We start from the raw sequence: 144,179 nt of genomic DNA on the forward strand, positions 1-144,179 counted from the left end.
GACCTCACACTGAAGCCTCGACCACATTCTCTGCAAACATAGGGTTTCTCCCCTGTGTGTGTCCTTTGATGTCTGATGAGATTTGAGCTCAGACTGAAGCATCGACCACATTCTCTACAAACACAGGGCTTCTCCCCTGTGTGTGTCCTCTGGTGTGTGATGAGATTTGAGCTCAGACTGAAGCCTCGACCACATTCTCTGCAAACATAGGGCTTCTCCTCTGTGTGTGTCCTCTGGTGTATGATGAGATGTGACCTCTGACTAAAGCCTCGTCCACACTCTCTGCAAACATGAGGCTTCTCTCCTGTGTGTGTCCTCTGGTGTCTGACGAGATTTGAGCTCTCACTGAAGCCTTGCCCACACTCTCTGCAAACATGAGGTTTCTCCCGTGTGTGTGTCCTCTGGTGTCTGATGAGACTTGACCTCACATTAAAGCCACGCCCACACTCCCTGCAAACATGGGGTCTCTCCCCTGTGTGAGTCACTTGATGTGTGATGAGATTTGATCCAGCACTGAAGCCTTGCCCAAGCCTTACATACTTCTCTCTTACAATCATTGGCAAGTCTATCCCTTGAACTACTCTACCCATGTCCTTTGGATTTTTTTCCAGGTCTGTGTTAATGTCTTCCTCCATTGTCATCTGTTTACTAGAGCTATCTACTTGACCGCTAAATAGTTTTGAAAAGGCTGTTGAAACTCTTTTTTGCTTCATCCTATTAGCCATATGAATGGAGCTCTTCTTGTGCTTTTGACTTTCAAGTACGTCATTCTTTGGTTTGTCTTTATATGGATCAAAATGTTGCCGCCATTGGTTTAGATCACGTGAATAGGAATTCTCTGACTGAGGGTGCTTTCTTCCAGATGTTCCCAGGAGGACCCAAGAGGGATGAGTTCGTTTCATGTGACGACTGAGGAAATTCTGACTGGAGAAGGTGAGAGAGCAGAAGGGACAAGGATGGATTTCTGACTTGAGTTCTGCTGAAAGAGAAATACTTTGGTCAGAGTACATGTTGACAAGGCTGTCTGAACCATAGCTCTATCTCCTGCTGAAGTCTGTTCTCATAGCTTTCCTTACCTTGTTGATAAAGCAAGATAAAATCTTCATGCTCCTAAATAGTCTGGTGTGTTTTTCTGTTTGGTTGGATTTTGTGGCCACACCTGGAGAAGCCCAGACCTTACTCCTGTCTCTGCTCTGGGAACCCTCCTGGCAGGATTGGAGAACTGTATGGAATGCTGTACTATACCTCTAGCCCCCTTAAATTGTGTTGTCATTTCATTTGCATTCACTAAATCTTGAAAATTCAGAAAGTACGTATCCAGAAACATACCTTTGTTTCTGTTTTTGTGCCAAACCTCAGAGTACTCAGGTATTACTTTGGGTTTTCATTCAGCAAGTACTCTGGCTGGCTGGGGAAGACTATATAGGGTGTCAAGGATTGAACCTAGATTGGTGATAGAAAGGCAAACACTCTACCCACTGTGCAATCGCTTTGACCTCTAACCTGGAACTTTTGAACCGAATATGTTCAGTGACCTTTTGGAACACAGCACGTTGAAGTCCTATTACTCTGTGATGTGGTTTCTAAAGGTATTTTTTACTCTCCTGAGATGTAGTGACACTTGATTTCATGAGCTCAAATCATCCTTAGTGACTTCCTATGAGGGGAAAACTATTCAAGTCATTAGGAAGCACCTAGCTTGGAGTTGTACCAATGGAGATATAGTAGGAACAGTTAGGATTAAAGACTATGAGTGAATAAAATTAATTTTAAACTCTGCCATCTAAAGTCATATTTAAGGGATAGAAACATAGTACAAGATCTACAGTGCATGCCTGGCCTGTGGACAATCCCACTTTACTTCCTGACACTGTATCTGGTCCCCCAAAGCATTGCCATAGTTATTCCTGAGCACAGATACAAAATTAGGGGCCGCGAGGTGGCGCTAGAGGTAAAGTGTCTGCCTTACAAGCGCTAGCCAAGGAAAGATAGCAACCAAGGTTTGATCCCCCGGCGTCCCATATGGTCCCCCCAAGCTAGGGGCAGAGTAACCCCTGAGCATCAAAAGGGTGTGGCTGAAAAACCAAAAAAAAAAAAAAAAAAAAAAAAAGACACACCTATGCACATCATTTTGGGGCCGAGAGATAGAGAGATAGCATGGAGGTAAGGCGTTTGCCTTTTATGCAGGAGGTCATATCCCGGCATCCCATATGGTTCCCCATGCCTGCCAGGAGCAATTTCTGAGCCTGGAGCCAGGAATAACCCCTGAGCACTGCTGGGTGTGACCCAAAAACCACAAAATTAATCCCTGAATATTAATGGGTTTAGCCCATCCTCTCTACAAAAATTCAAAAAGTCATATTTAGGGGCAGAATCATAATTCAAATGGCAAGCCCTAGTTTTAATCCCTGAGCACTGTGTGCCCCAATGAGCAGAGCTGAATGTGACCTAGTAACCCCAACGACTACAAAAAATGAGTGCAAATGGCAAGTCTGCATGCTGTGTAGATCCCTAGTGCTGGATGATACCCCAGCATCACTGGGAGCCAGTCACAGCACTGCATTTTAAATAGCCTCTGAGAAACAGTGAAAACAACCAGTGTGGCATGGATGCAGGGAGAAGGGAACTCTCGCTGCTGGTGAGAATGCTGTCTAGTCAAGCCTTTCTGAAAAATATTATGGATATGGCTCAAGAAAGTGGAAATTGAGCCCCCATATCATCCAGTAGTACCACTCCTAGGGATAGACCCTAAGAACACGAAAACACAATACAAAAATGTCCTCCCCACTACCATGTTCACCCCAGAACTATTTACATTAGCCAGAATCGGGAAATAACCAGGTGCCCAACAACAGATTCGTGGCTAAAGAAACTGTGGTACACCTACACAATGGAATTCTATGCAGCTATTAGGAAAAATGAAGTCATAAAATTGGCTTATACAGGGATGGAAATGGAGATTATTATCATCATATTATGAATCAGAGGAGAAGCCATAAAATAGTCAAACTCATCTGTGGGATATAAGAAAAAAGACTATGGTATGGTAATAATATCAGAGACAGTAGACAGAGAGTTGTGAGGACAAGCCTGTGATATGAATCTTGCCACAAAGAGTGGTCAGCATAGAGCAGGAACTGCACTGACTACTATCATGACAATGATTGTGAGAGAGAGAAACCAAATGCCAGTCTTAGAGAGTAGCAGGGTGGGCCAGAGAGTTAGCGTTTGCCTTGCATACAGAAGAGCAGTGGTTTGAATCCCAGCATCCCACATGGTCCCCCCGAGCCTGCCAGGATCGGTTTCTGAGTGTAGAGCCAGGAGTAACCCCTGAGCGCTGCCGGGTATGACCCAAAAACCAAAAAAGAAAAAAAAAAGTGAGTAGCAGGGTAATGTGGGGGAGGGATGTGGGGACACTGGTACCAGGAAAGTTGCACTGGTGAAGGACAGTGTACAATTTATAACTAAAACTCAACTATGAACAGTTCTGTAAACATGGTCCTTAAATAAAAATTTATTAAAAAAGGAATTAGTTGACTGAAACCTGGTTGAAGCAGTTGCATAGATGGAGCAAATACATGTTGTTTTCAGGTACTAATTAAGCTGACATGAAAGGCAAGACAGGTGGGGAGCACCATAGTGAGGAGCTCGGTGAAATCTATATTAGCTTTGTGCTGGGCTTGCTCATAAATGGTTCAAAATACAGACAAAAATATATTTCTGAGTGGGCCAGAAGAAAGCACAGCAGGGGGGGGTGTTTGCCTTGAGGCTGACCTGAGTTCAATTCCCATCACCCCATAATGTCCCCAAAGCCCAACAGGGGTAATTCCTGAAGCATGGGGCCAAGATCAACCCCAACTATTATCACTGAGTGAATCTCAAAATAAAAAGAAAGAAAATCACTTCCTTGGCGATATAAAAAACCCCATAATGATCTAAGGGCAAAGGTCAGAGCAAAAGAAAAACACAGAGGGACATGAGTAGGGCACCCCAACATGGAGCTGTACAACTACACAGAGAGCACAAACATGGAGTGAAGGAATTTCAGGGTCTGTTCTAAACACTCACACACATGGAACCAGAAAGAGGAAAGAGCAAAGGCAAGACAGCAGAGCTGCAGTTTATTCTGGGACTCAGCATCAAGGGAATTGAAAGGGAGCAAGAGAAGTCATGCACCAATGATCTGGGAGTCCCAAGGCCTAAGCCCAGGGTCCCCATCTCACACAGGCCATCACAATCCACACCCAAACCACACCCTGAGCCCAGGAGGCTCTTTCCACACTCACCGGCAAACAGGCTTCGTGGTAGCCTCCCCAGGGCTCCTCCTTCCAACCAGGAGATTAGCGCAGGCTTTACCCCAAAATACCCTGCCACAGAAGGACAATCCTGCATTAGACAATGAAGGGGAAAGCAGTCCATGCATGAGTCTGGATCCCTAATGACAATGGCCAAATTGTAGAACAAATGAAGAAAGAATCGCTGCTGTTCATGTACTTGTTGGTTATCACAGAGATGAGAATAGGCTACAATAAGAGTCTAACTGAGGGAGATGGATAATACAGCAGAGAAATAGGGAGCAATAGATCAGTACTGACCTGCACATGGCCAATCTTCATTTGACCTCGGCACCCCAGTACTGGCCTGAGTCCTTCAGGGAATGAGCAAAGAGTAAAAAGCCAGGAGCAAAACCAAAAACCAAGCAAGCCCAAAGATGTCTTAAAAAGAGGCTGGGAGCTGGAGTGGTTGAGCAGGGCGTTAGGCATCTGTCTTTCACGCACTAGCCTAGGACAGACCTTGGTTTGATCCCCCAGTGTCCCATATTGTCCCCCAAGCCAGGGGCAATTTCTGAGCATATAGCCAGGAGTAACCCCTGAGTGTCACCAAGTATGCCCCCCCCCCCAAAAAAAAAAAAGGGAAGCTGAGGCTGCTGGTCCTGATCCTCCTACCATCCTGTGCCATTACAGGATTACTAACATTCTGGGACAAAATAGAACCCACAATATTCATGCTAAAAATAGATTCTAAATGAATTACTCAAAGAAAAATTACATAAACCAAATACCCAATTGTAACAGCAACAACCCAACACAATATAATGGCACAAGAGCCCTTTTTTTTTGTCAATAGTTTGCTTAAATGTCAATGGACTAAACTCTTCCAGCAAAAGTACAGAGTAGCAGCTCAGATCAGGAAACAAAACCCAGCCACCTGTTGCCTGTAGGAAACACACTTCAAAGTTCATGATAGACATAGATTTAGAATAAAAGGATGGAAAATAATTATACAAGCTACTGAAAAACAAACAAAAGCTGGTATAGTCACGCTTATATCAGACCAAATTGCATTTTTTTTCTTATTTTTTTTCATTTTTTTTTTTTAGAACGGGGCGCCCAGGAGCGCGTTGGCGCCCCCGAAGCTCATCGTGGCGCGGGGAGGAAGGAAAGAAGGAAAGGAAAAAGGAAGGAAAGAAAGAAAAAAGAAGGAACAAAAAGAAAAAAGGACAGAAAGAAAGAAAAAAGGAAAGAAAGAAGAAAGAGCGAAGGAAGGAAAGAAATAAGAGAAGGAAAGAAAGAAAGAAAGAAAGAAAGAAAGAAAGAAAGAAAGAAAGAAAGAAAGAAAGAAAGAAAGAAAGAAAGAAAGAAAGAAAGAAAGAAAGAAAGAAAGAAAGAAAGAAAAAGTAAAAAAGGAAAAGAAACAAAAGAAAGAAAAGAAAAGAAGAAAGGAAGGAAGAAGAAAGATGGAAGGAAGGAAAGAAGGAGCGAGCGAGCTGCGGACCTGAGCAGAGCGGGCGGCACTGCACCAAATTGCATTTTACCTCAATCAAGTACTTAGAGACAAAGATGGACACTACTTATTGACCAGGGGAACAATAGACCAAGAAGTACTAACCCTGATCAACAGTATACACCAAACATAGAGTCAGCATATGTAAGGCTTTTACTCACAAACCTATGAATCATATGGATGGAAACACGATAGTAGTGGGAGATTTCAATATGCCATTATCTCCACTAGACAGATCCACTAGTCGGAACACTGGCAAAGACTTAAGAGCCCTAAATGAGAAACTAGAAGAAGTAGGACTGATGGATCTATACAGGACCTTTCCTCCTCAAAAAGCTGAATACACATTCCTCTCAAGTGCACATGGAAACTTTTCTAGGATAGACATTTCAGGACAATAAGTCTAACACACATAAACTCATAAATACAAAAATTATACCGAGAACCACATCAGACCACGATGCCACAGAGATCAAGACTTTTTGTAAAAAGAAAATGTAGAGAATACCTAACATCTGGAGACTAAACAATATGCTGCTCAACAACGGCTGGAATCAAAGAGGAAATCAAGGAAAAAAGAGATTTCTTGAGATGAATGATAATGAAGAAAAGAACTGACTAAATCTATGGGACACAGTTAAAGCAGTAATTAAGGGAAGCTCAAAGCAATACAGGCCTGCCTATTTGAGGAAAGAAAAAGTAAAAATCAACAACCTAAAGGGACAACTTAAATATCTGGACAACCAACAGCAAAAGACCCAAACACAAGCAGAAGAAAAGAAACAATAAAAACCAGAGCAGAAATAAACTATATGGGATCAACAAAAATAATACAAAGAATTGGGGCCGGAGACATAGCTTGGAGATAAGGTGTTTGCCTTGCATGCAGAAGGATGGTGGATCAAATCCCTGCATCCCATATGGTCCCCTGAGCCTGCCAGGAGCGATTTCTGAGCAAGTAAGCCCAGAGCACAGCTGAGTGTGATCCAAAAAACAAAAACAAAAACAAAAACAAAAAAAAAAAAGAAAAAAGAAAAGAAAACTGTAAGATGATATCCAACAATTAACACAAAACAAAAGTGTTCCCCCATCTTCCTCTTTCCCATAAATCTATTTTGATATGTAGATCCCATCTGAATTACTCTCCACCTTCCCCCTCCTGGTGTACTGGGAACTGGCATAATAAAAGAAGAGTTCTGGCTTTTGGCTCTAGCAGAGACCACGAAGGAGACCATGAACAGCCACTGACTGACTCCATTACTCTGTCCTGACTAGCTTGGGTTTTTATTTCTTCACCGCTACCCTGCTTCTTCAGACCAGTTTGCATGGGGGTAGGTAGAATTAGGGTGTGTGGGTGATTTCACAACACTGAGTTACTACCATTGACTATCCAAAACATTGAAAAATTGAGAATCTTATCAAATTTCTTCTATGAAGCTAATATCACACTCATTCTCAAAGCTGACAAAGATGCTACCAAGAAAGAAAACTACAGACCAATCTCACTAATGAACATAGATGCACAAATAAATCGACATCATATACCAGATCAGTAAAAGAAAGGATAAAAATCACATGATTATATCTATTGCTGCAGAGAGAGCATTTAATAAATTGTGTATTTATTTCTACTGACCTTCAGAGACCAAGAATCCAAGAAGAAAACAATGACGGTGTCCTGACCTTCTGGTCACTATGACGGCAACCTTGAATTGGACAGAGTGCACAGTGCCCATTACTGGAACAAGGGTGGACATTGCCCCTGTTCTGAATGTGTTAGAGACCCTTTCAGGCAGAAGCAGACAGTGACAGGGAGAAGCTGAAGACTCTGAGCAGCATCCCAGAGAATGAGACACTACCACCTTTCTTCTACCACAGGTGTTTTATGTGAGGACCTTGGCCCACCCAACGTATGGAGGTGACGTCATATGGATGATGTAGAAGGCAAAGAGAAGCTCCATTTGAGGGAGACATTAATAATAGCAGGGAGGGAGCCAGAGAGTAAGCATAGAGGCAGGGGGTTTGTCTTGCATGCAGAAGGACAGTGGTTTGAATTCCAACATCCCATATGGTCCCTAGAGTCTGCCAGGAATGATTTCTGAGCGTAGAGCCAGGATTAACCCCTGAGCACTGTCAGGTGTGACCCAAAAACTAAAAAAAAAATAGCAGGAAGATGAGTGGGTCCACCACCCAGATTCCAGCTCAGGCACCGAAGGCCTTTTCATTCTAGATGACCTCAGCAGCCTACTACAGAAGAAGGAGGATTCAAGCCCAACATAAGACCATGCTGAGGAGAAACTACTTTCAGAATCTCTGCAACTTTCTTTTTTTTTTTTTCTTATTTATTTATTTTTTCGTCTGCAACTTTCTTGTAAGTTAATCTATTGATCCTATTTGCATCGGCCATTATATTGCTGATTAAACATTCTACCTGTAGAGATTCTAATAGCTTCTGTTTTGTTCTATGGCCCCTGCAAACAGAAAAATTTGCATTCAACTTTAGTGGTTTAATATCAGTTTGCATAGTTCCAAAGAAATGAAAATGTTAGATTTTTTTTTTTTTGGGTCACACCCAGTGGCGCTCAGGGGTTACTCCTGGCTCTATCCTCAGAAATCGCCCCTGGCAGGCACAGGGGACCATATGGGATGCCGGATTTGAACCACTTCTGCAAGAAAAGCAAACACCTTACCTCCAGGCTATCTCTCCAGCCCCCAAATGTTAGATTTTTCAAAGTTCTCAGCTATCCTAGTGAATATCTCCTAATTGCTATGATGTTTGTATATATTATTTAGCAACTTATTCACAAATTATGTCTGCAAAAATGTTCTAATGTCTTTGTCCACAGAAGTCTATGGAAAGGAACTTCGATACTATATTCTTCTTACTACAGTGCTCATTATAAGAATGTTTTAGCAAACTTACTTTTACACTATATATCTGCAGAAATGTTCTTGTGATTTTGTTTAGAGATGTATATATGAGAAGAAACCCAAATGTTCTAGACTCATATTACAGTGCTTAGTGTAATAATGTTTAAGAATTTTCAAATTAAGTGTATCTGCAGAAAGGTTCTAAAGTTTATGTTCAGAGAAGTCTATAAAATAAAATTTTGTGATATGCATAAATAAGACAAAGATATGGAACAAGTGGATTGTTTGAAAATATGTATACACAATCTGACCTTTGATGCTTTTATAGCCAACTTTTACTGTGCCTATTGCAAAATACCTATTTTTATAACTTCTGATCTAGGATTCCTGCCTCTGGTGGAGCAAAGTAGAACAAAACTTAAAGCTTTTTCTAGTTTTGTCTTGTTATAAACAGAAAGGGTGTAATTGTAACATGTTATTGTAATGCAGCTATTAGCTCAAAATAAACGCATTCTCCCAATCTTTGTCTTTACTGTAAATCTCTCTTTTGATATATATATATATATATATATATATATATATATATATAGTCCACCTGGATTACTCTCAAACTTTCCCTCATGGTGTACTGGGGACTGGTTTGATAAAAGAAAATGGAGTTCTGGCTTTTGGCTCTGGCAGAGACCAATAGGGAGAAGCCATTAATCTCACCTCATAGCTTGGGTTATTTCTTTACTGGTTGACTGGGAGTTAGAAATACATGCAAGGAGTGATCTCAACAACTCGTGGATTTTATTTTATAATCACTTATCATTAGAGAAATCCAAATCAAAACAATGAGATATCATCTTACACCAGTAAAGATAGCACATATCAAAAATACTGTGAACAATCTCTGCTGGCAGGGATGTGGTCAGAAGGAAGTCTTCTTCACTCCTGGTAGGAATGCAGCCTAATACAACACCTATGGAAAACTGTATGGAGGGTTCTCACTACACTCAAAATTGAGATGCCATATGACCAGGCAAACCCTCTTTTGGGTATGTATCCCCCAGGCAGAAAGACATTCATCCACCCTAAAAGTACGTCTTAAAAAGGAGAGGTTGGAGAAGTTAGGGTATGTGACATGATCCAAGTTGACAATGATCCCAGGAGCCATACAGCTGCCACCAAGCCCCACCAGAAGGGATTTCTGGGTGCATATCTGAGCATAAGCCACTAGACTGCCTCTGTAGTCCAAATACAAAAACAAAAATGCCAATTGTCCGTGGCCTGAGAAAGGACACAATGTACTGGGCAACATGCTCTGCATGTAGGAACATCAGATTTGATACCAGCCCAAAATAATGTCCCAGTAAGTACTGGAGAGACCCCAGGAAATGCTACCAAGTGGAACTTTTAAAAGCATGAAAAGAAGTCAACTCACTTACAAATTTTGCAGTCTCATTAGGACAGAAATAGCAGAGAGGAGAGCACAGGATCATAAACAGGACAACCCAGGGATGATCACTGGCAAACAAGATGATGCCAAAAAGAAAAAGTCCTGAGCAAACCCAGGTGAGACTAAGATCACACAGTTCATGAAATCATATCACTTGTGGCCAAATCCAAAGGAATCAGGATGGACTTCTGGGTCTGTGCTCAGGGAGGACACCAGTCAGGCTTAGGGGAGCACATGCAGAGCCAGGCATCAAATCCATTTTGGCCCAGATACGGCAAACCCCAGAAACAATGTATATCACTAGTTGCTGAAAAGACATTTATAAATATAAAGTTGGATTCATCTAAGAAATAAAGTCAGAGGGTAGGGGTCACAACAGTAGGGAAGCAGGGCCAGAGATAACACAGCCATAGGGCACTGGCCTGGCACATGGCTGACCCTGGACAAAACCAGCTGGCATCCCATATGGTCCCCCAGCCTACCAGGAATGAGTTCTGAGTGCAGAGCCAGGACAAATCCCAGAGTGCTGCTGGTGTGGCCAAAAATAAAATTAATTAATAAAAACTAAAAGAAAAAAACAACAACAGTAGGGAAAAGCTTAATGTTGGGCTCAGCAGAATCATAGCCCTGGTTGAGCCTATATCCCTGCAGATCCAGGCACCTCCCAGGTTGTAGCCCACAGCAGCAGCCCAGGGCCAGGGCAGCTCTCACCTACTGCCTGCAGGTGCTCGTAGGTCTCCAGCATCACATCTCGGTAGAGCTTCTTCTGAGAGATGTCCAGGCATGGCCACTCTTCGGTGGAGAAGTTCACGGCCACATCAGGGAAGGTCACCAAGCTCTAAGCACACAAAGGAGGGGGTCAAGGCCAAGGCTCACCCTGGGCCCTGGGGGTGAGATAGGATCCCTTAGGGTCCTAGAGGGACTCAGGTCCTCTCCACTCTGCCTCTCTCCACAGGCACCCAGAGGGGGAAGGTTCCCAGACATCATGCTAGAAAGCCTTATCAGACAACATGACACGCTGACAGTATTCAAAAGGGTCTAGTAGGTGCTTCTTTGCACATAGACCACCCACAGCCGATCCATGCATTAGATTCCCTGAGTACTGGTGAGTGAAACCAAGACTACAGAGCCAAAGGAGCTGAAATAGCAACTCTGGATATGGCCCAAAATGCTAAACACACACTAGCCCCTCCTACCGCCTGAGCCCATCTGTGCCCAGGACACAAGCAGTGAGAAGGTAAATTAGAGGTCCAGTGAATGAATCAAAACTGTGTTTGGAGATATCTGCACTCAAACAAATCCCTCTTGGGCGTGTCAAAATGACCCGACTCCCAGCAACTATGGCTTTCAAGAAGATCCTTTGCTCCTGTTTCTCCATTAGAACCACAAGCCATGGGACCGCAGACAAGGAGGCTTTGGAAGTGCACCTGGTTTACTGAGGAGAAATGTGGCTGTAGGGAGGAGCCTGACTCTGCAGAGTGAAGGACAAAAGAATTGAGCGGCATTCCTGGGTCTTGAGCAACAGTGCCAGGAAAAACATGGACCAACATGGGATCAATCCTGGCACAAGCTGGTGTCCTCTATGTCACCTGGAGCAAAACCTCTGAGTAGAGTCAAGGAGAAGCCTGAGCACCACCAATGTGGCACAAAAATCAGGACAAAACAGAAAAGCAGGCACAGCACAGCACAAAGTACCTAAAACTAAAACCAAACGAAACCCACAGGAAAAGGCACATGCAGGAAAGAGCCTTGCTGTGTTCCTTCAGGCAAGGCAGGAAATTCTTCACCAGGAGCCCAGACCCAGGCAACAGCCTGGCATCTAAGAGCAGCAGAAAAATACTAAAGAACCCTGTGCTGGACCATCAAGACAATCTGGTGGGGGCCTCAGATGGGGCTGTATCCCTGATATCCCATAGGGTCCCCCCGCCCAGAAGGTATGATTCCAGAGTGCAGGGACAGAAGAATTTTTTTTAGCCATGGTGCCAAAAATTAGGAATAAACAAACAAATAAATCAAAGATTTATAATAAATCAAATAAAGAGCCTTTCTTCAGGTGAGGGAGGAATATTACTTTATGGCAGACATCCTGGGATCCAGATCTCTTTTGACCAATATCCAGGTTTGAATTACCAGGAGCTCAACACCATGGAACCTGGCATACTCCTCAGACTGGCAGGGGTGACCCAAGAACACTGGGTCAGGAGGAAGGCCTGAGCACAGCTGCGTAGTCCCCAACATAAATACAAGTCAGCAAACAAGAAGAAAAGAAAAAAGAGAACAAACTGTAGAGTAGCAGCAGCCCCACCCATCCCCAGATTCCTTCCTAAAACATCTCTGAGGTCCCCGGGTCCTGGGGGCTTGCACTTCTGTCCCCCTATCCTATCCAGAATTGTCAGAGCCCACACTGCCCTCTTACCTGAGGACAGGACGTCAGACGGTGTGGCCCCATCTTCTCCAGCCTGGATTATTCCTGAAGAGCAGCAGCGAGGTCCATTGCCCAAAGTCCTGGAGAAAAGTCAAGGCCATGAGCAACAAAGATGAGCACAGCCCCTGCCAGCTGCTTCCTGCTGGGTCTAGCTGGATTCTAACCCTGATCAGCACGTCTCAGCCGGGCATCCCCCACCTGCTCCTTTCGGAGGGAACAAGTGGAAAGCGCCCACGGAGCGAGCGCGGTGTCCGGCAAAATCACCCTACTACGCACAGCGCTTACAAAGGACCATGATGGGGCCTGCGTGGGCGGTTGGAGCTTCCGGACGAAAATCTGCTTGAAGACCGGGAACTCTTCGGGGGAGGGGACAGTGGCCCAGAGGGGCTGAGCCAAGCTGGAGAACGGGGTGGACTCCGTGCCCGACCTTGCGGGGGTGGCCACACTCGCATGCAACAACAGCTTTTTCTGTTTTGCGCAAAGTCCCCCACGTTCAGAACCCCCTTTGCCGACGCACCTAGGCCTGTGCTCCCCGGGGCGCGCTGCAAGGCCAGGATCAAGATCCACTCTCCGGAGAGTCCATGGCGGCGCAGGGCGGCAGGAAAAGTCCTCCCGGTGGCGTGGGGGCTCCCCGAGACCGAGGACGACCCTCAGGCAGACGGCCGGCCCGCCGAGCGAGCGCGGAGGGGAGAGGGACGGGCCTGGCAGCCTCGCGGGCGCCCCGAGCGGCCCCTCGGCGGGCGGGCGGGCGGGCGGACGGACGGACTACGGAAGGACGGACGGACGGACGGGCGACGGGAGAAAACCGCCCCCAGGCCCCTGACCGTGGCCAGGGAAGATGGCGCCGGGCGTGACGTCAAAGGCCTGCAGGCCGAGGTTTAAAGGGCCGGCTCCGGCTACGTACCCGCCACTTCCTGCCTAGTCAGCGGAGAGTCGATCTATTCCTAGGAAAAAGCCAGCCGAAGGGTCATTTTCAGAGACACATAAATGCGTCCATCGTTTGGACCTGGTCAGAGCTCAGTGTGCAGCCAGTCGTCACCGGTGTGAGGCCAGGAGAACGGAAGGAAACGCACGTTTTCGTCATTTAAGATCCCTCAAGAGTGCCAGAGCAACAGGACGAGGGGAGGGCTCATGCATGGCCCACGCACGACCTGCCTGCTTTCGATCCCAGGCACCCTTAGGGCGCAGGAGGCAGCCAGCAGTCATTCCTGCATGCAGAGCAGGAGGAACCCCTGCATGTTGCCATGTGTGGCCCTTAACACAAAATAATTTGTAAAAAGATCCCACTATATGACTATAGCATATTCTTCTGAAACAGCAATGACTTTGTTTTTCTTTTTAATTATTTCTGTAGACTACTGGGGTACCCACCAGGCCCTGCATATGCTTACTCTGGCTGACCAGGCTGGGGGCCTTGTTGGCAGATGGATTACAGTATGAAACTTAAAAGAATTAAAAACTAAAAAATGAACCGCTGTGTTTAATATCTAGCCACCTAAATGAATACCTTAAAAATATTGTTTGCTCTGTCTTTGGGCACTTGAACTAAACAGCTGGCACAGTTGCCTATGAATTACTAGGTATTCAAAGCACCAATTGAGGGTTTCCTCCCTTCATATCTTGCTTAATTTAAAGTAAAATTCTATGTAGATTTTATATCCTTACTCAATGCTTTTTCCAGGTAAAGAGCTCTCCAATGGAAGCAAGCAAGAGGTGGAAATCAGAGGCCGCACAGTTTGGTATGTTGACTTGATCCATGATTGTTTTCTCAAACTCAGTGATAAAAATAAATAAAATAAAATAAAAATAAAAAACTCAGGCAAAAAATTTAGCAGAGAAATCAATTCTGTTCTTTTGGATTATTACTTATGAGACTATGCCCACCCACACAGGGAAGACATGAAAGCAATTCCATTTCATCGCACACGTTGTATTTATTATTGACCCAAAATGTCAACCATTCCAGCAAAGACCCTCCGCATGTCACATACTCATTTCTGTAGTATTATTTCATCGTTCATCTATTTTTTTCTAAATTTAAAAATGTTGTCTCAGAGAAATTATGAGTTATTAATGATTGGGTTTCAGGCATATATTTGAAACAGGCAGGCAAGTAGGGTAAGGACCTTCACAACAACAAATTCTTAGGATGTAATAATAGTTCTTGAGATAAGATAAAACCAAGAGATGGGATTTGAAAGGGTCACTCCTTTGAAGATAAGACCTTTACCTGGAGTGCTGCACTGCAGACCCAGACAAAACTGAACTCCCGACAGAAAGATGCACCAGCAGGAACAAAGATCAGGAAAGGAACCTCAAAGAAGACTATCAACCACCCCCTGACAACCACCCTACAACAGGACTTTCACCTGGGTAGAAAGCTCCAGAAAGGGTTTAGGTTGGGGAAAAAAAAACCTATAAAGATTGCGTGTGGGTTTCCAGCTCATGCACATGGTGTCTGTATGCACATGTTGCTTGCATATCTCTCCTGTTGAGAGAGATGTGTGCTTTTCTGCTTTAATTCTGATACATGTATTGAGATGCTCTCTCTCTGTCTCTGCCTCTCTTTCTCTCTTCCTCCCTTCCTTGGATCTGGGACTCACTTTGTGTTCCTGAAAGAGCAAGGTTCCCAACCTCGAGCTCTCCAGCCTCATCTCCAGGTTGCAGAGGTGAATTGAGGAGTTACTCTTCTGGAGATGCCTCCTCTCTCTTCCACAACCTTACCTAAGTTACTAGGAGAACCCCCATCCTCAACTCTACCCCTCCCACACCAACTCCAGGTAAAAGAAACAAAAGCATGTCCTCGTACTCTGAGATTTTGTGATGGATGATGTCAATGTAAAACAGGTTCATAGTGTCTTTTGGCTTCTGCATTGGGACCACACCCAGAGGTGCTCAGGGATGACTCCTCACTTTGCACTTGGTAGCTCTCCTGACAGAGATCAAGTGTCTTCCAGCTTGATTCACTCTCCTGCCACACAGACTCAGAGTAGAAGGAACCAGTCCAGGGCAGGGCCATAGTCTCCTCCAAACTTCAGAGGAGGAGTCTGAGGGAAAGGCAACCTGGCCAAGTATGGGGAGGAAGAGGAGAAAATCTTCTCTAGGAAGAGCAAATAGGTTTCCTGAGGGATGAGAAATGCAGATGTTCTCAGAAAACCAAGGAGAGGGGAAAGTGTGTGTGTGACCATGTCTCTTCCTGAAGATGTGAGGATTCTTCCAGGCTCCTTCAGGTTCTCTCCTGGTACACATTCATCTCTTCACCAAACTCAAATCATAAAGTTGTGGGAAGAAGCCATGCCCGAAGCACTTCCATGGCAGATCTACTCCAGAGGGGGAAGGCTACAATACCATTGAATCATTGTCTTTAAAATGGAAACGTTTTAATTTTGAATCTATAACCAATCCCTAAGTAACCCCTCAATCGTGGTCTCAGTTGCTCATTTAGTAGGAAAACTAAAATATTTTTGCATGTTTCTCTCCATGTTTAAATGGTTAAATATGTTGTACTGTAGAGTCAAATAAATACGTTGACTAGGAGAATAGCTTAGAGCAGTTCAATGTCCATTTGGTTCTATACACAGAGAAGTGTACATCATGGTTTTCCCTGCATGTGGACACTGTGGACATTGTGGACCGCAGTTATGATGATCCCAAGTAATCTTTCCATTCCTGATACAGGGCAAACATGTCACCTTCTTGGTAGACGACACACCAACTTTAGTTTTTTATTTGAATGTCCTGACATGTCACTGACTTGTCAGTGTTAGATGTGGATCTGAGGATCGTCCCACAAAGAGCCTAGACAAACAGCACTGCAATAAGGCAAAGGAATTTATTGCCAGCATGCTGGGGTCACCCCTATTTAGGCAACGACCCCATACTGAGCTCTCAGGTTCCTCTGATTTGGTTACAAAGGCTTCAAACCATTACAGTTAACCTTTAAGTGGATTGGCTGTTGTCTAGGGTGTCTACTTTTAGGGCTATATATCTAGAGTGGAATATTATGGTTTATAGAGCTTTGGGGTCTGTGTCAGTTATAGTAGTAGAGGAGGTTCTCAGGTGCCTGCTGAGTGTCCATGACCTTGGCATGCAGTTAAGGTTTATCTCTGCAGGTCCCCGGATGTTGCTAGTTTACCTAACTGTTTTGGTACGTGCTCTTATAGTTTCTGGAACTGGCTCTTCTGGCCTTGTACCTTCTGCCACACATCTGAAGCCTGTCATGGCTGTCTTTATGTGAAAAGCAAAGCCAGGGGTATAGAATCAAAATAGCAGTTAGTTCCAAACTTGCATTCCCTTCTAGCTTTTATTATTCCCTCTCCTTGTACCTGTGTGGTCAATCTTGAACACTTATACGGTTCTTCCACTTAGAGATTGATACTGCTTCCTTAAGACCAGCAGTGGACCGTATTAATTCTATCCTTAACAGAATGCATTCCTCTATTCAATATGCAAGGGCTAAGAAATAAAAATCAGGGTATGAGTAGGGGCCCCATGAGCTTGAGAGGAGGGAAGTCAACCAAGGGGAAGCGTTGAACCAGGACTCAAACCTGGACTCCTGTTGCCAGCCCCTCTCTCCTAGGCTCTCTTGGATTCCATGCTTAGTGGTGGGGCTTACACCGGCACATTCAGGCAGTATTGAACTGCTGGCTCCCTTCTTCTCGTTTGTCTTAATTGATGTTTCCCTACTAGGGAGTAAGTCTTGGCACATTTCAAAGCCCCATGATCATACTTTGGACAAGAGGATTTTCTTAACATCACTCCCCAAACTTCCTGAGATTGCTCCAGCCTTAGATAGCCCTGAGGGTTTGGCTTCCTCTGTAATTTGATCTTGGGGCTTGCATGCTGCCAGCTTGCTTTCCTGATACATTCCCATACCCTACAAAGAAAGTTCACTTCTCATATTTTCAGGGGCTCCCCCTGAACAAGAATAAAATGAGTATGCTTTTAGGCCACATCCCTCCCCTGGGACCCGCACCCATTTCTTTTCATAAAAATTACATCTCTGTAGCAGGAGGTCTTGTGGAGCCTAATCAGAAACTCCAAATCACATAAGTCAAGGTTTAGAGGAGGGATCTCTGGGGGGACAGAGACCCATCCTCAGTCTGGACAAGAGTCCAGACAGAGTCCACAAGTCAACTGGGTGTTCATTCTTGCCAGTCTCTTGAATCTAATATCTCCGTTTATGACCCCGAACACTGGAGAGATGGGTCTTAACCAGAAGGCAGTCACACACACACACTTAGAGGAAGAAAAGCCTTTAAAAATGCCCCATGCTACCCTAACTCCAGTCTGCAAACCACTCTCAAGCAGCTGCTAAATGAAGCTCCAGAAACCAAAAGAAGAAAGAAGAAAAAAACCTCTTTTTCCATTCTCGCCATTTTTCTATGAAAAAACCTCATACCTAGAAGGTGAGAGCATCCGGTTTTACTACTAATGGAAGGTGGTGCATTCATAGAATAACATCCAATGAGAAACCATGTAGGTGTTGATTGACATAGAATAAGACAAATCCCGTAATACAACACATGTCCCGCAGTCACTGCTGTCAGCTGGAGCATCAGGACTCTGCATTCTGCCCTGGTTCTGGGAGCTGAGTCAGCTGAATCTGCGGGGGATCTTGTTCATTCCACTGACTCTTCACCGTGAGCTTATGGCTCGAGCTTAAGTTCCAGCCAAAAGAAGGATCCCCCTGTCTTTTTTCTTTCTGCAATTTAAATAATGGATAGAATTGAGAGGACAATGACATTTTGTCCTCCCTGCACTGGGTCCAACAGAAATGTCTCCTATACCTGGGCCTGTTGCAGAACAACCCTTGATGGGGTTCACTGATGGAGGTATGGAGGATAAGGTCCTTTTTTTCCAGCTCGGACCACGCGCCTGCTACCCTGTTCAGCAGGCGGTACTGAGGTGAATGCGGTGAGTATAAAGCTAATAGGCAGTCAGGCTTCTGAAGGTAACAGCTTTATTCCTTGCATAAGGCTGAAGCCAAAAGCCTCAGAATCAGCCCCTGGGAAAAAGCCCCAGCCTTCCACAGATCCTTGCTTTTATACATCATAATCAGGTACCACCATAGGGTGGGAGCAGAATCAGGTACCACCCTATGGTGGGAGCAGAATGCCAGGTCACACCCTAGGGTAGGGCACAATCACAGATCAGGGTAGGATCAGTAGCATAATAATCCCATGGAAATGTTTGTAACCCCCTAGGACCCTGCCCGCAGGGTGGACTGAGGATCACGTAGTAATTCGTGGGTCACGAGCGGGATCCGACCTGAAAGGGAGGAAAGAGGCTGAGAAAGAAATGAGCTCAAGTCAAGCTGGCTGATCAAGAGCTGAATTTATTAAGGCAAGACAAGCTTATATAGTTCTACAGCATAAGGAAGTAGCTTTCAGTACTTTTCCATGGTATAGAAAAGTAGAGGTCGTACAGGATGGACTTTCCAGTTTTACAACATACTCTTATATCGCATAGACTTATATCGCACAGACATTCTTTCACAATGGTAGCTTAACAGAATGTGATCTTATCTTAGCAACTCAGGCGATTTACTGGGACACCTGACTTGTTTGGTTAACATTTCTTTTAGGTCCAGGGGGTAAATGCCACAGTGGCCGCCTGTCAGGTACAACAGGCCTTTGGTTTCTCAGGCATCAGAGACTCCATTTTGCTCTCTAGCTCTAACAGCCTCCAACAGTTCCCCCGTTTCTCTAAAATAAAGAGAGGAGAGAGGAGCAGGTGGAGTGCCTGTCTTAGGTTACTTGGTGTGCTTCCAGGTTTGAACATGACAATTTGTTGTTTCCAATTGAGTATACAGTGCTGGCGAGAAAAGTTTAGAGAGTCATGTTTGCCCCAAACACTGGCACCAAGCTATCCCCATCTTAAGCACTTCCACAGCTGAGAGAGGAGCAACTTTTTGCGTTTAGCAATGTGCTCAAACTCCTTAAAGTCTAGGTGGTGGGATGCACCATCTCCTAGAGGATCATATTCTAGAGAGCGGGGTTCATGCTGGGTGAGCTGTTGATAGTGGACTTTGACCGAGCGTTTGGTAGCCTCGTCCACCTGATTTTTAACAAAACTGGTAAAATGACAAAACGCCCTTGGACCAAAAGAAGTGAGCAAGAGAAATCCTACAAATGGTCCCAGCAAACTAGGCAACAATGTTGACAACTAGGTAGAGGTTGAAAACCAGTTTTTGTACCAAGATTCATCTTTATCTATCTTTCTTTTTGTTTCTTCCAAGCTTTGTTCTACTCTTCTAATACTATCTCTGACTAAACCTAATTTATCTTTAAAAAAGCAACATTCTTCCTATAAAGCACATACCCCCCCTCCCGCGGAAAGGCAAAATTTAAGCCGCAGTGATTTCGCTGTACTACCTTTTCTAAAGAGCCAACAGTTTGTTCCAAATAATCTAAACCTCTTTTAAGTTCCTCAACATCTCTAACTGGTCTAACAGTCAATTTAGGCATTAAGACAACCAAAACACAGTAGTCCTTGGACTCAAGAAACAAATGTGGAACAATGTGGGGAGATAAACCAGTAGAACAGGCAAAAAACGTCAAATTGGGGGGCAATTATAAACTGAAAGGAGGAATTAACAACAAGCATTTGATTACAATTTTCAATAAGGAGAATAGGGGGAAGCATATTGGGTACCAAAAGGCAAAGTCCAAGTCCCACCACCTGTCCCAAGGTGATGCCGAAGTGAGGCTCGGGGCTGCAGCGCAGAGCGAAGGGGTCAAAGACAGGCAGGGGGTCGCCAAAGCAGAAGAGCAGTTGAGATGAATAGCAGATAGGCAGGGTCAGTGATGGTGGAGGCGTTGACCATCTGCAGGATGAGGTTTGAGGTGGAAACTGGACCAACAGGTTTGATGGTTAATCTAGGCATTAACAAAGCTAATAGTCATGATAAGCAAGAAACATTTCAGTAACAATATGGGGAGAAAGTCCAGTGGAGTTGGGGGCTTTAATGAAGATGGAAGAGTTGTTAACCACAATGGTTCGATTGCAAATGTTTGATAGTTGGACAGGGAGGCGCATATATGGTCCGAGTAAGCAAAGTCCAACGCCCATGACCTGTCTCAAAGGTAAGCCGTGGTGTGACTCAGCTCCCCATCATAGGTCAGCAGGGTCGTTGGTGGCAATTCCTTCATAGAAGGGCTGCCAGGCAGAGTATCAAATCCAGCATTCCCCTTAGGCAGAGTCAGAAACAGGTCCAGCAGGAATGGTGGGCTGAAGGACTGGAACGATGGGTGGGTGGCAGGAGGGGTGACAGGCTCTTTTGAGGTGGATGAAGACAGGACTACGAGAGGCTAAGGAAACTGCTTGGCAGGAGGCAAAATGGTTACTTGGGTTGTTTGTTTGTTTTTTACAATAAAACTTTTCATGAATTTAATTTTCATATTAAAAAATAGGAATTTACTTAGTCTTCTGGCCTTGGTTTACAGGCAGAAGACACTAGTAATTTACATTACACAAATTATTTTCGAATACTACGGGAATGCCTCCTGACTTCTGTCAGACTTCAGCATTCAAAAAATTTTATAATTAACAATCGCAATTTTTCAAAAACTTTTAAACTGAACCTAAATGATTTTTCTTAAACTTCTTAGTTATTATCTTAAAGCTAGATGCTTCTTTCTCTAGCCACATATCCATATTCTTTTGGCCTTAACTTACACATAGCAGGAAAGCTGGGTGATTGCAAAGTCCAGAAATTCTCCAGGGAAAATTATCCCCGATGGCCATTGAGAAATCTGGGGTTTACCATCCCCTACACCTTCTGCCATGTTCTCAGAAGGACAAAGCTAGCTTAACACATAATTTTTAACACATGATTTTTAGTTGCAGGATGCCAGTCTGTCAACTGACCAGACTGAACCAGGTTGAAAAAAAATTAATTGAAATTTCAAAAATGGATAAGGCTTTGAAAATTGTATTTAGAATGAAATGTAGAGATAACAAATAAACAGACAAAACAAAACAACACTAAACACAACATTGTATACTAGTGGCCACTTTCATTCATCACAACACACACATGAACAGACAAAAGGTTGGTCCAAAACTTACATTAGAAAAATTAACTCAGGTAAATTTGGACAAGTGCTTTTAAATATTTAGCCAGCATGTTTGTAATAAAAAAATTTTTTTGTAGAAAAAACTTTTAGTTTTTAGAAGTACTTAATGTAGATGGAGTAGAACTTTGCTGAAAATAAAAGTTTTAAGGTTTAGAAAAACATTTTTAAAACAATTCTAATTTGAAGTTTAAAACATTAAGTAAAATGCAGTTAAAAATTTTTTAAGTAAAATGGTTAATGAGCACTATAGAAGGAGTCTCCACTCTGAAGTATAATATCATTTCCTGTAAATGAATGGGTTTTCTTTAAATTAGTTGAACAGGAAAACAGTAAGACAGCTGCAATAAACACAAGAGCATGAACTGATTATTATAGGTATGAAAAACTGACTTAAAAAAAGACAAACAACTGTTCCTAATTTGAAGACTTCAAGCGAATAATTTGTAAAAAATATAATATACCAAATCAACAAAATGTTTAGATCATTATAAAATATAGTTAAAGACATCTGATGCATTTCCACACCTAGAGCTTAAGACCAAAATTATATTTGATACTTGTCAACCTGCTTATAAAATTTAGTTACTTTTATAATATTAATTAACAATATTATTTTAAAAAGGCTAACCACAACATTTTCCATATACTCAAGATCGAAAACAATTTTATAATAGAAATATAAAAGATTCAAATTTTTAACATTTTTGTGTCCTTTCGAATTTTAAAACACCAAAAGTTGTTTTTTTTTTTTTTTACAAGTGATAGAGTTGTTATCTTGCTTAAAAATTCCTGAGGCATAAACAAGGAAAGTTTAGTGCACTTTGTTCCTGTTGCTTTTTCTGTCTAGAGAAATTTTTTAACCCTTACAGACCTGAATTTAAATGGTTTTCTAATTTCCAATGTTTTTTTTTGTTTTTTGTTTTTTTTTTTGTTCTTTTTTTGTTTTTTGTTTGTTTTTGGGCCACACCCGGTGGTGCTCAGGGGTTACTCCTGGCTGTCTGCTCAGAAATAGCTTCTGGCAGGCACGGGGGACCATATGGGACATCGGGATTCGAACCAACCACCTTTGGTCCTGGATAGGCTGCTTGCAAGGCAAATGCCACTGTGCTATCTCTCCGGGCCCTAATTTCCAATGTTTTAATAATTACTTTACAACATCCAATGCACAAAACTTAATTACACAAATGCTTTTAGAAAGGCACACTTATGCCGCATAATTTAATTCACAAATTTCACAATTATTTGAGGCCTCTAATGAGACACAACAAAATTCTGACAATAATTCTCACTATAAATTCCACATGAACAGTTCCTGAATCTTTTTACTTCTACCCCTGCCACTCTCTGCCATATTTAGCAGAGCAATCAAACTTGTAACCACAAAGACACACACAGGCTAGCATTATTTCTGCTGAACTTAAGCCAAATTTACCAACTTTAAGAGAGAAGTGATATTTTTTCTCCAAAATTTTTGTCTGCATTTTGATTACACAGAAATTTACTGTCTCAAATACAGGTATAGAATATGACACATATACACTACTTCTGCATAGATTAAAGGGCTTATTATGACATTTTTGAACACTTTTAAAACCTCATAATTTTACCAACTGTGGTCTTTATCTTAGAAAAACATTTTAACTCAGGCATCCTAACTCAGGAGAAAGGAACATTTGTCACAACAGAGAGACAACCATAAAAACCTAAGGGAAGTTAGAGCTGCATTCCTACCCTAAGGGATCTTAAAGAAAAATAGACCTTGAGTGAGTTGGGGGTATATGGCCCTTCCCTTGAGGGGGCCAGGACTTTATCTTTCTCTGTTTGTGCTGACCTGAGGTTTTGATATTCAAAACAAGAACTTTTAAGACCTGGAGGTAGGGGGTACCTTCTCCACTGGAGATAGCTCTTTTTTTGTTGTCACTGGCTTGCGACTCTTTTTCTTCACATGCATCTTTTTAAAAAACTGTATAAACTTATTTGCTGGATAATGAATATCAATTTTTTCCTTAAAAGAGGCACATGCCAAAGGCCAATTATTTGTATTTTGCATCAGCCAATTAATATGCTGTTTTATTTTAAGGTTGAATAGGATAATTAGGTTTATTTTCAAAATATTTTTTACAAAATTTATTACCTGTGCTACACATCTAAGGTCATGCAACAATTTCCATTTTTCTGACTTCTTTTTAATAACAAAAATAGGTGTGTTTCAGGGAGAATTGGAGGGCTTTAAGTGTCCAGCTGCCAACTGCTCCTGCACTAACTGTCAGGCAGCAGTGAGTTTTTCCAAGGAAAGCGGCCACTGGCCAACCCATACGGGAGTGTTAGAGATCCAGGTTATTTTGTCCGCTTGGGTAGCAGGAGTGCCAGTGGTCGCCACTAAAAAGGTGAATTTTTTGAAGGTGATTTTTCTGGAGAAAATCCTAATCCATGCCTGTATGTTGTGTATGTAAATATTTTGGGGGATTACTATGTTACTCACCCTAAACTGATTGGTGATTGTGCCCTACCCTAGGGTGTGACCTGGCATTCTTCCCCCACCCTAGGGTAGTACCTGATTCTGCTTCCACCATTGGTTGGTATCTGATCCCACCATTGGGTGGTACCTGATTCTGAGGAATAAAAACAAGGGTCTGTGGAAGGCCAGGGCTTTTTGGCTGGAACTGAAGCTGAGTCTTTGGACTTCAGTTTTGTCCACCGAATAAAGCGAATATTTTCACGAGCATGACTGTCTGCGAGCTGTTTACCTGCCGTTTCACCTCAGAACCGTCGGCTAGACAGGGTGGCAGACGCGTGCTCCGAGCTGGAAGAGAAAGGCCTCATCCTCCATCCCACCATCAGTCAACCTCTTCAGGGGCTGACTTGCTACACCTGTCTAATTTGGGTTTGGTTTTTATAGGCTCAATTCTGCCTTGTAACGATTTTCCTAATCCTTTGTGTAAATCATAGCTTTGAGCTAGCATTTGTTGTAGTACTTGAGGGTTTTTGCATTTTATTAGATAAAGACCCATCTGTTCCATGAGATCTTTTCCCCATAAGTTAATGGGGAGGTCAGGTATTATGTATGGGGTTATGGTTTCCGTGTCTCCTTCCATATCTACCCAGGTTAATGGTTGAGAGCTTAAAAGGACCTGTTTAATAGTGCCTGCTATTCCAGAAACATTGTCTAAGGTTGGATGGGCTGGCCAGGAGTTGGGCCAAAATTGGGGACTCATACATGTAGTATCAGCCCCAGAATCCAATAATCCAGTAAAAGATTGACCATTGATAGTAATAGTTAGTGGAGGTCTAATTTTACTTATGGCTTTTATCCAAAAAACTTCAGAGGACCCAGGGGAGGAGGCACCTCTAGTAGCTGACAGTGCTGGAAGAGTGCTGTTAAGAGGGAGCGGGAGTGCTTGGGCTAGGCGTTGCCCTGGAAGTATTTGAATTGGGCCATAAGGAGCTGTGGCAAGGAGCATAATCTCTCCACTATAATCATTATCCACAAGGGAAGGTTCACAATAAGATCTTTTAGATGAAGCCCGCCCAATAATAAAGAAAAGCATATCGGGTGGTGGTGGGCCAAAGATTCCAGTTCTTATGACCACCACTCCATCTTCTGGTTTTGGGGAGGGCATAGAGGTCCTGCGCTTCCTGGGGTGGCCCTGACAAGGGAGGTTGTTGTGGGGTGCAATTTAGTAGGTTTGGTTGGCTTTGGGCAGGAGCCACAAAGGGCTGTGCCATCCTGAGTGTCCCTCGTTTGTCTGTTCATAGTCGGGCCCCAGGGCTGGGCCCTTCCCCCCCCCCCCCCGTTTCCCTGTGATGGTGGAAGGGGGTTGCCAGCAATGTCTGTCTTAGATCGGCAGGAGTCGGCCCAATGTAAAGGGTTATTAGAAAGGGAGAGGGTGGCTTTAGCAATTTCTCTCCATTCATGTGGGAGCAGTTCTCCTCCCTCCCTGACCGCATCAAGGCAGGACAAGGTGAAAGGAGCTTGGATGCCATAAGTTCGTACAGCATGAAAGAGAATTGCTCTCATTATGGGTCTGTTATCTGGGTTTGGGGGATTAGCCGCTTGGGCTTCCCCAGCCGCATTGCCTGCGGCACCAGCGGCAGCCTGTTCACCTGGGGGGACTGGTGCCTGGGAAGCAAACATTGGGAATTGGAGCTTACAACCCTCTAGGCCAGCTTGAAGCTGGGAAACTTGAAATTTTAGTTTTTTGATTTTTCTAGTTTTAGCAGGCGATCCTGCAACTCCCCCCCTTTTTTTAAATGTAGGTCTATATTGGACGGTGGACAGGAAATATTTTTGGGGAGTTTAGGGGTCAAATCCTCATTGTAGGGAGGAGGGGGCTGCCCTAGCAGGGTACTGCCTGTGATCATAGGAGGCAGCTTCATCTTCTAGGGTTTGAATATCTTGGGGATCTAAAGTTTCATCAGCGGGAGTGGCATTAGCAAGAATGGGGTAGAAACCTTTGGAAAGGCTTTTGGAGTCCTGACAATTATCCAATAAGAGATTATTAGGAGATTCTTTTTTAGGGTCTATTTCTGCTAGGCTACTTGCACTGGACTGGCTTCATGATGCAGCCTCAATATGCGCCTCTATTTTTTGAATTATATCTTTTTTTTTGTTTTGTTTTGTTTTTGGGCCACACCCAGCAGTGCTCAGGGGTTACTCCTGGCTGTCTGCTCAGAAATAGCTCCTGGCAGGCACGGGGGACCTTATGGGACACCGGGATTTGAACCAACCACCTTAGGTCCTGGATTGGCTGCTTGCAAGGCAAACACCGCTGTGCTATCTCTCTGGGCCCATATCTTTTTTTTTTTAAAGGGATCAGAATCTGCATCAGTGATTATTTGTCCTAAAATATTCCAATAGAACTGCATGACCTTCTTATCCTCTTCTTTTCCATATTTTTCAAAATATTCTGCTAATTCTTTACCAAAATTTTATGAGATCTTTCTTTTTGAATTTAACATTTCTTTCAGCCAGTGCCTTTTTAATTTTTTTTTTTACAAAGGCTTCCTCTTTACTTATTGTGGTCCCTATCTTCAAAGGGACATATATCTTTACTTATAGTGGTCCCCATTTTTCTGGGACTATGGGACGGCTGTTTTAGTAGCTACTATTAGGCTGACCTATCTGCACCCGCCCAAATTTGGGTCTTACCGGTGTCCTACGATCAGGCTCTCGAGACTCGCGCCCGGTCGGTGGTCTGTGTCTCATGCCCCTCATTTGGGCGCCACTTGTAACCCCCTAGGACCCTGCCCGCAGGGTGGACTGAGGGTCACGTAGTAATTTGTGGGTCACGAGCGGGATCCGACCTGAAAGGGAGGAAAGAGGCTGAAAAAGAAATGAGCTCAAGTCAAGCTGGCTGATCAAGAGCTGAATTTATTAAGGCAAGACAAGCTTATATAGTTCTACAGCATAAGGAAGTAGCTTTCAGTACTTTTCCATGGTATAGAAAAGTAGAGGTCGTACAGGATGGACTTTCCAGTTTTACAACATACTCTTATATCGCATAGACTTATATCGCACAGACATTCTTTCACAATGGTAGCTTAACAGAATGTGATCTTATCTTAGCAACTCAGGCGATTTACTGGGACACCTGACTTGTTTGGTTAACATTTCTTTTAGGTCCAGGGGGTAAATGCCACAGTGGCCGCCTGTCAGGTACAACAGGCCTTTGGTTTCTCAGGCATCAGAGACTCCATTTTGCTCTCTAGCTCTAACAGACTCCAACAAATGTTTACATACACAACAGGGCCTAATTCTTTTACCCTTCATTTAACCAGGGAAGCCACAATCTTCCCCAACCTCTGGAATAGATAGGCAAAGTGTAATTTCCAAGTGATGTCAATGGCTTTAGTTAATTAAGGTCCCATGGACCTCCTTGCCCTGATTTCCCTGGCAGCATTCCTGCTAATCTTCCTGTTTCACATTTTCCCTAGAGAATTCACCACCTTTGGAGAATGACATCATGAAACGGGAGTGTGGGTGAAGGTCTGTCTTTTGTGACTTCTTCAGGGTGGCAAAGGACTGCAGACCCTATAAGAAGGGGTGAAATCATGTGCTACCTTAGCTCTTAATGAGACAATTAACTGGTTGGGTTCTGCAGTTTTGAACCAATCCAGCCTTGGAGCAGTAAACAGTCCTCTCTATTCTTGGGAGGACAGAATTCCCTCTGGAATGATAACAGAGCAGTTGGACAACAGAAACTATAGCATCATAGCATTCTACCTGTTCCCTGAGCATTTAAGCATCTGAATGAGATCAGGCTTCTTTAGGAAAAGCTCTCTAGGGCTGGAGAGAGAGCATGGAGGTAGGGCATTTGCTTTGCATGCAGAAAGACTGTGGTTTAAATTACGGCATCCCAAATGGTCCCCCGAGCCTGCCAGGAGTGATTTCTGAGCGTAGATCCAGGAGTAATCCCTGAGTGCTTCCGGGTGTGACCCTCCCCACCCACCTCCCCCCAAAAAAAAGGAAAAGGAAAAACTCTCTAATGCTACAGGTGTTGCAAGGAGAGGAGGTCCAGAAATTCCACTAGGTTCTACAACAGCACAAAAAGCATGGCTGAGTTATTTCTCCTATAGTCCTGTTTAGCCTAAGATCTCCCTGATAAAGTCCTAGCCAGACTAGGAATAACATGCACGGTTTTCTACTTATTATGACCAGTCTATTATAACCAGAAAGTACACTTTAATATGGGTTACCCGAGACAAGTAACTTTAAGTGGCTTTAAGGTAGCCCACTGGACTCCCTTTAATTTAATCAGCTACAGAAAAAAATGGGTTTTCTCTCCACATTCACATTTAACCTTGCCAGATGGCTAAATTAACATGGCTTGTTCTTTGCATAAACACCTTTCAGAAAAGGAATGGGGTGCCCCAATTAGAGATTTCTCCCTATTCTCAGTGTCTCCCTCTAGAGGTCCTATTAAGCACTGCACCCCAGCCAGCAGCTCTTGGAGGTGCCCCCTCTCCCTGTTCTTAATGCTGTCTCCCTCTAGCGGTCCTATAAAACACTGCTCCCCAGCCACTGGCTCTTGGAGGAATCCCCTCTCCCTGTTCTCAGTGTCTGTCTCTAGCGGTAATATTAAGCACGGCAATCCAGCCAGTGGATCTTGGAGGTGCCCTGTCTCCCTCCTCTCAATGTAGATCACAATAAAAAATATCAGTCACTCACTAAAAATGACAAATATAAAATGCTTGTTGGCACTCCAAAGTCTAGCTTTATTAAACATATATTGTTAACGTTTGAGGGTTCTACTCTTTTTCTCTTACTTTTTTAAATTTCCATTTTGTGTTTGTTAAAAGACAGGAAGTCTTATACGGAGAATATAGCCCAAACCTTATATTTTAACAGAAAAATTAGGGGGTCATCTTATACGCCCAGTCATCCTATATGCCAGAAAATAAAGTATATAATTGTATATATGTAAACTAAATTAGCTTTTTAACAGATTACCAGGAATAAAATGGACAGTGTTTATTCTGAATATTATGCATAGTATACCTAAATATATTAAGTGCATCATGAAAATTTCAGACATACAATATTGCTAAGAAAAAATAATACTGCCCTGTACCAGGGTTTGACTTCAACAATTCTTTTTCGGGGTTTTGGTCGGGTTTGGAATACACCTACTCAGACCTAGCTCTGTACTCAAGGACCACTCCTGGTAGTATTTGGGGAACTCTATGAAAAGCTAGGAATCAGATAAGGGTCAGCTGCATGCAAGGAAAATGCCTAAATCCCAGAACTACCTTTCTGGATTCCACTTTTAACAATTCTTGACATTTTGCATTTCTTAACAGTCTTTGATTTTTGTTTCATTTCTCTCCCCATTTTCTATTTTATTGCAGATTTTTTTCCTTTGAATTTTGAGTTATACTGGGTAGCACTGTGGGCATTTGACTACTCAGTGCTTGGGGATTACTTGGGGTAATTTGTGGTAGCAGTGATTGCCACACACAAGATGGCCATTGGCCAATAATGTGCATGCATCCACTTTACTAGTGTTTGCCACACCCAAGATATTTGCCGGGGCCCGGAGAGATAGCACAGTGGCGTTTGCCTTGCAAGCAGCCGATCCAGGACCAAAGGTGGTTGGTTCGAATCCCGGTGTCCCATATAGTCCCCCGTGCCTGCCAGGAGCTATTTCTGAGCAGACAGCCAGGAGTAACCCCTGAGCACCGCTGGGTGTGGCCCAAAAACCAAAAAAAAAAAAAAAAAAGATATTTGCCGAATTCAAGTGCGCATGTGCCCACCTTCTTTTGCAGGAGATCCCTCTCCCTGTTCTCAGTGTCTCCCTCTAGCGGGCCTATTAAGCACTGCACCCAGACATTGGCTCTTGGAGGAGCCCCCTCTCCCTCTTCTCAGTGTCTCCCTCTAGCCGTCGAGCGACTTCCGGTAGAGGCTCCCACAGCCCGGCTCCATACAGTGGCCAGTCCCTTCCTGACCCCAAGGCCAGTTTTCCTCCTGCTCTGGACTTAGCTTCTGTCAGTCTCTTCCTCTGCAGAAACAGAAGGTTCATTTTCAAAGAAACACCAACAAACCCCTCGTTGGGGCTTGGTTAGAACTCTCCTGTGTGAAGGCCAGGATCAGGCCCCCACAGAACGGAAAGAAAATGCATAGTTGCCATTTACAAGACCTCAAGAGAGCCTGAGCAATAGAACATACAGAGGGCTAAAGCCTGGCAGATGACCTGCCTGGATTCAATCCCAGGCACCCCATAGGGCCCATATAGCTATTAGGAAAAATGAAGTCATGACATTTGTTTATACATGGAAGAATATGGAGATATTATGCTAAGTGAAATGAGTCCTAGGGAGCAGAACAGATATAGAAGAAGCTCACTCACTTGTGGGATGTAAAAAGTAATATAGTATAGCTGGAACATCCAGAGACCACAGAGATGAAGAACAAGAGAACCAGTCATTAGCTTGCCACAAATGGTAAAGCAGTGCAACTAGAAAACAAAAGGGACCAATCTGCCAGTGACAATGATAGCTGAAACTTAACACTCTACACAAGCACTAGTGCTAACATGAAATAAAATGATATATACAGTTCCCCCTCATTAACAGGAGGGCAAACCAATGTCTACAAAGGAAAAAATGGGAGAGAGAAAAATAAAATATCCAGAGGCAAGCAATGAGAGGTCGGAAGGGAAACTGGGCATATCGGTGGTAAAAAATGGAGACTGTTAAGGGGTTTACATTGTATGACTGAAACTGAATAATGAATACATTTTTGAGTAAGGTATTTGCTGAAGTATTTAATTAATAAAAGAGTGTATATTCAAATGTAGATATTGTTGTCACCTGAGTTCTGAACAAAAAGAGGTGCTGTTTTGTAAAAGCCACATGCATGATTCATTGGATTCTGAGCAGTGAGAGACGCCATTTCTAAGTACCACAAGTTATAGGTCTTCACAAGCCTATTTTCACAGACACTGCCTCAATCTACCTGGCCATGCCAGGTAGCTTATCAGGGAAGGATAAGAGAGCAATATGAAGATATCCCTAGATAATAGCCAATCATTTTAAGGATCATCAGAAAGCTGGAACCTCCCTCTATCCTTTCCCTATATAATCTTCCTCATTACCTTGGGTGGGGATCATCTACTTCAGGAGGTGGCCCTGGCTGGCCAGTATGAGGTACTTGTTGGCACATTGATTAAAGCATTAACTTTATTCCAGTTTTACTGTCTCATCCTTCTACTCCAGACCCAAGCAGGTATATTAAAGGTAGAAAAAAGTAAGGAATGGATGGGGCCAGAGTTACAGCACATCCAGTAGGGCATTTGCTTTGCACAAGGATGACTGGGTTGAATCACGAGCAACCCATAGTGTACCTAAAACACTCAAAGCTCACACCATGCTTTCCCCTCACAGCAGTCACAGATCAAGAAATGTCCACAAGAGCCTCTCAAAAATCTGAATCCAGTAGTGAGCAACAGTCCACAGCAAAGGGAAGTGGAATAAAAGAAGACACCAAGAGCAAATTAGTAGGGGTGGTGGCAGCTGCTTCTCAGACAAAGGCAAAGCGGGCTGGGTGGCTGTCCTTTCACTTTGGGACTTGACTGGCAGCAGGTTGGGATGGGGGGAACTTTACGGTTCCTTAAGAATTAAGAACTGAGAATAAGAAGTTATAGAGAGAGAAGTAACAGATCAAGGGTGAGAGAACAAAAGGACAGAGCGATAACACAGCAGTAGGGCATTTGCTTTGCATGTGGCCAACCCAGGATAGACATGGGTTCAATTTCCAGCATTTCATATGGTCCCCTGAGCCTGCCGGGGCGATTTCTGAGCACAGAGCCAGGAGTAACCCTTGAGCGCCATCAGGTGTAGTCTGGAAGAAAGGAAGGAAGGAAGGAAGGAAGAAAGGAAGGAAGGAAGGAAGGAAGGAAGGAAGGAAGGAAGGAAGGAAGGAAGGAAGGAAGGAAGGAAGGAAGGAGGGAAGGAAGGAAGGAAGGAAGGAGGGAGGGAGGGAGGGAAGGAAGGAAGGAAGGAAGGAAGGAAGGAAGGAAGGAAGGAAGGAAGGAAGGAAAGAAAAGGAATAGATTTGTAAAGTGGTGAGCAGTGGAGGGGGGAAAGGAACAGTTATATATAATGGGAAGTACTGTATACAACATAGGACAACCCAGGATAGACATGGTTCAATTTCCAGCATCCCATACGGTCCCCTGAGCCTGCCAGGGGTGATTTCTGAGTACAGAGCCAGGAGTAACCTATGAGCACAATCAGGTGTAGTCGAAAGAAAGAAAAGAAAAAGAAAGAAAGGAAAGAAAGAAAGATAGAAAGAAAGAGGAAAGAAAGAGAATGAAAGAAAGAAAGAGAAGAAAGAAAGAAAGAAAGAAAGAAAGAAAGAAAGAAAGAAAGAAAGAAAGAAAGAAAGAAAGAAAGAAAGAAAGAAAGAAAGAAAAGAGAGAACGAAAGAAAAGAGAGAGAAAGAGAAAGAAAGAAAAGAAAAAAATTGTAAAGTGCAGGGGAGGGAGGAAAGGAAAGGTTATATATAATGGGGGAAGGACTGTATACAACATAGGCCTTATGTATAATACAGATGGACATTAGACAGACATAGAGGTGGCCACCACAACACACACACTCACACAAACTCATAGACAATGAAGATGGATCCATAAACAATGAAGATGAAAAACTGACTCAGGGGCTGGAGTGGTGGCGCAAGCAGTAGGGTGTTTGCCTTGCACGTGAACCATGGTTCAATCCCTCGACATCCCATATGGTCACCCAAGTCAGGAGCTATTTCTGAGTGCATAGCCAGGAGTAACCCCTGAGCATCACTGGGTATGGTCCAAAGAGCAAAAGAAAAAAGTGAGAGAGAAACTGACCCAGGTAGAACAGGTTAGAACACTTAAAAAATATCAAGCAAATTATCATTGGTAAGGGTAAATATTGATGAAGAAAGGGTTCATGGGTTAGATAGTGCATAAAACGTTCTTAAAACAATCATAATCAAGTCTAAAGTAATAAGTAATATAGCAGTGAGCTTTCTAAAGGAAGTCTACACCGTGAAGTATCTAACAGGTCTTGAGCATCCAGGTTCCTTTCCTGAAAGCAAACTGAAAACTGAGCATTATTATCTAATAGTAAGCTAGTTTGAATTGAAAATAAATGGCAAAACATACTCAATTGTATGAATTGTTAATTATAAAGTCCTAGTGGTGTGGATTGTGGTGAGGCCTTTCTCGGCTTGGCCCAATGCCTGTAGCCCCTTCAGCCAGCAGGTCTTTGGTGCAGGGTGACAGCAAAGAAATGATCCACAGGCAGTCAGTTGAAGTTTCAGGAGACATCCAGCTTTATTACAAGGCCCTAATTGCCATGGCTTTTTATTTACATGGCCTCTAACCTAAACAGCCTCTTTTCTGCTGCTCTGCATCCATCCTGTGTCTTCTCTCTCTATCCCCCCCCCTCAGAAACTCCTTAAGTACCAACCACAGACCTCTCCCAGCTGTGATGGTGGACTCACCATCCAGGGAAGGTTAGCATATAGCATTGGGGAGGGGTAACATCAATGAATGAGCACTCTAGCAAAAGTGTCTAAAATGCAGTTATCTATTCCAATGGCAATGATGTCCATATAGTGGATGTAAACATTAGATCATAAGAGCAGGCATAATCAAATGGAAAGTGAATAGATTTGAATATCAAGACATCATAATGAGCAGTATATTGGGAATCTAATATAATAAAGCAATATAATGCTTTATTAGAGGATGACAACCTACATCACCAAGAACCACTGTGAATAAAAAGATTAAAAAATTATTATAGACGTTAAATTTAAGATACTAAAACATTTTATAGTGAGCACTGTAGTGAGAGTCTATGGTTTCCAATCACATTCTGCACCTGTTTCTGCATGTAAATGCATTAGAACATTATTACAGACTTCTCACTTTAGAATGATTATGGAAGTGGCATTGTGGAAGTGAATATTTTTCCATGAGGAAAGAGGTTTTGAGCAAGAGTAAATTTTTGTACCTCAGTGTCATCCTCTGCAGCGAGAAAGTGAGCAAGAGTAAGTCTTTGTACCTCAGTGACAAGTGTGGGTAGGGGTCTGCTCTCTACTCCCCCAGATTGTTCTGAGTAGAAAATTCCGGGTATTTTAGAAGACTGTATATGGACCACTACATTAATTCCTTATCATCAGTGTCCATCTCCAGTATTTATAGGAGGGGCTCATATAACAAAAACGAGTTAATAATCAAATTTATAAGAATCTGGAACATCATAGAGATCTGAGAAATAATCATCCAACCCATATTAGTGGGGAGGAATCAGAGTTAGGGACTGTGAGGTAAGAATGATTGGGTAGGGTCCAGAGAGATAGCATGGAGATAGGGTGTTTGCCTAGCATGCGGAAGGTTGGTGGTTCAAATCCCGGCATTCCATATGGTCCCTTGAGTCTGTCAGGAGCGATTTCTGAGTGTAGAGTGTAGATTTCTGAGCGCTGCTGGGTGTGACCCAAACCCCCCCCAAAAGAATGATTGGGTAGAGTTCAGATGCCATGGTCCTTGACTATCCATGCTTTCCAGTTCAGTGGTCTACTGGAGGCCTCAACTAAGCTTCCTGAGCCCTCAGGAATAAAAAAATCCAGCTCCAAGCAGAGGCTAGGAAATTCAGAAAACAATGGCGAGCCTTGAAAAACAATTTCAAATTCATATCTTGTATAAGAGGAACTTGTGCAATTAAATATGGGAAACAGGGGCCAGAGAGATAGCACAGCAGTAGGGCATTTGCCTTAGATGCAGAAGGATGGTGGCTCGAATCCCGGCATCCCATATGGTCCCCTGAGTCTGCCGGGAGCAATTTCTGAGCGTCTTAGAGCCAGGAGTAACCCCTGAGCGCTGCCTGGTGTGACCCCCCCCCCAAATATGGGAAACAATATGGAGATTCCTCAAAAATTGGAAATTGAGCTTCCATATGATCCAGCAATACCACTTCTAGGGATATACACCACGAACACAAAAACTCAATACAAAGATGCTTTCTGCACACCTATATTCATTGCAGTGCTATTTATAATAGCCAGAATCTGGAAAAAACCCAGATACCTGACAACAAGTGAGTGGCTAAAGAAACTGGTACATCTACACAATGGAATACTATGTAGCCATCAGGAAAATGAAGCCATGCAATTTTACTATACATGAACGGATATGGAAATTATTATGCTGAGTGAAATACGTCAGAGGGAGATAGACAGACACAGAGTAGTCTCACTCGCCTGTGGGATTTAAGAAAAATAAAAGGTTGTATGGTAATAACACCCAGAGACAATGGAGAAGAGGGCTGGAGGGGCTGGCCCATGGTATGAAGTTTACCACAAAGAGGAGTGTGTTCAGTTAGAGAAATAACTACATTGTCATGATAGTTATAACAATGGTAGAGAGAGAAATAGAATGCCTGTCTTGACTACAGGTAGGGGGAAGGGGAGGAAACAGATGGAAGCATTGGTGATAGGAATTTTGCACTGGTGAAGGGGGTTGTTCTTTTTTATGACTGAAACCCAACTACAAACATGTTTGTAATCCTGGTGCTTAAATAAAGATATTAAAAAAATAAATATGGAGTAGGGGAAGTTCCTCCTGCAACTTGATGGGGAGGATGAGGTGTGTGATAAACCCACCTACAATCACTGCTCAGACCTGCATTTCAGAGAATATCACATTATCATTACCTGTGCGCTATGCACAAGCCAAAATCGCGAGTAGCAGCTGGCTGAGCTCCAAGACAGATTTGTGAACCTGGTGCTTTGAGGTTCCTGGCAGTGCATCTTTCCCACCCCTTATCTCTCTGATGGGTAGACATTTTGCTCCTATGGGTCTTGCTTTCCTGATTGTGAAATGGGCCTCTAGACGTTTCTTTGTGAGGCAAAGGACCCATTTCGATGCTGTGGGGAAGAGCAGACCGGAGACTCCCCAGTGAAGGGTTTGCGTTTCACTAAATTGGCCTCCATTCTGCAACATATTGACAAGACTGTTCCATTGTGAAGGACATGTCAGGAACAATTGGAAGCAAAAGTGTGACTGTGACTGCTGCAGGAGTTAATGGCAGAGATAGAGCTCCACTGTGAGGAGCTTCCTGAGAGTGGGAAGAGGTTTTGCTCAGGGTCAGGGCCATAGTCAGGACAAAGGCAGATTTCATCAATGGAAATGTGAGTTGTGATATCAGAACTCTGTGACACTGAGGTCAAGAAGTCATGGTTAAGACTGAGGTATCAGGAAATGGTCTCATAAGGTTGGGGATCATAGAGTGACACAGCCCTGAGCTGGAATCTGAGCTCCACCCCCCCATACACTGTTTACCCAGCAATACTAAGATTAAGGAGCCACAAAATCGGGGGGTGGAGTGCTTAGGAGGTCAGAAGAGTGGGGAACAAAATAGGGGGCTTGAGGCAGTGAGGAGTCCAGAATAGGAGACATATAGCCCGAAGTGCTCCCTGACTTGGGCCTGCGAATCTGTACTTGATCAGGCATGTCCAGGATCAGTATCAGACCACCCATGCTTCTCCTCCCCCTGTCAACCCTGCAGGTAGAAGAGCATGATAAATAGGCTTAATCTCTGTGCAAGAAGCAAGACCAGTCTCTACCATCTGTACCAATAACTGGCTGCCCACCAACATCTGAAATGGGCCAACTGGAACAGTAGCAGATGCTACAGAGCCTGTTCCTGGACCTGCTAGAACAGGAGTAAATACAGCAGGATATCAGGTAGAGTCAGGTGAGAGAGGGGCCCTGGGCTGCTAGACAGGCAGGCCCAAACCAACTTCCTTCCTTGCTCCTCCCCACTTCCTTATTTTATTTTTTTGGTTTTTGGGTCACACCCGGCAGTGCTCAGGGGTTACTCCTGGCTCTACGATCAGAAATCGCCCCTGGCAGGCACAGGGGACCATATGGGATGCCGGGATTCAAACCACTGTCCTCCTGCATGAAAGGCAAACACCTTACCTCCATGCTATCTCTCCGGCCCCTCCTTAATTAAATGGATTTGTGAAAACCATCAAGGAGCAGAACCAGCAGCTTTCAGGTCTAGTTCAAAGGCATGCTGATAACCAAGAAAAATGAATGGCAGATTCCCCAGGAGGAAGGAGCCACCTTTGTTAGTGGAGGAGGTGGAATTATTAAGGGAGGTGAGCTAAGTGAGTCCCATCCAAAGCCACTAAACTATTCTTGGTTGTCTCAGACCTGCAACTCCACCACAGAAAATAAAGTGGAAGAGGACGAGGATGTGGAGGAGGTGGCACAGTTGGTGATACTGGCAATGTGTTCTATAACATAAAGAATATATCAAGAAATTTGAGTCTTCAGGTAGCTGGCAGGAGGAGCCCAATATCTACTCTCCTCCTCCACCATTTCCCAAGAATACATCCTTAACTCTGGGTTTCCTCCCTTTGACTTCTCTTAACTCCCAAATTCCTGCCAGGATTCCAAGGGCTGGCCTCACACACACCTGTCTTTTACAAAATGATGGGTCTGTAATGAATCTCCTCATTGCATAGGACATCCCCTCTAACATACCCCATCTGAATTCTTATCAACAGAGGAAATTCTCACTCTTAGTCAAGGTGAAACTGAATGAGCACGTAGAAGATAAATAGAAAATAACAGGGGTCTGGACCAGAACAGGATAGACTCTCATCTCTGGATGGAGCAGGATACAACAGAACCCAGAAGGACCAGTACAGGAACTAGATTGTCAGACTAGCCACGCTGAAGCTGGGATTCAGATTTTGCCTTTTATCTCATTTTTTTCACTGGACAGATGAGAAGCAGCAAGCTAAGTCACCATTATCTAGACCCCACCTTGTCAGTTCCCTCCTCATCCTTCCTACCTGCCTCATTCCACCCTCCTGTCTCCCTTCCAATTGAAGAAGAAATAGTTACTATAGGGAAAGTATCAGATAAGAACAAGCCTTACTCCAAAAGTATGCTACACTCTAGCAATTGCGAAACATTCAAAATCCAAGAACAGATGAGCTTCATTTCCTATAGACAAGTCATAAAAACAGGGTCTCCTCTATCTTTTAGTGGATGGGGGAATAAAATGAATATTGGCCAAAACTTCATAAAATTGAATTAAAAATTTTAAATTAAACCTGAGCAAAAAAATGACTTGTGAGTGCAACCAGAGCTCCAAAGTAATTCTCAAGGAATCTAGGTCCCTTACCACCCACCATACTAAGCAGCAGGGAAATAGATAAGCCTTTCACTAATCCAGAAGGAAAACAGAGAAGATCGGAGATGAATTTTTGTAGGCCCAGCAAAGCATAACAAATGCTCTCACTCCATAACCACATATATGATCTCAGGAACATGCCCATTCGAAGGATCATTGTGTGCCCCCTCAGACACATGATGGAGGTCAGGCGCCACACACATAGTACTCAACCCAGGCATAGGGAGAGGAAATATCCCTTATCCAATTCAAGAAAAATAGGAGGGAAAGTTGCAAAAATCAAGGATCTGTGAGAACAGAAATGTCTCCCAATAATAGACAACAGACAGTAAAAGACTTTTGTCCCCCAGTGTTGGAGTAACTTGGTCCTACACTAACCCTAAACCGTATCCTTAACCCCTACCGCTAACCTTACCTCTAACCCTAACCCTCTAACACTAACCCTAAAACCGAACCCTTTCCTAACCCTAAACCCGACCCTAACCCTAACCCAAACCTTAACCCTGATACTAACCTTAACCTTCACCTAGGGCCCGGAGAGATAGCACAGCGGCGTTTGCCTTGCAAGCAGCCGATCCAGGACCAAAGGTGGTTGGTTCGAATCCTGGTGTCCCATATGGTCCCCCCTGCCTGCCAGGAGCTATTACTGAGCAGAAGGAAGGAGTAACCCCTGAGCACCGCTGGGTGTGGCCCAAAAACCAAAAAAAAAAAAAAAAAACCTTCACCAAAACCAGAGATGGCTAACCTTTTTGAACCTGAGTGCCCAAACTGCCACACAAAACCAAAGAATTTCCTCAAAGTGCCAGTCTGGCCCTGTTGTTGCCAGGTGAGCTGCAAAGCACACACAGGCACACTCGCCTCCGGCCGTGCCGCATATCTTAATGTGGGCTTTCCTGCGTGCCAGCTGCAAGGTTTTTGCGTGCCACAGGTTTGCCATTGCCGACCTAATCTATACACTTAATCCCAAAACTCAACCTATTCCAAACCCTATCCTTAATCCTCACCTATCAGTAATTTTAACCTTACCCTGGGCTTCTGGATGAAGTCTGGCCTCCAATGGCTTTGGAACCAGTTTACTATTTAATGATTTAAGGTGACTGATCTCAATACATGTATATCTTGCACTGGTTCTTTTTTTTTTTTTTTTTTTTTAGTTTTTGGGTCACACCCGGCAGTGCTCAGGGGTTCCTCCTGGCTGTCTGCTCAGAAATAGCCCCTGGCAGGCACGGGGGACCATATGGGACACCGGGATTCGAACCAACCACCTTTGGTCCTGGATTGGCTGCTTGCAAGCAAACGCCGCTGCGCTATCTCTCCGGGCCCTGCACTGGTTCTTTTTAGAATTGAATGATAGTATATCTTCTGCCCGTTCTATTTTCTCCTCTTTGAAGGGGGAAGGAAATATTAATATCAGAACTACATAAGATGCATTTTATTTTGCAGAAACTAAATACAGGCAGAGTTAGAACACTGTCCAGCCTCATTCCTAGATACACTATGTAGATTTTGTTGGTTGTATTTGTTCTCTGGATTCTATGAAGTTACTTTTCATTAGTAACCTTTCTTCAAACATCAGCTTTCTAACATGTGTTCTGTGGTATGGGATGAGATGCAAAGTTTAGCAGAAGTCTTGCCCACACCCAATACAGACATGGGGTTTCTCCTGTGTCTTCTGGTGTATGATGAGACTTGACCTCTGACCAAAGCCACATCCACTCTTGGCAAACATACATATGGTTTCTTCCCTTTATCACCTGATATGTGATGAGATTTAACCTTGCACTGAAGCTTTGCCCACTCTCTGCAATCACAGGGCTTCTTCAGTGTGTATTCTTTGGTGTGCAATGAGACTTGATATCCAAGTAAAGCATCACCCACAATCCCTGCAAATATGGGCTTCTTCCCTGTGTATTTGGTCTGGTGTATTATGAAACTTGACTACAGAACCTGTAAACATGGGGTTTCTCCCGTGTGTGTCCTCTGGTGTGCGATGAGACTTGATCTCAGAGTAAAGCCTCACCCACAATTCCTGCAAACATGGGATTTCTTCCCTGTGGGTGTAATCTGGTGTGTGCTGAGACTTAACCTCCAAGAAAAGCCTCTTCTACACTTCAAACATAGGAATTCTCACCTGTCTCTTCTGGTGTCTGATATTTCCTCCAATGAAAGCCTTGTCCACTTTCTCGGCAAACATGGGGTTTCTTCCCTTTGTCTCCTCTGGCGTGCTATGAGACTTGATCTCAGAGTAAAGCTTCACCCACAATCCCTGCAAACATGGGGCTTCTCCCCCGTGTGTGTCCTCTGGTGTGTGATGAGACTTGACCTCCAACGAAAGCCTCGCCCACACTCTCTGCAAATATAGGGCTTCTCCCCTGTGTGAGTCCTCTGGTGTTTGTTGAGACCTGACCTCAGAGTGAAGCCACGCCCACACTCTATGCAAACATAGGGCTTCTCCCCTATGTGTGTACTCTGGTGTGTGATGAGAAATGACCTCTCACTGAAGCCTTGCCAACACACAGTGCAAACATAGGGCTTCTCACTTGTGTGTGTCCTCTGGTGTGTGATGAGAATTGACCTCTCAGTGAAAACTCGCCCACACTTTCTGCAAATATGGGGTTTCTCCCCTGTGTGTGTCCTCTGGTGTCTGATGAGGTTTGACTTCTCACTGAAGCCTTGTCCACACTCTCCACAAACATGGGGCTTCTCCCCTGTGTGTGTCCTCTGGTGTTTGATGAGACTTGGTCTCACACTGAAGCCTCGCCCACATTCTCTGCAAACATAGGGCTTATCCCCTGAGTGTGTCCTCTGGTGTCTGATGAGACTTGAACTCACACTGAAGCCTCGCCCACACTCCCTGCAAACATAGGGCTTCTCCCCTGTATGTATCCTCTGGTGTCTGTTGAGATGTGACCTATCACTGAAGCCTCGTCCACACTCCCTGCAAACATGGAGCTTCTCCCCTGTGTGTGTCCTCTGGTGTGTGATGAGATTTGATCTCACACTGAAGCCACACCCACACTCCCTGCAAACATGGGGTTTCTCCCCTGTGTGAATCATTTGATGTGTGATGAGATTTGATCCAGCACTGAAGCCTTGCCCAAGTCGTACATACTTGTCTCTTACAATTATTGGCAAGTCTAACCTTGAAACTATTCCACCTGTGTCCTTTTGATATTCTTTCAGGCCTGTGTTAATGTCTTCCTGCATTGCCATCTGTTTACTGGAACTAACTATTTGATCACTAAATCGTCTAGAAAAGGCTGTTGAAATTCTTCTATCCCTCATTCTATTAGCCAAATGTACGGAGCTTTCTTTGTGCTTTTGACTTTCAAGTATGTCATTCTTTGGTTTGTCATTATATGGATCAGAATGTTGCTGCCATTGGTTTAGATCATGTGGACAGGAATTCTCTGATTGAGGGTGCTTTCTTGCAGATGCTCCCAGGAGGATCCAAGAGGGATGATTTCGTTTCATGTGACGACTGAGGAAGTTCTGACTGGAGAAAGTGAGAGAGCAGACGGGGCAAGGATAGATTTCTGGCTTGAGTTCTGCTGAAAGAGAACAGTTTTGGTCAGAGTAGATGGTGACAAGACTGTCTGAACCATAGCTCTATCTCCTGTTAAAGTCTGTTCTCCTAGCATTTTCTTATTTTGTTGATAAAGCAAGATAAAATCTTCATGCTCCTAAATAGACTGGTGGGTTTTTCCTGTTTGGTTGAATTTTCTGGCCACACCTGGAAGTGCCCAAACCTTACTCCTGTCTCTGCTCTGGGATGACTCCTGGCAGGCTTGGAAAACTATATGGAATGATGTACTATACCTCTGGCCCCTAAATTGTGCTTTTTCATTCCATTTGCATTCACTAAATCTTGCAGAATTCAGAAAGTACGTATCTAGAACCTTTTCTTTGTTTTTTGTTTTTGTGCCAAACCTTAAGAGTACTCAGCAAGTACTCCAGCTGGCTGGGGAAGACCATATGGGATGCCAAGGATTGAACCTTGGTTGGTACATAAAAGACAAGCACCCTACTGTGCAATTGTTTTGATCTCTCACCTGGAACTTTTGTATTTTTTTTTTTTTTTGGTTTTTGGGCCACACCCAGTAACGCTCAGGGGTTACTCCTGGCTATGTGCTCAGAAGTTGCTCCTGGCTTGGGGGACCATATGGGACACCGGGGGATCGAACCGCGGTCCGTCCAAGGTTAGCGCAGGCAAGGCAGGCACCTTACCTTTAGCGCCACCGCCCGGCCCCGAACCTTTGTATTTTGTTTTATTTTTGGTTTTTGGGTCACACCCGGCAACGCTTGGGCTACTCCTGGCTCTACACTCAGAAATCGCTCCTGGTAGGCTCAGAGGACCATATGGGATACCTGGATTCGAACCACTGTCCTTCTGCATGCAAGGCAAATGCCCTACCTCCATGCTATCTCTCCAGCCCTCACCTGGAACTTTTGGACTTAATATAATCCGTGACCTTTCATTACACAGAACCCTGAAGTCCTATTACTCTATGATGTGGTTTCTAAATAGATTTTAATCTGAGATGTAGTGAAACTTGATTTCATGAGCTCAAAATCATCCTTAGTGACTTCCTTTGAGGGGAAAACTATTAGTCATTAGAAAGCACCTAGCATGGAATTTTACCAACAAAGGTATAATAAGGTTATGGTTAGAGAGTATTAGTGAATATATTTAATTTTATATTTTACCATCTAAAGTCATATTTAAGGTACAAGATCTACGGTGCATGCCTAGCCTGTAGACAATTCCACTTCAATTCTTGACACTGTATCTGGTCCCTGAAAGCACTGCCAGGAGTGATTACTGAGCACAAATCCAAGACTAATTCCTGAATATCAGTGGGTTTAGCCAGACCTCTGTTCAAAATCCCAAAGTCATATTTAGGGGCAGAATCATAATTCAAATGGCAAGGCCCTAGTTTTAATCCCTGAGGGCTGTGTGGCCATATGAACAGAGCTGGATGTGATCTAGTAACACCAACACAATAAAAAATAAGTACAAATGCCAAGTCTGCAAGCAGCTTAAATCCCCGGTGCTGAGGATCTAACTGATACCCCAGCATCACTGGAAGACAGTTACAAGCCCTGGATCTTGAATAGCCTCTGTGAAACAGTGAAAACAACCAGTGTGGCATGGATGTAGAGAGAAAGAAACTCTCACTGCTGGTGAGAATGCTGTCTATTCAGGCCTTTCTGAAAAATATTATGGCTTTGGCTCAAGAAAGTGGAAATTGAGCCTCTATGTAATTCAGTAGTACCACTCCTAGGGATAGACCCTAGGAACACAAAAACACAAAACAAAAATGTCCTCCACAATGTTCACCGCAGCACTATTTATAGTAGCCAGAATCAGGAAACAACCCAGGAATTCAACAACAGATCCGTGGCTAAAGAAACTGTGGTATACCTACACAATGGAACACTATGCAGCTATTAGAAAAAATGAAGTCATAAAATTTTCTTATACAAGGATGGACATTAAGATTTAAAAAAAAATTTTCCCCAGCAGCACTCAGGGGCTACTCCTGGCTCTATGCTCAGAAATTGTCCCTGGCAGGCTCGGGGGACCATATGAGATGCTGGGATTCGAACCACTGTCCTTCTGCATGCAAGGCACACACCCTACTGCTGTGCTATCTGGACATAGAGATTATTATCATATTATGAATCAGAGGAAGAGGGATAGACATGAAATAGTCAAGCTCATCTGTGGGATATAAGAAAAATAAAACAGGGTACAGTAATATTATCCATAGACAATAGACAGAATTGTGAGGACAAGCCCATGATATGAATCTTGCAACGAGTGGTGAGCACAGAGTAGTACTAGCATGACAATGATTGTGAGAAAAACAAATGTCTGTCTTAGACAGAAGTAGGGTATTGTGGGGGAGGTACATGGGGGACACTGGGCCAAAAAAGTTGCACTGGTGAAGGGCAGTTTATGACTAAAACTCAACAATGAATATTTCAATAAACATGGTGCTTAAATAAGTTTATAAAAAAAAAGAATTAGTTGAATGAAACCTGGTTGAAGCAGCAACACAGGTGGAGCAAATACATGTTGTTTTCAGGTACTAAATAAGCTGACATGAAAAGGTAGGACAGGTTGGGAGCACCACAGTGAGGAACTTGGCAAAATTTATATTAGCTTTGTGCTGGGCTTGCTCATAAATGGTTTAAAATACAGACAAAAATATTTTTCCGAGTGGGAACAAAAGAAAGCACAGCAGGGGGTATTTGCCTCGAGGCTGACTAGAGTTCAATTCCCATCACCCCATAATGTCCTCCAAGCCCACCAGGAGTAATTCCTGAAGCACAGGGCCAAGATTAACCCCAACTATTATCACTGAGGAAACCTCAAAATAAAAAATAATAACCTCCCTTGGGGATATCAAAAATCTCATAATGGTGAAATTCCATAAGGGTGAAGGTTAGAGTAAAGGAAAAAGACAGAGGGGCCTGAGAAGGGCACCCCAACATGAGGTTGTGCAACCAGACTGAGCACAAACAGGGCATGAAGGAATTTCAGGATCTGATCTAAACACCCACAGACATGGAACCAGAAAGAGCAAAGACAAGACAGCAGAGCTGCAGTTTATTCTGGAATTCAGCATCAAGGGAATTGAAAGGGAGCAAGAGGTCATGCACCAATGATATGGGAGTCCCAAGGCCCAAACCCATAGTCCCCATCTCACACAGGCCCATGACAATCCACACCCAAACCACACCCTGAGCCCAGGAGGCTCTTCTCACACTCACCGGCAAACAGGCTTCGTGGTAGTCTCCCCAGGGCTCCTCCTTCCAACCAGGAGATTAGCGCAGGCTTTACCCCAAAATACCCTGCCACAGAAGGACAATCCTGCATTAGACAATGAAGGGGAAAACAGTCCATGCATGAGTCTGGATCCCTAGTGACAACGGCCAAATCATAGAACAAATGAAGAACAGAATCGTTGCTGTCCATATATATGTTAGTTATCGCAGAGATGAGAATAGGCTACAATAAAAGAGTTTAACTGAGGGGGATAGATAATACAGAGAAGGGATGGGGAGCAATAGATCAGTTCTGGCTTTGTACATGGCCAATCTTCATTTGACCTTAGCTCCCCCAGTACTGCCCTGAGTCCTTCAGGAAGTGAGCAAAGAGTGAAAAGCCAGGAGCAAAACCAAGAACCATCCAAGCCCAAGAGGCTGGGGGCCGGAGTGGTGTAGGGCGTAAGGCATCTGTCTTGCATGCGCTAGCCTAGACCATGATTCGATCCCCCAGTGTCCCATATGGTCCCCCAAGCCAGGGGCAATTTCTGAGCATATAGCCAGGAGTAAACCCTGAGCATCACCAGGTGTGTCCCCTCCCCCCCCCCAAAAAAAGGAGGCTGGAGGTTGCTGGTACTAATCTCACCACCATCCTGTGCCATTTCAGGATTTCTGGTCTGTGCCTGAGTGGAGACAGGGACCCTCCAGTCCCTCTCATCCTCCCATCAACCCTTCTTTTCCCAAACTACATAGTGCATTTTCTTAAGGGCATTTCAATTTATATCATAGATTTCCAGACTGACAGGACCTAGCACTTCTTTTTCCTGAAAAATATACACCACAAAACTCAGTTGAACAAATGAATGAATTAGTTTGCAATATTTTTTTTATCATACTCAGATAACCTGGCTAGTTTAGGAAAATAACCTCTATAGCATATATACCTCTAGCCACTTTTTATGCAATCTATTCAATAGATCACTTTCTTAAACATCCTGCAACTACAGCATTCCAACCCACCAAGTACAAAGAACAATGAGCAAAATAAGAAAGACACCTACTCTTGGGATTTGGAGAGAAATACTGGCCAATTTCCAAATCCACCAAAATACCCGAGTCTTATAGATGAGGACCTAAAAATAACACTTAATATTTCAGCAACAAAAATCAAGGAGTCACTAGTTGGTGAACATAAGATATCTATAGATGAACAATTCAAAGAACTCTTTCAGAAGATTGTTGGGTCACTGATTCTACCCTAATCAATAATTGTACTCTACCCTATGGTATGATCTGGTGATAGTATATTGGATTATACCTTACTTGGTACTCTTCTCCCCCGGTAGGGTGGGACATAACGCTTGTCAATAAAAGCAGGGGTCTGCGGAAGGCAGGGGCTCATTCTTTCTTCTTCCACTGAGCTGCATTCATTTTAGGAGCAGAATGCTTGGGTGGTTTGAATTCCTTGCTTGAGCACTGGATTTCCTGAACCCATTCTTGTACCTCTTCACTGTGTATTTCCTCCGGATCTCTACAACTGGACTGTTCCCCCTGTCCTAACTGGACAGGGGAATGGGAATAGCCTTTCTTGTCTGGGAGTTAGATGGGAGTCAAACTTCAACCAATCTCTTAGAGAACGTGACTCATCAACTGGTGCTCAAACAGACTGCAACCCAAACCCTCAGCAGGAAGTGAAATGCTTTCTCCCTTGGAAATTTTAAAATGGCCTATGTGGTTAACTGCATGGATTAAGCCACCTTGTTTCAAACAGATTAGTTTGGCGTTGTGTACAGTTTTCACTTTAGGTTGGCTGTGGTCCACATGGCAAACAGAAGTTTATAATTGCATAATTGGCTCTTCTGTACTGTCCATATCCTTGATCATTTTTGGAATTTCAATATTGGCGAATATCATCTTGCTGAGCATGTTGATTTACTGGATATTAAGGGATAAAAGGATAAGAAATACCGAATCTCCAACCACTACAGAAAATAAGGGCCTTTATCCTATGCATACACAGGCCCAAGTGCAAACAAGTAGAATATCTCCCACCACAAAAAATAAAAGTTGTTATTTTGCAAACTTACGGGGTCAAAACAGATTTAGAAACACACAGCCCTACTCCTATACTGATCACTAGTAAACGCCTGTACTAACTACACAGGTAGAACCTTGATTCTGTTGATATAACTGACAGGTATACCAGTGCTAAATTAGAGGATGAATCACCACAGAGCCCAATTCGGAGTAATTTTTCTTTTAATTTAACAGTATTTATTGAGAGCCTGTCATGTGCCAGGGATAGGGACATGATGGAGCAAGACCCCTGGCCTCCTGAGGCGCACAGTCTAGCAGGTCTGCCTGCCTCTGGAGGTGGGGATCAGTATTGGGCAGGGGGGCTGGCCTGTGCCACCCAGGACTCCCCCAGCCTGACCCACAGACAGGAGACAGGGCTGAAGTTGACTTTAATAACCAAATACATGGGACACTTTGGGCCACGGTACTACACCAGCTGCTGCTTCGTGGTTGCTTTGCTTGCCAAGTCCTTGGCTTTCTCTGTAGCTACCAGAGAAGGCTGTAGCCTTCTCCGTTGCCTTCTTGGCTGTCTCCACCAGGATCTTAGAAGGTGCCTCTCCTTGTAGCTTGGCCAAAATGTACTCAAAACCCTTCATGGTCTTCGTCATGTTACTTTTGAAGCAGGCGAGACCAAATTCCTAGACAGCTCTGGAAACCCCAAAGAGGCTGGAGGACACCCAGGCCTCACGGCAAATTTCTGTCCACCCACTGTTATCGGGGTTGACACAGTAAACACATTGTTCCTCCACCACTATTGGCCGGGCTTGGTTGATGTTCCAGATGAAGGTGGGCATGGTCTGGTCCTGTGGATCCACAATGGAATCCTCCAGGATGTACACTGAGTGAGCAATGTTGTAGGGAAACAGCCGCTGACCCAGAGTGGCATCCTATTGGTCTTGGTCAGGAGTCTCCGGGAGAGGAGTTTCTGATCTGGGTCACCTCCTGGTACACGATGTCTTCCTTCAACGCATGCTTGCTGTAGGGGTTCGGATAGTGCAGCCAGAAGGTGGTGAACAAATGGTCCCAGGAGCTGTAGAACACGTTGTGGCCTAGGAAATATTTCACCATCGTCCTGGTGGGGGCAGGCGGGCTCAGGGCTCATGCAGCATGAGGGGGGCGGAGCCCGGGAGGGAGGGAGGCAGCAAATGACGATGAGTAGTAATGAGTAGTAGCTCGGTGCTCACCCTGCCAGCTTAGCTGCTCAGTCAGCCCCAAGCCACACCACGAGGGCTGGCTTGACGCATGCCACTTCCGGAGCCAGGTCCAGCACTCTATTCAGAGTAATTTTCCTAAGACGGGCTCAGCCCCTTTACCTGGAGTAAATGTCTCATTATATGAACCCCTGGAGATGGAAGACATAGATCAGTTTAAAGTCATGTAAAGATTACAACCCTACATTACCATATTGCATGGAGTTACTAAAATTTTGGTGTCAAAAATCAGTTTGGGTTCTGCATGATTTAAAAAAAATAGTAAAAATGTGTTTAACTGTTGTGTATGTAAACATTTTCATGGGATTATTATGTTACTGATTCTACCCTGATCAGTGATTGTGCTCTACCCTAGGGTGTGACCTGGCATTCTGCTCCCACCTTCGGGTGGTACCTGATTCTCATGTATAAAAGCAAGGGTCTGTGGAAGGCAAGGGCTTTTTTTCTGGAACTGATTCTGGGGCTTTTGGCTTCAGCCATTTCTACTGAATAAAGCGGATATTTTCAGAAGCCTGACTGCCTGTTAGCTTTATACCCACCACATTCACCTCAGAACCGCTGGTTGAACAGGGTGGCAGACGCTTGCTCCGAGCTGGAGGGAGAAAGACCTCATCCTCCATCTCTCCATCAGTCAGCCCCATCAAAGGCTGACTTGCAACATTTAACTTCATCTCAGTGGGTTCAATGGGACATGTTTTACACAGGAGTTAAAGCCAAGAACTTTAGCCCAGAAGGAACTAAAAAAAGGGTGGCAGGGGTGACCCTATCTTATGAACTAATGATGGCTGAAAATCAATATTCAAATGTTCAAGTTCAAGCTGCTTTACCAAAGGAAATTTTGGATATAGTTAAGGAAATTGCATTATCCTCATGGGAAAAGATTGATTCATGAGAATATATTCAGGGAATTTTCTTAAAATTACACAAGGCAATCCTGAACCATATGTAGTTTGTGGGGAAGGCTCCAGAATGCACTTAAATTGCAAGTGAGAAAATTTCTTGAAAATAATTTGGCCTACCACAATGCAAGTAGAGCTTGCAAATCAGTATCATTGCCTCTGATTGATAAAGCTGATATGAACGATTTTCTCGTAACATGTCAGAATGTGCAAGTTAATATAACTCAACCCCCATCTCACACAAACCCTGTACAAACTTTTACAGTAACTAAGGGCATTATAGTTTCTCCCAGATGGAACAAACACATTCAGGAAACCAGGTTTTTGCCCAAAATGTGGTAAAGGGCATCACTGGGCACGTCACTGGACACAAGACTGACAGTCCAAACACCACATTGATAACAACCTGGGGAGAAGTTTGAACACAAAACCCCCAGGAGGCAGAGTAACTTATTTCCATTGTGGGAAGCCTGGGCATTTCAAAAGAAATCGCCAACTCCTTTTAAATTCAGTTCCCCAGGGAAATGTGTATCAGGGCTTGCCTCGGCCCCCTCAAAATCAGGGGCAAAACCCATCGAACATAATGCTCCCCAGCCCAGCCCAAGAAAATTCTTCATTGTAAATAATCTAAATTTCACAACCGAAGGAAGCAGCAATCTGGACACAATATGTCCAGAAGACATTACTATCTACCCAGGACAATGTCTTCATATGTTGAGAACAGGTAATGTGGGCCCAACACCCCAAATGCAATCGTTTTGATTTTTGGCAGGAGCAGCCTCAGTCGCAAGGGAATCTCAGTCATTAATGGTGTCATTGATTCAGACTCAATGGAAGAAGTAATTGTGACTATTAGCGTACTGGTTACTTGGACTTCTAAGAAAGGTGAAGGAATAGCTCAGCTCGTGATGGTTCCAAATGTCAAGACAACGAAATCAGGTAAGAAAAGAATTGGAGGTTTTGGAAGCACCAATCTGGGTGCCATTAATAACTCATTGTGGCTATGGTTGCGAAAATGAGGGATGAACATCCAATGCTTTAATTACAAGGGCAGATGTTTGAAGGACTTTTGACTAACCTATTATGTGAGTGTGAGTGTGTGTGCAGTGGCGACCTCTATATTTAATGTTTGTCATATTATATGTAATGTCTATTCATATTATATTTAGCCTTTCCTTCTTGTATAAACCATCTCTTTTTCCTGAGAAGAAGATGATACCACTGCTGCCACAGTGGTATTGCTGGTATCTATGGAACCGGTCCAGTATAAGTTTGTAGGAGCTATATAAATCAACCCAGCTGAACTTGCTGCAGATCACACACTGCATGGAAAGCAGGACTCGGCAGCACCATTAGCATGTAAACTGCTCATGATCCTCTTCATGGTTCATTCTACATGAAGGTCTCCTGATCAATGTAATCATTCTGTCTGCTGCTGCTATGGAAGTTACTCGAGTTCTTGAACTGTAAATCATCTGCTGGTGGTCAATTTCTACTACTTCAGTTCACCAGACTATTGTTCACAACTGGTTTCAGTTAAAGAAATCTTCTGATCTAGGACATTTCCTGATCTATGAATGCTGTGAGTCATTTTCCAGACTCCACAAGACTGCATTGTAGACTGCATTTGGGACCCAGAATTTAGCTACTCTCCTTAGATTATCTCACAAGACTTAGGGGATATGTACAACTTCCTTGTATACTTCTTAAGTGTATCTCTTTAATATGCATCTGCTCTATGGTATATCATCTTTCCCTTTTTATTTTGATATGCTAGTAGAAATTCTTAGAAAAGAGTAGAAAAGGTACCCTTGAAGTCTTTTTGTGCTTTTGATAGAGCCAGGATAAGATCTGTTGGTTAACAGTATCCTATGGCACCGTTTCTTTTGCATAGGCGCATTAAAATGGGTAAAACATTAGATACTAAGAGGAGTTATTATCCATTAGGGATGAAAACTCAATTATTTCCTACAGGGGGCATTGCACTCTGAATATTTTCCTTGGTGATTTGACTTGAACATCATTTATTCCTGAACCTTGGGATCAGCATGGTTCTCTGCACCTACTCTAGGAATCAACTAGCTACCAGTACAAGACCCTGGATCAACACCAACTAGCCACATTCTGGTCTTTCCTCTCTATACCTATAAAAGTTCTGGAAATCAGAGTCTATCCCACCCTGAAGAGGGTTGGGACAGACCCCCTTTAAACAGGACATTCCTACAGAGGACAAGAGGCTCAAGATCACCTTATAGTTCAAACTGCATTTGAGGAAAAAATTTTCTTAAAACTCATAGATGAGTCAGACCATTCTGCATCTCTCTCTCTCTCTCTCTCTCTCTCTCTCTCTCTCTCTCTCTCTCTCTCTGTGTGTGTGACTTATTTCACTCAGCATAATAGATTCCGTGTATATCCATGTATAGGAAAATTTCATGACTTCATCCCTCCTGACAGCTGCATAATATTCCATTGTGTTTATGTACTACAGTTTCTTTAGCCATTCATCTGTTGAAGGGCATCTTGGTTGTTTCCAGAGTCTTGCTATGATAAATAGTGCTGCAATGAATATAGGTGTAAGGAAGGGGTTTTTGTATTGTATTTTTCTGTTTCTAGGGTATATTCCTAGGGGTGGTCTAGCTGGATTGTATGGGAGCTCGATTTCCAATTTTTGAAGGAATCTCCATATTGCTTTCCATAAAGGTTGAACTAGACGGCATACCCACCAGCAGTAGATAAGAGTTCCTTTCTCTCCACATCCCCGCCAACACTGTTTATTCTCATTCTTTGTGATGTGTGCCATTCTCTGGAGTGTGAGGTGGTACCTCATAGTTGTTTTGATTTGCATCTCACTGATGATTAGTGATATGGAGCATTTTTTCATGTGTCTTTTGGCCATTTGTATTTCTTCTTTGTCAAAGTGTCTGTCCATTACTTCTCCCCATTTTTGATGGGATTAGACTTTTTTTCTTGTAAATTTCTTCTATATTTTGGAGATTAGCCCCTTATCTGATGGGTATTGGGTGAATAGTTTCTCCCACTCAGTGGGTGGCTCTTGTATCCTGGGCGCTATTTCCTTTGAGGTGCAGAAGCTTCTCAGCTTAATATATTCCCATCTGTTAATCTCTGCTTTCACTTGCTTGGAGTGTGCAGTTTCCTCCTTGAAGATGCCTGTAGTCTCAATGTCCTGGAGTGTTTTGCCTATGTGTTGTTCTATATATCTTATGGTTTTGGGTCTGATATCGAGGTCTTTAATCCATTTGGATTTTACCTTCGTACATGATGTTAGCTGGGGGTCTAAGTTCAATTTTTTGCAAGTGGCTAGCCAGTTGTGCCAACACCACTTGTTGAAGAGGCTTTCTTTGCTCCATTTAGGATTTCTTGCTCCTTTATCAAAAATTAGGTGATTGTATGTCTCGGGAACATTCTCTGAGTATTCCAGCCTATTCCACTGATCTGAGGGACTGTCCTTATTCCAATACCATGCTGTTTTGATAACTATTGCTTTGTAGTAAAGTTTAAAGTTGAGGAAAGTAATTCCTCCCATATTCTTTTTCCCCAATGATTGCTTTAGCTATTCTAAGGTGTTAATTGTTCCAAACGAATTTCAAAAGTGCCTGATCCACTTCTTTGAAGAATGTCATGGGTATCTTTAGAGGGATCGCATTAAATCTGTATAATGCCTTGGGGAGTATTGCCATTTTGATTATGTTAATCCTGCCAATCCATGAGCAGGGTATGTTTCCATTTCTGTGTGTCCTCTCTTATTTCTTGGAGCAGAATTTTATAGTTTTCTTTGTGTAGGTCCTTCACATTTTTAGTCAAGTTGATTCCAAGATATTTGAGTTTGTGTGGCACTATTGTGAATGGGGTTGTTTTCTTAATGTCCATTCCTTCCTTATTACTATTGATGTATAGAAAGGCCATTGATTTTTGTGTGTTAATTTTGTAGCCTGCCACCTTGCTATATGAGTCTATTGTTTCTAGAAGCTTTTTTGGTAGAGTCTTTAGGGTTTTCTGAGTATCATGTCATCTGCAAACAGTGAGAGCTTGACGTCTTCCTTTCCTATCTGGATTCCCTTAATATCTTTTTCTTGCCTAATCGCTATAGCAAGTGCTTCCAGTGCTATGTTGAATAGGAGTGGTGAGAGAGGACAGCCTTGTCTTGTGCCAGAATTTAGAAGAAAGGCTTTTAGTTTTTCTCCATTGAGGATAATATTTGCCACTGGCTTGTGGTAGATGGCCTTAAGTATATTGAGAAAGGTTCCTTCCATTCCCATCTTGCTGAGAGTTTTGATCAAGAATGGGTGTTGGACCTTATCAAATGCTTTCTCTGCATCTATTTTAATGTGGTTTTTATTTTTCTTGTTGTTGATGTTGTGTATTATGTTGATAGATTTACGGATGTTAAACCATCCTTGCATTCCTGGGATGAAACCTACTTGATCAGAGAGGATGATCTTCTTAATGAGGCATTGAATCCTATTTGCCAGGATTTTGTTGAGGATCTTTGCATCTGTATTTATCAGCGATACTGGTCTGTAATTTTCTTTTTTTGTAGCATCTCTGTCTGATTTAGGTATCAAGGTGATGTTGGCTTCATAAAAGCTATTTGGAAGTGTTTCCGTTTGTTCAATTTCATGAAAGAGTCTTGCCAGGATTGGTAGTAGTTCCTCTTGGAAAGTTTGAAAGAATTCATTAGTGAATCCATCTGGGCCTGGGCTTTTGTTTTTGGGCAGACATTTGATTACCGTTTTAATTTCATCAATAGTGATGGGGGTGTTTAGATATGCTATATCCTCTTCCTTCAACCATGGAAGATTATAAGAGTCCAAGAATTTATCCATTTCTTCCAGGTTCTCATTTTTAGTGCCGTAGAGTTTCTCAATGTACTTTCTGATTACCCTTTGATTCTCTGTCATATCAGTAGTAATCTCTCCTTTTTCATTCCTAATACGAGTTATCAAGTTTCTCTCTCTCTTTCTTTGTTAGTTTTGCCAGTGGTCTATCAATCTTGTTTCTTTTTTCAAAGAACCAACTTCTGCTTTCGTTGATCTTTCTGATTGTTTTTTGGGGTTCCACTTCATTGATTTCTGCTCTCAGCTTTGTTATTTCCTTCTGTCTACCTATTTTTGGGTCCTTTTGTTGAGCACTTTCTAGTTCTATTAGCTGTGTTATTAAGCTACTCATGTAAGCTCCTTCTTCCTTCCTGATGTGTGCTTGCAAAGCTATAAATTTTCCTCTCAGTACTCCTTTTGCTGTGTCCCATAAGTTCTGATAGTTTGTGTCTTTATTGTCATTTGTTTCCATGAACCTTTTGATTTCCTCCTTGATTTCATCTCGGACCCACTGGTTATTCAGTATGAGGCTGTTTAACTTCCAGGTGTTAAAGTTTTTCTTCTGTGTCCCTTTGGAATTCACAAATAATTTCAGAGCCTTGTGGTCAGCGAAGGTAGTCTGCAAAATTTCTATCCTCTTGATATTATGGAGGTATGTTTTATGTGCCAGCATGTAGTCTATCCTGGAGAATGTCCCATGTACATTGGAGAAGAATGTGTATCCAGGTTTCTGGGGATGGAGTGTCCTATATATATATCCACTAGGCCTCTTTCTTCCATTTCTCTTTTCAGGTCTAGTATATTCTTGTTGGGTTTCAGTCTGGTTGACCTATCCAGTGTTGACAAAGCCGTGTTGAGGTCCCAAACAATTATTGTGTTGTTATTGATATTATTTTTCAGATTTGTCAACATTTGTATTAAATATTTTGCTGGCCCCTCATTCGGTGCATATATGTTTAAGAAAGTTATTTCTTCCTGCTCTACATACCCCTTGATTAATATAAAATGTCCATCTTTGTCCCTTACAACCTTCCTGAGTATAAAGTTTGCATTATCTGATATTAGTATGGCCACTCCAGTTTTTTTATGGGTGTTGTTTGCTTGGATAATTTTTCTCCAGCCTTTTATTTTGAGTCTATGTTTGTTCTGACTATTCAGGTGTGTTTCTTGTAGGCAGCAGAAGGTTGGATTGAGTTTTTTGATCCATTTAGCCACTCTGTGTCTCTTAACTGATGCATTTAATCCATTGACATTAAGAGAAAGAATTGTCCTGGGATTTAATGCCATCTTTATATCGAAATTTGGTGTGTCTTTTGGTTAGTCTTGTCTTAAATTAGGTCTTTCAGTTTTTTTCTTAAGACTGGTTTTGAGTCTGTAAATTTTCTGAGCTGTTTTTTTGTCTGTGAAACCATGTATTCTCCGTCAAACCGGAAAGTGAATTTTGCTGGGTACAGTATTCTAGGTGAAGCATTCATTTCATTCAGTCTTGTCACAATATCCCACCACTGCTTTCTGGCTTTGAGTGTTTCTGGTGACAGGTCTGCTGTAAATCTCAAGGATGCTGCTCCCTTGAATGTAATTTCCCTTTTTGATCTTGCTATTGTCAGAATTCTGTCTCTATCTTTGGGATTCGCCATTGTAACTAGGATGTGTCTTGGGGTATTTTTTCTGGGGTCTCTCTTGGTTGGTACTCTTCGAGCATGCAGGATTTGATCACATATATATTTTTATATTTTTTTATTTTTTCCTTTTTTTTAATTTAAACACCTTGATTACATACATGATTGTGTTTGGGTTTCAGTCATATAAAGGACACCACCCATCACCAGTGTAACATTCCCGCCACCAATGTCCCAAATCTCCCTCCATCCCACCCCACCCCCAACTGTACTCCAGACAGGCTTTCCAGTTCCCTCATTCATTCACTTGATTATGGTAGTTCTCTGTGTAGTCATTTCTATAGCTGTACTCACCACTCTTTGTGGTGAGCTTCATGGAGTGAGCTGGTGTTCCAGCCCTCCTCTCATTGTCTCTGAGGATTGTTACATATATGACTTATTTTTCTTAAAGCTAATAGATGAGTGAGACTATTCTGCATCTCTCTCTCTCTCCTTCTGACTTATTTCACTCAACATTATAGATTCCATGTACATCCATGTATAGGAAAATTTCATGACTTCATCTCTCCTGATGGCTGCATAATATTCCATTGTGTATAAGTACCACAGTTTCTTTAGCCATTCGTCTGTTAAAGGGCATCTTGGTTGTTTCAAGAGCCTGGTTATTGTGAATAGTGCTGCAATAAATATAGGTGTGAGGAAGGGGTTTTTGTATTGTATTCTTGTGTTCTTAGGGTATATCCCTAGGAGTGGAATAGCTGGGTCGAATGCGAGCTCAATTTCCAGATTTTGAAGGAACCTCCATATCGCTTTCCATAGAGGCTGTACTAGGCAGCATTCCCACCAGCAGTGGATAAGAGTTCCTTTCTCTCCACATCCCCGTCAGCACTGATTGTTCTCATTCTTTGTGATGTGCACCAATCTCTGTGGTGTGAGGTGGTATCTCATCCTTGTTTTGATTTGCATCTCCCTGATGATTAGTGACGAGGAGCATTTTTTCATGTGCCTTTTGGCCATTTGTATTTCTTTTTTATCAAAGTGTCCGTTCATTTCTTCTCCCCATTTTTTGATGAGATTAGATGTTTTTTTCTTGTAAAGTTCTGTCAGTGCCCTGTATATTTTGGATATTAGCCCCTTATCTGAAGGGTGTTGGGTGAATAGTTTCTCCCACTCAGTGGGTGACTCTTGTATCCTGGGCACTATTTCTTTTGAGGTGCAGAAGCTTCTCAGTTTAATGTATTCCCATCTGTTAATCTCTGCTTCCACTTGTTTGGAAAGTGCAGTTTCCTCCTTGAAGATGCCCTTAGTCTCAATGTCATGGAGTGTTTTACCAACGTGCTGTTCTATATACCTTATGGTATCCGGTCTGATATCAAGGTCTTTAATCCATTTGGATTTTACCTTCATACATGATGTTAACTGGGGGTCTATGTTCGCTTTTTTGCAAGTCGCTAACCAGTTCTGCCAGCACCACTTGTTGAAGAGATTTTCCCTGCTCCACTTAGGATTTCTTGCTCCTTTGTCAAAAATTAGGTTAATTGTATGTCTGGGGAATGTTCTCTGAGAACTCAAGCCTATTCCACTGATCTGAGGGTCTGTCTTCATTCCAATACCATGCTGTTTTTGATAACTATTGCTTTTTAGTATAGTTTAAAGTTGGGGAAAGTAATGCCTCCCATTTTCCTTTTCCCTAGGAGTGCTTTAGCTATTCGAGGGTGTTTATTGTTCCAGATGAACTTCATAAGTGTTTGATCCACTTCTTTGAAGAATGTCATGGGTATTTTTAAAGGGATCGCATGAAATCTGTATAATGCTTTGGGGAGTATTGCCATTTTAATGATGTTAATCTGCCAAACCATGAGCAGGGTAAGTGTTTCCATTTTCGTGTGTCCTCTCTTATTTCTTGGAGCAGGGCTTTATAGTTTTCTTTGTATAGGTCCTTCACGTCTTTGGTCAAGTTGACTCCAAGATATTTGAGTTTGTGTGGCACTATTGTGAATGGGATTGCCTTCCTGACTTCCATCTCTTCCCTATCATTATTGATGTATAAAAAGGCCATTGATTTCTGTAGGTTGATTTTGTAGCCTGCCACCTTGCTATATGAATCTATTGCTTCTAGAAGCTTTTTGGTAGAGTCTTTAGGGTTTTCTAAGTAGAGTATCATGTCATCTGCAAACAATGAGAGCTTGACTTCTTCCTTTCCTATCTGGATTCCCTTGATATCTTTTTCTTGCCTGATCGCTATAGCAAGAACTTCCAGTACTATGTTGAAGAGGTGTGGTGAGAGAGGACAGCCTTGTCTTGTACCAGAATTTAGAGGAAAGGCTTTTAGTTTTTCTCCACTGAGGATAATATTTGCCATTGGCTTGTGGTAGATGGCTTCAACTAGATTGAGAAAGGTTCCTTCCATTCCCATCTTGCTGAGAGTTTTGATCAAGAATGGGTGTTGGACCTTATTAAATGCTTTCTCTGCATCTATTGATATGATCATGTGATTTATATTTTTCTTGTTGTTGATGTTGTGTACAATGTTAATAGATTTACGGATGTTAAACCATCCTTGCATTCCTGGGATGAAACCTACTTGGTCGTAGTGTATGATCTTCTTGATGATGCATTGGATCCTATTTGCCAGGATTTTGTTGAAGATCTTTGCATCAGCATTCATCAGGGATATTGGTCTGTAATTTTCTTTTTTGGCAGCATCTCTGTCTGGTTTTGGTATCAAGGTGATGTTGGCTTCATAAAAGCTATTTGGGAGTGTTTCTGTTTTATCAACTTCATGGAAGAGCTTGGCTAGGATTGGTAGTAGCTCTTCTTGAAAAATTTGAAAAAATTCATTAGGAAAACCATCTGGGCCTGGGCTTTTCTTTTTGGGCAGATGTTTGATTACAGTTTCAATTTCCTCAGTAGTGATGGGGGTGTTTAGATATGCTACATCCTCCTTACTTAAATGTGGAAGGTTATAAGTGTCCAAGAATTTTTCCATTTCTTCTAGGTTCTCATGTTTTGTAGCATAAAGTTTCTCAAAGTAGTCTCTAATTACCCTTTGGATCTCTGCAATATCTGTTATGATCTCCCCCTTTTCATTTCTAATACGGGTTATCAGATTTCTCTCTTTCTTTGTGAGTTTTGCCAATGGTCTATCAATCTTGTTTATTTTTTCAAAAAACCAGCTTCTGCTTTCGTTGATCTTTCGGACTGCTTTTTGGTTTTCCACTTCATTGAGTTCTGCTTTCAGCTTTGTTATTTCCTTCTCCTTATTTTTGGTTCCTTTTGTTGGTCATTTTCTAATTTTTTAAGCTGTGCCATTAAGTTATTCAGGTATGCTCCTTCTTCCTTCCTGATGTGTGCTTGTAGAGCTATAAATTTTCCTCTCAGGACCGCTTTTACTGTGTCCCATAGATTCTGGCAGTTTGTGTCTTCATTATCATTTGTTTCCAGGAAAGTTTTGATTTCCTTTTTGATTTCATCTCGAACCCACTGGTTGTTCAGTAGCAGGGTGTTTAATTTCCAATTGTTAAAGTTTTTCTTCTGTGTGGCTTTGTAGTTCACATCTAATTTCAGAGCCTTGTGGTCAGCAAAGGTAGCCTGCAAGATTTCTATCCTCTTGATTTTATGGAGGCATGTTTTATGTGTCAGCATGTAGTCTATTCTGGAGAATGACCCATGTACATTGGAAAAGAATGTGTATCCAGGTTTTTTGGGATGGAGTGTCCTGTATATATCTACTAGTCCTCTTTCTTCCATAACTCTTTTCAGGGCTAGTATGTTTTTGTTGGGTTTCAGCCTGGTTGACCTATCAAGTGTTGATAGGGCCGTGTTGAAGTCTCCCACAATGATTGTGTTATTATTGATTTCTTCTTTCAGATTTGTCAGTAATTGTATTAGATAATTTGCTGGTCTCTCATTGGGTGCATATATGTTTAATAGTCTGATTTCTTCCTGTTGCACATATCCCTTGATTAGTACATAGTGTCCATCTTTGTCCCTTACCACTTTTCTGAGTATAAAGTTGGTGTCATCAGATATTAATATGGCCACCCCAGCTTTTTTGAGGGTGTTGTTTGCTTGGATGATTTTCCTCCAGCCTTTGATTTTGAGTCTATGTTTGTTCTGACTATTCAGATGTGTTTCTTGTAGGCAGCAGAAGGTTGGATTCATCCTTTTGACCCATTTTGCCACTCTGTGTCTTTTAATTGGTGAATTTAGTCCACTGACATTGAGGGAGATGATTGTCATTGGATTTAATGTCATCTTTGTAGATAAGTTTGCTGTGTTTGTTGGTCTCTCTTGTCTTAGAGTAGACCTGTCAATTTTTTCTTTAAGGCTGGTTTATCATCTGTGAAGTTTCTGAGCTGTTGTTTATCCATGAAGCTGTGTATTCTTCCTCCAAACCTGAACGTGAGTCGGGCTAGGTGCAGTATTCTCGGTGAGGCATTCATTTCATTCAGTCTTGTCACAATATCCCACCACTGTCTTCTGGCCTTGAGAGTTTCTTGTGACATGTCTGCTATAAGTCTTAGGGATGCTCCTTTGAATGTAATTTCCCTTTTTGATATTGCTGCTTTCAGCATTCTATCTCTATCTATGGGATTTGTCATTGTAACGAGGATATGTCTTGGGGTGTTTTTCTTTGGGTCTCTTTTAGCTGGTATTCTTCGTGCATGCAGGATTTGATTGCATGTAGTCTTTAACTCTGGGAGTATCTCTTTGATGATGTCTTTGACAGTTAATTCTTCTTGGAGATCTCCTTCCTGGGTCTCTGGGACTCCAATGATTCTTATGTTGTTTCTGTTGAGTTTATCAAAGACTTCTATTTTCATCTGTTCGCATGCCTTGAGTAATTTTTCCATTGCCTGTTCGTTTGTCTTAAGGTTCTTTTCCAATTTCTTCTGTTGTGTTGAGTTTTTCTGCATCACATCTTCCAGTACTCCCGATTCTCTCCTCAGCTGCTGATATCCTGTTGGCGAGGCTATCCATTGAGGTTTTCAGTTGAGCAACTGTGTTTTTCAGATCTGTTATTTCAGTTTGGAGTTCTCTGATTTCTGTCTTTGTGTTCTCTTCAGATCGATCTATGCTCTTTTTGAGTACTACGAACATATTCCATATTTCTATTCTAAACTCCTTATCTGAAAGGTTAATCAGGTGGTTGGAATTTATTAGGTCATCCGAGCTTTCGTCTTCATTCTCTGTGGATGGTGTTTGCCTGCAAGGTTTCCCCATTGTCACGCTTGTAGTGTGTTTTTTCCTGCGTGTTGTGGTGGGGTTCATTGATTAGAAAGAGTGCGCGGTCACAAAGCGAAGTGAAGCGGCCGCGCTCTTCTGCTGCCTCTAATTGACAGTCCTCAGAGTGAACAAAGGCACAGCTGGGCAGAGCTATCCCGCAGCCCTAGAATGTACTCACTCAGCAGCTTCAAAATGCAGTGATCACATATATTCTTTAGCTCTGGAAATTTCTCTTTAATGATGTTCTTGACCATTGATTCTTCCTGGAAATTTTCTTCCTGGGTCTCTGGGACTCCAATGATTCTTACGTTGTTTCTGTTGAGCTTATCATAGACTTCTATTTTCATCTGTTCCCATTCTTTGACTATTTTTTCCATTGTCTGTTCATTCGCTTTAAGTTTTTTTTCCAATCTCTCCCGCTGTATGGAATTGTTATTTATCTCATCTTCCACAGCACCGAGTCTATTCTCAGCTTCTGATACCCTGTCCCAGAGCTTATCCATTTTGTCATTCACTTCGTTTACTGACTTTTTCAGGCCTGTTAGTTGACATGTTATTTCAATTTGGAGTTTTGTGATTTCTGTCTTCATATTTTCTTGGTTCTTATTAGTGTTCTGTTCAACTCGATCCATGGTTTCTTTGAGTTCGTTGAGCATCTTCCATATTGCTAGTCTGAAGTCCTTATCTTAGAGGTTGATTAGTTGTTGTTCATTATCTGGTCATCAGAATTGTCATCTTCATTCTCTATGTCTGATGCTGGCCTGCGTTGTTTCCCCATTGTCACACTTGTGGGTTTTTCTACGTGTTGTGGTGGTATTCATTGGCTAAATGATGCAGGCAGCCACACTCCTCTGGCTCCGCCCTTTCTGGATGAGTCGACCTGCCTCCAAGCGAGGGGAGTCATCTGTGGATGAAGCCTCACACAGGATCAAATCTTAGGCCCAAGCACGCAACAGAGAAGACAGTCCAGAGAGAAATGCTGGGCTTCAGTGATCCAGCACAGTTCTGAGTGTGATTTTTTTCTTGTTACGATGGTGTTCTTTTCTTAGAAAGAGCGCACGACCTAGTAGCGAAGCGGAGCGGCCGTGCTCTTCTGAAGCCTCTTTTCGGCCCACTCCCAAGAGGTTCACACAACAGGACAGTAGACAGACACACACAGGCAGCACTCACAATTTTTCACTCCTAACATTATTCTTAATGGTGAAAAACTGAAAGCATTTCCACTAGGGTCAGGCACTAGGCAAGGATGTCCTCTGCATCCACTCTTATTCATCATAGTATTAGAAGTCCAAATAAAAGCAATCAGACAAGAGAAGGAAATCAAAGAATCCAAATCAGAAAGGAGGAAATGAAACTATATTTGCAGATGACAAGATGATATAAACAGAAGAGCCTAAAGAGTTCACACAGTTCCAAGAAACAATAAACCAATACAGCAAAGTGACCAGCTACAAACTACATACACAAAAGACAGCTGCATTCCTTTATACAAATAATGACTCAGGGGAGAAAGAGATCAAAGAGTCTATCCTATTTAAAATACTGTCCAAAGGAGCCAGAGTGATAGCACAGTAGTAGGATATTTACCTTGCACACAACCGACCCTGGATGACCCAGGTTTGATACCCGCCATCCCATATGGTCCCCCAACCCTGCTAGGAGCAATTTCTAAAGGAAGAGCCAGGAGTTACCCCTGAGCTTCGCTAGGTATGGCCCAAAACAAACAAAAAAATGTCCAAAACTGTAAGATGACACCCAACTATTAGCCCAAATCAAAGGTGTTCCCCCACCTTCCTCTTTCCCATAAATCTGTTTTGAAATGTAGATCCCACCTAGATTACTCTCCACCTTCCCTCTCCTGGTGTACTGGGAATTGGCTTAATGAAATAAAGAAGAGTTCTGGCTTTTGGCTCTGGCAGAAACCACGGGAGAGATCATGAGCAGCCACTAACTCCATTACTCTCTCCTAACTAGCTTGGGTTTTTTATTTCTTCACCTGCTTCTTCAGACCTGTCTGCATGGGGAGCAAGTAGAATTATGGTACATGGGGTGATTTCACAACACTGGAAATTTTATTTTACACCTGGCCTCCAAACAGAGACCCAGGACCCAGGGACCTGAGAGACAACAGGATGGTGCCTTGACCCTCCGGTGAATAATCACTATGACGGCCTCCTTGAATTGGACTGAGTGCACAGTTCCCATCACCGGAACATCAGTAGACATTGCCCCTGTTCTGAATGTATTAGAGACCCTTTCAGGCAGAAGCAGGCAGTGAAGGGAAGAGTTAAAGACTCTGAGCAGCATCCCAGAGACTGAGACCCTACCACTGAAAGGGTTAAGAGAAACTGTAGCTAAAGTCATAAATGAATTATTCTCCTGCTCCACCTGGTATCCTAGAGAACCTGTTTCCCTCACTCTTGCATTCATCCTCGGAATGGGGGTAACAGCTGGCATTGGAATGGGTACTGCTGCTCTAGTGCAGGCTGACATGGGACTGGTCCAGTTAAAGGCTGCTGTAAAAGAAGATCTAAAAGCTTAAGAGTTCACTATTTGTCAACTTCAAGACTCGCTTACCTCTCTGTCAGAAGTGGTGCTCCAGAATAGACGAGGGCTGGACATGGTGTTCATGAAAGAGAATGGCCTATGTGCTGCCCTTAAAGAGAAATGCTGCTTCTACACTGACCATTCTGGGATAGTTAAAGATTCCATGGCACAATTAAGAAAGAGACTGGGGGCTCGGAGAGATAGCACAGCGGTGTTTGCCTTGCAAGCAGCCAATCCAGGACCTAAGGTGGTTGGTTCGAATCCCGGTGTCCCATAAGGTCCCCCGTGCCTGCCAGGAGCTATTTCTGAGCAGATAGCCAGGAGTAACCCCTGAGCACCGCCGGGTGTGGCCCAAAAACAAAAAAAAAAAAAAGAAAAAAGAAAAAAAAGAAAGAGACTGGATGAGCACTACAAAGCTGGTTTCAGAACTGGTTTGACAAGTCACCCTGGTTAACTACACTGCTATGGACCCTAGCTGGTCCCATAATCTTATTCCTTATTTTGCTAATAGTAGGGCCCTGCATAATTAACAAGCTCGTAGAATTTGTACAACAAAGAATAAGTGCAGTGAAACTGTTGGTCCCAAAACAACAGTACCAGATGGTTCCTGAGGTCGAGCATATGTTCTAGGATTAGAACTTTCCTAAAACCAAAAGGGGGAATGAAAGGGGGAATGTGACTAAAGTCATAAATGAATTATTCTCCTGACCAAGCAAAACTGCCCACCCCCCCCCTCCCCATCTGCTTTCTAGGATTCACCGCCCCAGGCACCTCTAGGACTCCTGCAGTTTAGTGACAAAAGTAATCCACTTCCATTCCTAGGACCCCCCCCCCCCCCGCCCCCGGTGCTAAAGGCACTGTCCAGCCACTTTGAGACCCCTGACAGCTGGGCCAATAAAACAATTACTGGTACCAGCATCAGTGACGTTTCAAAGAAAAGATATAGTCACATCTCTAGAATGACAAGCAGGTGCCAGGAAAAGGGACTGTATGGGGTAAATTAGAATTTATGTTTATCACCTTTTGTGCAACTGATAAGATGTAATGGAATGATCTGAAAAGTATAAAACCCTGCTCTCCCCTAAACTCGGGGTTGGAGATGTTCCATTTTGGTCTCCGACCCAGGCTAGCTTGAATCAAAGCCTTGCTGTCTTGGACCACTGCCTCTGCCTCTTTGTCGTGCAGCACCTCGGGGTTTGGGGTCTCGGGGGGCCCAACACCACCTTCCTTCTACCAAAGTGTTTTGTGTGAGGACCTTGACCCACCCAACATATCGAGGTCACTGATGGTGGAAATCAAAGAAAAAGTTTCATTTGAGGAAGACATTAATAATAGCATGGAGATGAGTGGGTCCACCACCCAGATTCCAGCTCAGGAATCGACAGCTTTTCCATCCCAGATGACCTCAGCAGCCTACTACAGAAGATGGAGGATCCAAGCCCAGCAGAAGACCTTACTGGGGAGAATCTGCTTTCAGAACCTCTGCAACATTCTTATAGGTTAATTTCTTGATCCTATTTGCATCGGTCATTATATTGCTGATTAAACTGTGTGTTCTATCTGTAGATTCTAATAGCTTCTATTTTGTTCTATGGCCCGTGCAAACAGAAAAATTTACATTCAACTTTAGTGGTTTAATATCAGTTTGCATAGTTCCAAAGAAATGCAAAATGTTACATTTTTAAAAGTTTTCAGCTACCCTAGTGAATGTTTGCTAATTGCTGTGATGTTTGTGCATATTATTTAGTAATTTATTCACAAATTATGTCTGCAAAAATGTTCTAATGTCTTTGTCCACAGAAGTCTGTGCAAAAGGAACTTTGACACTATACTCTTATAACATTATACTCTTATATAACATTATAACATTATACTCTTATTTAGCAAACTTATTTTTAAACTATATATCTGCAGAAATGTTCTTGTGATTTTGTTTAGAGATGTATATGAGAAGAAACTCAAATGTTTTAGGCTTGTATTACAGTGTAAGAATGTTTAAGAATTTTCAAATGAAGTGTATCTGTAGAAAGGTACTAATGTTTATGTTTAGAAAGTCTATGAAATAAAATTTTGTGATATGCATAAGACAAACAATGGAAAAAGTGGATTGTTTGAGAATATGTATGCACAATCTGACCTATGATGCTTTTATAGCCAACTTTTACTATGCCTATTGCAAAATACTCATTTTTTATAACTACTGATGTAGAGTTCCTTCCTCTGGTGGAGAAAGACAGAACAAAACTTACAGCTTTCCTTTTTGTTGTGTTCTAAACAGGAAGGGTGGAATTAAAATGTGACACACAGCTATTAACCCAAAACAAAGGCATTCCCCAATCTTCCTCTTTCCCTCAAATCTCTTCTTTGAAATATACATCCCACCTGGATTACTCTCAACCTTCCCCCTCTTGGTATATAGGGAATTGGTTTAATAAAAGAAAATGGAGTTCTGGCTTAGTTCTGTCAGAGACCAAGAGGGAGAAGCCATTACTCTTGCCGGACTAGCTTGGGTTCTTTCTTTGCCGCTACTCTGCTTAAGACCTCTCCAATGAGAGTTAGATATATATGCAAGGGGTGATCTCACAATTTGTGGATTTTATTTTACAATCAATTATCATTAGGAAAATCCAAATCAAGAAAACAATAAGACATCATCTTACACCAGAGAAGATAGTATATATTAAAAAATATTGGGAACAATCTCTACGGACGGGGATGTGGTCAGAAGGAAATCTCCAAGCCTGGTGGGACTACTGCCTGGTCCAACCCTATGGAAAACTGTATGGAGGGTTCTCAATACCCTCAAAATTGAGCTGCCATATGACCAGACAAACCTTCTTTTGGGTATGTATCTCCCGTACAGAAAGACATTCATCCAAAAGGATGTCTTAAAAAGGAGAGGTTAGACAGATATTATGGAAATTAGGGCATGTGACATGATCAGAGTTGACAATGATTCAATCCCAGGAACCATAGAGCTTCCACCAAGCCCCACCAGAAGGAATTTCTGGGTGCATATTTGAGCAAAAGCCACTGGACTGCCTGAATTGTCTAAATACAAAAACAAAAAAAGTCGAATTGTCTGTGGCCCAAGAAAGGACACAATGTATTGGGTAACATGCTCTGCATGCAGGAACATCAGACTTGATATCAGCCCAAAATAATGTCCCAATAAGCACTGGGGAGACCCCAGGATCTGCTATCGAGTGGAACTTTTGAAATCATGAGAAGAAATTAATTCACTTATAAGTTTTGCAGTCTCATTAAGATTGAAACAATAGCATAAAGGAGAGCACGTGACCAAAAACAAGACAACCCAGGGATGATCACTGGTAACCAAGATGATGCTGAAACCTGTCAGGAGTGATCCTTGAATCTGAGTCCAGTGGCTAAGATCACATAGTTCATGAAATCATATCACTTTTGGCCAAACCCACAGTAATCAGGGTTGACTTCTGGGTCTGTGCTCAGGACACAGAGGACACCTGTCAGGCTTAAAGGAGCATATGCAGAGCTGGGGATCAAATCCACTTTGGCCCAGATATGGTAAACCCTATGAACAATGTATATCACTAGCCGCTGAAAAGACATTTACAAATATAAAGTTGGATTCATCTAAGAAATAAAATCAGAGGCTGAGGGTCAGAACAGTAGGGAAGCAAGAACAGAGATATATAGCAAAGCAGTAGGGCATTTTCCTTGCAGGAGGCCAAGCCAGGACAGACCTAGGTTCAATTCCTGGTATCCCATATGGTCCCCCAAACCTACCAGAAGCAATTTCTGAGCACTGAGCCAGGGAAACACCTGAGCACTGCCAGGTGTGGTACAAAAACAAAATAAAAAAAAAACAGTACCGAAGGGCTTAACCTTGGGCTCAGCAGAATCATGTCCCTGGTTGAGCCCATATCCATACAGATCCAGGCACCTCCTTTCTTTTTTTTTTTTTTTTTTTTTATATATATATATATATATATTTTTTTTTGGTTTTTGGGTCACACCCGGCAGTGCTCAGGGGTTATTCCTGGCTCCAGGCTCAGAAATTGCTCCTGGCAGGCACGGGGGACCATATGGGATGCTGGGATTCAAACCGATGACCTCCTGCATGAAAGGCAACCGCTTTACCTCCATGCTATCTCTCCGGCCCCAGGCACCTCCTTTCACCCTAGGTTGTAGCCCACAGCAGCTATCTAGGGCCAGGGCAGCTCTCACCTACTGCTTGCAGGTGCTCGTAGGTCTCCAGCATCACATCCCTGTAGAGAGTCCTCTGAGAGATGTCCAGGCACGGCCACTCCTCCGGGGAGAAGCTCACGGCCACATCAGGGAAGGTCACCAAGCCCTAAGCACACAAAAGAGGTGGTCTTAGGGGGGAGATAGGATCCCTTTGGGTCCTAGAGGGACTGAGTACCTCTCCAGTCAGAGGAGAAAGTTTCCAGACATCATGCTAGAAAGCCTCATCAGTGAACATGATATGCCGATAGTATTCAAGAAGGTCCTTGAAGGTGCTGCTAAATACTAGGGCCAATTGGTGCATTAGATTCATGGAGCACTGGTGGGTGAAACCAAGACTACAGAGCCAAAAGGACCTGAAACAGCAACTCTGGATGTGGCACAAAATGCAAAACACACACTAGCCCCTCCTGCTGCCAGAGCCCATCTCTGCCCAGGATACCAGCAGCGGGAAGGTATATTCAGGGTCCACTGAATGAATCAAACCTTTGATTGGGGATATCAACACTCATGGTTTACTCTCAAACAAATCCCTCCTGGGGATTTTGACCTCAAAATGACCCAACTCAGGCCGAAGTGATAGCACAAAGGTAGGAAATTTGCCTTGCATGCAGCCAACACCAGACGGACCCTGGTTCAAATCCCAGCATCCTATATGGTAACTCGAGCCTGCCAGTAGCGATTTCTGAGAGCAGAGCAAAGAGTAACCCCTAAATGCCACCGTGTATGACCCACCCCACTCCCCAAAGGAAAGAAAATGAGCCAATTCCCAGCAACTATGGCTTCCAGAAAGATCCTTTGCTCCTGTTTCCCAATTAGAACCACAAGCCATGGGACCACAGACAAGGAGGCTCTGGAAATGCACCTGGTTTACTGAGGAGAAATGCGGCTGCAGGGAGGAGCCTGACTCTGCAGAGTGAAGAACAAAATGTCCTGGGTTTGAGCAACAGTGGCAGGGAGGGTGCAAAATGGACCAACATGGGATCAATCCCAGGCACAGGCTAGTGTCCCATTTGTAGCCTGGAGCAAACACTGTGTAGAGTCAAGGAAAAGCCTGAGCACCACCAATGTGGCACAAAATACAGGACAAAACAGAAAAGCAGACACAGTACAGCACAAAGCACCTAAAACTAAAACCAAACGAAGCCCACAGGAAAACACACATGCAGGTAAGGTCCTGGCTGTGTTCTTCCAGTTAAGGCAGAAAATTCTTCACCAGGAGCCCAGAGATAAGGACCCAGGCATCAGCCTGGCATCTAAGAGCAGCAGAAAAATACTAAAGAACCCTGTGCTGGATCATCAAGACAATTTGGTGGGTGCTTTCCTCAGATGGGGCTGTCTCAGGCTGAATCCTTGATACCTCATAGGGTCCCAGCCCCAGAAGGTATGATTCCAGAGTGCAGAGCCAGAAGAATTTACTTTCAGCCGTGGTGTCATAAATCAGAAGTTAATCAAAGAGCCTTACTCCAGGTGAGGGAGGAATGTCATTTGATGGCAGACATTCTGGGATCAAGGTCTCCTTCGCCAACATCCAGGTTTAAATTACCAGGAGCTCAACCCTGGAACCTGGCATCCAATATAGTCTCAGACTGGCAGGAGAAACCCAAGAACAGTGAGTCAGGAAGGTCTGAGCAACACCTTCCACAGCCCCAAAATAAACACAAGACAGCAAAAAGGAACAAAAGTGGCCTCAAACTGCATAGACCAGCCCCAGCCACATCCAGCCCTAGATTTCTTCCTAAAACATCTATGAGTCCCCCAGGTCCTGGAGGGCTTGCACTCCTTTCCTTTACCCTGCCCTGCTCAGAGCCCACACTGCCCCCTTACCTGGGAATAGGACTTCAGATGGTGAGACCCCATCTTCTCCAGCCTGGACTATTCCTGAAGAGCAGCAACAAGGTCCACGGCCCAAAGTCCTGGAGAAAAGTCACAGCCCTGAGCCACAAAGATGAGCACAGCCCCTGCCAGCTGCTTCCCGCTGGGTCTTGCCGGATTCTAAGCAGATCTGCACATAGGAGCCAAGCATCCAACCTGCTCCTTGGAAAGCGCCCAAGTAGCGTGTTGTCCAGCGAAATCCACCTCATATCCACAGCCGCTTACTGGGGACCGTGGTGGGACCCGCGTCTGCGCTGGGAGCTTCTGGAATAAAATCTACTTTTAACCACCAACAGATCTTTGGGGGAGGGACAGCAGGACAGAGGGGAGGGGTCTGCCCTGCAGGCGGCTGAGCCCAGTGGCATCCCGGGGATGGACCTCTGGGGCCCAGACCTTGCGGGGTGTGGCCCAACACTCCTTTGCAAGAGGAACTGTTTGGCATAAAATTCCAAACGTGCCCAAAGCCTGTGGCCACCCGCTCTCAGAAAGGGGAGCGGGGTTGGGGGTGCCCTGCAAGTTGGAGGATCAGAAGTGCATTCTCCGAAGGCACACTCGCACGCCCGGGCCGCGGTCCAAGTGCTCAGCGCGGAGTTGGGGCTTCCCCGGGCCCCGCGGGAGTGAGCGCCGAGCGCAGAGCCCGGCGAAGACCCAGAGCCCGCCGGCGGCCCCGGAGACGAGCCCCGGAAAGCCCCGGGCCCCGGGCCGGGTCCGCGCGAGAGCACCAGGGGAGAGGGACGCCCCGCCGCTCGCTCACCGGCCGGGACCCGCGCGCGCGCGACGGACGGACGGACGGGCGGGCGGGCGCGGGGAGAAACTCGTCCTTCCAGAGCCTCCTGCAGTCGCGGGACGCCCGCGAGGCGGCGGACGGGCTTCCAGCTTCCAGCTTCCTGCTTCCGCGGCGGGGTTTGCGTGACGTCACAGGCGGCCCCAGGCTTCTTCCAGGGCTCCCGGAAGGTCAGTCTTCCTCCTGTGGAAGGCCCAAGAGTCTCCCCGGCCAGAGCCTAGCAAGGTGTTCCTTTCCACGCCTAGCTGCGGCAGAAACCTGTGGCGTGAAGAGAGATGCGGGCGGGAAAACAAGTGCCGCGAACTGCTGCTGCTAAGGCGCTTTGCACGTGATGCTTTGAGGGCAGGATGTGCGGACCGCCCAGGATGACCCACCCACGACCCACTGGAAGCTTGCGTCACTTCTGTAGCAGCTGCTGCAGTGTACAACTTCCCCTTTGGCTTGCCTCGAGGCTCTCTGATCTCTCTCCCTATAGCAGACTCAGAAGCCCTAGGGGAGCTAGCTACAAGGGATAAACCTGTTTTGCTGTTGCATTCTCCGGAGATTCGAGGTCTTTATTGGTAGCGGTGGGCTTCCTCGGACCCTATATATACATCCTGTGCTTAAGTTAGGTGATGTCAATATCCCTACGCGGAAACTGAAGGGTCATTTACAAAGAAACATAAACACACCCATCGTTGAGGCGTTGTTAGAGCTCAGTGTGCAGCCAATCGTTACCTGTCCCGTGTGAAGGCCAGGATAATGCCCCACAGAACTGAAAGAAAATGCACGTATTTGCCATTTAAAATACCTCAAGAGTGCCTGAGCAATAGGACATAGGGAGGGCTAATGCATTGCCAACGACCTACCTGGTTTCGATCTAAGGCACCTTTTAGGGCTCACAGCCAGGAGTAATTCCTGCACACGAAGCAGGAGGAACCCCTGAATATTGCCATGTGTGGCCCTAAACACTAACTTTTACAAAGACACCACTATAGCATATTCCTCTTTCGATCTAAGGTACCTTTTAGGGCTCATAGCCAGGAGTAATTCCTGCATACAAAGCAGGAGGAACCCCTGAATATTGCCATGTGTGGCCCTAAACACAAACTAACTTTTACAAAGACACCACTATAGCATATTCCTCTGAAACATCAATGACTTTGTTTTTCTTTTCAATAATCTTTATATACTACCAGGGTACCCACCAGCCCATGCTCATATTAACTCCAGCAGTGTGCTCACGAATCAAACTTGGTAAGCACTATTTACAAGTCAAAATCTGAGAACCTAATTGCCCAAGATCAGATGAGTGGATAAAGAATCTTTTGGGTACATATAAGCACTGGAATACCATGTAGCTGTTAGGAAAAATGAAGTCATGACATTTGTTTATACATGGAAGGAGATGGAGAGTATTATGCTGAGTGAAATGAGTCATAGGGAACAGAATAGGCATAGAAGACTCTCACTCACTTGCGGAATATAAAAAATAATATAGTATAGTTGAATATGCAGAGACAATGAAGATCAAAAGAATCCGTTATTGGTAAGAAGCTTGCCACAAATTGTGGAGCAGTACAGTTAGGGTACAGAAAGGACCACTCTGCCATTGACAATGATAGTTGAAACTTAACATTCTGGACAAGAACTATGTGCTAAAATGAAATGAAATAATATGCACAGTTCCCCTCATTAACAGGAGTCAAACCAGTGTCAAAAAGGGAAAAAATGGAAGAGAGAGAGAAATAGTGTTTGTCCAGAGGCAAGCGACTGAAAGGGCAGAAGGGAAACTGGGCATATCAGTGGTAAGAAATGGGTACTGGGCCGGGCGGTGGCGCTAGAGGTAAGGTGCCTGCCTTGCCTGCGCTAGCCTTGGATGGACCGCGGTTCGATCCCCCGGCGTCCCATATGGTCCCCCAAGCCAGGAGCGACTTCTGAGCGCATAGCCAGGAGTAACCCCTGAGCGTCACCGGGTGTGGCCCCCCCCCCAAAAAAAAAAAAGAAAGAAAGAAATGGGTACTGTAAGGGGGTGGACACTGTATGACTGAAACTCATGAACAACTTTGTAAGCAAGATATTTAACTGAAGTATTTAATTAATAAAAAAAAGTATATATTAAAATGTAGATATTGTTGGGACCTGAGTTCTGAACAAGGAGAGATACCATTTTGTAAAAGCCACATGCAGGATTCTTTGGGTGCTGAGCAGTGAGAGATGCCATTCTGTAACAACCACAAGGTGTATGTCTTCACAAGCCTATTTCCATAGATACTGCCCCAAGCTACCTGGCTTGAAAAATTTGAAAACTGAGCAAAATTTTTCTTAGAGGCCACTGCTCATTATTATGTAGGAAATAAACTTGTTGGGTAGAGCAGTGGCCCTTACCTATAAAAAATTACAAGAGTAAAATATTTAGTGCAAGAAAATATAGGGGTTCAACAAATAGTAATTCAAAGAAATAAATTAAATGCTCTTAATTATTTTCCTATATTTTTATTCCTCTCAAACTATTAGGTAATATTAATTAGAGCCAGCTATAGTGCTGTTAAAAGGCCTTTTTAAAAATATAGATCCAGCGAAAGAATTTAACTGGCTGGGAGTTTGGAAGACATTCCAAATTCCTCATAAGTCATGAGTATCCCAGGATCATTCTTTTTTTTTTCTCGGCTGATCTGTGTCAAATTTTCTGTTGTCCCTGTTTGATGGTTTTGTTATTCTAGAATGTGGTTTGAGTCCAGCAAAAATTGTGTATTGTGCTATGCTTGTGCTTGGTGTCTATAGTTTTTATTATGCAAACAGCCCAGGAAACAGTAGAGAGGGGTCATCAAACTCTGGATATTTCTCATATGACTATCTGGACTTATTTGTCCTGGAGAAATTCTGGATTTATTTTTTTGGTCAATCTAAGCTCCTTTTCTGTCTAACAATCTAACAGTCAACAGTCTAACAGAAAAAAAAAATTTCACCATTTTAAAATTTAAGCCAGTAAGCTACAAAAAGTAATTTTTATTTTTACTAGACATTGGAAATTGATTTATTGTCCATATGTCAAAGAGTAAAGTGATAACTAATTAAGAAAAGAAAAATTGGGGGCCTTTCTTGTATTTGTACTGTAGAACATTTTTCTAACTTTGAAGATTTCTAAAAATATAAAATTGGGGCCGGAGAGATGAAGTAAGACATTTGCCTTGCATGCAGAAGGATGGTGATTCGAATCCCGGCATTCCATATGGTCCCCCGAGCCTGCCAGGAGCGATTTCTAAGCATAGAGCCAGAGTGCTGCCGGGTGTGACCCAAAAACAAAAAAACAAAACAAAAAGTGAGAATCATATTTCTCAAGCTTAGTAATAGTTTCTAAGAATAGTTGCAAACATATATTTGGCCTAATAACAATCTCCCTGCTGCTGTGCTAGGTATGTATATAGTTGAACATTTACATCCAGATGGCAAAATTAGTAATATACAATATGGCCTTGATTAAATATCACTTTACCTGAGAAAATCAGCATCAAGAGAAACATAAAAATAACTTTGTAATTCTCAGAGTAAATATTTTAAAAATTATTCTGCTCACTCAGATGAAAGGAACTCTTTGTAGGAACACCTTGCAAACTTGCTACTCTTAATTTATATCAGAATTGACACCAAAGGTCCAGCCTAGGAGTAAAAAACTTTTGAGATCTTGAGATTTGCCCTTAGATACCAGAGAAGCCTCTGGCTCAACTCCCCTGTCTTTTAATTCGAACTTATTATTCAGAAGATTTGTAGCCAACACAAAAAGCCTGTGAATTTATCTGTTGTGAAGACACATATAGATTAAACAATGTACTGATAAGCTTGTTGTAAACAATTTTTTTAACCTTGCAGGAAAGCAGATGTAGGCAGTCTCTCACATGTAAAATTCATGTTTAAATACATCCCTCTAGCTTTCAATAAACAGACACACAATTATGATCCACCACAACTGTGTCTCCTTCCTTCGCCGAAAACCACCCACTTTCCTGGAGACCCAGATAACTCCCTGAACTGTCTGGACAAAGTCGTCATAGCATGCCCTAACCCCTCTCTAACCCTAGCCCTAACCACTAACCCTAACCGAACCCTTAACCCTGACTCTACCTAACCTTCTAACCATAATGTAACCCTGACCCTGATCCTAACATAACCCTAACTCTGCCCCTGACACTAACCTTGACCCTAACCCCTAACCTTTAACCATAACCCTAACAAACCTAACGGTGACTAACCATGGTTTGATATCCAGCAATCCATTTGCTCTATACCGACTGAAATATCAGCTGATCCAATACTCAGCACTGAGTATGACCAGGAATGACCCCAAAACACAATGACATATACACAAGGTATGTGCTTATGGAATTCTTAATGTTTCCTACAATGACTCCATCTTAAATCAAGATTTTTCTGAATGGGCCTGATATCAATTTACGAATTAATGAATTAAGCTGAATACACTAAATCAGACACTGATTCTGTTTAAAATTGCTTGATAGTATGTTTTCTGTCCATTCTATTCCCCTACGCTTTGAATGGAGATGGAAATATTAAGATCAGAACAACATAAAGATGCATATTTTATTAGTAAACAAAACTAAATAGGAAGAACTTAGATGTCAGAAGACTTCCCTGACCATCTTCCTAGATACATTATAAAGATGGTGTTCATTACATTTCTTTTCTGTGGATGCTATGATATTATTGTTCATTAGTCACCTTTTCTTCAAACATAGGCCTTCTAACTTGTGTGTGTGTGTCATCTGGGGTTTGATGAGATGCGAAATCTGGCAGAAGCCTCATCCACACTATCTGCAAATGTGTGACTTCTCCAGTGTGTCCTCTGGTGTCTGATGAGACTTGACCTCACACTGAAGCCTCGACCACATTCTCTGCAAACATAGGGTTTCTCCCCTGTGTGTGTCCTTTGATGTCTGATGAGATCTGAGCTCAGACTGAAGCATCGACCACATTCTCTACAAACACAGGGCTTCTCCCCTGTGTGTGTCCTCTGGTGTGTGATGAGATTTGAGCTCAGACTGAAGCCTCGACCACATTCTCTGCAAACATAGGGCTTCTCCTCTGTGTGTGTCCTCTGGTGTATGATGAGATGTGACCTCTGACTAAAGCCTCGTCCACACTCTCTGCAAACATGAGGCTTCTCTCCTGTGTGTGTCCTCTGGTGTCTGACGAGATTTGAGCTCTCACTGAAGCCTTGCCCACACTCTCTGCAAACATGGGGTTTCTCCCGTGTGTGTGTCCTCTGGTGTCTGATGAGACTTGACCTCACATTAAAGCCACGCCCACACTCCCTGCAAACATGGGGTCTCTCCCCTGTGTGAGTCACTTGATGTGTGATGAGATTTGATCCAGCACTGAAGCCTTGCCCAAGCCTTACATACTTCTCTCTTACAATCATTGGCAAGTCTATCCCTCGAACTACTCTACCTGTGTCCTTTGGATTTTTTTCCAGGTCTGTGTTAATGTCTTCCTCCATTGTCATCTGCTTACTAGAGCTATCTATTTGACCGCTAAATAGTTTTGAAAAGGCTGTTGAAACTCTTTTTTGCTTCATCCTATTAGCCATATGAATGGAGCTCTTCTTGTGCTTTTGACTTTCAAGTATGTCATTCTTTGGTTTGTCTTTATATGGATCAGAATGTTGCCGCCATTGGTTTAGATCACATGGATAGGAATTCTCTGACTGAGGATGCTTTCTTGCAGATGTTCCCAGGAGGACCCAAGAGGGATGAGTTCGTTTCATGTGACGACTGAGGAAATTCTGACTGGAGAAGGTAAGAGAGCAGAAGGGACAAGGATGGATTTCTGACTTGAGTTCTGCTGAAAGAGAAATACTTTGGTCAGAGTACATGTTGACAAGGCTGTCTGAACCATAGCTCTATCTCCTGCTGAAGTCTATTCTCATAGCTTTCCTTACCTTGTTGATAAAGCAAGATAAAAATCTTCATGCTCCTAAATAGTCTGGTGTGTTTTTCTGTTTGGTTGGATTTTGTGGCCACACCTGGAGAAGCCCAGACCTTACTCCTGTCTCTGCTCTGGGAACCCTCCTGGCAGGACTGGAGAACTGTATGGAATGCTGTACTATACCTCTAGCCCCCTTAAATTGTGTTGTCATTTCATTTGCATTCACTAAATCTTGAAAATTCAGAAAGTACGTATCCAGAAACATACCTTTGTTTCTGTTTTTGTGCCAAACCTCAGAGTACTCAGGTATTACTTTGGATTTTCATTCAGCAAGTACTCTGTTTTTTTTTTTTTTTTTTTTTTTTTTTTTGGTTTTTTTGGGCCACACCTGGTGACGCTCAGGGGTTACTCCTGGCTATGCGCTCAGAAGTCACTCCTGGCTTGGGGGACCATATGGGACACCAAGGGATCGAACCGCAGTCCATCCAAGGCTAGCACAGGCAAGGCAGGCACCTTACCTTTAGCGCCACCGCCCGGCTCCAACAGCAAGTACTCTGGCTGGCTGGGGAAGACTATATAGGGTGTCAAGGATTGAACCTAGATTGGTGATAGAAAGGCAAACACTCTACCCACTGTGCAATCGCTTTGACCTCTAACCTGGAACTTTTGAACCGAATATGTTCAGTGACCTTTTGGAACACAGCACGTTGAAGTCCTATTACTCTGTGATGTGGTTTCTAAAGGTATTTTTTACTCTCCTGAGATGTAGTGACACTTGATTTCATGAGCTCAAATCATCCTTAGTGACTTCCTATGAGGGGAAAACTATTCAAGTCATTAGAAAGCACCTAGCTTGGAGTTGTACCAATGGAGACATAATAGGAACAGTTAGGATTAGAGACTATGAGTGAATAAATTTAATTTTAAACTCTGCCATCTAAAGTCATATTTAAGGGATAGAAACATAGTACAAGATCTACAGTGCATGCCTGGCCTGTGGACAATCCCACTTTAATTCCTGACACTGTATCTGGTCCCCCAAAGCATTGCCATAGTTATTCCTGAGCACAGATCCAAAATTAGGGGCCGGCGAGGTGGCGCTAGAAGTAAGGTATCTGCCTTGCAAGCACAAACCAAGGAAAGATCACGACCGAGGTTTGATCCCCCAGCGTCCCATATGATCCCCCCAAGCCAGGGGAGAGTAACCCCTGAGCATCAAAAGGGTGTGGCACGAAAAAAAAAAAGACACACCTATGCACATCATTTTGGGGCCGGAGAGATAGCATGGAGGTAAGGCGTTTGCCTTTTATGCAGGAGGTCATATCCCGGCATCCCATATGGTTCCCCATGCCTGCCAGGAGCAATTTCTGAGCCTGGAGCCAGGAATAACCCCTGAGCACTGCTGGGTGTGACCCAAAAACCACAAAATTAATCCCTGAATATTAATGGGTTTAGCCCATCCTCTCTACAAAAATTCAAAAAGTCATATTTAGGGGCAGAATCATAATTCAAATGGCAAGCCCTAGTTTTAATCCCTGAGCACTGTGTGCCCCAATGAGCAGAGCTGAATGTGACCTAGTAACCCCAACGACTACAAAAAATGAGTGCAAATGGCAAGTCTGCATGCTGTGTAGATCCCTAGTGCTGGATGATACCCCAGCATCACTGGGAGCCAGTCACAGCACTGCATTTTTTTTTTTTTTTTTTTTTTGGTTTTTGGGCCACACCCGTTTGACGCTCAGGGGTTACTCCTGGCTATGTGCTCAGAAATCGCCCCTGGCTTGGGGGGACCATATGGGACGCCGGGGGATCGAACCGCGGTCCGTTCCTTGGTAGCGCTTACAAGGCAGACACCTTATCTCCAGCGCCACCTTCCCGGCCCGCAGCACTGCATTTTAAATAGCCTCTGAGAAACAGTGAAAACAACCAGTGTGGCATGGATGCAGGGAGAAGGGAACTCTCGCTGCTGGTGAGAATGCTGTCTAGTCAAGCCTTTCTGAAAAATATTATGGATATGGCTCAAGAAAGTGGAAATTGAGCCCCCATATCATCCAGTAGTACCACTCCTAGGGATAGACCCTAAGAACACGAAAACACAATACAAAAATGTCCTCCCCACTACCATGTTCACCCCAGAACTATTTACATTAGCCAGAATCGGGAAATAACCAGGTGCCCAACAACAGATTCGTGGCTAAAGAAACTGTGGTACACCTACACAATGGAATTCTATGCAGCTATTAGGAAAAATGAAGTCATAAAATTGGCTTATACAGGGATGGAAATGGAGATTATTATCATCATATTATGAATCAGAGGAGAAGCCATAAAATAGTCAAACTCATCTGTGGGATATAAGAAAAAAGACTATGGTATGGTAATAATATCAGAGACAGTAGACAGAGAGTTGTGAGGACAAGCCTGTGATATGAATCTTGCCACAAAGAGTGGTCAGCATAGAGCAGGAACTGCACTGACTACTATCATGACAATGATTGTGAGAGAGAGAAACCAAATGCCAGTCTTAGAGAGTAGCAGGGTGGGCCAGAGAGGTAGCGTTTGCCTTGCATACAGAAGAGCAGTGGTTTGAATCCCAGCATCCCACATGGTCCCCCCCGAGCCTGCCAGGATCGGTTTCTGAGTGTAGAGCCAGGAGTAACCCCTGAGCGCTGCCGGGTATGACCCAAAAACCAAAAAGAAAAAAAAAAAAAGCGAGTAGCAGGGTAATGTGGGGGAGGGATGTGGGGACACTGGTACCAGGAAAGTTGCACTGGTGAAGGACATTGTACAATTTATAACTAAAACTCAACTATGAACAGTTCTGTAAACATGGTCCTTAAATAAAAATTTATTAAAAAAGGAATTAGTTGACTGAAACCTGGTTGAAGCAGTTGCATAGATGGAGCAAATACATGTTGTTTTCAGGTACTAAATAAGCTGACATGAAAGGCAAGACAGGTGGGGAGCACCATAGTGAGGAGCTTGGTGAAATCTGTATTAGCTTTGTGCTGGGCTTGCTCATAAATGGTTCAAAATACAGACAAAAATATATTTCTGAGTGGGCCAGAAGAAAGCACAGCAGGGGGGGTGTTTGCCTTGAGGCTGACCTGAGTTCAATTCCCATCACCCCATAATGTCCCCAAAGCCCAACAGGGGTAATTCCTGAAGCATGGGGCCAAGATCAACCCCAACTATTATCACTGAGTGAATCTCAAAATAAAAAGAAAGAAAATCACTTCCTTGGCGATATAAAAAAACCCCATAATGATCTAAGGGCAAAGGTCAGAGCAAAAGAAAAACACAGAGGGACATGAGTAGGGCACCCCGACATGGGGCTGTACAACTACACAGAGAGCACAAACATGGAGTGAAGGAATTTCAGGGTCTATTCTAAACACTCACACACATGGAACCAGAAAGAGGAAAGAGCAAAGGCAAGACAGCAGAGCTGCAGTTTATTCTGGGACTCAGCATCAAGGGAATTGAAAGGGAGCAAGAGAGGTCATGCACCAATGATCTGGGAGTCCCAAGGCCTAAGCCCAGGGTCCCCATTTCACACAGGCCCATCACAATCCACACCCAAACCACACCCTGAGCCCAGGAGGCTCTTCCCACACTCACCGGCAAACAGGCTTCGTGGTAGCCTCCCCAGGGCTCCTCCTTCCAACCAGGAGATTAGCGCAGGCTTTACCCCAAAATACCCTGCCACAGAAGGACAATCCTGCATTAGACAATGAAGGGGAAAGCAGTCCATGCATGAGTCTGGATCCCTAATGACAATGGCTAAATTGTAGAACAAATGAAGAACAGAATCGCTGCTGTTCATGTACTTGTTGGTTATCACAGAGGTGAGAATAGGCTACAATAAGAGTCTAACTGAGGGAGATGGATAACACAGCAGAGAAATAGGGAGCAACAGATCAGTACTGTCCTGCACATGGCCAATCTTCATTTGACCTCGGCACCCCAGTACTGGCCTGAGTCCTTCAGGGAATGAGCAAAGAGTAAAAAGCCAGGAGCAAAACCAAAAAACAAGCAAGCCCAAAGATGTCTTAAAAAGAGGCTGGGAGCTGGAGTGGTTGAGCAGGGCGTTAGGCATCTGTCTTTCACGAACTAGCCTAGGACGGACCGTGGTTTGATCCCCCAGTGTCCCATATTGTCCCCCAAGCCAGGGGCAATTTCTGAGCATATAGCCAGGAGTAACCCCTGAGTGTCACCAAGTATGCCCCCCCCCCAAAAAAAAAGGGAAGCTGAGGCTGCTGGTCCTGATCCTCCTACCATCCTGTGCCATTACAGTATTACAAACATTCTGGGACAAAATAGAACCCACAATATTCATGCTAAAAATAGATTCTAAATGAATTACTCAAAGAAAAATTACATAAACCAAATACCCAATTGTAACAGTAACAACCCAACACAATATAATGGCACAAGAGCCCTTTTATTTTGTCAATAGTTTGCTTAAATGTCAAGGGACTAAACTCTTCCAGCAAAAGTACAGAGTAGCAGCTCAGATCAGGAAACAAAACCCAGCCACCTGTTGCCTGTAGGAAACACACTTCAAAGTTCACGATAGACATAGATTTAGAATAAAAGGATGGAAAATAATTATACAAGCTACTGAAAAACAAACAAAAGCTGGTATAGTCATGCTTATATCAGACCAAATTGCATTTTACCTCAATCAAGTACTTAGAGACAAAGATGGACACTACTTATTGACCAGGGGAACAATAGACCAAGAAGTACTAACCCTGATCAACAGTATACACCAAACATAGAGTCAGCGATATATGTAAGGCTTTTACTCACAAACCTATGAATCATATGAATGGAAACACGATAGTAGTGGGAGATTTCAATATGACATTATCTCCACTAGACAGATCCACTAGTCGGAACACTAGCAAAGACTTAAGAGCCCTAAATGAGAAACTAGAAGAAGTAGGACTGATGGATCTATACAGGACCTTTCCTCCTCAAAAAGCTGAATACACATTCCTCTCAAGTGCACATGGAAACTTTTCTAGGATAGACATTTCAGGACAATAAGTCTAACATACATAAACTCATAAATACAAAAATTATACCGAGTACCACATCAGACCACGATGCCACAGAGATCAAGACTTTTTGTAAAAGTCTAACATCTGGAGACTAAACAACATGCTGCTCAACAACTGCTGGAATCAAAGAGGAAATCAAGGAAAAAAGAGATTTCTTGAGATGAATGATAATGAAGAAAAGAACTGACTGAATCTATGGGACACAGTTAAAGCAGTAATTAAGGGAAGCTCAAAGCAATACAGGCCTGCCTACTTGAGGAAAGAAAAAGTAAAAATCAACAACCTAAAGGGACAACTTAAATATCTGGACAACCAATAGCAAAAGACCCAAACACAAGCAGAAGAAAAGAAACAATAAAAACCAGAGCAGAAATCAACTATATGGGATCAACAAAAATAATACAAAGAATTGGGGCCGGAGACATAGCTTGGAGATAAGGTGTTTGCCTTGCATGCAGAAGGATGGTGGATCAAATCCCTGCATCCCATATGGTCCCATGAGCCTGCCAGGAGCGATTTCTGAGCAAGTAAGCCCAGAGCACAGCTGAGTGTGATCCAAAAAACAAAAACAAAAACAAAAAGAAAAGAAAAGAATAGAAAACTGTAAGATGATAACCAACAATTAACAAAACAAAAGTGTTCCCCCATCTTCCTCTTTCCCATAAATCTATTTTGATATGTAGATCCCATCTGAATTACTCTCCACCTTCCCCCTCCTGGTGTACTGGGAATTGGCATAATAAAAGAAGAGTTCTGGCTTTTGGCTCTAGCAGAGACCACGAAGGAGACCATGAACAGCCACTGACTGACTCCATTACTCTGTCCTGACTAGCTTGGGTTTTTATTTCTTCACCGCTACCCTGCTTCTTCAGACCAGTTTGCATGGGGGTAGGTAGAATTAGGATGTGTGGGTGATTTCACAACACTGAGTTACTACCATTGACTATCCAAAACATTGAAAAATTGAGAATCTTATCATATTTCTTCTATGAAGCTAATATCACACTCATTCTCAAAGCTGACAAAGATGCTACCAAGAAAGAAAACTACAGACCAATCTCACTAATGAACATAGATGTACAAATAAATCGACATCATATACCAGATCAGTAAAAGAAAGGATAAAAATCACATGATTATATCTATTGCTGCAGAGAGAGCATTTAATAATAAATTGTGTATTTATTTCTACTGACCTTCAGAGACCAAGAATCCAAGAAGAAAACAATGATGGTGCCCTGACCTTCTGGTCACTATGACGGCAACCTTGAATTGGACAGAGTGCACAGTGCCCATTACTGGAACAAGGGTGGACATTGCCCCTGTTCTGAATGTGTTAGAGACCCTTTCAGGCAGAAGCAGACAGTGACGGGGAGAAGCTGAAGACTCTGAGCAGCATCCCAGAGAATGAGACACTACCACCTTTCTTCTACCACAGTGTTTTACGTGAGGACCTTGGCCCACCCAACGTATGGAGGTGACATCATATGGATGATGTAGAAGGCAAAGAGAAGCTTCATTTGAGGGAGGGAGCCAGAGAGTAAGCATAGAGGCAGGGGGTTTGTCTTGCGTGAGATGGACAGTGGTTTGAATTCCAACATCCCATATGGTCCCTACAGTCTGCCAGGAGTGATTTCTGAGTGTAGAGCCAAGATTAACCCCTGAGCACTGTCAGGTGTGACCCAAAAACCAAAAAAAAAAAAAAAATAGCAGGAAGATGAGTGGGTCCACCACCCAGATTCCAGCTCAGGAACCGGAGGCCTTTTCATTCTAAATGACCTCAGCAGCCTACTACAGAAGAAAGAGAATTCAAGCCCAACATAAGACCATGCTGAGGAGAAACTACTTTCAGAATCTCTACAACTTTCTTTTTTTTTTTTTTCTTATTTATTTATTTTTTTGTCTGCAACTTTCTTGTAAGTTAATCTATTGATCCTATTTGCATCGGCCATTATATTGCTGATTAAACATTCTACCTGTAGAGATTCTAATAGCTTCTGTTTTGTTCTATGGCCCCTGCAAACAGAAAAATTTGCATTCAACTTTAGTGGTTTAATATCAGTTTGCATAGTTCCAAAGAAATGAAAATGTTAGATTTTTTTTTTTTTGGTTTTTGGGTCACACCCAGTGGCGCTCAGGGGTTACTCCTGGCTCTATCCTCAGAAATCGCTCCTGGCAGGCACAGGGGACCATATGGGATGCCGGATTTGAACCACTTCTGCAACAAAGGCAAACACCTTACCTCCAGGCTATCTCTCCAGCCCCCAAATGTTAGATTTTTCAAAGTTCTCAGCTATCCTAGTGAATATCTCCTAATTGCTGTGATGTTTGTATATATTATTTAGCAACTTATTCACAAATTATGTCTGCAAAAATGTTCTAATGTCTTTGTCCACAGAAGTCTATGGAAAGGAACTTCGATACTATATTCTTCTTACTACAGTGCTCATTATAAGAATGTTTTAGCAAACTTACTTTTACACTATATATCTGCAGAAATGTTCTTGTGATTTTGTTTAGAGATGTATATATGAGAAGAAACCCAAATGTTCTAGACTCATATTACAGTGCTTAGTGTAATAATGTTTAAGAATTTTCAAATTAAGTGTATCTGCAGAAAGGTTCTAAAGTTTATGTTCAGAGAAGTCTATAAAATAAAATTTTGTGATATGCATAAATAAGACAAAGATATGGAACAAGTGGATTGTTTGAAAATATGTATACACAATCTGACCTTTGATGCTTTTATAGCCAACTTTTACTGTGCCTATTGCAAAATACCCATTTTTATAACTTCTGATCTAGGATTCCTGCCGCTGGTGGAGCAAAGTAGAACAAAACTTAAAGCTTTTTCTAGTTTTGTCTTGTTATAAACAGAAAGGGTGCAATTGTAATTGTAACATGTTATTGTAACACAGCTATTAGCTCAAAATAAATGCATTCCCCCAATCTTTGTCTTTACTGTAAATCTCTCTTTTGATATATATATATATATATATATATATATATATATATATATATATATATATATAGTCCACCTGGATTACTCTGAAACTTTCCCTCATGTTGTACTGGGGACTGGTTTGATAAAAGAAAATGGAGTTCTGGCTTTTGGCTCTGGCAGAGACCAATAGGGAGAAGCCATTAATCTCACCTCATAGCTTGGGTTATTTCTTTACTGGTTGACTGGGAGTTAGAAATACATGCAAGGAGTGATCTCAACAACTCGTGGATTTTATTTTATAATCACTTATCATTAGAGAAATCCAAATCAAAACAATGAGATATCATCTTACACCAGTAAAGATAGCACATATCAAAAATACTGTGAACAATCTCTGCTGGCAGGGATGTGGTCAGAAGGAAGTCTTCTTCACTCCTGGTAGGAATGCAGCCTAATACAACCCCTATGGAAAACTGTATGGAGGGTTCTCACTACACTCAAAATTGAGATGCCATATGACCAGGCAAACCCTCTTTTGGGTATGTATCCCCCAGGCAGAAAGACATTCATCCACCCTAAAAGTACGTCTTAAAAAGGAGAGGTTGGAGAAGTTAGGGTATGTGACATGATCCAAATTGACAATGAGCCCAGGAGCCATACAGCTGCCACCAAGCCCCACCAGAAGGGATTTCTGGGTGCATATCTGAGCATAAGCCACTAGACTGCCTCTGTAGTCCAAATACAAAAACAAAACTGCCAATTGTCCATGGCCTGAGAAAGGACACAATGTACTGGGCAACATGCTCTGCATGTAGGAACATCAGATTTGATACCAGCCCAAAATAATGTCCCAATAAGTACTGGAGAGACCCCAGGAAATGCTACCAAGTGGAACTTTTAAAAGCATGAAAAGAAGTCAACTCACTTACAAATTTTGCAGTCTCATTAGGACAGAAATAGCAGAGAGGAGAGCACAGGATCATAAACAGGACAACCCAGGGATGATCACTGGCAAACAAGATGATGCCAAAAAGAAAAAGTCCTGAGCAAACCCAGGTGAGACTAAGATCACACAGTTCATGAAATCATATCACTTGTGGCCAAATCCAAAGGAATCAGGATGGATTTCTGGGTCTGTGCTCAGGGAGGACACCAGTCAGGCTTAGGGGAGCACATGCAGAGCCAGGCATCAAATCCATTTTGGCCCAGATACGGCAAACCCCAGAAACAATGTATATCACTAGTTGCTGAAAAGACATTTATAAATATAAAGTTGGATTCATCTAAGAAATAAAGTCAGAGGGTAGGGGTCACAACAGTAGGGAAGCAGGGCCAGAGATAACACAGCCATAGGGCACTGGCCTGGCACATGGCTGACCCTGGACAAAACCAGCTGGCATCCCATATGGTCCCCCAGCCTACCAGGAATGAGTTCTGAGTGCAGAGCCAGGACTAATCCCAGAGTGCTGCTGGTGTGGCCAAAAATAAAATTAATTAATAAAAACTAAAAAAAAAAAAAAAAAAAAAAAAACAACAGTAGGGAAAAGCTTAATGTTGGGCTCAGCAGAATCATAGCCCTGGTTGAGCCTATATCCCTGCAGATCCAGGCACCTCCCAGGTTGTAGCCCACAGCAGCAGCCCAGGGCCAGGGCAGCTCTCACCTACTGCCTGCAGGTGCTCGTAGGTCTCCAGCATCACATCTCGGTAGAGCTTCTTCTGAGAGATGTCCAGGCATGGCCACTCTTCGATGGAGAAGTTCACGGCCACATCAGGGAAGGTCACCAAGCTCTAAGCACACAAAGGAGGGGGTCAAGGCCAAGGCTCACCCTGGGCCCTGGGGGTGAGATAGGATCCCTTAGGGTCCTAGAGGGACTCAGGTCCTCTCCACTCTGCCTCTCTCCACAGGCACCCAGAGGGGGAAGGTTCCCAGACATCATGCTAGAAAGCCTTATCAGACAACATGACACGCTGACAGTATTCAAAAGGGTCTAGTAGGTGCTTCTTTGCACATAGACCACCCACAGCCGATCCATGCATTAGATTCCCTGAGTACTGGTGAGTGAAACCAAGACTACAGAGCCAAAGGAGCTGAAATAGCAACTCTGGATATGGCCCAAAATGCTAAACACACACTAGCCCCTCCTACCGCCTGAGCCCATCTGTGCCCAGGACACAAGCAGTGAGAAGGTAAATTAGAGGTCCAGTGAATGAATCAAAACTGTGTTTGGAGATATCTGCACTCAAACAAATCCCTCTTGGGCGTGTCAAAATGACCCGACTCCCAGCAACTATGGCTTTCAAGAAGATCCTTTGCTCCTGTTTCTCCATTAGAACCACAAGCCATGGGACCGCAGACAAGGAGGCTTTGGAAGTGCACCTGGTTTACTGAGGAGAAATGTGGCTGTAGGGAGGAGCCTGACTCTGCAGAGTGAAGGACAAAAGAATTGAGCGGCATTCCTGGGTCTTGAGCAACAGTGCCAGGAAAAACATGGACCAACATGGGATCAATCCTGGCACAAGCTGGTGTCCTCTATGTCACCTGGAGCAAAACCTCTGAGTAGAGTCAAGGAGAAGCCTGAGCACCACCAATGTGGCACAAAAATCAGGACAAAACAGAAAAGCAGGCACAGCACAGCACAAAGTACCTAAAACTAAAACCAAACGAAACCCACAGGAAAAGGCACATGCAGGAAAGAGCCTTGCTGTGTTCCTTCAGGCAAGGCAGGAAATTCTTCACCAGGAGCCCAGACCCAGGCAACAGCCTGGCATCTAAGAGCAGCAGAAAAATACTAAAGAACCCTGTGCTGGACCATCAAGACAATCTGGTGGGGGCCTCAGATGGGGCTGTATCCCTGATATCCCATAGGGTCCCCCCGCCCAGAAGGTATGATTCCAGAGTGCAGGGACAGAAGAATTTTTTTTAGCCATGGTGCCAAAAATTAGGAATAAACAAACAAATAAATCAAAGATTTATAATAAATCAAATAAAGAGCCTTTCTTCAGGTGAGGGAGGAATATTACTTTATGGCAGACATCCTGGGATCCAGATCTCTTTTGACCAATATCCAGGTTTGAATTACCAGGAGCTCAACACCATGGAACCTGGCATACTCCTCAGACTGGCAGGGGTGACCCAAGAACACTGGGTCAGGAGGAAGGCCTGAGCACAGCTGCGTAGTCCCCAACATAAATACAAGTCAGCAAACAAGAAGAAAAGAAAAAAGAGAACAAACTGTAGAGTAGCAGCAGCCCCACCCATCCCCAGATTCCTTCCTAAAACATCTCTGAGGTCCCCGGGTCCTGGGGGCTTGCACTTCTGTCCCCCTATCCTATCCAGAATTGTCAGAGCCCACACTGCCCTCTTACCTGAGGACAGGACGTCAGACGGTGTGGCCCCATCTTCTCCAGCCTGGATTATTCCTGAAGAGCAGCAGCGAGGTCCATTGCCCAAAGTCCTGGAGAAAAGTCAAGGCCATGAGCAACAAAGATGAGCACAGCCCCTGCCAGCTGCTTCCTGCTGGGTCTAGCTGGATTCTAACCCTGATCAGCACGTCTCAGCCGGGCATCCCCCACCTGCTCCTTTCGGAGGGAACAAGTGGAAAGCGCCCACGGAGCGAGCGCGGTGTCCGGCAAAATCACCCTACTACGCACAGCGCTTACAAAGGACCATGATGGGGCCTGCGTGGGCGGTTGGAGCTTCCGGACGAAAATCTGCTTGAAGACCGGGAACTCTTCGGGGGAGGGGACAGTGGCCCAGAGGGGCTGAGCCAAGCTGGAGAACGGGGTGGACTCCGTGCCCGACCTTGCGGGGGTGGCCACACTCGCATGCAACAACAGCTTTTTCTGTTTTGCGCAAAGTCCCCCACGTTCAGAACCCCCTTTGCCGACGCACCTAGGCCTGTGCTCCCCGGGGCGCGCTGCAAGGCCAGGATCAAGATCCACTCTCCGGAGAGTCCATGGCGGCGCAGGGCGGCAGGAAAAGTCCTCCCGGTGGCGTGGGGGCTCCCCGAGACCGAGGACGACCCTCAGGCAGACGGCCGGCCCGCCGAGCGAGCGCGGAGGGGAGAGGGACGGGCCTGGCAGCCTCGCGGGCGCCCCGAGCGGCCCCTCGGCGGGCGGGCGGGCGGGCGGACGGACGGACTACGGAAGGACGGACGGACGGACGGGCGACGGGAGAAAACCGCCCCCAGGCCCCTGACCGTGGCCAGGGAAGATGGCGCCGGGCGTGACGTCAAAGGCCTGCAGGCCGAGGTTTAAAGGGCCGGCTCCGGCTACGTACCCGCCACTTCCTGCCTAGTCAGCGGAGAGTCGATCTATTCCTAGGAAAAAGCCAGCCGAAGGGTCATTTTCAGAGACACATAAATGCGTCCATCGTTTGGACCTGGTCAGAGCTCAGTGTGCAGCCAGTCGTCACCGGTGTGAGGCCAGGAGAACGGAAGGAAACGCACGTTTTCGTCATTTAAGATCCCTCAAGAGTGCCAGAGCAACAGGACGAGGGGAGGGCTCATGCATGGCCCACGCACGACCTGCCTGCTTTCGATCCCAGGCACCCTTAGGGCGCAGGAGGCAGCCAGCAGTCATTCCTGCATGCAGAGCAGGAGGAACCCCTGCATGTTGCCATGTGTGGCCCTTAACACAAAATAATTTGTAAAAAGATCCCACTATATGACTATAGCATATTCTTCTGAAACAGCAATGACTTTGTTTTTCTTTTTAATTATTTCTGTAGACTACTGGGGTACGCACCAGGCCCTGCATATGCTTACTCTGGCTATGTGCTCAAGAATTACACTTGATAAGTGTATTCTCTAGGAGAGGGGCCTTCAAACTTTTTAAAGTGGGGGCCGGATTACGGTCCCTTAGAGAGCTGGAGGGCTGGACTATAGGAGCTACTAATTCCTACTCACACTGCACATATCTTATATAAATAAAATGAAAACCATTTATAAATAAACAGATCATGCACCTGTATTTCAATGGGAACTGTGGGCCTGCTTTTGGCTAATGAGATGGTCAATGTCCGGTTCCATATTTGTCACTGCCAGCCATAACAAGTGATGCAAGTGGGCATCAGTTAATCTTGATCCGGTTGGAGATTTCAGATGTTTCTTTCTTGAAAAAGTCTGTTCACAGGCATAAGTGCTATCAAAGACGGTTACCATTTTGAGTGCATGGTTCCTGGTATTTGGATATGTCTCAGAGGGGAGAGATGCATAGAAACTCAAAAGGTTACTTGACTTAAATGCGTCTTTCAGAGAGTCGCAATTCTGCAGTTCAGCCAGTTCCATTTGGTAAATTGTAAGGACATTTTCAATCTCAACAGAAAATGGGTTACGAAAAAGCTGTATGTCCTGTTCATGGAGATGAAGCTCTTTGAATCTAAATTGAAACCCCTTTTGCAACAATTCTAGTGAAGCCAGACATGTTTCCTTTGGGAATGCAACCAATGGTTTGTCCGCTGACAGGTTTTGAGTTTTTGGGAGATGACTGAAGTTTTCCTCCTGTACTTGTTTGATGAGAAGACCTAATTTTACTTCAACTGCTTTCACATGCGATGCCATATCACAGATGAGCTTCCCCTTGCCTTGAAGTTACAGATTGAAACCATTGAGTAGCTCTGTTATATCTGTCAGAAAGGCAAGGTGCCATTTCCATTCTGCCTCATTGAGCTCTCGTACTTCTTGGTTCTTTGAAAGTAGAAAAGCTGTAATCTGCAGAAGTAAGTCATTGAAACGTTTCAAAACTCTCCCTCTACTCAGCCAACGGACTTCTGTGTGGTACAGAACATCTTCATGGGCAGCATTTACCTCAGATAGAAATTCCTGAAATTGTCTGTGGTTTAGTGCATGAGTTCTAATGTAATTAACACAAGATACCACAATTTTCATAACAGAGTCCCACTTCAGTGATTTACAACACAGCGCTTGTTGGTAGATGAGGCAGTGTATGGCAATTGGATGAGGATGGTTATGTTTGTCCATCTCTTGTGTAATGTGAGCAATTACTCCTCTCTTAGACCCCACCATGCTAGGAGCACCGTCAGTTGTGACACTGACTAGTTTAACCCAGTCCAGCTCCAAACCATTCACAGTTTGGCAAACCTTTTCAAATATATCCACTCCTGTGGTTGTACCTTTGATACTTTGCAGTGCAGCAAGCTCTTCTGTGACTTCAAAATACTCATTTGTCCCACGCATATAAATGATGTCATAGCAATGTGCACACCAAGCACCAGGTGCAAGGGTGCATCAGTGTCCCTCTCAACACCGCCCTCACGCCCACCCTCCCAGCACACAACATGCCATGGGCGGAGGCGGTTGACGTCATCCCTGAGAAACCGTGACACTGAGTGTATATGCTGGCAGATATCTTGGCAACCAAACAGCGCTCACTGCTGGCGGGCCGGATCAGACTCCTCTGCGGGCCACATGTGGCCTGCGGCCGTAATTTGAAGACCCCTGCTCTAGGAGATAGGTTGAAGTTTGATTCCCAACGAGTTCCCAGACATGAAAGGCAGTTCCCATTCATCTGTCCCTTTAGGACAGGGTGAACAGTTCCGGTTGTAGAGATCCATAGGAAATAATTCACACAATGAAAACGTACAAGAATGGGTTCAGGAAATCCAGTGCTTAAGCAAGTAATTCAAACCACAAAAGCTTTCTGCTCCTAAGATGGAATAGCTCAGTGGGAGAAGACCGAAGAATGAGCCCCTGCCTTTCTCAGACCCCTGCTTTTATTGACAAGAATCACCAAAAAAATAAATAAATAAAAAAAAAAACAAGGGGCCCGGAGAGATAGCACAGCGGTGTTTGCCTTGCAAGCAGCCGATGCAGGACCAAAGGTGGTTGGTTCAAATCCCGGTGTCCCATATGGTACCCCGTGCCTGGCAGGAGTTATTTCTGAGCAGACAGCCGGGAGTAACCCCTGAGCAATGCTGGGTGTGGCCCAAAGCAAAAAAAAAAAAAAAAAAAAAAAAACAAGACAAGAATCAGGAACCACTCTAGGGTGGGAGAAGAATACCAAATAAGGAATAATTCAATATACTATCACCAGATCACACCCTAGGGTGGAGTACAATTATTATTTAAGGTAAGAACAGTAACTCAACAAGTACTATTTATAATAGCCATAATCTGGAAACAACCCAATTACCCAAGATCAAATGAGTGGATAAAGAATCTTTTGGATACATATTTGCACTTTAATACCATGTAGCTATTAGGAAAAATGGGGGCAGGAGAGATAGCATGGAGGTAAGGCATTTGTCTTTCATGCAGAAGGTCGTTGGTTCTAATCCCGGCATCCCAATGGTCCCCTGAGCCTGCCAGGAGCGATTTTTGAGCGTGGAGCCAGGAGTAACCCCTGAGAGCTGCCGGGTGTGAATCCCCCCCCAAAAAAAAAGCTATTAGGAGAAATGAAGTCATGACATTTGTTTACACATGGTCATAGGGAACAGAATAGACATAGAAGAATCTCACTCACTTGTGTGGGATATAAAAAAATAATATAACGGGCCCAGAGAAATAGCACAGCGGCGTTTGCCTTGCAAGCAACCGATCAGGACCAAAGGTGGTTGGTTCGAATCCCGGTGTCCCATATGATCCCCCGTGCCTGCCAGGAGCTACTTCTGAGCAGACAGCCAGGAGTAATCCCTGAGCACCGCCTGGTGTGACCCAAAAACCACAAAAAAAAAAAATAATAATAATGATAATAATATAGCATAGCTAGAATATCTAGAGACAACAAAGATGAAGATCAGGAGAGCCAGCCATTGGTAAGAAGCTTGCCACAAATTGTGGAGCAGGGCAATTATGGTACAGAACGGACCACTCTGCCAGTGCCAATGATAGTTAAAACTTGACACTCTGGACAAACTCTATGTGCCAAAATGAAATGAAATGATATGTGCAGCTCCCCCTCATTAACAGAAGGGCAAACCAATGTCGATAAAGGAAAAAATGGAAGAGAGAAATAAAAATAAAATCCAGAGGCAAGCAAGTGAGAGGGCAGATCAGAAACTGAGCATATCAGTGTTAAGAAATGGGTACTGTTAAAGGGGGTGTACAGTGTATGACTGAAACTCAATCATGAACAACTTTGCAAGCAAGCAAGGTATTTAACTGAAGTATTTAATTAATAAAACGTGTATATTAAAATGTAGATGTTGGAACCTGAGTTCTGAACAAGGAGGAACGCCATTTTGTAAAAGCTACATGGCAGGCTTCTTTGGATTCTGAGCAGTGAGAGATGCCATTTTGCAAGAACCACAAGGTGTAGGTATTCACAAGCCTATTTCCTTAGACACCGCCCCAAGCTACCTGGCCATGCCAGGTTACCTACCAGGGATGGACAAAGAAGCAGTAGGAAGATATCCCTAGACAATAGCCAATCATTTTAAGGATCATCAGAAAGCTGGAGCCTCCTTATATCCTTTCCCTATATAATCCTCATGACCTTGGGCAGGGCTCATTTACTTCGGGAGGTGACCCTGGGTGGCCAGTATGAGGTATTTGTTGGCAGACAGATTAAAATATTAAACTGTATTCCAGTTGTGTTGTCTTGTCCTTCTACTCCGGACCCAAGCATATATAGTAAAGGTAGGAAAAAGGAGGGGCTGGATGGGACCAGAGTGATAGCACATCCAGTAGGGCATTTGCTTTGCACAAGGATGACTAGTTTGGGTTGCCAGCAACCCATAGTGTACCTCAAACAATCAGAGCTCATACCCTGCTTTTCCCTCACCGCAGTCACGGACCAGGAAATGTTCTCAAGGACCTTTTAAAACCTGAATCCAGTAGTGAGCAATGGTCCACAAAGGGATCATTTCACAAAGGGAAGTGGGGAAAAAAGAGGCCACCAAGAGCAAATTAGCAGTGGTGGTGGAAGCTTCTTCTCAGACAAAGGCAAGGTGGCTGGGTGGCTATCCTTTCACTTTGGGAGTTGGCTTGCATAGGGTTGGGATGGGGGAGCTTTCCGGTTCCTGAAGAATTAAGAACTGAGGATAAAAGGTTTGACAAACCTTTTCAAATATATCCACTCCTGTGGTTGTACCTTTGATAATTTGCAGTGCAGCAAGCTCTTCTGTGACTTCAAAATACTCATTTGTCCCATGCATATAAATGAGAAGTTGGGCAGAATCACGAACATCATTGCTTTCATCGAGTGCCAAAGAAAAATAGCAAAGTTTCTTTGCAGAATTTTGTAAATGATGCAGCAATTTTTCTCCCATTTCTTCAATCCTTCGTGTCATTGTAACTCCTGAAAGGCTCACTGTACTAAATAAATCGGCCTTCTCTGGAGACATCTCTTTGGCAACAGAAATAAGGCATTCTTTAACAAATTCTCCCTTCACAAATGGTTTGCCATTGCGCGCTATTAGCTTGGCAACTTGAAAACTTGCCCGCAGTGAGGAAGTATTTAACTGCTTCTGCTTCACAAAAGTATTTTGCTGAGTCGTCAGTGTATGTTTCAGTTGTAATATTTTTATCTTTTCTCACTTCTCCAAACAAACAATCATATTTATCTTTATGTTGAGTTTGATAGTGGCGTCACAAATTGTATTCTTTGAACACAGCAACTATATTCTGGCATATCAGACACACAGCTATTTCTTTGTACCGCATAAAAAAGTAATCGTAAGTCACCATCAATTTTTCTTTTTCTTGACATCATTGTTTCCTAGGGATTCCAAATTGATATTAGTGAAATATAAATATGTGTGTATATATACACACAGTGTATAAACCCCCATTAGTCCCTGATGTGAACACTTACCCCTTGCAGGCTTTTCTAAGCAGACCAGCTCAGTCCCTGATAGTTCAGTTATATCTCCCTATATAATGCCCAAATTGATATGTTCGGAATCAGCATGTGAACACTGAAAAGGAATAGAAAAATGCATATAAAATTTTCAATGTAACCCCTTTAAAATGCTTCAGCATCAAACCCCTAATTTTTCGCATGGGCAATTCAGCACCGAACCCTTAACCTCCCAACCACTGCCCACCCCCTAACTATGATTTCAGCACTGAATGCCTCACCACCCCCAAAGGGGAATTTTCATATACCCACAGCCCAATCGGGCAGAACTCCCCATCTGGCATAAATTTATTTCTATGGCACTTCTGACTGACCTTTGGCAGTGGAGGGAGTGGAGGAAAACCTCACTGACAGGCAGGCACAGCACACAGACACCACGTTGCCTGGAGGTAGAGAAGGCACCTTTTTACATCATATAGTCACCCACATGTGGGTGACTCACCACGCGGCCCTCCAGTGATGTCATCAGCAACGAGCGAGCCAAGCGCCAGGTGCAAGGGCACATCAGTATCCCTCTCAACACTGCCCTCACGCCCACCCTCCCAGCACACAACATACCATGGGCGGAGGCGGTTGACATCATCCCTGAGAAACCATGACACTGAGTGTATACGCTGGCAGATATCTTGGCAACCAAACAGCACTCACTGCTGGTGGGCCAGATCAGACTCCTCTACGGGCTGTTGTTTGAAGACCCCTGCTCTAGAGGAAGTCTACACCATGAAGTATTGTCGAATAGGTCTTGAGCATCCAGGCTACTTTCCTCAAAGCAAAGTGAAAACGTGGGTATTTTATCTAATAGTAAGCTAATTTGAATGGTAAATAAATTGCAAAAACATACTCAATTGTTATATTAATTATTAATTATAAAGTCCTAATGGTGTGGATGGTGGTTAGGTCTTTCTCGGCTCGGCATGGCACCTGCAGCCCCTTTAGCTGGTGGGTCTGTAGGTGCAGGGTGACAGTGAAGAAATGATCCACAGGCACCCAGTTGAAGTTTCAGGAGACATCCAGCTTTATTACAAGGCCCTGATCACTATATGCTTTTTTCACAGGGCCTCTAAGCTAAGCAGCCTCTTTCCTGCTGCTCTGCATCCATCCTGTGTCTCCTCTCTCTATCCTTCCCACAGGCAATCCCTTAATTACCAACCACAGACCCCTCCTAGCTGTGGGTGGGTTTCACCATCCAGGTGAGATTAGCATATGGCATTAGTGAGAAGTAACATCAATGAATGAACACTATAGCAAGAGTGTCTGAAATACAGTTGCCTATTCCAATAGCAATGATGTCCATAGAGTGGATGTAAACATTAGATCATGAAAGCAAGCATAATTAAGTTGAAAGTGAATAAAGTTGAATATCAAGATATCAAAATGAGCAGTATATTGGGAATCTAATATAATATAGCACTGTAATGCTATATTACAGGACGACAACCTATATCACCATGAACCACTTTGAACAAAAATGTTAAAGAATTATTATAGACATTATAATTAAGACACTAAAGAATTCTTATAATGAGCACTGTAGTGAGAGTCCATGGCTTAGATCGTATTCTGCACCCGTTTCTGTGGGTAAAAGCATTAGAACATTATTATAGACCTCTATGAAAAACAGTTAATTGAATCTGCTCGAGCTAAAGAGTCTCTTGGATATACCAAAAAGAATATGAGCTTTTGTGTTTTTCCTCTTCTGCTCAGTTTGTTTTCTTCTCATTTGTTTCCTTCTTCTCTGAAGCCAATGGCTTTCGAGATAACTACCATTTAGACCACTGTGTTTCTTCATGCAATTATTCTAAATATCACACTTAAGTATAATGTCATTCTGTATTTATCCATCTGGCTCATTTCATTTAACATTTCTAGTTCCATCCATGTTGCTGCAACTTGCATGATGGCATCATTCCTTACAGCCCTGTAGTATTCCATTGTATATATGTGCCACAAATTCATGATCCCCTCATTTGTTGTTAGGCATCTAGGTTGATTCCACATCTTAGCTATTGTGCTGAGTGCTGCAATGAGTAGCGGTGTGTATATATCCTGTTGCCCATGTAATTGAGCTCTCTCTTTATCTAGCAATTTATGGGCCTAACAATGAGGCAAATAAGGCCTGCACAGTCACCTTCTTATCTTGTCTTTGGCCACTGAGAACAGCATACCCTTTAAGTCTTATCTGGTATTCCATCCTGGATACCAGGAAATGAGCACATGCACCTGTCTTCAGTTGATAAATTACTCCCTGACTAAAGCCTGCTCAGCTTAACATATATAAGGGTGCCTTTATACATAATAAATAATTTGACTTACTTCAAGTGCACAGATGGATGGACATCAAACACTAGCCACACACACAAAAAAAATTAAAGTGAGAGGGACCACTTGAAGGAAGGGCATAGTCAGGTGACTTCTCCAAACAAGCTCAGGTGACTCATCTGAGGCAGAAGAGTGTGTGAGTCCAAGGAAGTGGTGGGTACCAGCAGGGCTCTATATTCCTCTCACTCCTGCTTCAGGCTTCCCAAGGTAAGAACCAGAACACAGTTCCCAGTGAGGGGGTTCACTTGCATAGAGTGGACCACAGCTAAACAAATGATTCAAAAAATCCAAATCTTATCAGATTGTAGCTAGTAATATTTGAAAAAGAACCAGGAGCCTTGATTTCCTGAAGTTTACCACCAAGCTGTGGCCAAGCAAAACTACCCTCCATAATCTCCTAATTTTTTCCCAAGACCCAAACTTCTCTGGAAGCATGAGACCCTCATATCTGACTCTGAGTCACTGTGCCCCACAGCTGACCACACAGAGTCCTGGCATTCTTATAAGTAGGACCAGTGTTTGTGATCTCAGTTCCCCCTCATTTCATAGCCCCAACCACTCCCAAATCACCTTGTGGTCCACAGCAGATGTTGCTCACTGTGATTACCAAGTTTTTCAATTGTGCATTCATTTTGTTTTGTTTTGATTTGATTTGATTTGATTTGATTTTTTTTTGCACACATGATGATGCTCAGGAATTAATCCTCTCTCTCTGTTTAAATATTACTCTTGGCAAGCATATGGAATCATATGGAATGCCTGGGATTAAATTTAGGTCTGCCATGTGCAACAAAAATGTTCTACTCATTGTGGTATCACTCTGGCTCCAAATATTTCTGCTTTTAGTTTTTTCTTTTTTCCTCTCATGTTTTCCCGAGTTTTACTGGCTATATGTTCCACTGTTTTGTTTTTTTTTTTGAACTCCATGAACATCCTAAGCATTTCCACTCTGATCTCCATTTCAGGAGGTGGAATAGGGGATTGGGACGGATTGGTATGCAGGATTGCAATCTACACCCACCAGGAGTTTGGAGTTGTGTGCTGCTATACCCTGGCTCATTTTGTAGTCTCAAGGAGCTTCTTTCCTGTGTCACTGTCAGTCTTTGCCACTGCTTGGGAGGTCTCATGGGAGTTTATGTGGGTGAGAGATTCTCTTGCATTTCCACTGGGCATGGCCTCACCTGGGTGTGTGGCCAGGATCCTTCTCTCAGTCAAGCCACAGCCAGAAAACTGTACAAGGCCCCTGCATGCTTGGGACTAATCCCCTGGGCATAGTTTTATTTTTCTTGCTGAAGAGCTTCTGATAGAACCCCTATAATACATTCTTGTTCTGCATAATATAAATAAAACACCAAGGTCAATAGCAAACTCTGTGTCTCAAGGTTATTTTAAAAATAAAAATATTCTTGTTCTAATATTTGGGGGTATTTTTTGGGTACCACATCTGGTGGTACTCAGGACTTACTTTTGAATCTACATATTTGGATCACTCCTGGTGGGGGTTGGAGGATAATATGGTGTTCTGCGATTCATGGCTTAGAAGGCTGCCTTTCATTTTGGGCCACACTCAGCAGAACTTGGGACTTACTTCTGGCTCAATGCTTAGGGGTCACTCCTAGCAGGGCTTGGAGGAACCAAAGTGGTGCTGAGAGTTTAAATTCTGGTCAACGCAATCAAAGCAAGAAAGCAGCCTCCCTCTCCTGCTCAGTTTTGTTTAAAACCTGCTTCCCAGGAGTGTTTCCAGTGATTTACTTCCCTTCATCTTCCTTCCTTTTCTCCCTCCCTCCCCACTTTATCCCTTCCAGTATAGACTCCATATTCAAGAGAGAACATGGGCTTCTCCAGAGTGGAAAAAGAGAGAGAGAAATATGTGGCCATATAACAGTACTGAAAGAGAAAATTTAAAAAATTGATTTCTAACTGCCAGTAACAGTAAATGACTGTCAATACTAAGGTTCCCTTAACTCCTCCATCCCCCCACCCCCACCTCTAGAACATAGAGGCTGCTTTAGGAAGCAGCCTGTTAGGACCATTCTGGCAGCATGGTGACAAGACAAAGAGTTCACACGACAACATAAAACAAGTGGGGTTTACTAAGCCAGCATGCTGGGGTCCAACCACTCCTGACTCAGCAAGATGTAGGTTAGGCCCTGAGCATGGGGTCCATAGAGTTTTTATAGTCACTGCCACCATGTACATTGTTCAGTTAGCCTCAGGAAACAGATAGCAAAGGATGCATATTTTGCATAATACAAGTAACATAATTCAAATAGATCAAGGCCGCCCTAGACAAGGCATGTCCAGCAGGCCTAGATGTGGGAGAGCGGACACTGGTAAATTTCTATGGGGGTACCATACACATCTATCAGTATCAGTTTCTCTGCCTCCCTGGTGCCTCTTTTCTTCTGGAAAGTTTGGTAGGCTCTATTTTCCCACATCAGCCTGACTTCCAGCAATGTATATGTGCTGTAAGGCATAGTTAAAATATAGCCTAGGGCAAAACCAGCAAGGCATATCAGTCTGTGTCTGTGAATGTGAGGTTAGCATGAGCCCAATTGTCCTTACTAGTCCAATTCTCCCAACCCTCTGCTGGCAACTAGCACCTGAGTGCCAACCACAGCATGCACAGGCTCATCTGCAACCAAACCTCTAGCATGGTCCCAGGGCACTGCCTAGAGGCATGGCAGGTAGAATTGAGCCTGTTTGTTGCCACTTTAGAGCCTCTGCCTCTCACTTGGGACCTTGAGGTATCATAGCAAGCTGAAGGAGTTAGAGGAGGAGATAATTTGCCAGACCCGAGCACTAACCACAGGCAGCTTTGCATAGTTAGGATGGAGGTGGTCCTTGACCCTAAACACACCAAGCCCTCTGGTGCTCATCTTCCTTAGTCTCCCACATCTGCCTCTGTAACTGCCAGACTCACTCACATAGGATATTTCTGTGACTTATAGCAGGTCTGAGCCTCCATCCACCATCCCTGCCTGTGGCCTAGATGAAGGGGATATGTAGGGACTGAGGGCGGGAGCAGTAATGGAAAAATTGCTGGAGCAAATTTAAAACTGGTGGAGGCTGGACTCCTGAGCAGGAACCACTGATTTTGATGGTAAGCTTTGGTGAAGCAAGAGAGCTCAGATGTCCTGGGGGTGAAGTTCTGGGGCATCCTGGGAAGGATACTCCCTTCAGATCCCTCACTAGGTATGTGGACTTCCAAGGTCTGTGTGGATGGATGTTGGCCCCATGGCTCCCACAATAAACGTGTGTCTACAGAAATTCCAGAAAGAAAATTAATATTAAACTGGATATATTCAAGGGGCCATGGAGGGATGTTTCAGGGTTGACATAGCCTCTTCGGCAAGTAGAATACATGGCAGACTCAAATATCTTCATGTTCCTCCACCTTTTCCTCTTCTATTTGTTTTGCAAGTAGAACTCCTGGTTAGAAATCTAGGGAAGGGGCCAGAGAGATAGCATGGAGGTAGTGAGTTTGCCTTGCATACAGAAGGTCGATGGTTCAAATACCGGCATCCCATAAGGTCCCCCGAGCATGCCAGAAGCGATTTCTGAGCATAGAGCCAGGAGTAACACCTGAGTGCTGCCCGGTGTGACCCCAAAACAAACAAATCCAGGGAAGTGCAGTGTCCTGGGTGGGTCCTCCTGGGCTCAGCCTCAAGTGATGCTCTGCCTTCTCATCCCTGAAGGTGACTTCTCTCTCCAGGGGACCTGACACTTACTCTTCAGTGGATTCAGTACTGTATTCAGTTGGGCTTCAACCTGCTCATTCCCCTGCTTGTTGGGAATCAGCAGGCTTAAAGGTGGAGAAGTCAGAAGCTGGATGCAAGCTTTTCTGCCCAGGAGCCTGTGGACCCACATCTCTATGTCTCCCTCAGATCTCTTTGGAGGTTCTCCATTCCTGCCTTGTTCTTAAGTCGAGTTTGTTCTGACACAGAGTTTTCTCCTTTAAAGCTGGTCCAGAAGTGCCTTCTTGAGCCTGCTGGTATAGTTGTTCCTCCTGAGATACCAGCTTCAGTAAGTGACCAGGTGTTTGTAGATGGTGCCCATGTTCTGTTCTGGTTGGTTTAGATCTGGATCCCTGTGGCTTTATCTTCTTCAGTTATGCATGGTGGCAAGACGGTGGAATAAACAAATGTGGCAGAGGCAGAACCAGGAGATTCCAGGTTCAAGCACTCACTCTGAGGCATAATGGAGGCAGGCCCTGGGTTATCTAACCCTTCACAGGCCACTGATATTCTTGTTTATAGACCCTTAAGGTGCCATGGCACCTTCTCCTGCAACCTTCCCTGTAATCTTCCACCTTCTAGGAATCTCCCTCTTCATGTTAAGTCTTCAAATGTTAGTGCTACGGAGTAAACAGAGGGTGAGAAGTCAAGGACCCAGGGTGGGCTGAGAAATTCCCCTTCCCCAAGAAAAACACACACTCTTCTGCCAATTAGAGCCTTGACCATGACATCTAGATCCTAAATGGCTTAGAGATCCTGGCATAACCAGACTCATTCAATTGGGCCAAATTGCTTCTGTTCTTTTTTTTTACCCTGGCTCCGACCAAGTTCCTCAGTCCCATCTGGAGGCACTCGTGAGAAGTTCTCAATTGGTGACCAAAAACCCTTTCAAAAATAAAACAAAAACAAAAAGTTTGTTCTATTTCTGCCACCCACCAACACCCTGCCACCAAATGAATCAAAATTTTAAAAAAAAAACTGAGGGGACATTTTATGGAAATAAGTATGGTATGGTGCCTCCTTCAAACACCAGATTCCACCTCAGGTAGCAAAGAACAGGCATCCGAGGGACTAGAAACAGGAAGATGTTGGGGAACAGTGGGATTCAAATATTCCTCTCCCCAGACTTAGACTTTCTCCATTTTTAAACCCAGAAGCAGAATTCCTACTGAGGACTTTGCTTCAACAAAGGACCCACAACTTAATGGTGAGTCTGAAAACCCCGATGAGATCTGAATGTGGCTAGTGACAGAGGTGTTATCCAGGAGCTTAGTTGTCCTGAGTTGCCCCACCACAGGTGGCTCTTGCATAAAAGCCCTAGTATGGGGCTGGATGATGGATGGTGAGGCCTTTCTCCTCCATCCCAAGCCATGTGCCTCCAACTCTCTCCAACTGTTGGGTCTACAGGTTCAGGATAGCAGCATGGAGAAACTCACAGGCAGGTTTTAAGACATCAGCTTTATTCATGGCTCTAGCCAACAGGTGTGGCTTCTCTCATAACCTTTTATGCTGGATCTCATCAGTCCTGCATTATACCTTGTCTTTCAGCCATCTCTCCTCCTCATGCTTCTCTCTCAATCCATCCTCCTCAACCTCTTCTGCCCTTGTAGCAAAATCAGCGTGGGACAAATTAATCATCTGAACTTATGATTTTAAGTGTAGGGACTAAGCGGGTAGTCATATATTTCACTCATAGTTGGTGATGGGATAAGTTTTAGTGAGTTAGTGGTTAAAAAAAAAAAAGGGAGGTAATACAGCTTAGCCCAACTAAAACATCTAATTTCTAACTGCCTGCATCTTTGTCTTAAGTCATTTTCTTTATAATTTAAATGTGTTTTGTTGTCTTTCATAGTTAATATTTTCAATTGCAAAATGTTTTACTATGTGTATTTTAATGTACTTAGCCTGTTTTTAAAATGTATGTTATGCATTTATGCTATAGTACTTGTGTGTAGGGAAGATTAATAGGAACAAAAAGTTCCCCCAATATAGTTTAAAAGTATAGGAACGTGAAAGTTCCGGAATAGTGCTTGGTAAAAAAGCATTAATAGAATTTTAAGTTACAGGTGTATAGTATATTTTGCACAAATGTTATGTTTTTGAAAAGGGCTGGTATATTAATTTTCACTTTATTACATTGGTGCATGAAAATATTAACCCATCTTTGGCTAAAGGTGCAGTCAGAATTACAAAAGGGTCTTTATATTTCAGAAAAGGGGGAAATGTAGTGTACCTGAGACCCTGGATCTGGGTGTAGCTACCTGAGACCCACCCATTTCTGGGAGGGGTCTTGGGAACTGAATATTAGGTGTTACCTTACCTGCAAGACCCCGCCCATTCCTGGGAGGGGTCTTGGAAAAGTTAGATAAGCCTTGGACCAAGGGGATTCGCCTTTTCTGCGCTGCTGGGCGCTCTGGTTTTGGGTTTCTGTGTTCTGGTCTTTAACCAGCATGGAGCCAAAAGGGAAGATGGCTAACAGGAGATAAGACGCAGGGCTAGCAAAGTATTGCTGTGCTTGAAAGGTTATGAGTAGGCCACACACATGTGGTGGATAGGGCATGAATAAAGTTGTTGCTTCCTGATGCATGCCTGTGAGTCTGATTCCGCCGTTCGCCTAACTTGGGACCCGCCGGCTGAATGGGGGATGCGAAGCCACGTGGCCTGGGGTGGCAGAGAGAAGAATCTCTCCATCCATTGCCATCCAGCACCATCATTATCTATTTAATGCAAGAATAACCTTCTACGCTGGATCTCATCAGTCCTGCATTATACCTTGTCTTTCAACCATCTCTCCTCCTCATGCTTCTCTCTCAATCCATCCTCCTCAACTTTTTCTGCCCTTGTAGCAAAACCTTTTGTTACCTACCAAAGACCCCTTCCAGAAATGGGCAGGTCTTATTAGCAGGTAAGGTTCAGGAAGAATGGGGGAATGGAGTAACAGTGGCCACAGAAACTCCCTCCAGTATTTCCTATGCTTCAGAGGCCAAACTTCTTTTGAACATGAGGCCCTGTGAACTACTCACCCCACATGCAGATCATGCAGAGCCCTGGCAAAGGATAACCAGGACCAGGAATCTGGTGGGGGCACCCCCTCCTTTGACAGACCTGACCACTCCAAACACACTCGTAGGTTATCCTTCCTTGCAGAGCTCCTGAGGACAGGATGTACTCCATAAGGCAACTGTCAGCTTTGACAGAAGCAGTGTCCTAGCATCCATCTCAGCACTGCATTCTGTTGCTCAGAACACAGGTGTTTTTTTGTTTTTTGTTTTTTTTTATCCAGAGCTGTAAAACAGCAAAGCCACACATGCTTCCAATCTCCTCCACATCTCACAAAAGCAAGCAACCCAGAAGGGGACACTCTAAGGAAGGGTATCACAGGAGTCCCTCTGCCTTGAACCCTCTTCCCTCCCTTGTGGCAAGGGACAGGCATTGTAGTGGGGACCAAGTTCTCAGCTGACCTGTTCTTAGGCCTACTGCACGAACAATAGCAAAACACACGTGGGACATGGGAACAGTAGAGTCATGTGCAAAAAGGCTCTGTTCTCTGCATGTTCAGCTGCTTCAGCTGTCTCTTGAGCTGCCAGAAAGTTCTCTCATCACTTGGGCTTGGAAAAGATTCTGCCAGTCCCTCCTCTCTGTATCTGGCAAGCCTCAGGACTTATTGTTTTTTCTTTTACTTTTTCCCATGCAGATCCTGGTGACTCAGTGACTCTACATAGTCCTCTACTGTACCTCCCTTTCCTGAGGCATAAGGAGATCCCAAAAATAATGAAGTTTTGGGGACAGATGAATGTTATTTGGGGTTGATCTTTTCCATCTAATCTATTGAAAAAGCAATACAAATCAAATATGAAACTAAGATTAGGACTAACTAAATTATTCAGAACCATGTTTTTTCTGGGAAATAGTTTTCCTCTTGGTCCCTTAAATTGCACCCCCTGCTCCAGCCAGAGCTGAGAGTCTGTCTTGCTCTGCCTAGACACAGGTTCTCTGCTTTTTCCTTTGAGTAAAAGCCTGTCTGCTCTCTTTCTCTGACTAAGATCAAGGTGCAGAATGCAGGTTGCAGTAGAGTTAGGATGAAGTGAGCTTGTGGAGGTGCCATGAAAGGACATTCCCTTCTGAGTCCTCACTGGGTACATGTGCAGTTAAGGAAATAGGGGTGCAGTCTGGTCCATGGATGCTGGGGCAAAGGTGGGAGTTAAAATCATCAGAAGAAGGGAAGATGAGTTGAAGAGAGGAAATTCTAGAGAAACAGATGTGGGGTGTCTCACTCAATGAGACCTCTTTGTGTCTACTTGTCTCAAGATTCTGGGTGTTTTCTCAACCACCCTCATTGTTACTGAATGTGGCCCAAAATCAAAGCCTAAAAAAAGAAAGAAAGAAAATATAAGAGGTTTACAGATATCAGTTTAAGTAGGAAGTACTAAGGAAAAGGGACTTTGAAATAAAGCAGAATTATGTGATAATTGTTGACAAGAAAATTCAAACAATCTAGAATATTGGAGAACTTGGAGGAATTGTTGACAGGGTTCCATCAAACCTAGCTACCCCTAAAAACATTGATGAAATCAAAGAGGAAATATGACTTGTGTACATAAAGAAATATTTCCATGTCTCTTTATAGAATAGTTTCACTGAATTCTGCCTCATAATACCCACCAATTTACAAAAAACACAACCAGCTATCTCTGGTTGTATCTCTGCATGTTTCTGACAATTTTCCTAAAAGTTAATACATTTCCCTTCTTGGCTTAAGAAAATTAGTATTTTTTTTTTTTTTATTTAAACACCTTGATTACATACATGATTGTGTTTGGGTTTCAGTCATAAAAGGAACACCACCCATCACCAGTGCAACATTCCCATCACCCAAGTCCCAAATCACCCTCCTCCCCACCCAACCCCCGCCTGTACCCTAAACAGGCTCTACATTTCCCTCATACATTCTCAATATTAGGACAGTTCAAAATGTAGTTATTTCTCTAACTAAACTCATCACTCTTTGTGGTGAGCTTCCTGAGGTGAGCTGGAACTTCCAGCTCTTTTCTCTTTTGTGTCTGAAAATTATTATTACAAGGGTGTCTTTCATTTTTCTTAAAACCCATAGATGAGTGAGACCATTCTGCGTTTTTCTCTCTCTCTCTGACTTATTTCACTCAGCATAATAGATTCCATGTACATCCATGTATAGGAAAATTTCATGACTTCATCTCTCCTGACAGCTGCATAATATTCCATTGTGTATATGTACCACAGTTTCTTTAGCCATTCATCTGTTGAAGGGCATCTTGGTTGTTTCCAGAGTCTTGCTATGGTAAATAGAGCTGCAATGAATATAGGTGTAAGGAAGGGGTTTTTGTATTGTATTTTTGTGTTCCTAGGGTATATTCCTAGGAGTGGTATAGCTGGATCGTATGGGAGCTCGATTTCCAGTTTTTGGAGGAATCTCCATATCGCTTTCCATAAAGGTTGAACTAGACAGCATTCCCACCAGCAGTGGATAAGAGTTCCTTTCTCTCCACATCCCCGCCAACACTGTTTATTCTCATTCTTTGTGATGTGTGCCATTCTCTGGGGTGTGAGGTGGTATCTCATCGTTGTTTTGATTTGCATCTCCCTGATGATTAGTGATGTGGAACATTTTTTCATGTGTCTTTTGGCCATGCGTATTTCTTCTTTGTCAAAGTGTCTGTTCATTTCTTCTCCCCATTTTTTGATGGGGTTAGATGTTTTTTTCTTGTAAAGTTCTGTCAGTGCCTAAAAAAAAAAAAAAAAAAAAAAAGAAAATTAGTATTTGCTTGGCTATTATTTATAAGTGAAAAGTTGATGCTCAGCTACAGAAGAGTGAAAACAACCTTGAGGAAATTATTTTAAGTCTTACTCTTGCACTTCAATCCCATAATTCTAGATAAAACGTTTCTTGCCCTGTCAAGAAAAAAACTGATCATCACTCACTCAATACACTTACACATATGTAGTAGCTATGATGTGATGATATATGGAACTTGTCTAAGTTTTGTTGAGGAACAGGACTGATTCAAAACAAACAAGTCAGCACCAGAGAAAGTAAAGAAGGGAAGGTGTTTAGTTGCATATGGTTGTGGCTGCTATGACTCTAAGGACTGCCAGATGGTCACTCCTAAGAGCACAGGTTGTGGCACCACCATCATCACCAAATAAAAACAAACATATACAAACCAGATGATTCTAAGGGCATTCCTTTACCAGAGTTTTCACCTACAAACCTCCAGAGCCTATGATTATCATGATCTACAATGATGCTTAATTAACTACATGCATTAACAATGATCCTGGGTGGGGGAAAAGTGATGGCACAGCATGGAGTGAGTTTGCCTTGCCCATGGCCGACCCAGGTTCAATCTCTGGCCTGAGCCTAACAGGATTTATTTCTAAGCACAGTGCCAGGACTACTGCTAGGTGTGGCCCAAAAACAAAAACAAAAAAGAGAGGGAGAGAGAAATCTTTAAATGAACAGATAGAGTACAGGGTTAGTACACTTACGTTGAATGTTCAATCCCTAGCACTGCATGGTCCCCTGAGTTCCACAGGAGAAACCACTGAATACAGAGCCAGGAGTGACCCCTGAGCATTGCTGTGATGTGACTACTAATGATTTTATAACATTTAAATAGTGTGGTAAAAACTAAAGAAGACCCAAAGAAGACAACCAAGACTTTCTAAAAGATTTTTGTTTTCATTTAAAAAGTGACTTTATGATAGTCCTTAAGACAATGGCTGTTCTGTTTAGAAAGGAGTAAAGTTTGCAGTAAGAATATTAAGTAGAGGGCTCTGAGAGATAGCACAGCAGCTTTTGCCTTGCAAGCAGCCGATCCAGGACTAAAGGTGGTTGGTTCGAATCCCGGTGTCCCATATGGTCCCCCGTGCCTGCCAGGAGCTATTTCTGAGCAGACAGCCAGGAGGTAACCCCTGAGCACCACCGGGTGTGCCCCCCCCCAAAAAAAAGAATATTAAGTAGAGACAGGATTAAAGTTTGATTCAGGCGACTAGAGAGATAGTATGAGTAGGGTAGTTGCTTGCATGGGGTTAGTCTTAGTCCAGTTTCTAGCACCACATTAGCTCCCCCATCCACCCCAGGAGTGATTCCCTCAGCACAAAACCCTGAGTAAGCCCTAAGCACTGCCTGATATGGCCCCAAAAGCTACAGTAAAGGAATGTGATTCAGACACTAATATGTTTTCTTTTTCAAGAGCAGATTTAAGATTCTATAAACATATATTATTATTGTTGTTGTTGTTGTTGGCTTAATTTAATTTAAACTAGTTTGAGCAGCATTTGTAAAATACTATACTAGAGAAGAAATAAGTAATAATATAGCAGCCTTCTTGTTTATACAACAATGAAAGCTGTCTGTTCCCACCTAAATAACAGGTACTTGGAGATAGAAACAAAGATTATGGAGGAAAGATACCCAGAGCAAGATTCTCTTCCTACATGGACTCAGGAAAGCCATTCCTCTCATTTGGTGAGAAAAATCAGACTCTTTTCATTCTCCCTCTGAAGATGTACTTTGCAGTAAATAAGAAAGTTCAGCTGAACTTCTGGGCTTTGAGACCTATGGTCAAAGTCTGAGTAAGGCCAAGTGAAAGACTCCTCCAGTCTCAATAGCAGACCAAGTCAGACGTCAATTTAACCCTTCTTCACTTCTCCACAGTCTATTTCCTATTGGGAAATACACTGGGCAAGCTGAAATGTGTTCAGAATGGGAGTCATGTGGAGTTCTACTGACTGGACAAGGGAATGAGGGATTGGGAAGGTAAGGAGTTTTAGAAGAGAACTCTTTCTGACATTGACACTGTTTGTTTTCAAGTTTATACAGTAATTTGAAAATATTTGAAGGAGGTCAATATTAGCTGTAGTATATGAAAAAGTTTCCATAAGATTAGTCTTGGAATTGTTGTATATAAAAGTATTTCCTTGGGATTGTTCTGTGACTATTGCCCCACCTAGACCTTCCAGGTGGGGGCTCTGTGGAGTTGGCAATAAATAGCTTGATGGACAGGGAAGAGGGGTCCTTTTGCGAGAGCTGGTTGCAGGCTGCAAGAGAACTCTTTCTCTCTCTCTTTGCCCAATCTTTTACACCCTAACCTTCTTGTCTGTGTGGATTATTATTTGCTGCAGATAAATATTACCAAGGTCTCCCCCCGAAAGGGGACAAAGGGGTGGAAAGTAATTTCTCATTCTGGGGACTGTCCGTGGATTCACAAACACCCAACAAAGGATTTAACAGCTCAGTGTTGAAAAAGTGAGGCTAAGACCAGCGTGCATAATAAGGAGAAACTCCAGGCCAAAGTGCAGGCTGATGAATCTAGCACCACCATCAAAAATATAGGCATTTTTTCCCAACAAAAAATCTACTCGGAAACGTAATTTAGAAACTCAGGACCCAAATCAAAATATTAACACTGATGACCAACCCCCAGTGCTAAGTCCACAAGTGAGTTCTGATTCTGTACACAGAATGGAATCACATAATAGTGTCAACTCAGATGACGACTCACAGGCTAGTGCTCCACATGTCAAGCCTCAGAGCCCGGTGCAGAGTACTTCTGCTAATTTGACCTCAGCCCTGTTACAAAGCCCTGTGCAGAGTACTTCTGCTAATCTGACCTCAGTTCCGTTACAGACAGTATATGTGCCAACTTATGAACCCCTTGAAATAGAAGACATGGAACAATTTAAGAAAGCATGTAAGGACTTTGGGCCAACTTCTCCGTACTGTCTGGAGGTGCTAAGACTTTGGTGTCGAAAAGCACTTTGGACCCTGCATGAATTTAAAAGCCTAGCTGAAATATGCCTGCCATCTAAACAATGAACCGAATGGGAGATGTTATATACAGAGGGTGTGAAATCCAAATTATATAGCCTGGATGGAACAAAAAAACGAGTGGCAGGGGTCAATCTCTTGTATGAATTACTATTATTATTATTTTTAGTTTTTGGGTCACACCTGGCGGCGCTCAGGGGTTACTCCTGGCTGTCTGATCAGAAATAGCTCCTGGCTGGCACGGGGGACCATATGGGACACCGGGATTCGAACCAACCACCTTTGGTCCTGGATCAGCTGCTTGCAAGGCAAATGCTGCTGTGCTATCTCTCCAGGCCCAATCTCTCGTATGAATTATTAATGGCAGAAAATCAACATGCAGATATTCAGGCACAAGCTACTTTACCTAAGGAGATCTTAAACGTAATTAAAGATATTGCAGTACCTTTATGGGAAAAAAATTGATATGACCAGCACAGGTGCAGGAACCATTTTAAGAATCACCCAAGGTCCCCATGAGCAATATGTTGAATTTGTAGCTAAGCTTAAAGATGCTTTAAAAACACAAATCAAAGATAAGCAGGTTAGAAAATTTCTAGAAAGATGTTTGGCTTATCATAATGCAAATTCGGCCTGCAAATTGATATTGGCCCCTTTGCAGGACAACGCTGACTTAAATGATTTTTTTATATGCCTGCAGAAATGTTTATGATATGCCCCATTCATCAGCAAACCTGGATCCGGTGCAAACCTTTGCAATCACTAAGGGAACAAAGCCCTTCTACCCCCAGGGACAAAGTGCTGCCCGAAAGCCAGGTTTCTGTCCAAAATGCAAGAGAGGTCGCCACTGGGCAAAAGATTGCAGATCCGGAAATCTCCCTAATAATAACACAGGGACAGGTTTTAACACTACACCCAGGAGACAATTCTTCTGTTACCATTGTGGAAAACAGGGCCATATCAAAAGAAATTGCCATCTTTTTTTTAAAACAAGCTCCTCAAGGATCCACATTTCCGATGCAGGGAAACACCTACAGGGCCCATCCCCAGGCCCGTTCAAATCAGGGGCAAAGTCCTCAAACCATAATTCTTCCCAGCCCAGCCCAAGAAGATTTCTCACAATTAGCAAATTAATTCATGCGACAGCGGGGAGCTCTGGGCTTGACATAACTTGCCCAGAGGACATTACAATTTACCCAGGAGCATGCCCTTATATGTTAAAAACTGGCATTGTGGGCCCGCCACCCCCCCCCCCCATATAATGGGTTTGATTCTGGGTAGAAGTTCCCTCAAACGTAAAGTGTATATCAACCACAGGTGTCATTGACTCAGATTCAAAGGGAGAAATTATTGTAGTTATTACCGTACTGGTTACTTGGACATTCAAAAAGGGAGAGGCAATTGCCCAGATAGTAATAGTACCTTATGTCAAATTTCGGACTTCAGATAAGACACGAATTGGAGGTTTCAGAAGCACAGATACAGGGGCCGCCCACAACCCACTCGTCGTTCTGGTTACTAAATTTAAAGATGAAAACCCAATGATTAAACTTCACTTACAAGGGCAACCCTTTACCGGTATGATAGACACAGGGGCTCAAATTACCATAATTTCTTATAAAGAATGGCCAGAAAATTGGCCTCTACAAGAAATTCCATACTTGCTAGAAGGAGTGGGAGACTGAAGTTCCTGTCTGTTAAGTAAAAGGACTATGGTAGTTCAGGGCCCAGAAAATCAAAAGGCTATAATTAGACCTCATGTGGGCTCATTCTCACCATCCCTGTGGGGCTGTGACCTACACAAACTGTGGAAGGCAGAATTCCACATCCCATTAGCTCCAGAAGAGTCTGGAACTTCTCCTGAAATAAAAACTCAGAATTTTTGGTAGGGGCCACTGCCAGAAAAAAAAAAAACATTTTTTATAAAAATAAAATGGATATCTGATGAACCAATTTGGATAGGTCAGTGGCCCCTTAAAATTGATAGATTAAAGGTGCTAACCAAATTAGTGGAAGAACAGCTAAAATTAGGACATATTGAGCCTTCATTTTCTCAATGGAATTCGCCTATATTTACCATACAAAAGAAGTCTGGTAAATGGAAACTGTTGATGGGTCTGAGAGCTGTAAACATATCTATGGTACCTATGGGAAAATTGCAAACAGCTTTACCATCACTTGAAGTTATCCCAAAGGAATGGCCACTAATTATAATTGATTTGAAAGACTGCTTCTATCATATTCCTATTCACCCAGATGATAAACACCGTTTTGCATTCTCAGTTTCTTCTATCAATAATACCCATCCCTGCCAGCGGTTTCAATGTACTGTCCTCCACCAGGGTATGCTGAATTTCCCAACAATGTGTCAATTTTTTGTAGATAGGATTTTGAGCTCTGCTCCTGAAAGATTTCCCCAAGCCATGATCTTTCATTATACTGATGATGTCCTTATCACAATGAACAATGAAACAGATCTACAGGAAGTATATTCTTATGTTATTGACTGTTTGCAAACAGCAGGACTAAAAATAGCTTTAGAAAAGATACAGACTATGCCACCATATAAATATTTGGGTTTTATTTTGCACCAAATATCAATATGTCCACAAAAAATTTCCATTAAAAAAGAAAACCTCAAAACACTTAATGATTTTCAGAGACTTTTAGGTGACGTGAATTGGCTCTGGCCTGCGGTAGAAATCCCAAATGCAGAACTGTTTAATTTGTTCAAAACTTTGGAGGGTGATCCTGCCTTAGACAGCTTGAGAAATTTAACTACAGTGGCCAAAAATGAATTGGACATCTTCTTGAACAGATTGCAACAATCATTTCTCTCAAGATTCATCCCAGGAGAGAAGGTTTCTTTGTTAATCTTCCCTACAAAAGAAACCCCTACAGGGGCATTGATGCAACAGGCAGGTCCTCTGGAATGGGTGTATTTACATAACAAACAGCCTCAGTCTATGATATTTTATTTGGAATTAATTTCAGAACTCATTATCAAAGCAAGACTCAGATCTATATCTGTATTAGAATTTGACCCTGATATATTAGTATTGCCAATACCAAAAAAGGAAATTGAGTCAATATTGCCTCTTAATGAATCTCTACAAAAGGCCCTTTCAGATTTCACAGGAGAAATTTCCTCTCATTATCCACCAGGAAAGACATGGGACTTTTTGAAAAAGACTCAGTTTGGTTTTTTTTTTTGTTTTTGTTTTTGTTTTTGGGCCACACCCAGCGATGCTCAGGGGTTACTCCTGGCTGTCTGCTCAGAAATAGCTCCTGGCAGGCACAGGGGACCATATGGGACACCGGGATTCGAACCAACCACCTTTGGTCCTGGATCGGCTGCTTGCACGGCAAACACCGCTGTGCTATCTCTCCGGGCCCAGACTCAGTTTGTTATTTCTTCGATCATTCGGGACTCTCCTATCCTCAATGCAAAGGTTTTTTGCATCAATGGGTCTAGTGGGGGAAGGGGAGGAATAACCAGAGAAAACATGAAAATAACTATAGATACCGAGTATAAGTCCGCACAGAAAATTGAATTAGCAATGTTAATTTACCTATTAGAAAATGTATCTGAAGCCATGAATGTCGTTTCTGATTCTTTGTATGTGGTAAATTTATGTCCAGTGATAGCCACAGCCTCTCTCAATGCTCATAGCCAATTATACAGAATTTACTAAAAAAAATTACAACAGCTTCTTCAAAAATGAACTGAACCCATCTTCATCATTCATATTAGAGCCCACTCAGGTCTTCCAGGGCCAATGGCTCAAGGAAATAAAACTGCGGACTTGTTGGCAATGCCTATATTCAAATCACCTGCAGAGGAACATACAGCACTACACACGAATGCCCACTGCTTACATGTAAATTACCAGATTCCCTGGAGGCAAGCTAGAGAAATTATAGAAAGGTGCGACATATGTGCTCCATTAGCAAAAAAGAATCACATAGCAGGAGCAAACCCAAGAGGCTTATAACTAATGAACTGTGGCAAATGGATGTAACTCAAACAGATTTATTTCCAAAGAAACCTTATCTTCTTGTGGTGGTGGACACTTATTCTCGATTTATTTGGGCAATCCCTATGTCTTCCCAAAAGTCTAAGGTGGTTTGCAGTTTTCTTTTACAATGTTTTTCAGTTATGGGTGTTCTGTATTCCATTAAAACTGATAATGGGTCTGCCTATATCAGCAAAACTTTTGAATTCTTTTGTAAAGAATGGCAGATAAAACATCTGGAAGGAAACCCCCACAATTGCCAAGGACAGGCCATTGTGGAAAGGGCCCACAGGAAGCTAAAAACTCAATTACAAAAGAATAGAAAAAGAGGTTTAGCACCTACTGAGCTGTTATCTTTGACTTTTCTCATACTAAATTATCTAAACTTACCCCAAGGGGAAAGTTACACTGCAGGGGAAAGACATTTTAAAGAAGATATTCAGAGACAAGAAACATCACAAACACCAGTTTGGATCAAAGAGGATGAAAAATGGATCACTAGATATCTTTTTCTGAGAGGAAGGGGGTATGCATATGTTGGTACAAATATCAACCCCCCCCCAAGAAATTTTGGGTCCCTTACGCCTCATCAGAAATCGAATTAGCATGAATGACTAGGATCAAGTTGCTGGATCTACAAGCTTGCCCCCACATCAAATACAAAATGCTCAAAACACTGACAACTGTAACACTGCTGAGGCCTCCGGGAAAGTAAACAAGGAATTAACTTTCACACCCAATACCTTGAATGAGACGGACAAGAGTAAGAAACCCTTACATTCCAGAATGCAAATAGAGAAACAGAAACCTGCATTTACTGGATTACGAAATTTAGATAACTCATGCTATATGAACTCAATATTACAATGCTTGTATAATATTTCAGACTTAACTCAGTATTTTTATCAAGATCATTAAAAAAAAAGACATTAACAAAGAAAATCCAAGTGGACATAAAGAAAAAGTAGCAGAACAATTTGGTCACCTCATCAAAATCATGGGAAATGGATGTCACAGGAATGTCAGTTCTGAACATTTCAAAGCAACAATTGGTTTAATGACCAATTTGCTGGACACAACCAACAGGATCCTCACGAATTATTGATGTTTCTTCTAGAGGGACTACATCAGGATTTCCTTACTGAAAATTCAATGGCAGATAAAACTATACACCTGATAGACAATGAAAAACATGAACAATCTAGATCTAAACACCAAAAGGCTCACAAATCTCATATATGACCTCTTTCAAGGACAGTTAAAATCTATGCTACAGTGTCTCACATGTCACCAAAAGTCTGAGGTATATGAGACATTTGTTCAGTTGTCCCTGGCAGTTTCAGACTCTTCTGGAGCTAATGGGATGTGGAATTCTGCCTTCCACAGTTTGTGTAGGTCACAGCCCCACAGGGATGGTGAGAATGAGCCCACATGAGGTCTAATTATAGCCTTTTGATTTTCTGGGCCCTGAACTACCATAGTCCTTTTACTTAACAGACAGGAACTTTAGCCTCCCACTCCTTCTTGTGCTAGATTTTAGAGGAAATGCTTTCAGTTTATCTCCATTGAGTATATTTACCATGGGCTTCTGGTAAATAATCTTGACTATATTGAGAAAAGTTTCTTCCATTCCCATCTTGTTAAGATTTTCTATGATGAATGTTTATCAAATGCTTTCTCTGCATCTATTGATATGATCATATGGTGCTTAGTTTTTCTTTTGTTGCTAGGGTGTATTACGTTGATTGACTTGCATATGTTAAATAATCCTTGCATCTTTGGAATGAAATCTACTTGGTCATGGTATAGTATAGAATAAAGATAAAAATATATAGAATCCATGAGTTGGGTGATACTGCCCAGGCACTGTTGTTTCTAATCCCTCAGTCCAATGGTTCTGATGACACAGGGTAGTGGCAAAGAAATAATATACAGAAAATATATTCATTGGATTCAGCTCACTTTATTTTTCAGCGCCTTTCTCTGCCATGTTAACCTTTCTAGATTATGTAGGTTTGTTGGTTGTATTTGTTCTCTGTGGTTCCTATGATGTTATTGTTCATTAGCAACCTTTTCTTCAAACATAGGTCTTCTAAGGTGGTGTGTGATAAGATGTGAAATCTGGCAGAAGAATGGGCCACACTATCTGCAAACATATGACTTCTCCCATGTGTGACCTCTGGTGTCTGATGAGAGCTGACCTCACACTGAAGAAACTTTACCTGAAACATTGCCCACACTCTCCAAACATGGGACTTTTCCTCTGTGTGTCCTCTGGTGTCTGATGAGACTTGACTTCTGACTGAAGCCTCACTCACACTCCCTGCAAACATGGGGCTTCTCCCCTGTGTGTGTCCTCTGGTGCGTGATGAGCCGTGACCTCCGACTAAAGCCTTGTCCACACTCTCTGCAAACATGGGGTTTTTCCCCTGTATGTGTCCTATGGTGTATGATGAGAGCTGACCTCACACTAAAGCCTCGCCCACACTCTCTGCAAACATAGGGTTTCTCCCCTGTGTGTGTCCTCTGGTGTGTGATGAGACTTGACCCCTGACCAAAGCCTCGTCCACACTCTCTGCAAACATAGGGCTTCTCCCCTGTGTGTGTCCTCTGGTGTGTGATGAGACCTGACCTCCAACCAAAGCATTGTCCACACTCTCTACAAACATAGGGTTTCTCCCCTGTGTGTTTCCTCTGGTGTGTGATGAGACCTGACATCTAAGTGAAGCCTCGCCCACACTCTCTGCATATATGGGGTTTCTCCCCTGTGTGTGTCCTCTGGTGTTTGATAAGATCTGAACACTGACCAAAGCCTTGTCCACACTCTCTGCAAACATAGGGCTTCTCTCCTGTGTGTGTCCTCTGGTGTGTGATGAGACCTGACCTCACACTGAAGCCTTGCCCACACTCTCTGCAAACATGAGGTTTCTCCCCTGTGTGTGTCCTCTGGTGTGTGATGAGACCAGAACTCTGACCAAAGCCTTGTCCACACTCACTGCAAACATAAGGCTTCTCCCCTGTGTGTGTCCTCTGGTGTCTGATGAGACTTGACCTCTCACTGAAGCCTCGCCCACACTCCCTGCAAACATGGGGCTTCTCCACCGTGTGAGTCATTTGATGTGTGATGAGATCTAATCCATCACTGAAGCCTTGCTCTATCCCTGAAACTACTCCACCTGTGTCCTTTGGATTTTCTTTCAGGGCGGTGTTAATGTCTTCCTCCATTGGCATCTGTTTACTAGGGCTATCTATTTGACAGCTAAATAGTTTAGAAAAGGCGACTGAAATTCTTCTATGCCTCATCCTATTAGCCATATGTATGGAGGTCTTTTTGTGCTTTTGACTTTCAAGTATGTAATTCTTTGGTTTGTCATTATATGAATCAGAATGCTGCTGCCATTTGTTCTCATCACGTGGAAAGGAATTCTCTGACTGAGGGTGCTTTCTTGCAGATGCTCCCAGGAGGACCCAAGAGGGATGACTTCGTTTCATGTGACTAATGAGGAAGTTCTGACTGGAGAAGGCGAGAAAACAGAAGGTACAAGGATGGATTTCTGGCTTGAGTTCTGCTGAAAGAGAAAGATTTTGGTCAGAGTCGATGTTTATAAGGCTGTCTGAACCATAGCTCTCTCCTGCTAAAGTCTGTTCTCGTAGCTTTCCTTATCTTGTTGATAAAGTAAGATAAAATCTTCATGCTCCTAAATAGTATGGTGGGTTTTTTCTGTTTGGTTGAATTTTGTGGCCATACCTGGAGAAGCCTAGATCTTACTCCTGTCTCTCCTCTGGGAACCCTCCTGACAGGCATGGAGAACTGTATGGAATGCTGTACTATACCTCTGGCCCTTGAATTGTGTTGTCATTTCATTTACATTCACTAAATCTTGCAAAATTCTGAAAGTATGTATCCAGAAACTTTTCTTTGATTTAGTTTTTGTGCCAAACCTCAGAGTACTCTTACTCTGTGTTTTCATTCAGCAAGTAATCCGGCTGACTGGGGAAGACTAAATAGAATGCCAAGGATTGAACCTGGGTTGGTTCATGAAAGGCAAACACCCTGCCCACTGTGCAACTGCTTTGACCTCTAAACTGGAAATTTTGGACTTAACATGTTCAGTGACCTTATGGTACACAACATGCTTAAGTTCTATTACTCTGAGATGTGGTTTCTAAAGATATTTTACTCTCCTGAGATGTAGTGACACTTGATTTCATGAGCTCAAATCATCTTTAGTGACTTCCTTTAAAGGGAAAACTATTAATGTCATTAGGAAGCAACTAGAATGTAGTTGTATCAACAGAGATAGAATAGGGTTATGGTTAGGGATTATGAGTGAATAAATTTAATTTTAAACTTTGCCATCTAAAGTCATATTTAGGGGCTAGAGACACAGTACAAGGTCTACGGTGCATACTGAATATTAGTGAGTTTTACCCAACCTCTCTCCAAAAACCCAAAGTCATATTTAGGGGCAGAATCATAATTCAAGTGGCAAGGCCCTAGTTTTAATCTCTGAGCACTGTGTGGCCCTATGAACAGAACTGGATGTGACCTAGTAACCCCAACCACAATTAAAAATGAGTACAAATGCCAGGTCTGCACGCAGTGTAGATCCCCAGTGCTGGATCATACCCCACCAGTCACAACCACTTCATCTGGAATAGCCACTGAGAAACAGTAAGAACAACCAGTGTGGCATGGATGCAAGTAGAAAGGAACTCTCACTGCTGGTGAGAATGCTGTCTAGTCAAGCCTTTCTGGAAAATATTATGGATATGGCTCAAGAAAGTGGAAATTGAGCCTCATATAATGCAGTAGTACCACTCCTAGAGAGACCCTAAGAACACAAAAACACAATACAAAAATGTCCACCACACTACTATGTCCATCACAGCACTATTTATATTATACAGAATTGGGAAACAACCCAAGTGCCCAAGAGATTAGTGGCTAAAGAAACTGTGGTATATCTACATAATGTAATACTATGCAGCTATTAAAACAATGAAGTCATGAAATTGGCCATACAGGGATGGACATGGAGATTATTATCATATTATGAATCAGAGGATGAGGGATAACCAAAATAGCCAAAGTCATTTGTGGAATATAATTAAAATAAAAGATGGTATAGTAATAATATCTAGTGACAATAGACAGAGCTGCGAGGACAAGCCCATGATATAAATCTTGCCACAATAGCAGTGAGCACAGAGGAGTAACTGCACTTCTATCAAGACAATGATTGTGAGAGAAATAGAATGCCAGTCTTAGACAGAAGTGGGGTATTGTGGGGGAGGGACATTGGGGACACTGCTACCAGAAATGTTGCTATCAGTACAGGGCAGTGTATAATTTATAACTAAAACTCAACTATGAACAGTTCTGTAAACATGGTGCTTAAATAAAAATTTATTTTAAAAAAATTAGATCAGGGGCCGGCGAGGTGGCGCTAGAGGTAAGGTGTCTGCCTTGCAAGTGCTAGCCAAGAGAGGACCGTGGTTCGATCCCCCGGCGTCCCATATGGTCCCCCAAGCCAGGGGCAATTTCTGAGCGCTTAGCCAGGAGTAACCCCTGAGCATCAAATGGGTGTGGCCCGAAAAACCAAAAAAAAAAAAAAATTAGATCAATGAAACCTGGTTAAAGCGGCAACATAGGTGGAGCGAATACATCTTGTTTTCAGGTACTAAATAAGATGACATGAAAAGGCAAGACAGGTTGGGTGCACTATAGTGAAGAGCTTGGCAATATCTACATTAGCTTTGTGCTGGGTTTGCTCATAAATGGTTTAAAATACAGACAAAAATATATTTCTGAGTGGGCCAGAAGAAAGCACAGCAGGGGGGTGTTGGCCTCGAGGCTGACCCAAGTTCAATTCCCATTACCTCATAATGTTCCCCAAGCCCAGCAGAGGAAATTCCTGAAGCATAAGGCCAAAATTAACCCCAACTATTATCACTGAGTGAATCTCAAAATAAAAAGAAAGAAAATCACTTCCTTGGGGATATCAAAAACCCCATAATGATCTAAGAGCAAAGATCAGAGCAAAGGAAAAAGACAGAGAGGCCTGAGAAGGGCACCCAACACAGGGCTGTGCAACCATACTGAGAGCACAAACAGGGAGTGAAGGAATCTCAGGATCTGTTCTAAACACCCACAGATATGGAACCAAAAAGAGCAGAGGCAAGACAGCAGAGCAGCAGATTATGCTGGGACTCAGCATCAAGGGAATTAAAAGGAAGCAAGAGCGGTCTTGCACTGATGATCTGGTAGTCCCAAGGCCCAAGCCCAGGGCCCCCATCTCACATTGGCCTATGACAATCCACACCCAAACCATACCCTGAGCCCAGGAGGCTCTTCCCACACTCACCGGCAAACAGGCTTCGTGGTAGCCTCCCCAGGACTCCTCCTTCCAACCAGAAGATTAATGCAGGCTTTACCCCAAAAGCCTTTTACCCTTTTACCTTAATGCAAAAGGACAATCTTGGGTTAGAGAGAGCATGAGTCTGGCTCCCTAATGAAAACAGTCAAATCATGGAACAAATGAAGAACAGAATCACTGTTCTCCATATGCATGTTGGTTATCGCAAAGGTAAGATAGGTTAAAATAAATGAGTCTAATTGAGGGAGATGAATAACACTTACAGTTGGGATTTAGAGAGAAATCCTGGCAAATTTCCAAATCCCACCAAAACACCAAAACACCTGAGCCTTATAGATGAGGACCTAAAAATGAACACTTAATGTTTCAGCAGCAAAAATCAGGAGTCACTAGCTGGCAAACATAAGATATCTATAGATGAACAATTCAACCAACTCAAAGAACTCTTTCAGAAAATGACAGAATCCATACAAATAGAACTAAAGAAAATAAAAAAACATGTTAGCAAGCCACAATACTGATATACACGGCTGGAGAATTGTACAAAGTCGAATACAAAATGCAAGCCAGAATAAATAAAGAAGTAAAAAAAGAAAGGACAGACAAACTATTGGAAGAAAATGTAAGGTACTTATTAAACAAAGACAAAAGAAATGATCTCCGAATGATAGGAAAACCATTGGGAGAAAAAAGTGATAGAAGAAAAACCAGTGAGAGAGATAACAACATAGACATTTCGACTCTCTGGAAAGAGGCTGCTATACAAATCAGAGGCAAAAAAAGTGCCAACAAAATAGTCCCCAACAGAAAAACAGAAAAGGCATAAAGTAAACCAAATGGGAAAAAAAATACCAAAAACAAAGAGAGAGATGGACTCTTTAAAGCAGTAAAGTTGAAACAACTTTAAGTATAAAGAAAAAGAAACGTAAGAATCAAACCAGGGGCCAGAGAGATAGCACAGCAGTGAGGCATTTGCCTTGCATTCGGATCAACCAGGGAGGGACCCGGTTCGATTCCAGGCATCCCAGGTGGTCCCCCAGCCTGCCAGGGGAGATTTCTGAGTGCAGAGCCAGGAGTAGCCCCTGAGTACTTGTGGGTGTGGCCCAACCAATAAATAAATAATAAAGCTTATTTTTTTAAAAAAAGAATCAAACCAAATCTCCCATTTAAAACAACCCAGGCAAAAGGAGTGGAATGGCATTTTCAAAGTATTAATGAAAGAAACTTTCAACCTAGAGTCCACTACTAAGCAAACTCTCATTTTGTGGGAGGGTTACAAACATTTTCGGACAAAATAGAACTCCCAATATTCATGCTAACAACCGACTCTAAATGAACTACTTAAAGAACAATTACATAAACCAAATACACAATTGTAATGACAACAGCAACCCTACACAATATAATGACACAGGAGTCCTTTCTGTCAATAGTTTCCTTAAATGTCAATGGACTAAAATCTCCCAGCACAGAGTAGCAGCTCAGATCAGGAAATAAAACCCAGCTACCTGCTGCCTGGAGAAAGCACTTCAAAGTTCAGGACAGACAATGATTTAAATAAAAGAATAGAAAATAATTATACAAGCTACTGAAAAAAAAATAAAAGCTGGAACATCCATGCTTACATCAGACCAAATTGCATTTAACCTTACTAAAATACTTAGACAAAGATGGACACTACTTATTGACCAGGGGAACAATAGACCAAGAAGTACTAACCCTGATCAATATTATGCACCAAATGTAGACCAGCAAAATATGTAAGGATGTTTTACTCACAAACCTAGAGAAACATACGAACTGAAACATGATAGTAGTGGGAGATTTCAATGCCATTATCTCTGCTAGACTGATCCACTAGTCGAAACACTAGGAAAGACATAAGAGCCCTAAATGAGAAACTAAAAGAAGTAGGACTGATGGATTCATACAGGACCTTTTCTCCTCAGAAAACTGAATATACATTCTTGTCAAGTGCATATGGAACCTTCTCTAGGAGAGATATTTCAGGACACAAGTCCAACATACATAAACTCACAAATATAAAAATTATACCAAGCACCATATCATACCACAATGCCATAGAGATCAAGATTGATTGTAAAGGGGCCAGAGAGATAGCATTGAGATAGGGCATTTGCCTTGCATGTAGAAGGACGGTGGTTCGAATCCTGGCATCCCATCTGGTCCCTGAGCCTGCCAGAAGTGATTTCTGAGTATAGAGCCAGGAGTAACTCCTGAGTGCTGCAGAGTGTGACCCAAAAACCAAAAACAAAAAAAAAAAGTGATTTAAAAAGATATAGAGAAAATCTAACACGAGTAAACAACATGCAGCTTAAAAACAGCTGGATCAAAGAGAAAACCAAGGAAGAGATTCCTTGAGATAAATGATGATTAAAAAAAAAAAAGACTAAATCTATGGGACACAGTTAAAGCAGTAATTAAGGGGAACTCAGCAATACAGGCCTACTTGAGGAAAAAAAAAAAAGACAAAATCAACAACCTAAAGCAACACCTTAAATATCTGGACAACCAACAGCAAAGAAACCCAAACACAAGCAGAAGGAAAGAAACAATAAAACCAGAGCACAGAGGGGCCGGAGAGATAGCACAGCGGGGCGTTTGCCTTGCAAGCAGCTGATCCAGGATAAGGGTGGTTGGTTTGAATCCCGGTGTCCTATATGATCCTCTGTGCCTGCCAGGAGCTATTTCTGAGCAGATAGCCAGGAGTAACCCCTGAGCACCACTGGGTGTGGTCCAAAAAACAAAAACCAAAAATCAAAAAAAAATAAATAAATAAAACCAGAGCAGAAATCAACAATATAGGATCAATGAAAAACAATACAAAGAATTGATGAGACCAGGAGATGGGTTTTTTTAATAATAAATAATAAACAAGATAGACAAACTGCTGGCAAGACTCACAAGGTAAAAAAGGGAAATATTCAAATAAGTTGGATCAGAGATGAAAGGGGAGAGATTACAACAGAACCCCAGGAAATCCAAGACATCATAAGAGTTTATATGAACAACTGTATTCATTTAAGCTAGAGAACCTAGAGGAAATGGACAGATTTCGGAAAAATATCTTCCAATACTGAAAGAGAAAATAAAAAGCCTAAACAGGTCCATCACAAGGAAATTGAAACAGTAATTAAGAAACTCCCACCAGGACCAGGTGGGTTTATGGATGAAACAGGTGAATTTTATCAAACATTCAGAGATGAGTTACTACCATTGACTATCCAAATATCGAAAATATGGGCATCTTCCCAAATTCCTTCTATGAGGCTAATATCACACTCATTTTCAAAGCTGACAGATACTACCAAGAAAGAAAACTACAGACCAATCTCACTAATGAACATAGATGCAAAATTCCTTAACAAAATCTTAGCAAACCAAATCCAACAACACATCAAAAAGATTATAATCATTGGGGCCAGAGAGATAGCATGGAGGTAGGGTGTTTGCCTTGCATGCAGAAGGATGGTGGTTCAAAGCCCAGCATCCCATCTGGTCCCCCGAGCCTACCAGGAGCAAGGAGTAACCCCTGAGCACTGCCCCCCCCCCGCAAAAAAAAAAGATTATAATCATGACCAAGTGGATTTTATTTCAGGAATGTAAGGATGAATCAATATACATAAATCAACATCATATACTGTTGTGTATGTAAATATTTTGGGGGATTACTATGTTGCTCACCCTAATCTGTGCCCTACCCTAGGGTGTGACCTGGCATTCTGCCCCCACCCTAGGGTAGGACCTGATTCTGCTTTCACCATTGGTTGGTATCTGATCCCACCATTGGGTGGGACCTGACTCTGGAGGATAAGAGCAAGGGTCTGTGGAAGGCGAGGGCTTTTTGCTGGCTGGAACTGAATCTGAATCTTTGGACTTCAGTTTTGTCCATCCGAATAAAGCAAATATTTCCACGAGCCTGATTGTCTGCGAGCTGTTTACCCGCCGTTTCACCTCAGAACCGTGGGCTAGACAGGGTGGCAGACGCGTGCTCCGAGCTGGAAGAAAAGGGCCTCATTCTCCATCCCTCCATCAGTCAACCTCTTCAGGGGCTGACCTGCTACATAATGACGCCCGGACAGGGACCTGAACCCTGGACCCTCAGAACTGTAAGTGAAATATTTCATTGGAAATTTCCTATGCTGACCATCAAATGGTTTCTGTGGTTAGTCATGTGGATTTTACCACCCTTAGTCTTACGCATTGGTGCTCTAGTATACAAGTGGATCATTCCATTTTGTTTAAAACTAATTGGTTTTGATCTAAGGACAATCACTGCAGTTGGATGGTTGTGGTCTATATTTCAAATGAAAAGTGTAGTGTCTCTAGCCATCATAGTTTGTGGAATTTCTGTGTTGACTAACGTTATTATTATGAGCATAGTTATTTGCTGTTATTTCTATTTAGGAAATAGAAAGTGTAGAAATGGTGAGGCTAAAACCAGTATAGATAATAAGGAACTTTATCTGACGAAAACTCAGACCAAGGTGCAGGCTGACGAATCCAGCCCCACCATCAACAATATAGAAATTTTTGCTGGAAGAAAAACAACTCAGAATGTTAAGCCTGATTCTAGTGAATTGCTTGACAGTAGTGACTCAGATAATGATCTACCTCCAGTGCTAACTCCACGAAGTATGCCTCCTTCTAGTCACAAAATTGAATTGCAGAGCAGAGCAGATTCAAACGATGAACCACATGCTCGGTCTCAGAGCTCTATTCAGAGTAATTTTGCTAATCAGGCCTTATCCCCTATAGACGGGGTAAATGTTTCTAACTATGTACCCTATCAGATGGAAGAATTAGATCGGTTTAAAAGATCATGTAAAGAAAATGGGCCAAAATCGCCATACAGTGTGGAGTTATTAAGACTTTGGAGTCATAACTCATCTTGGACTTTGTATGATTTTAAAAGAATCGCTGAAATATGCCTGTCGTCTAAACAGCGAACTGAATGGGAAATGTACTATTCAGAAGGCGTAAAAGCTAAATTATATAGTCCGGATGGTATGAAAAAGCAAGTGGCAGGTGTTACTCTATCGTATGAATTATTAATGGCAGAAAATCAATTTGCAAATATTCAGACACAAGCAGCTTTACCTAAGGAAATCTTAAATTTAATCAGGGAGATTGCATTGTCAGCATGGGAAAAAATTGATTCTAACAGCATTGGTAGAGGAAACTTTTTAAAAATTACCCAAGGCCCTTATGAGTCATTTGCAGAGTTTGTAGGTAAGATTAAAGATGCTCTGAAGTTACAAGTCGAAGATGAGGAGATAAGAAACTTCCTAGTAAAATCTGTGGCCTATCATAATGCAAATTCAGCCTGTAGATTAGTATTGAATACATTAAATGAAAAGTCAGATCTGAATGATTACCTTTATGCCTGCCGGAATGTCTATGTGGAGCCCCAACCCCCACCCCTCTCAGACTCAGTACAAACCTTCCCAGTTACCAAGGGAACAATGTCTTACTCCCCTCGGGGACAGAACACTTTCCGGAAACCAGGTCTTTGCCCAAAATGCAAAAGGGGTCGCCACTGGGCGAAAGATTGCAGATCCAGAAACCTCATTAATAATAACCTAAGTAGAGGTTTCAACACAGTCCCCAGGAGGCAAATCGCCTGCTACCATTGTGGAAAACAGGGACATATTAAAAGAAATTGTCGTCTCCTTATAAATTCAGCTCCCCAAGAACACACATACAAGATGCAGGGAAACGCCTACAGGGCCTCCCCCCAGGCCCTTCCAAATCAGGGGCAAAGTTCACAGACAATAATCCTTCCAAGCCCAGCCCAAGAAAATTCATCACGATAAGGGAATTAATCCACTCTACTTCAGGGAGTGCCGGACTAGATATATTATGCCCAGAGGACATTACAATTTACCCAGGAGCATGCCCTTACATGTTAGAAACTGGCATTGTAGGCCCGCCACCCCCAGATACCATGGGTTTGATTCTTGGCAGAAGTTCCCTCAACATAAAGGGTATATCAGTAATCACTGGTGTCATTGACTCAGATTCCATGGGAGAAATCATTGTAGTTATTACTGTACCAGTTACATGGACCTTTAAAAAAGGAGAAGCGATTGCCCAGATAGTAATAGTGCCTTATGTCAAATTTGGGACTTCAGATAAGACTAGAATTGGAGGTTTTGGAAGCACAGATCCAGGTGCTGCTCAAAACCCAATCGTGGCTCTGGTTACTAAATGTAAAGATGAACACCCAATGATCAAACTTCACTTGGAAGGCAAACCCTTTGATGGAATGATAGATACGGGTGCTCAGGTTACCGTAATTTCTGATAAAGAATGGCCAGAAAATTGGCCTCTTCAGGAAATCCCGTATTCCCTAGAAGGAATAGGAGGCCTGAGTTCCTGTCTGTTGAGTACGAGGACTATACTATTTTACGGCCCAGAAAATCAAAAAGCAATAATCAGACCTCACGTGGGCCCATTTTCACCATCCCTGTGGGGCCGTGACCTACACAAACAGTGGAAAGCAGAATTCCACATCCCATTAGCTCCAGAAGAGCCCGAACCTTCTTTTGATTTAAAAACCCAAAATTTTTAGTGGGGGCCACTACCGTAAAAACACCAGCACCAATAAAAATAAAATGGAAATCTGATGAACCAATTTGGACAGGTCAGTGGCCCCTTAAAACTGATAAATTAAAGGTGCTGACAGAATTAGTGGAGGAACAGCTAAGTTTAGGACATATTGAACCATCTTTTTCTCAATGGAATTCACCTATATTCACTATAAAAAAGAAATCCGGTAAATGGAGACTTTTGATGGATCTTAGAGCTATAAATTTATCCATGATACCTATGGGCAAATTGCAGACTGGTTTACCATCACCTGTAGTTATTCCAAAGGAATGGCCACTAATTATAATTGATCTGAAAGACTGCTTCTACCATATTCCTATCCACCCAGATGATAAAAAACGTTTTGCATTCTCAGTTCCTTCTCTCAATAATACCCATCCCTGCAGACGTTTCCAATGGACTGTTCTCCCCCAAGGCATGCTGAATTCCCCAACCATGTGTCAGTTTTTTGTAGATAAGGTTTTGAGCCCTGCTCGTGAAAAATTTCCTCAAGCCATGATATTTCATTATACAGATGATATCTTGCTCACAATGAACAACGAAACAGATTTACAGGAATTATACTCTTATGTTACTGACTGTTTACAAACATCAGGACTGAAAATAGCTTTAGAAAAAATACAGATAATGCCACCGTATCAATATTTGGGTTTTATTTTGGACCGGATGTCTATACGTCCACAAAAATTTTCTATCAAAAAAGAAAACCTCAGAACGCTTAATGATTTTCAGAGACTTTTAGGTGACGTAAATTGGCTCCGCCCTGCACTAGGAATCCCAAATGCAGAGTTATCTAATCTGTTTAAAACGTTGGAGGGTGATCCTGCTTTAGATAGCCCGAGAAATTTAACAACAGCTGCAAAAAATGAATTGGACATCTTCTTGAGCAGATTACAAAAATCGTTTCTCTCAAGATTCATCCCAGGAGAAAAGGTATTACTGTTAATCTTCCCTACTATAGAAACCCCCACAGGGGCCTTGATGCAACAGTCAGGACCTTTGGAATGGGTGTATTTACATAACAAACAACCTCGCTCAGTTGTCCCCTACTTACAACTGATTTCAGAGATTATTATCAAGGCAAGACTCAGATCTATATCTTTACTAGGTTTTGATCCAGATATAATAGTTTTGCCAGTACCAAAAAAGGAAATTGAGTCAATATTGCCAATTAATGAATCTCTACAAAGGGCCCTCTCAGATTTCACAGGAGAAATATCCTCCCATTATCCAGCAGGAAAAATTTGGGACTTTTTAAAGAAAACTCAGTTTGTTATTTCTTCAATTGTTCGGGATTCCCCTATCCCCAATGCCAAGGTTTTTTACATTGATGGATCCCAAAATGGAAAAGGAGGAATAACTGGAGACAACATTAATATGACCATAGATACCAAATATAAATCTGCACAGAAAGTTGAATTAGCAACGTTAATTTACCTATTAGAAAATGTATCTGAAGCCATGAATATAGTTTCTGATTCTTTGTATGTGGTAAATTTATGTCATGTGATAGCCACTGCATCCCTTAATGCTAATAACCCGATCATACAGGACTTACTTAAACAATTACAGCAGCTTCTTCAAAAACGAACTGAGCCCATCTTCATCACACATATTAGAGCCCACTCAGGTCTTCCAGGACCTATGGCTCAAGGAAATAAAACTGCTGACTTGCTAGCAATGCCTATATTTAAATCACCTATAGAGGAACATTCAGCCCTACATACAAATGCTCGCCGTTTACATGTGAATTACCAAATTCCATGGAGGCAAGCTAGAGAAATCGTAGAAAACTGCAACATATGTGCACCGTTAACAAAAAAGACTCACATAGCAGGAGCAAACCCAAGAGGCTTACAGTCTAACGAACTTTGGCAAATGGATATAACTCAAACAGATTTATTTCCAAGGAAACCTTATCTTCATGTTGTTGTGGACACTTATTCTCGGTTTATGTGGGCAATTCCCATGTCTTCTCAAATATCTAAGGCTGCTTGTAGTTTTCTTTTACAATGTTTCTCTGTGATGGGTATTCCATATTCTATAAAAACTGATAATGGGCCAGCCTATGTTAGCAAAACTTTTGAATTTTTTTGTAAGGAATGGCAGATAAGACATCTCAGAGGAATTCCTTACAATTGTAGGGGACAGGCCATTGTAGAAAGGACTCACAGAACCTTAAAAACTCAATTGCAAAAAAATAGAAAAAGAGGTTTACCACCAACGGATTTGCTATCTTTGACTCTTATCACACTAAATTACTTTAACTTACCCCAAGGGGAAAGCTACACTGCAGCGGAAAGACATTTTAAAGAAGATATTCAGAGACAAGAAACAACCCATAAACCTATTTGGATCAAGGAGGATGAAAAATGGATAGCTGGCTATCTTCTCCTAAGAGGAAGGGGTTATGCCTATGTTTCTATAAATGATGACCCTCCCAAGAAATTTTGGGTTCCATTACGTCTTGTTAGAAATCGGGCTAGCACAAATGATCAGGTTCAGACTACAAACTCCCCTTCAGAGAAAAAACAGAATACTTCAGACACTAACAGCAGTAATATTACTAAGGTCTCTGGGGCAGGGAACGATTTAGCTGTCACACACCATACAATGAGTGAGACTGATGGTAGTGATAAACCCTTACACTCCGAGATGCAAAAGGAAAGACAGGAACCTGTCTTAACTGGGCTCCAAAATATAGGAAACTCTTGCTACATGAACTCAATATTGCAATGCTTGTATAATATTTCAGACTTAACTCAGTATTTTTATAAAGATCATTATAAAAAGGATATTAACAAGAAAAATCCGATGGGGCATGAAGGTAAATTAGCCAAAGAATTTGGTCGGCTCATCAAAACCATGGGAAATGGATTTCATAGATATATTAACCCTGAAAGCTTCAAAGTAACAATTGGTTTACTTAATGACCAGTTTGCTGGACACAATCAGCAGGATCCTCACGAACTACTGATGTTCCTAATAGAGGGATTACATCAGGACTTGCTTACTGTAAATCTAATGACAGACAAAACTACACATCTCATGGTAAATGAAAATTATGAACAATTTAGTCCAGAACACCAAAAGGCTCATAAATCTATTATTTATGATCTCTTTCAAGGACAATTCAAATCTATACTCCAGTGTCTCACTTGCCACCAAAAGTCTGAGGTTTATGAGACATTTGTTCATTTGTCTTTGGCTGTTACATCTACAGATAAATGTACATTACAGGAATGCCTCTCTGAATTTTTTAAGGAAGAAGAATTAAGAAATGACAACAAAGTTCTGTGCAACAGTTGCAAAAATAGAAGGGATTTTTCAAAGAAAACGTATTTATGGAAACTGCCACCAGTACTTATAATACACTTGAAACGTTTTGCTTTTGATGGCAAACAAATAAAAAAATTGCATACTTATGTAGATTTTCCTTTAGAAGACCTCAATTTAGAGGAATTCACTTCAGAGAATAAAAGCAAGATTAAGAAATACAACTTATCATCGGTGTCAAACCATTATGGTAAAGTTCACTATGGACACTGTACTTCATACTGTAAAATTGCTGCAAAACAACACTGGATAAATTTTGATGACAAGAAGATCAAAAAAGTCCCTAATACATTGGTGAAATCCACAGCAGCATACATCCTGTTTTATACTTCTTAGAGATCTACAATGAACACCAGATAATCATTTTACTTCCTTATCAGTTGCTACTAATGCTCTAGGATTCTTTCCACAGGCATGATCAATGAATATAGATTGAAAATCATGAATCCCCAATGTGTTTCCTTGTAGGATGGATTTATGTCTTAATTTCATTATTGCTCTAGGTCTCAGTTAATCATGAAATTTTACAAATTAATTTAGTCAAGGTTCACCTGAAAGAGAAATTTCTCATCATATTAATGTAGTTTTTCTTTCTAGGTATACTCATTTAACGACTTTCACTCTTTTTATTTTAACATCATCGCTTTATTTCCCTCAATTTAGGTTTTAAGACGCTTACATAATGATAATTTTAGGTGGACTTTCTTCACAGTGCTTCTTGCCTATGATTGATTATCATAAAGTTACTGTTATACAATAACTTTGTATATATACTGATATACACGTATAGTAGAGTTGTCCATGTTTGTATTATGCATGAAATTCTCTTTCAGATCTGCTAGGCAAAACCATAAAAAAAAAATTTTTTTTTGTAAATTTGAAATGATTTATCTAAACAATTGCCGGCTATTACATTTTAAGGAGCTTTTAGTTGATTCAGCTGAATTCTCTTTTCTTTTGCTCTATTTTGGATCCTTTCCAACAAATATTTTTTAGTATGAGTGAGTGTTATGGCCATATTTTTTGTGAAGTCTGTGTGTGTATGTCTTGTTTAGTGTCTGTCTGTTCTGCATATTTTGTATATAGTTTCCTTTTTCCTAATTTTATCTTCCCCAAATTAGTCTTCCTTATCCTTCCTTCTCTCTTCCTAGTCCTTAACATTTTAATTTTCAGGATTTCACATGTGCAACCCATCTCCTTCACCCACAACTACAAGCTTCCTGATCTCGGCGGGAAGAAGAAATCCATGACTGTTGGAGTTTTACACCATATATGCTGCAAACTTGTTGGAAATGAAGCCACCTGGGATTTGTGTCACAATGTAACACCAGAGAAAAGATCCATGGACAAGACCCACAGTCTCTGGATCCCAGTTAAACTGTGCTATCTGAATTTCTGGTTTTCCATCCACATACAAAATGCTATTGTTGACCGTTTCTACAATGGCTACCCCAAGATTGCACCGATCCCAAAGGAAATACAGAAGCCCAACCAACTTATGATGTAATGATGTAACGCTTGGGGATGCCCCAACACATGGATGACTGTACTGGCCTTCCTTCTTCATTCAGCTTGATGTTATCTCCTGTACAAGGCTTCAACCCGCTTTTCCAGACCCATCAAGTGTCTTCTGCCGGTCTTTTTGGAGTTCCAGACCCCTCATATTTACAGATTGGTATTGAACTCTGTAGAAATTACATCTGTTGTTTTTCCTATAACTGTAATCCTTTGAAGTTATATTTGGTACTACACTTCTTTTGACTATCGTAATTAATTGGACTATCGTAATTAATGTTTTTCTATTTTAGTTTTTAATATTAGGAATCGATGTTGTATTACATTAAGGTTTTGCTTTCTTGACTTTAGGTTTGTGAGTTAGATATTATTGTCTATAATTTCCCAAATGATATTTTTGTCTGTTCTCAGGTTTTTTTGCGTGGGCGCATCATAGGCAAAATACTAGGTTTATAGAAGGTTCCATCCATTTTGGATGGGCCCTCAAGTTGTTTATTTACACAGGGAGGGTCTCTGCCTTAAACATTTTGTTTTGGTTTGTGACTTAAGCTCCCATCTATAAATAGTCGACATCAATTTCAGACATCTTATGGACTTCAGACCGGATTAAGAACTTGGACTAAGTTCAGATACCTATTGATCATCATTGCAGTGGCTCCCCACTGTGCAGAGGGTGTATGTGCCACTTCTTCCGAAATAAAGGCCTAGTTCAATGCCCTCAAAGATGGGCTTTCTGGTCTACCTGAACTTGAATGAAAATGGAGCTGGAGAGATAGCATGGAGGTGAGGCATTGGCCTTTCATGCAGAAGGTCATTGGTTCAAATGCCGGTATCTGCCAGGAGCGATTTCTGAACGTGGAGTCAGGAGTAACTCCTGAGCACTGCCAGGTGTGACCCAAAAACGACCACCACCACCACCAACAACAACAACAAATAAAGAAAAGGTGCTTCTTCTTGCCTGCTACACAACCTTTCTGGTGTCTCTTCGAAAGATCTATGTACGTCTTAGATTGATCTTCTCAGGAGCTTGTAGTTGATTCCTTGATACATGTTTCTGGTTTTAGACACCCTGTGCTTAGGTTAGAAGTTTTTCTTTACATTTTCCTGTGATGCGCTTATGCAAACAGCCGCTCTTTTATTATTGACTAATTTTTCTTTTAATAATTGTAGACAATATTGTTTGTTTACTAAAAACAAAAGGGGGAATTGTTGTGTATGTAAATATTTTGGGGGATTACTATGTTGCTCACCCTAATCTGTGCCCTACCCTAGGGTGTGACCTGGCATTCTGCCCCCACCCTAGGGTAGGACCTGATTCTGCTTTCACCATTGGTTGGTATCTGATCCCACCATTGGGTGGGACCTGACTCTGGAGGATAAGAGCAAGGGTCTGTGGAAGGCGAGGGCTTTTTGCTGGCTGGAACTGAATCTGAGTCTTTGGACTTCAGTTTTGTCCATCCGAATAAAGCAAATATTTCCACGAGCCTGATTGTCTGCGAGCTGTTTACCCGCCGTTTCACCTCAGAACCGTGGGCTAGACAGGGTGGCAGACGCGTGCTCCGAGCTGGAAGAAAAGGGCCTCATTCTCCATCCCTCCATCAGTCAACCTCTTCAGGGGCTGACCCGCTACAATATACCACATCAGTAAAAGGAAGGATAAAAATCACATGATCATATCTATCATTGCAGAGAGAGCATTTGACAAAATCTAATACCCATTCATGAAGAAAACCCTCAACAAAATAGGTTTGGAAGGAACCTTCCTCAAGATAGCAATAGCTACCTATAATTATGCCTCAGTCAACGTTATTCTTAATGGCAAAAAAAAAAAAAAAAAAAAAGAAAAATTTTCCTCTAGGGTCAGGCACTAGGCAAGGATGTCCTCTGCCTCCACTCTTATTCATAATATTGGAGAAGGAAATCAAATAATCCAAATCGGAAAGGAGGAAGTGAAAATACATTTGCAGATGACAAGATGCTATACATGGAAGATCCTAAAGAGCCACACAAAAGCTCCTAGAAACAATAAACCAATACAGCAAAGTGACCACCTATAAAGTCAATACACAAAGACAGTTGCATTTCTTTATACAAATAATGACTCAGAGGAGAAAGAGATCAAAGAGTCTGTCCCATTTAAAATACTATCCAGTGAGGCTGGAGTGATAGCACAGTGGTAGAGCATTTGCCTTGCACATGAATGACTCTCAATGGACCAAGGTTTGATACCCAGCATCCTATATGGTCCCCCGAGTCTGCCAGGAGCGATTTCTGAGCATAGAGCCAGGAGTTACCCTGAGGACCTCAGGGTTTTTGGCTCAAAAACCAAAAACCAAAAACAAACAAACGGGCCAGGCGGTGGCGCTAAAGGTAAGGTGCCTGCGCTAGCCTTGGACGGACCGCGGTTCGATCCCCCGGTGTCCCATATGGTCCCCCAAGCCAGGAGCAACTTCTGAGCACATAGCCAGGAGTAACCCCTGAGCGTTACCGGGTGTGGCCCAAAAAAAAAAACCAAAAAAAAAAACAAAAAAAAAAACAAACAAACAAAAAGTCCAAAACTGTAACTATCAACCCAAAACAAAGGTGTTCCCCCATCTTCCTCTTTCCCATAAATCTGTTTTGATATGTACATCCCACCTGGATTACTCTCCACCTTCCCCTTCCTGGTGTACTGGAAGTTGGCTTAATAAAAGAAAGAAAAGTTCTGGCTTTTGGGTTAGGATTAGGGTTAGTGTTAAGAGTTAGGGCAGTGGTTCTCAAATAGTGGGGCACGGGGGGCGCATGTGACGTCGGCAAACACTGTCATAACAAGCTAAGCCCTGTGTTTATGTCTCTGTATGTCTCTGGAGCTGAGTTGCTGTGACCTGCTTCAAACCCCACTTTGAAAAGCTATGCATTGCAAAATGTGCTCATTGTAGCCATCAATCCAGATATCACCTCTGATTTAAAAAAAATCAGCTCAATTTATTTTATATATTTCTGTTTTGCAGGTTAAAGTTTTTTTATTAATAAAGATACTATTTACAGTCATGTGGGGGAGGGGCACAAAAATGTTTTCTTCTTCCTAGGGGGGCATGACAGAAAATAATTGAGAAGTAGTGGGTTAGGGTTAGAGCCCATGAGGGAGATCATGGCAAACTGACTCCATTACTCTCTCCTGACTAGCTTGGGTTTTTATTTCTTCACTGCTACCCTGCTTCTTCAGACCTGTCTGCATAGAGGTTAGGTATTTATGGTGCATGGGGTGATTTCACAACACTGGAGATTTTATTTCTACTGACCTCCAGAGACCCAGGACCTAGGGACCCGTAAAGACCACATGATGGTGCCTTGACCCTCTGGTGGACAATCACTATGACGGCCTCCTTGAATTGGACTGAATGTGCAGTGCCCATCACTGGAACATCGGTGAATATTACCCCTGTTCTGAATGTGTTAGAGACCCTTTCAGGCAGATGCAGGCAGTGACTGGAAGAGAGCTGAAGACTCTGAGTAGCATCCCAGAGACTGAGACCCTATCACTTTTCTTCTACCAAAGTGACCTTGGCCCACTCAACATATCAAGGTCATTGATGGTGTAGAAGCCAAATAGTAAATTCCATTTGAGGGAAACATTAATAATAGAGAGATGAGAGGGTCCACCCCAGATTCCAGCTCAGGAACCTCAGCAGCCTACTACAGAAGAAGATGGAGGATCCAAGCCCAGCAGAAGACCATATTGAGGAGAAACTGTTTTCAGAACCTCTGAGACTTTCTTATAGGTTAATCTATTGATCCTATTTGTATCAGTCATTATATTACTGATTAAGCTGTGGGTTAAACCTGTATAAATTCTAAAAGCTTGTTTTGTTCTAGGCCCCCTGCAAACAGAAAAATTTGCACTCAATTTTAGTGGTTTAATATCAGTTTGCATAGTTCCAAAGAAATGCAAACTGTTAGATTTTTAAAAGTTCTGTTATCCTAGTGAATATTTCCTAATTGTTGTGATGTTTGTGTATATTATTTAGCAACTTATTGACCAATTATGTCTGCAAAAATGTTCTAATGTCTTTGTTCACAGAAGTCTATGGAAAGGAACTTCAATCCTGTACTCTTATTACAGTGCTCATTATAAGAATGTATTTTAGCAGACTTATTTTTAAACTATATATATCTGCAGAAATGTTTTGTAATTTTGTTTAAGAGATGTATATGAAAAGAAACTCAAACGTTCTAGACTCATATTACAGTGCTCAGTGTAAGTATGTTTAAGAATCTTCAAATTAAGTGTATATGCAGGAAGGTTCCAATGTTTATATTCAGAGAAGTCTATGAAATAAAATTTTGTGATATGCATAAGACAAAACAATGGAAAAAGTGGATTGTTTTGAGAATGTTTGCACGATCTGACCTTTGATGCTTTTATAGCCAACTTTTAATGTGCCTATTGCAAAATACCCATTTTTATAACTTCTGATCTAGGGTTCCTGCCTCTGGCGGGGCAAAGTAGAACAAAACTTATGGCATTTCCTATTTTTGTTGTGTTCTAAACAGAAAGGGTGGAATTGTAACATGACACCCAGCTATTAACCCCAAACAAAGGCATTCCCCCACCTTCCTCTTTCCCTTAAATCTCTCTTTTGATATATAAAGCCCTGCTGGATTACTCTCGACCATCCCTCTCTTGGTGTATAGGGAACTGGCTTAATAAAAGGAAATGGAGTTCTGGCTTTTGGCTCTGGCAGAGACCAAGAGGGAGAAGCCATTACTTTCGCCTGACTAGCTTGGGCTATTTCTTTGCCACTACTCTGCTTAAGACCTCTCTGACAGGAGTTAGAAATATATGCAAGGGGTGATCTCGTGGATTTTATTTTACAATCACTTATCATTAGGGAATTCCAATTCATGACAATAATGAGATATCATCTTACACCAGTGAGGATAGCACATGTTAAAAAATACTGGGAACAATCTCTGCTGATGGGAATGTGGTCAGAAGACAATCTCCTCAACCCCTGGTGGGAATGCTGCCAGATACAACCCCTATGAAAAACCATATGGAGGGTTCTCACTACCCTCAATCTTGAGCTGTCATAAGACCAGGCAAACCCTCTTTTGGGTATGTACCCCCCAGGCAGAAAAACATTCATCCTAAATGTATGTCTTAAAAACAAGAGGCTGGACTGATAGTATGAAAGTTAGGGCATGTGACATGATCAAAGTTGACAATGATTCGATCCCAGGAACCATAGAGCTTCCACCAAACCCCACCAGAAAAGATTTCTGGGTGCCTATCTGGGCATAAGCCACTGGACTACCTGTATAGTCTAAATATAAAAACAAACAAAAAAAAGTCAAATTGTCCGTGCCAAGAGAAAGGCCACAATGTATTGGGTAACATGCTCTGCATGCAGGAACATCGAATTTGATACCAGTCCAAAATAATGTCCCATAAGCACTAGGACACCCCAGGATCTGCTACCGAGTGGAACTTTTGATATCACAAAAAGAAATTAACTCACATGAATTTTGCAGTCTCGTTAGGATTGAAACAATAGTAGAGAGGAGAGCACGTGACCATAATAAACAGGACAACGCAGAGATGATCACTAGCAACTAAGATGATGCCAGGAGTGATCCTTGAATCGGAGTCCAAAGGCTAAGATCACATGGTTCATGAAATCACATCAGTTTTGGCCAAATCACTTCTAGGTCTCTGCTCAAAGAGGACACTGTCAGGCTTAGGGGAGCATACACAGAGTCAGGGATCAAATCAAGTTTGGCTCAGATATGGCAAGCCTGTGAAACAATGCATATCGCTAGTCACTGAAAAGATATTTACAAATATATTACAAATATAAAATATAAAATATAAAATTGGGTTTATCTGAGAAATAAAGTCAGAAGCTGATGGTCACAACAGTAGGGAAGCGGGGCTGGAGATAGCACAGTCATAGGGTGTTTGCCTTGCACAAAACCGACCAGAGACAGACCCATGTTTGATTTCTGGCATCCCATATGGTCCCTGAGCTTGCCAGTAGTGATTTCTGAGTGCAGAGCCAGGAATAACTCCTTAGCACTGCAGGGTGTGGCCCAAAAATAAAATAAATAAAAACTTTATAAATGAAAAAAGAACAGCATGGAAGGACTTGACCTTGGGCTCAGCAGAATCATGTCCCCTGTTGAGCCCTTATATCTGCAGATCCTGGCACCTCCCTGTCACCCCAGGTTGTAGCCCACAGCAGCAGCCCAGGGCCAGGGCAGTTCTCACCTACTGCCTGCAGGTGCTCATAGGTCTCCAGCATCACCTCTCTGTAGAGCTTCCTCTGAGAGAAGTCTAGGTACAGCCACTCCTCCAGGGAGAAGCTCACAGCCACATCAGGGAAGGTCATCAAGCCCTAAGCACACAAAAGACGGGCTCAGGGCCAAGGCTCATCTGGGGCCCTGGGGGTGAGATAGGATCCTTTAGGGTCCTAGAGGGACTCAGGGCCTCTCAATCTGTCCTCAAGAGCCCCCAGCCTCCACACCCTCTCTCCACATGCACCAGAGGGGAAGGTTCCAGATATCAGCCAACATGATAAGCTGACAGTATTCAAGAAGGTTCTTGGAGGTGCTGTTTTGCAACAGATCACCCAGGGCCAATCCGTGCATTAGATTCACTGACACTAGTGGGTAAAATGCAAGACCACAGAGCCAAAAGGATCTGAAACAGCAACTCTGGATGTGGCCCCAAATGCTAACCACATACTAGCCCCTCCTGCTGCCAGAGCCCACCTCTACAAGCATCAAGAGGTCAATTCGGGGTCCAGGGAGTGAATCAAACCTTTGCTTGGGGATATCAGCACTCGTGGTTCACATCCAAACAAATTCCTCTTGGTGCAGTGTTGGTGTACCTATCTGAGACCCTGGATTTGGTGTAGATACCTAAGACCCACCCATTTCTGGGAGGGGTCTTGGGAACCGGATAGTAGGTGTAACCTTACCTGCAAGACCCCGCCCATTCCTGGGAGGGGTCTTGGAAAAGTTAGATAAGCCTTGAACCGAGGGGACTCGGGCCCTTTCGGCCCTGCTGAGCTCTCTGGCTTGAGGGTCTCTGCCTCTTTTGGTCTTGGACCAGGATGGAGGCCAAAGGGAAGATGGCTAAAAGGGTTAAGACGCAGGGTAGCCTAGAATGGCTGAATGCTTAAAAGGTTATGAGATAGGCCACACACATGTGGTGAATAGGGCATGAATAAAGTTAATGCTTCCTGAAGCCTGCCTGTGAGTGAGTGATTTCGCCTTTCACCTGGGCCTGGGACCCACCGGCTGGATGGGGTTGCAGAGCCATGTGGCCTGGGGTGGCAAAGAGAAACCCTTCACCATCCACCGCCATCCAGCCCCATCGTTAATTATTTGATACAACGGTGCAGGTCAAACGACCCAACTCAGGCCAGAGCGATAGATAGCACAGAGGAAGGCTATTTGCCTTGCACCAGGTAACCCGGTTCAATTCCCGGCATCCCATATGGTCCCTCAAGCCTGCCAAGAGCAATTTCTGAGTGCAGAGCCAGGAATAACCCCCGAGTGCCACCAGGTATGACCCAACAACAACACCCCCCCCCCAAGAAAAAAAATGACCCAACTCCTAGCAACTATGGCTTCCAGAAAGATTTTTGTTCCTGTTTCCCAATTAGAACCACAGCCATGGGACCACAGACAAGGAGGCTCTGGAAGTACACCTGGTTTACTGAGGAGAAATGTGGCTGCAGGGAGGAGCCTGACTGCAGAGTGAAGGAGAAAAGAGTTGAGCTGCATTCCTGGGTCTTGAGCTACAGTGCCAGGACCAACATGGACCAATATGGGACCAATCCCAGGCACAGGCTAGTGTCCCTTATGTCACCTGGAGCAAACCCTCTGTGTAGAGTCAAGGAAAAATGTGGCACAAAATACAGGACAAAACAGAAAAGCAGACGCAGCACAGCATAAAGCACTTAAAACTAAAACCAAACAAAACCCACAGGAAAATGTATATGCTCCAGGAAGGGTCCTTGCTGTGTTCTTTCAGTAAGGCAGAAAATTCAACACCAGGAGCCCAGAGGTAAGGACCCAGGCATCAGCCTGGCATCTAACCCTGTGCTGAATCATCAAAACAATTTGGTGGGCGCTTGCCTCAAATGGGGCTGACCCAGACTGGATCTCTGATAACCCTTGGGTCCCCCAGCCCAGAAGGTATGATTCCAGAGTGCAGAGCCAAAAGAATTTCCTTTCAGCCATGATGCAATAAGATAGAAATTAATCTAAGAGCCTTTCTCCAGGTGAGGTAGGGACATTATTTTATGGCAGAAATCCTGGAATCAAAGACTCCACCAACATCCAGGTTTATATTACCAGGAGCTCTCCCCTGGAACCTGGCATCCAGTAGAGTCTGAGACTGGCAGGGGAGACCCAAGAACACTGAGTAAGGAAGAAGATCTGAGCAACACCTGTGTAGTAAACAAAATAAACACAAGATAGCAAACAAGAACAACAATAACACAAATAACAAACTGCAGAGACCAGGGTCCCTGAAGGAGTGCTAGCAGGCACACCCATTCCCAGATTCCTTCCTAAAACACATCTGAGCCCCTAGATCCTGGGGGGCTTACACTCCTTCCCATTCCCCTGTCCTTCTCAGAGCCCACGCTGCCCCCTTACCTGGGGACAGGACGTCAGATGGTGAGACCCCATCTTCTCCAGCCTGGATTATTCCTGAAGAGCAGCAGCGAGGTCCATTGCCCAAAGTCCTGGAGAAAAGTCAAGGCCATGAGCAACAAAGATGAGCACAGGCCCTGCCAGCTGCTTCCTGCTGGGTCTTGCTGGAATCTAAGCAGATCTGCACATATGAGCCAAAGTCCTGGAGAAAAGTCACAGCCCAGGGGCCCGGAGAGATAGCACAGCAGCGTTTGCCTCGCAAGCAGCCGATCCAGGACCAAAGGTGGTTGGTTCGAATCCCGGTGTCCCATAGGGTCTCCCCCCCCCCACCCCCTTTGCCTGCCAGGAGCTATTTCTGAGCAGACAGCCAGGAGTAGCCCCTGAGCACCGCCTGGTGTGGCCCAAAAACAAACAAAAAAAAAAAAAAAAGAGAGAGAAAAGTCACAGCCCTGAGCCACAAAGATGAGCACAGCCCCTGCCAGCTGCTTCCCGCTGGGTCTTGCCGGATTCTAAGCAGATCTGCACATAGGAGCCAAGCATCCAACCTGCTCCTTGGAAAGCGCCCAAGTAGCGTGTTGTCCAGCGAAATCCACCTCATATCCACAGCCGCTTACTGGGGACCGTGGTGGGACCCGCGTCTGCGCTGGGAGCTTCTGGAATAAAATCTACTTTTAACCACCAACAGATCTTTGGGGGAGGGACAGCAGGACAGAGGGAGGGGTCTGCCCTGCAGGCGGCTGAGCCCAGTGGCATCCCGGGGATGGCCCTCAGTGCCCCGACCTCGACGCTCCATTGAAAAACCACTGTTTGGGGGAACATTCCCAACGTACCCCCAGCCTGTGGCCACCAGGTCACACAAAGAATGAGCGCAAGCGGGGTGCTCAGAACTCCTGCTCCGGAGACACAGCCGAAGTGCTCAGGGTGGAGTTGGGGCGCTCGCCCGGCACGGGGTTCCCCGGCCCGCGGGAGTGAGCACTGAGCGCAGAGCCCGCCCGCCCGGCGGCCCCGGAGACAAACGACGGAAACCTTCGGGGGAGAGGGGGCTCCGCGGGCAGCCTCCCTCCCTCCCTCCCTCCTTCCCTCCCGGCGCCCCGCTCGCTCCCCAGGCCGGGACCCGCGCGCGGGCCGGGACGGACGGACGGACGGACGGACGGCGGAGAGAAAACGCCCCTCGAGGGGCCCCTCTGGCCGCCGGTCGGGGGCCCGGAGGCGGCGCCGCGGCAGAAGGCGACGGGGAGCGAAAGACGGCTGTTCGGCCGAGTCTTAAAGGGCCAGGCTGGCTCCAGCTCGCCCCAGCCCGCCCGGGCGGACCCGAAGGTCGCTTCTGTCCGTCCAAGCATCCCTCGGCAGAGGAACGCGAGCACACCGTCGCTTGTGGGAGTCCGAGCTCGGTGTGCAGCCCACCTTCGCCCGCGGGAAGGCCAGGCGCAGGCCCCACAGCACGGAAGGAAAACGCGCAGCTTTGCCACCTAAAAGGCCTCAAGAGTGCCTGGGCCTGAGGACGTAGGGAGGGCTGAAGCCTCGCAGACGACCTGCCTGGGTTCGATCCCCGGCATCCCACAGGGCCCCCAGGCCGCCAGGAGTCATTCCTGCGCTGCGCTGCACGCAGAGCAGGAGGAACCCCCGGACATTGCAGTGTGTGGCCCTGAACACGAAATCAATTTTGCAAAGATCCCACTAGCATGTTCTTCTAATCAATGGCTTTCTTTTTCTTTTTGATTATCTTTATACACTAACCGGGTACCCACCAGGCCATGCTCATATTTACTCTGACTGTGTGCTCACGAAGCACACTTGGTAAGCAGTATTTACAATAGCTACCATCTGAAAGCAACTCAATTACCCGAGATCAGACAAGTGGATAAAGAATCTTTTCAGTACAGCTCTGGAATACCATGCAGCTGTTAGGAAAAATGAAGTCATGACTTTGTTTATACATGGAAGGAGATGGAGAGTATGATGCTGAGTGAAAGGCATCCTAGGCAGCAGAATAGACTTAGAAGAATCTCACTCACTTGTGGGATATAAAAAAATAACATAGTATAGCTACAATATCCAGAGACAATAGAGATGAAGATCAAGAGAACCAGTCATTGGTAAGAAGCTTGCCACAAATTGTGGAGAGTGCAGTTAGGATTCAGATGGGACCACTCTGCCAGTGACAATGATAGTTGAAACTTGACACTCTGGACAAAATCTGTGTGCTAAAATGAAATGAAATGATATGCACAGTTCCCTCTCATTAACAGGAGGGCAAATCAATGTCGACAAAGGAAAAAATAGAAGAGAGAGAAATAAAATATCCAGAGGAAGCAAGTGAGAGATCAGAAGGGAAACTGGGCATATCAGTGGTAAGAAATGGGTACTGTTAAAGAGGGTGTACACTGTATGACTGAAACTCAATTGTGAACAACTCTGTAAGCAAGGTATTTGACTGAAGTATTTAATTAATAAAAAGTGTATATTAAAATGTAGATGTTGGAACCTAAGTTCTGAGCAAGGAGAGATGCCATTTTGTAAAAGCCACATGCAGTATTCTTTGGGTTCTGAGCAATGAGAGACGCCATTTTGTAAGAACCACAAGGTCTAGGTCTTCACAAGCCTATTTCCATAGACACTGCCCCAAGCTACCTGGCCACGCCAGGTAGCCTATCAGGGAAGGACAAGGGAGCAGTAGGAAGATACCCCTAGACAATAGCCAATCATTTTAAGGATCATCAGAAAGCTGGAACCTCCCTCTATTCTTTCCCTATATATATAATCTTCCTCATGACATTGCGCGGGACTCATATATTTCGGGAGGTGGCCCTGGCTGGCCAGTATGAGGTACTTGATGGCAGACAGATTAAAGTATTAAACTTTATTCAGTTGTGTTGTCTTGCCCTTCTACTCCAGACCCAAGCAGATATATTAAAGGTAGAAAAAAGTGGGGCTGGATGGGGCCAGAGGGCATTTGTTTTGCACAAGGATGACTGGGTTGGATCACCAGCAATCCACAGTGTGCCTAAAACACTCAGTGCTCACACTCTGCTTTTCCCTCACCGCAGTCAAGGATCAGGAAATGTCCTCAAGGGCCTTTCGAAACCTGAATCCAGTAGTGAGAAATAGTTCAAAGCAAAGGGAAGTGAGAAAAAGAGGCCACCAACAGCTAATTAGCAGGGGTGGTGGCAGTTTCTTCTCAGACAAAGACAAGTCGGGTTGGATGGTTGTCCTTTTACTTTGAGACTTGACTGGCAGCAGGTTGGGATGGGGGAACTTTCCGGTTCCTTAAGAGTGAAGAATTGGGGCCGGAGAGATAGCATGGAGGTAAAGCGTTTGCCTTTCATGCAGGAGGTCATCGGTTCGAATCCCGGTTCGAATCCCGGCGTCCCATATGGTCCCCCGTGCCTGCCAGGAGCAATTTCTGAGCCTGGAGCCAGGAATAACCCCTGAGCACTGCCTGGTGTGACCCAAAAACCAAAAAAAAAAAAAAAAAAAAAAAAGAGTGAAGAATTGTGGGGCCGGCGAGGTGGCGCTAGAGGCAAGGAAAGGACCACGGTTCGATCCCCTGGCATCCCATATGGTCCCCTAAGCCAGGGGCAATTTCTGAGTGCTTAGCCAGGAATAACCCCTGAGCATCAAACGGGTGTGGCCCGAAAAAAAAAAAAAGAGTGAAGAATTGAGGATAAGAAAGGCTATATACAGAGAAATAACAGATCAAGGGTGAGAGAACAAAAGGACAGAGCAATGACACAGGAGTAGAGCATTTGATTTGCATGTAGCCAACCGGGGATAGATCTGGGTTCAATTCCCAGCATTCCATATGGTTCCCTGAGCCTGCCAGGGGCGATTTCTGAGCACAGGGCCAGGAGTAACCTATGAGTACCACGAGTGTGATCCAAAAGACAAAAAAAAAAAAAGATTTGTAAAGTGCTGAGCAGGGAAGGGGGAAAAGGAAAAGTTATATATAATGGGGAAGTACTGTATACAACATAGACCTAATGTATAATACAGATGGACATTAGACAGACATAGAGGTGGCCACCACACACATACTCACACACATAGACAATGAAGATCAATCCATAGGTTGCAGTTAAAAAAGTGACCCAGGCTGGAGCAATGGCGTATGTGGTAGGGCATATGCCTTGCATGCCAGACTGTGGTTCGATCCCCTGACATCCATATGGTCACCCAAGCCAGGAGCGATTTCTGAACGCATAGCCAGGAGTAGCCCCTGAGTGTCACCAGGTTGGCCCAAAAAGAAAAAAAAAAAGAGAAAAGAAAAAGAAAGAAAACTGACCCAGGTTGAACTTCAAAAATATCAAGCAAACAGGTCAGATCGAAAGGTTTTCCAATTCCTAGGCAAATTATCATTGGTAAAGGTAAACTTTGAGAAGAAAGGGTTCCTGGGTTAGATTGTGCATGAAACATTCTTTTTGTGTGTGTGTGTGTGTGTGTGTGTGTGTGTGTGTGTGTGTGTGGTTTTTTGCCACATCCCACTCAGGAGGGGCACACACCAGAAGGTGTAGTGCTCTCCTGAAAAGAAATTATTTGCCAAAAAGGCCCGCTTAGAGCAGTCAAAATCACTTGACCCTTTGCGTGGACTGTTTGGCCATAATTCCAAAAGTGGCTGTAACTATCTCTCTCTTTATTTTTAACCTATATTAAAATCAAGCCTTA

General features: G+C 43.2%; 3 protein-coding genes and 1 pseudogene across 3 annotated transcripts; all 4 read right to left on the reverse strand.

The window, feature by feature from the left end:
• Nucleotides 1–429: 429 nt before the first annotated feature.
• Nucleotides 430–12,581, reverse strand: LOC126033536 (histone-lysine N-methyltransferase PRDM9-like; the record flags this gene model as incomplete). The annotated part of the gene is made up of 4 exons (XM_049790504.1): nt 12,513–12,581; nt 10,808–10,934; nt 4,287–4,367; nt 430–976 (listed from the first exon to the last, which is right to left on the reverse strand). Coding segments are annotated over exons 1-4 (788 nt in total), but the record flags the coding sequence as incomplete, so codon positions are not given.
• Nucleotides 12,582–26,837: 14,256 nt separating this feature from the next.
• Nucleotides 26,838–87,761, reverse strand: LOC125994994 (histone-lysine N-methyltransferase PRDM9-like). Its single transcript, XM_049764547.1, has 9 exons — nt 87,671–87,761; nt 85,966–86,092; nt 45,074–45,154; nt 41,294–41,841; nt 40,425–40,532; nt 40,048–40,210; nt 37,303–37,385; nt 27,548–27,632; nt 26,838–26,905 (listed from the first exon to the last, which is right to left on the reverse strand). Exons 1-9 carry the CDS (start codon nt 87,701–87,703, stop codon nt 26,838–26,840), a joined length of 1,296 nt encoding a protein of 431 aa, XP_049620504.1. The 5' UTR covers nt 87,704–87,761.
• LOC126033537 (PRELI domain-containing protein 1, mitochondrial-like) lies at nt 47,319–48,211 on the reverse strand (annotated as a pseudogene).
• Nucleotides 87,762–113,672: 25,911 nt separating the features above from the next.
• On the reverse strand, nt 113,673–137,248 carry LOC125994995 (histone-lysine N-methyltransferase PRDM9-like). Its single transcript, XM_049764548.1, has 3 exons — nt 137,119–137,248; nt 116,092–116,570; nt 113,673–113,747 (listed from the first exon to the last, which is right to left on the reverse strand). Exons 1-3 carry the CDS (start codon nt 137,237–137,239, stop codon nt 113,673–113,675), a joined length of 675 nt encoding a protein of 224 aa, XP_049620505.1. The 5' UTR covers nt 137,240–137,248.
• Nucleotides 137,249–144,179: the final 6,931 nt, after the last annotated feature.

Source organism: Suncus etruscus, chromosome 17, assembly GCF_024139225.1.
Source record: "Suncus etruscus isolate mSunEtr1 chromosome 17, mSunEtr1.pri.cur, whole genome shotgun sequence".
Taxonomy (NCBI): Eukaryota; Metazoa; Chordata; class Mammalia; order Eulipotyphla; family Soricidae; genus Suncus; species Suncus etruscus.

What these genes read in the sequence shown, in the direction of transcription:
- LOC125994994 (XM_049764547.1), bottom strand. Translation starts at nt 87,703, where the DNA reads ATGGGGCCACACCGTCTGACGTCCTGTCCTCAG. An exon ending in GTCTGACGTCCTGTCCTCAG is followed by an intron (nt 86,093 to 87,670) that starts GTAAGAGGGCAG and finishes TTGTGTGCTTAG; the next exon opens with AGCTTGGTGACCTTCCCTGA. An exon ending in CATGATGTCATTCTCCAAAG is followed by an intron (nt 26,906 to 27,547) that starts GTGGTGAATTCT and finishes CCTCCCTTTCAG; the next exon opens with GTCGGATCCCGCTCGTGACC.
- LOC125994995 (XM_049764548.1), bottom strand. Translation starts at nt 137,239, where the DNA reads ATGACCTTCCCTGATGTGGCTGTGAGCTTCTCCCTGGAGGAGTGGCTG. An exon ending in TGAGCACCTGCAGGCAGTAG is followed by an intron (nt 116,571 to 137,118) that starts GTGAGAACTGCC and finishes CTCTTTCAGCAG; the next exon opens with AACTCAAGCCAGAAATCCAT. An exon ending in ACACGGTGGAGAAGCCCCAT is followed by an intron (nt 113,748 to 116,091) that starts GTTTGCAGGGAG and finishes GTCTCATTCAAG; the next exon opens with GTATTGGGTGTGAAAGTTAA.